Here is a 144179-nt window from a genome sequence, read left to right as displayed (position 1 = left end):
TAAGCCCAGGATCGCAGCACTGCTCTCTTCCCTCCATCTCCTCTGTCACCTTACTGTGCACAAGGAGGCTGGATTTTTGCCTCCATTTCCCGAGACACTTTGGGTTTCCAGCTCGTCCTCTTGTGCTGCCTTGACTTCTAACCTGCTCAGCTAGGGCACAGGTTTGCTCCCCTGCCCTGAGGACAAGAGCCCAGCATATAGATGAAAGTAAAGCCCTCATTTCATTTTGAGCATTGCCAGGGCCCAAAAGCGTTGCCCTCAAGCTCTAAATTGGCTGCCACTGGGTAGAACCCTGGCTCCCCTTCCCACCAGATGCCAGATTCTGTGTCATTTTGGTCCCAGTGTGCCTTGTGATTGAGCCAGTGTAAGCTTGGCGAAACTAGGTTGGAGGCAGATTATTTCAAACCTAGAAAGTGAAGGTATGGAATAGAGGGTGGAGCACTTCAGGTGTTTAATCGAGGAATCCAAATGATCAGAACTGTGCTTAAGGCAGTGGTGGTGGGCAGGGTAGATTGGATGGGCAGAGCCTTAAAGCAGAAAGGCTGGTCGCATGGACACAAATTAACTTCCCCTCCAGGTGAAAAGGAGGAGACCAGTGTGAGAGATGGTTTAGAAGAATTGACATGGACATGGGGGTGGGGGGTGGGTATAGGTAAGGGAAAGTACATTATTACTTTAAACAACTAGACAATTGCAAAACCATCTTTTGAAAGCTATCTTCCCTGGCCAGCCTTAGCCCCTTTGAGCCCACACTCTCCTAACTCCTCAGAGTTTCTGTTTACTTGAGGTTCTCATGCAGTTTCCTGGGACCAATCTGGGAATGAGACAAACCCACTCTAGAGGGGAAAATGGTCACGCTAATAAGAAATGGGCCAGAGGACCAACATTTAGCAAGTGCCTGTTGCAAAATGAGCATGGAACCTTGCTTCAATGGTGACACAAAACTGCAGAGACAGAATTGAAACCTAAGGGTTGTGATCCCAAAGTCCTTGTCCTTTGCACTGCAGAATGTTTCCCTAGAGGGGAAAGATGATGGCTTTGAACATGTTGAGGGGCTGGCAGGACAGGTATCAGTCCAGTCATCAGAAATGTGGGCATGGAGATCTAGAAATAGATCAGAACCAGAAGATACAAATCTGGGCCTCAGTCACATATAATGGAAACTTCAGGGTACATCAAATCTCCAACACAGGAATAGAGATCAGGAAAGAAAGCTCAGGCTAGAACCCGGAGGGACACTTTTGGCTTAGGAACTAATGAAGAAGCAGAAAAGAAGTCACGAGCATAGAAGAAAAACCAGGAGAGAGTCGTTTAACTGGAGTCCAGGGAAGGAAGTGTAAAAACAGGAAAGAGAAGCCATCAGCTTAGAACACTTTATACTGACAAATAGGTTAAAAAAACAAGAAAAAACCAGCAGCTTCAGCAATTAGGAACACATTGCTGCTTTCCCCTCAGTCAGGTTCAGTCAGACGGTGGGCAGAAAAGCTGTTGAGCAGCAAATGTGGTCTCTTCTTCCAAGAAATTTGCCAGTAAAAGAGGAGAGAACTGGGAAAGATGTGATGGGGCAAAGGACCCTTCTTTGGACAAGGATTGCACAGATTTATTCAACTCATAATCCCTGCAAAGCTCAAAGAGAGAAATTATCCCCAACCAGATTATTTATTCACCCTGGACAGTATAGAATTTTACATGCTTTAGTAGCAACAGTTTTACAATGCCTCCCTGCCAACCTGGACTTCCTGGTGGGAGTAATTTTGCAACCACTACTGGCTGTAAAGTAATGACTCTCTAATATCATGCTGGAATCCTTGGAGATCACCTCACCCAGCTCTCCACTCCATGCAGCAGCAGGAATGGCTCAGACAGGCAAAATCTAAAAATCTATAGAAACCTCTGAGCATTTTCAAAGCAGGCCAGTGATATCCAACTTTAAATTTAATCTGTCCCTTGGCAATTGGGAAGAGGGTTGTCCAAGAGGAATGATGTTAAAAGCCAAAGGGAGGGGCCCCTTCACTCAGGGTCACAGGTACACGGGCCAAGTGGCAGCTAAATCCAGCCCCTGCTTCCTTGCCTAGTTTTGTGTCCATCCAGATGGGGCACCTTTTTCTAAATTGCACAAAGGAGTACAGGCTGGTTATACATTTATGTTGAGAGAAGGGCTAGGTCCTTCTGTGTGGGTTAAGAGCAGCTCTCTCCTTAAGAAAAGCCCTTTTTGTAGTTCCCATCATGGCGCAGTGGTTAACGAATCCAACTAGGAACCATGAGGTTGTGGGTTCGATCCCTGGCCTCACTCAGTGGGTTGGGGATCTGGCGTTGCCATGAGCTGTGGTGTAGGTCGCAGACGCGGCTGGGATCCCATGTTGCTGTGGCTGTGGTATAGGCCGGCGGCTACAGCTCATATTGGACCCTTAGCCTGGGAACCTCCATATGCCTTGGGAGCGGCCCTAGAAAAGTCAAAAAGACAAAAAAAAAAAAAAAAAAGAAAGAAAAAAGAAAAAGAGAGAGAAGCCCTTTTTTCCTTGACGGGGCCCTCTAGCGGTCACGGCTCTCTCTGCCCAGCGTCGAGGGGAGGCAGAGTTTGCTGGGACTGAGTGCTCCACAGGCTGTGGTGGTTTGGGGTAGAAAGGTTGGCTGTCGGGGGACCAATGGACAAAATAGGGGAAGGGACCAAGATGATTTGCTGAGTTGTGGGAACAAGTCTTAGAGGTTCAGTGCCTGGTACACCATAGTTTCAACTGTAGAATTTGTGCAAATTAGTTTAAACTCGAGATTAGCAAGTCTCAGCTAACCCCTGCCCCCACCCCACCTTTGAATGAGCCAGCTGAAACTAGAATGCAAGAGGTTAAAATCATGTGGAAATCCTTGTTTTTAAAGGACCTGCATTTAGTCAAGAACCACTTATGTAGGATATGTCTTCAAACCGTGGCCATTTGCCAGGAAAAAAAAAATGTGCTTTAATTCCTTGAGGCCAAAGAATGTCTGATACATTGTATAATGAAACTAGAATAATTGAGCTACTTGTTCATTACAAAGCTCTCCAGCTGAATACCCTAAATTCTTCAGTGGCTGAGTGGGCTTGCAGTGAATTAACAACGTTCCTTTTAAAAAAAATAACTATTTTGAGGTAGCATACAATTATTTACAATAGAATTTTTTGTGAAGTGATACTAAATGTTTTTTTACTACAGTAAGGATCACACATTATTCGTTGTTGATAATGCCAGTGTAATTCAGAACAAGCGAAATGCTGGCCAAGGTGTTACACAGAAGTCCAGATGAGCTCCACTCTGGCCACTTTTCTCAGTTCCTGCCAGAGATCTTCCATGGTTCCCCTAACCTGCTGCCCCTGTCTCACAGACTCCTTGCCAGTTGCCTTGCCTGCACGTAACTGAAACACCAATTTTCCCCCATGAGCTGGGAAGCCCCATAAAGGCAGAGACCATGTTGTATTAACATCCCTGCCCTCAAAAGCATGTAGCAGAGTACTTCATCCATCGGAGGTTCTCAGGAATGTACTGTTGTTGGGTAGAGAGAGCTAGAATTAGGTGAGAGACAGGGGAATAAACCAAGTCCAAACTCAGAAAGACTGCTGCTTCCTGCATCCCACTTGACGTGACTGAGGCAGTCCCCACACCTTCTTCGCATTTCCTGGCAAGACTAAAGGGAGGGCCAGCCTAGTCAGAGCTGTCTCATCCCGTCTTGGCTGGCTTTAGGAAAGCTTGCCGTACCAGTCAATCACAAATTGGCAGCAAGGGGGTTTGGGGAGTGGAGAGAAGAGTGAGAAAAGAGAGAAGGGACACTGTGAAATGTGGCCAGACCAACCAAGGACAGGCAAGCAGAAGCATGTTTCCAGGAGCATGGGAGCATTTGAAAGATCACAGGTTGCATTTGAGGACAACCAAGGAAAGACCCCTGGATTTCAAGAAGTTGCTCTATGACTTTTCAGTTGATTCCCAAGAAGTGAGGCTAGAAGCTAGACATATGGCAGGGAGGTAAGAGGGGCTGGGCTGGAGGAGGGGGATGGAGGTGGGGAGGAGAACAACAAAGACCACACATTTTCAGGGAGCAGGGGATAAAAGCTGGGGGGAGGGAATCTATGTCTGAAGGCTGGGGAGGGGGTGAACGCTGAGTTTTATTTTAGCAGCAACCCTCTGGGCAGCTGTTATGGCAGAAGAGGCCTTGAAAGAGAGAGTCTGAAGTTGGAAAGAAATAGAAAGAATGGCTGTAGATTTGATATGCTTCTGTGGATCTCCCTGTCCCAAGATAAGATGGCACAGGCCCTTGATGGGATGGAAACCAGCCCTGTCACTTCTTTGCAGTGTGGGCTGGTCGCTAAAAAAAACAAATGAATAAGTGGTGTGGATCCATTGACCATCAAAAGGACCCTGTCTCCTCTAAACTGGTGATCCCCAGGGCCCATCAGCCCAGGGACAGTGCCTTCCCTTGGTAAACTTCTTAAAACAAGGACATGGAGCTCAAGTCCATGTAAAGGACTGTCCTTTATGCTGAGATTATATTCATTTTTCACTTCTTTGGTTTTAAAATGTTCTTTTCTGAACATGAAACAATAATAGATCAGAGTTTGGGTTTTTCCCTCAGTCTCTTTATGTAGCAAAAGAAAAAAAATGCTGTTCTTTTCCGCCCCTCCCCCCCCCCCATTTCTGCCACCACCACCGCCATTTATTTTTCATATTCCTGTTTGTAAAATAAATTCTTGGGAACCATTGTTCTCAAACTAATATTTATATACCTCTAAAATATGGTACAATTATTTTCTAGGAAGTATTTCAAGAGTACCTGAGGAAAGACATTTAGGGTTTGGTCTCCCAGGTCAGTATTCACCACCTCATGCCTGTGCACCAGTTGAATTGTTTCCTACAGGGCTCACCTTGAAGATGAGTGGGAAATCAAATGTTTTCAACTCAACTATTTCCAAAAGGATCATGTGATGGCTCTTGTGTATACCTCCCTCCAGAGACACCAATGAACAGGTATGTGGTGAGAATGGAACCCCTGCCTCCCTGGGATCCAGACATTTAGACTTTGTCACCTAGTCTGGATTACTCTATCTGAGGCCCTTATTAAGGGAGTAGATTTGCCCAAGGCCACACAACCAACTAGCAGCAGAGCCAAGACAAGAGAGGAGCCCAGTGTCCAAACCCCTAACCAGCCCTTTCTCATCTCCACCTGCTCCTAGCTCAGAATTATGGCAACCCCCTCTTGTCTCCCAACATGCAAGCCTCAAGCCAAACAATGGCAGCCTTGACCCAGCATGCTATGCCTACCAGGTGGTACATGGAGTAGAATACCATTTTTTCCTTTGTAGTAATGGTTATTTGCCTCAAATGTTTAATGCCTTCCTGATTGTAGGATTCAGAGCTGCTACTGCAACCTGAATCCCCTCCAGGAGAGACCCAGGTGACACCCAGGGGTCACTTCAGAGTCCACCTCAGCCTCCACGATTTCAACAAGGCTTCCTGCAAATGCCTCCACTGCCCTGCTTCCTCCCTCACCTCATGATTCAGTGCCTACCCCCAAGGGTAGCATCCTATCTCTCATGAAGCAGATCTTATGGGAGTCCAAATTCTACCAATTGGCACAAAAATTCTCACAGTAGCCTGTGAGGCTGAAAGATCAGGAATTACAAACAAGAGAGGCTCTAGGGGCTGGCAGACCCAGCAGAGTCACCTCATACTGTGGCTGTAAGGGACATTGTGAAGGGGGCACCGCGGGGACATTAGAATAGGGGAGGACTTGGGCCACTCTGAGGAATGGGGGAAGGATCCCAGGAAAGCTTCACAGAGAAGACATTTGAGCTGGGCCCTGAAGAATGAGTTAAAGGCAGAGAGAGGACTTTTCAAATCTAACTCCCTTTGCCATAGAACCAACCCAGGCCAGACAGCAAAGCAGCAGTACAGAGGAGACTAGCATTAAGAGCCAAGGAGGACTCACTAGCCGGGATGCAGCTACTGTTTGGAGTGGTGTAGAACCGAGTGGTGCTTCCTTACTGGTTTGGGTTATGCCCCACTTGACAAAATAAAGTCATCTGCCCACTGACTACAAACTAGGATTTAATGCCCAAATGCCATTAATGTTACTCTGTATTTTTTGGCTTATTTTTTTTAAGAGTTTGTGGAATAATTTAAAGTTTTATTGAGCCCATGATATGAAAAGGATAATAAATCAGCATTTTAACTATTATATTGGCAAGTTTGACAAGTTATACTGACATCTCACTACCACTTATGCCCTTGGGTAATGACATAACCACTTTGTGGTGTGAGTTATAAGGTGTTAGTAGGAGATGTGTCATGTGTGTTTTCATATGTATCATGGAAATTAACAAAGAAATCCAGAAACAGGTTCTTTGTGGAAAGAGCATTCACATGGGATTCAGGAAGACTTGGCTCCTTTCCCCAGCTTGGCTCCTGGCACTAAGTATCTCATCTCTAACTACCATCCACTTCACTTTCTCATCTGTAGACAGGAAGCAGTTGCCTAGCGAGGGGAAAAATGGAATAGATGGTTTCTAAGGACTCTTGCAGCTCTGCCATTTCCAGATGAAATTCAAGGGATTCCTGTATCGAACAGTTGTCCAGAACATTCCTTTTCATGCCTATAAGTCTTGTGTAATGTTTGCTTCTGAAACCCTGAAACCTTGCTTTCTCAGGAACCCTTAGCTTTAGTAGTTTGCCGACTCAAAAATTGCTCATCTGTTAATGCTTTAGCTGCTTCTGAGAAAGAGTCAGCAGAGCTGGGGAAGGGAGACGGAGGATCTGGAACCAAGGCAAAGAATCACCTCTGGGATAATGAAGCACTGCTTTTCCTCAAATTAGAAAATGAGGCCTGAGCTGACTGCAAATGTGAGCTTGTTCATACAGCTAGCAAGAAGCTAGGAAGCGAGGTGGCTGGGGCCAGGCCCCCATCTGCCACTCCGGGACCTTCTACCAACACAGGGGGCCCTTCCTCCTAAGCCCCCCATGCTTTCTTTTCCATTGTGGGTGGCATCTTCTGTCTGGTGGCGCCTGGGGTTCTTGCCATCACCAGGGCTTCCTTTTGATCCCTGGTTTACATGGCTTTCGGTTGAGCAAATAAACATATACTTGCCCCTGCCCCCAGCAAGACAAAGGCACTTCATTCACAGCAGCTGTTACCCAGCTGACAGATGTTCTGGCCTTTTTGCCCTGCAGCCAGGCATACTGCTGACCCCAAAGGTGAAAGGCTCTGTCACTCATTCTCATCCTCCAGTTGGCCAGTTACTAGCCAGGATCATATAAGAATTTTGATATTTGTCTTTCCTCTCATACTTCTGCCTCCACAGCTCTTAGTGACTCTTAGGACAGAGCTGTTCCCAAAGTGGCCTTTGATCAGGTCAGCTGGGGCCTGGAAAAGTGGGCCATGTGATCAGGGTTGCCCTGCCATAGCTGCTCAAATCCTACAACCACAGACCTGACTGTGCCTCTGGAAAGACAAGGCCATGAGAAGTCCTTTCAGGGCACTCCCCCATGCGAAGAGGCAGAGAGCAACAAGCAGCCCCTTTGTAGGAATGTAAGGGCTAAGAAAATAAGTGCCACCCTTCTGGCTGATCCTGACTTTGGGGCTCAGCAGTCTTCCTTTCACTTGTAGTTTACAGCCTAACAGGGACAACAAGACCTTCACTAACATGCTCTTCAGCTTTTAGAATTTAGGGGCGTGCCCAACCAACCAGTCACTGAGCCTAGAGGAGGGGACATTGACTTCCAACAGGACACTCATGGAAGGTTCTACGGAGGTGGTGATATTTGAGCTGGGCCAGAGGAGAGGTAGGATTTTACTGGGCAGAAATGGAGATGGGAGGGCTCTCATTTATGCAGCTGCCTCTGTGTGAAGGCAGGAGAATGCAGAGCCAATCTGAGCATCAGGGAGCGTGGAGAAGCAGCCACTGGGGCAGGGCAGACCATGCCACCACAAAGTCACTCCTTCACTTTGTCTGTCAGCCTACCTGGGTCCTGAGCTGCCAGGAGTCCTGAGCCCAGTTTGAGTAACACTCCTGAGACCCTTTTCTTCATAGACATTCACAAACAGGACTTTGAGGGGGAAGTGACCCCTAAGGAGTCAAAGGCATCTCCGTGATCTCAACTCAATTTACTCCTTTCTCTTGGCTTTTTTGGCAATCATTCCAACAAATGTCTGGAATCTTCCAACATTTTTCTACCTAAGTTACTCAGTCCTCTGTGTTTTACCCCACCACAGCTAACAAAAAGGGTTACAAAGAGGCTATTAACTTGTCATTTAGAGCTAAGACTTTCCAGAAATCACTTTAGTGCTTTTCAAAGTCACCTCCAGGGTGCAAAAGAAAGAGGTGTGAGTCACCTGTGACAGTACTGAGTAAAACCAGCCCCTTGCTCCCCTACCAATAGGCAAGGCAGAGAGTTTCAAGAAATAAGACCCTAAAGAGCCTGCTCCAACCAGATCTGCCAGGCCTGCAGCTCTTGAACCTCCTGTGCCAGAGTGCTGCAGAGTCTGAGCAGGAACACCACCAAGCTCCTCCTCTACCCCAGCCCTACCCTGGGAATCAGCTTATGCTTTTCCCTCCTACAAGGAACTGTTTTCCCCTCAAGTTACATCCATCTTCTGTGCCTTTTTAGTGGATCAGATGATCAGGGACCTCTGCTAGTACAACTGCTCTTTATTTGTTCAAAAAGTGTAATAAGGCAGACATTCCCTTTAAGAAAATCATCAGCCTTAGAAACAGTCAACAATAGTAGAGGACTGACTGAATCGGATACCAGTATGATTGAAGGCCAGCAAAGTGTTATGAGAGAAATAGCAGGAAGGAGTTAAGAGGTGAAGAGAAGTGAACAGAAAGCTAAGAAAGGAAACCATCTCCCTAAGGAAGATAATACAGACAGGGTCGGCAGGGGGTGTTGTGGGGGGGGGGGGTGCAGGTGCCTGTCAGAAGAGAAATCAGATCCAAAGAGACCTGCCACATTAAGGGTTGGAGAGACACTTTGCTTGAGCTTGGAATGGGCATGGAGAAGCTGGACACTGGAGGCAACCTACAAGGCAGACAGAGTCTGGAAAGACTGAGGAATATCAACATGGGGAAATCCCCAAAGACAATATCTCACATTGAACTTAGCCACATTTTGTCCCTTAATTCTCACTCCACTAGGGCAGACCCTGAGCATACATCTGAGAGGGCACAAAGCTTTCTTTCCAAATTAGGTCAGTTCAATCTTTCTGGTCCTGAGCTGACCAGAGGCAGGAGTCACCTCATTCTGGATGCAGGGACTACACCTCCAAGGCCAAGGCCCCTCCCGCCAAGCTTGGCTTATAAAAGGTCAAGCAGAGAATGGATGTTCCCTTCCTGCTCCTGAGGGTTCTCATGATCAGGGCCAGCCACCAGCCTGCAGGCTGACGTACTCTGGCTGACCCACCATGCCTTCCTTCCTTCCTTTTCTTATCTGGCCATCCAAGACCTGCTACTACTCTCTCAGGCCTGAGTCTTCTGCTCTTCATACTTTGATTGACTAGACATGATTTATCTGCCAGTTTTTTTTCCAAAAATTATCACTGGGTTGGCTTCATCTTTCCAAGGCTAGGGTTACTGCTGGCTAAATTCAGCCTACTGGGAATGAGTAGAATCCTGGGAAAATACTGGTTATATTTACACTTAAAAATAGAAGTCCAAAGGGTATGATGCCACCAAAGATTAAGAAAAAAATTGTTCTTGAAATTTGTACAAGTATTTTAAAAAGAGTAAAATTTGTATAATGATTTCCCTGCCAAAGAAAAATGTTCACAGGATTCCTTCTGTAATCTCCAAAAAATGGTAGAGCTACAATGCTAAAACAGCAACAAGTGGAAAAAGGAGAACTAGATTCAATATTGAAAGTGTAGACTCCTTAAATATATCTCCCCTTTTGTCTTTGTATTATCTTTTGCCCCTTCTTGAGCATTTGTTGTTGTTGTTCACATAAAGGAACACATTGCTATCTCCTCCCCACCCCGGGTCAGGTCCATTCCTTTCTCCCTTCTATCTGCCTACAGACTCTTCAAAACATGTGTCCATACTGTTTCTGCTGGTAGACATGAACTAAAACATTGGCCTGACATGTTTGCAAATTCAAGTTAACAGTCCTGAGCATCTTCACTCTTTGGGGTCCCACTTCCCATTCTACTGTGAAGCATCATTGCTCACTTGAGGGCATTCACTGATGGAGAGACCTTGCCTAGGCCCAAAGGTGTATCATTGGCATCCCTTCCAAATCACACACTCATAGAATAATGGGGCTGAGAGTCAGCCTAACCATCCATGGAGAGCACTTGTTATTCCAACACTGAGTTCTCAGCTTTTAACCATTACTCCCTATAAACAACATCCTAGTTTCATCTGATTGATATTGGGCAAAATGTTAAATCAGGCAAAGTGTCATCCTTGGTGTCCTGTAAGTAGAGAATATGCCGAGCCTCCTTGGTCTCTCTCTCACCTTTCTCCAGCTATCTGCCCTACAGATCACAGTCCTGGGTGAAGGTGTCCATCACCATAACTAGCACCACCTCCAATCTCTGCCTGTGGGAAGTTCCCTCTCATCCTCCTAGGTCCAGCTCAAATGCGACATCCTCTGGCAGGCCTTCCTTGATGTCCAGCCTGCACCTTTCTCTCTTCTGAAGCCCCACGCCTCTTGGAATAGCCTTTGCTCTGGTACTTGGCACCTAATACTGCTAGATAGTAAGCTCCTCGAGGGCAGGATCCATGTCTGATTCATCTCTGGGTCCCCTGCCGGGCTGAGCCCGGTACACCCTCTCCAAAGCATGCAGAAACAAGCAAGAAAGGAGTGAGCCTCTAACCATGGCACAGTGTATTCTGCCTGGGAGAATGGGCCTGGAGTCTGCCTCTTCCTAAGGTTGGTCCTTCCTCTTCCCTCCCCTTCTCAGTCCCAGCCATTCCTGAAGGACCTCTCTTCTTCACTGTCTTCAGCCAACTGTCACTGTGGGACAGAATCCTCTGGGAAGGCTCAGCTGTTAACAGCTTAGAATGTTGTTGTTCCCAGAAGTCCCTGCACTGAACTGGGGTTGGGGGAGAGGAGAGTCAAAGGAGGTAAGAGTGTGAACTTTCATTCCCCAATGACATGTGCTCCTGTTAGAGGATTTAGGCATGACAGGCTGGGCAAGGGAGGAATTTGGGGGCTTGAGAGGGCTGTTTCTTAACACCCTTTCAATCATAGTCCTTTAGTATTCTGAGATACTTTCCTTCTTCTATCTGTGTTCCTTTTAAAAAGATAAATGTCTTGGCATGAAGCACCCCTTAAATAAAGAGTAATCATTCTTAGCATTGTCATTACTGATAAAATAAGAAAATCAACAATATAGACCTATAAAAACACATACACATGAGTTCTTGGAGGTGCCACATTGGAGATGCAGATGGATTTTGTTAGGCAGAGTTTCTGAAAGGAAGGAGTTTTGAATCATCTCCCTCCCTGGTGGTGGAAACAATCTGAGCAAAGACAAGGAGGTGAAAACATCAGGCTGTGTGCGCACAGGAATTGGTCAATGTCTGAAGAGAGGGGCCTTCTTACAGATTGACGAGTGGAGCAGGTTAGATAGCAGGAGGCAGTGGGAGGGGAAAGGCCAAGTTGAAGGGAAACATGACAAATTCAACTAGGAGTTGCAGTTGCATGTGCTGGTGAGTCAGTAAGAAGAAATGTCCCCCAGGATCCTGAAGATCCCAGGCTGAGAGTGGAGAACTGGGACCTGGGGTCACAGGTGTGAATGGATCTTGCAAAGCAGCGAGAGTGAGGGAAAGGGCAGGGTGCAGGATGCAGTGGGGTCATCACGTGAAAACTGTTGGAGGGGGAGGGGCGAACCTTTCAACCTCACCAACTGCAGCAGAAAAGTCCCGAAATAGAAGGCCAGGGAGGAAGACATAGGATGGAGGAAGAGAAGGTCATTAGAAATCTGAAGTATGCCCGAAAGGTAACTTTTAAAAATATATATATATATATTAACATTGTCTTTATTTGTTATTTATAAAATTAACATCTTTACTGTATTTCTGGATTGGAAGATATATTGAGGGCTTGATAAATGTTGGGTTGAAGTTCCTACTTGGCCCTATCTCTGGTGCTGGATTTGCAAAAGTGCATCCTTGTCTTAGGGGTGTTGTGGGAATGATTGTTTTCTCTCTGTTAACCTCCCTTTAACTGCCAGTTAGTAAATCTTGCCAAATAAACTCAGCTTTACAGGAGTTCCTGTTGTGGCTCAGCGGTAACAAATCCAACTAGCATGCATAACGACGCAAGTTCGATCCCTGGCCTCGCTCAATAGGTTAACGATTCAGTGTTGCTGTGAACTCTGGTGTAGGTGGCAGACAAAGCTCAGATCCCATGTTGCTGTGGCTGTGGCGTAGTCTGGCAGCTCTAGCTCTGATTTGACCCCTAGCCTGGGAACATCCATATGCCACATGTTCAGTCCTAAGAAGCAAAATCAAATCAAATCAATTCTAATCGAATCACCTTTATATAGTTTGTGCTTCTCCTCCATCATCACTAAGCTAACAGTTTTTTTAACCTTTTTTTGGGGGGTGGGGGGGGCTCACCCATGGCATACAGAAGTTCCCAGGTTAGGGGTCGAATCGAAGCTACAGCTGTCTGCCTACACCACAGCCACAGCAAGCAGGATCCGAGCCATGTCTGCAACCTATACCACAGCTCACGGCAACACCAGATACTTATCCCACTGATCAAGGCCAGGGATCGAACCCACGTCTCATGGATACTAGTTGGGTTCATGACTGCTGAGCCATGACAGGAACCCCCTGAGCTAACAATTACTGCCAACTCTCAAAGGGAGACAGTTGTCCTTTCTAGGAGTAAAACTCTCTCCCTGTCTTTTCCCAACCCAAGTCATGTTAATAATGATTTTTAGTGGATAATGAGATTATGAGGAATGTTTGTTTTCTTTATATTTTATATATTTTCAAAATATTACATTGATAGTTCATTTGTTTTCTTTTGGGTTTTTTTTTTTTTGGCTATTTTTTTTTGCCTTTTGTAGGGCCGCTTCCCTCAGCATATGGAGGTTCCCAGGCTAGGGGTCGAATCGGAGCTGTAGCCATCAGCCTATGCCAGAGCCATAGCAACAAGGGATCTGAGCCTCATCTGCAACCTACACCACAGCTCACGGCAACGCCAGATCCTTAACCCACTGAGCAAGGCCAGGGATCGAACCCTCAACCTCATGGTTCCTGGTGGGATTTGTTAACCACTGCACCATGACGGGAACTCTGCTAATTTTTTTATTATAGTTGATTTATGGTGTTGTGTCAATTTTTGCTATATGGCATAGTGATCTAGTCATACATGTTTATACATTCCCTTCTCATATTGTCTTCCATCATGGTCTATCCCTAAAGACTGGATAGAGTTCCCTGTGCTGTACAGTAGGACCTCAGTGCTTAGCATAGAGATTCTCATTTGTTTTGTTATGAAGGAAGATAAGTAGATTAGATGCAATTGGAGTTATCACTGTTAGAAAGTCTTCCAAGAGAATCCCCATAAGCCATAAAATTCCCTGTGTCTCCTCCAAGAGAAAATTCTCAGCATAATATTTAAGGTTTTAAACTTATTTATTGAAAGATTCATGGACATAAACTTTACAAGGTAAGATTCAGGGTTACACCTCTCTTCCTTTCCAGGTAGGGCATTAGCCATGAGCATGATGCACTTCAGTGCATTGTAGGAAAATGTGATTTTGGAAGATTCCTAAGAATAGAACTGTAAGGGCATGATCTATGTCATATGACTATGAGAAACTCAGCTAGCAATGGAGAAACCAGTCATATAATTAGGACAATCTCAAAACCAGTTTAAGCCACTGCAAACCTAACACATGAACACAAGGTGCTGCTCACTGGCCTCCACTGCTGCCCTCACACCCCCACACTCTGGGACAGCTGATGACTCCTTCTGTGTCCCCACTACTCTCTGCTTGCCTGCTTCTGGGTTTTCCATTCACTGATCCAACCTTTGCTGAGCACCTGGTATGTGTCCTTCACGTGCTTTGGCCCTAAGATAACAGAAATGGATGTGACAGTTCCCTGCCCTGAAGAGACTTATAAGCTGAGAGAAGAGGCAGTTGTGCCAAGGTCACAGTATGACATACTGCTGCAGTCATAGGGACCATCCTGGAGGTTAGGGGGCACAGTTCCCAACTCTGCTTGGGTAAAGGCATTGGGGAAGAAATAAGAGAAGAGGGTCACAGAGAAGGGTACAATTATATTGATTCACCAGGCACACTGAAGAACCAGAGAGGAAAGCCAGAGGGCCACATCAAGGGAAAGGCTTGGGAATGATAGCTATCAGGGACCTATTCTGTCAAAATGTTAAATGGAAGCCTGAACCCCATTGACCTGGGTCATTCAGGAGAGAGATGGTAGGTAGAACTCTAGGATGGCCCCCAAGATTGTAGCCCCCTGGGGCACCTGTCTGTACAATCCCCCACCCCTTGGGATGAGTAGGACTCATGAATATGATGTCATTTCTCTTTCACGATTGTTATCTTATATTGCAAAAGGGATCTTGTAAACCAAATCAATGAATCTATTCAACTGACTTTGAGTTAACTTCAAAGGGAGTTACTCTGGGTGGGCCTGAACTAATCAGGTGAACTCATTAAAAGAGTCCAGGCTTTTGCAGAAGTCAGAATGATTTCAAGCCACAGAGATGATCCTCTCTTGGCCTTGAAGAAGCAGTCTACCCTGTTGTGGAGAGAGCCACATGACAGGGTATGGCAGGTGGCCTCTAGGAGCTGGAATTGAATTTAACGAGCAGTGAACTTGGCAGAGAACCCTAAGCCTCAGATGAGATTGCAGCCCCAGCCAAGACCTTGATTTCAGTCTGAGAAGAGGACCAGCCAACTCATACCTGGACTCCAGACACATGTGAGATAAATTCATGTGGTTTTAAGCCACTGTTTGGTGATAGTCTGTGACATAGCAGTAGAAAACTAGAACATTGGTAAAGGATGGCATAAATGTTGAGGGCAGAGGATGATGTAAGATCTGCAGTCCTGTGAGAATCTTGAGAGGTGCTGCAATATGAAGTCAAGCAAAGAAGGCTTGCCCTCCTCCTAAGGATCCTCACAGATTAAATCTATGTCTTTCCTTCTCAAGAGGAACACCCAGGTGAGTGGTGCTGGCTCTGAGTTCTCTTGCCGCACAAGAGAATTCAGAGATGAAATGTATACCCTCAGGAGGCATCAACAGCAAGTTTCAATCAAAAGCAAATACTTCACTTTTGTCCTATGAAACTTGGAAATTTTCTTCCCTGAAATTTAGTTGTTTCCTAGAACTTTCTTTCATGTTGTTACTTGCTACCAAAGGCACAACAACAGGCTCTACCATTTTGTGGTGCATTTACAATTATTTCAGTATATTAAAAATAAAAGCACAGCCATTTTATTTTTCCCCCAGAAGAGCCAATATTTGGTTTTTATTTATTCTTTAAAAAAAAATTTGAAGAGTCACACCAGTTTCTTTTGAACTGGTGAATCATTTCGATGTTTGAATCATTTTAAAGGATTCAGAGGGACTATTTCTTTCATATTGGATATAACTAGAGGTTTTATAATATGCACAGGAAGGGCAAATAGCTTTGAAAAGAAAACCCTCCTTCTCTTTTTCTTCTACCATCTCAAGAGCCCTAAGTCTCCACTAAAAATAATAAAACGTTTTTAATGACAAAGCTATCTTTAAATGAAATTTCAAAGCTCTAATAGATTGTGCAATAGAAAAGTATATGGCACAATGCTGCTGTCACGTCCATATGTGGAAACCAATTACAGACATAGTAATACAGAATAATTATATGCGGCACGAGGGGTCCAGACAGAGCTGTAATTGCAGAGGAGGGGGAAATTGCCTAAAGACCATGTGACTAGCCTTCAGCCCATTTTTGAAGGAAGGATAATCTCGTACCAGTGATGAGGATTGAGAAGGGGAGGGCTGGGATGGGGGCAGGAAGAAGTTGGGAAGGTAGGAGGAGTCTAGGCATATTTGTGTAGCAATAAGTGAACTGGATGTATTGAAAGTAGAATTCACAGCAGGAAGTAGAGATGTTTGGGAAAGCAAGCAACTGTGGAAGGTTCTGATTACTGATTCTGGGAATTCCAGTCATGGCTCAGTGGAAACAAATCTGACTAGCATCCCTGAGGACACAGGTTCGATTCCTGGCCTCGCTCAGTGGGTTGAGGATCTGGTGTTGCCGTGAGCTGCAGTGTAGGTGGCAGATGTGTCTCAGATCTGGCATTGCTGTGCCACAGCTCCCGTTTGACCCCTCGCTTGGGAATCTCCATATGCCGTGGGTGTGGCCCTAAAAAGACAAAAAATAAAATTAAACAAAAAATTGATTACTGAGTCTGGACCTCTCCTGTATGCGATGGAAAGCCACTAAAGTCTTTTGGATCCAGCGAAAACAATGTTTCATGAAGATCCACTGTTGGTTGTGTTTGTCTGGATTGGTGGCAGGGAGCCTATTGGGAGTTTGCAGTGAAAGTGATAAGGACTGAGCAAGGCAGTGGCAAGGAGAGGTGGAGATGGCATTCAAAATGTAATACACACAAAAAATCAAAAGGATATGGTGCGCTCCTCTGGGGAATCTACTGACGTCACAAGCCTTCAAAGATTTGGCTGGGATCCTGTTTATTTGGTGGAGACAAGTGGTATCAGGCAACCTTCCTTTCTCTTTGCAGAGAAATATATATGGGCTTAATGTGACATTTTTACAGAATTAGCTCATGACTAATTGCGAACTTCAGAGACGAAAAATTTGTCACTTCTGGGACAGAGCATTGTAATGGTGTGAAAGGCTGCTTGCTCTGAGGCAAGTGTAAGGCAACTTTTAAAGTCGTTCTTTGGGTGCAAATTGATGCTGAGAGATGCTGCTCCAGCCCTAAGTTTCCATAGACTTCCACATATCTTCTTATGAAGTGCCCCACTAGGCTGTCAGTTTCCGGGTTGCCTCAGTTTCCTCCTCGAGAAATGAGTGTGATTAGCCCATATGCTAACCTCATTTTCACCCTTGATATTTTGACATTGTTCTTGCCTCCATTCTTCAGCAGTCATGAAGCGGAGCAGTCACCCACTGCCTCAGATGTGGATTCTAGTGAATGAAGGAAATGGAGACACTAAGGGTAAGAGCTAAGTATCTACTGAGCACCCATGGTGTATCAGGTCCCCAGCTAGAGACTAATGAACAGAAAGTGCTTAGAACAGTGCCTGGTACAGTTGGGGTTCAAGCAATGTTCATTTCCTCTCTCCCTGGGATTAAATTAGAGAGAGGGCATGAGATGGTGAGAGAAAAGGAGCCAGAAGGGAGACTGGCAAGGAGAAGCCATGTCTGGAGTGTGACCTGCAGTTTCCCCCGACCCTCCTAGAGCAGGAGGAGAAGCTGCCTCTCTCACTTAGGAAGGAGAGATGCCTTCCACCTCTGCATGGAGGCCTGCAGGAGACTAGGACAGATGACCCTGCTCCTCTTCTGCTTCTGAATAATTCCTTTCAGTCCTCTATCCCCACATCACCCTCCCAGTCAGAGGAGAAGGTGTCTTGGAAAATGATCCCTCCCTTACCTTAGCTTTTCTTCCTTTGCCTCATGGTCAGTTTCTCACTATTTTTTTTAGAGAGGGACATTAACACTTGCTTGGCTTTGTAGTGGACTTCTTTCTCTCTTGGGAGCGTCCAGATCCCATTGGCAGGGGCAGGGGCAGGGTCTCTTTTCCCCAAAATCATCCTCAAAATTCTGCGCTTGTTACACAGAAGACTGCTGTGGCTGTAGTGGTATGAGAAGGGAGTATAGTCAGACCCCAAAATCTCAGACACTGGTACAGTGGGAAAAACAGAATCCATACTCAGGAGACACGGACCCTAGTCTTGTTTTGCTCTTAAAACCTTGAGAAAATCATACCGTCCTTTGAGTCTTAGTCTCCTTGTCTATCACCTAGGAATCGCAAAGCTTATCACATTGGAGTGGATAAGCAATGAGATCCTGCTGTATAACACAGGGAACTATATCTGATCACTTATGTTGGAACATGATGGAGGATAATGCGAGAAAAAGAATGTGTGTGTGTGTGTGAGAGAGAGAGAGAGACTGGGTCACTTTGCTGTACAGCAGAAATCGACAGAATATGGTAAATCAACTATAATAGAAAAAATAAAAATCTTAAAAAAAAACAGCTTATCACAAAAGCTTACTGCATTGTGGTGAGGATGGCAAGATAACTGATACACAGAGCACCCTTGCTGACTTATGACACATACTTGTGCTAGTTAAATGGCTGACTCCTATTCTTCCTCCCACCTTTTCTCTTCCTTCCCATTTCAACACTTCTGGCCTTTCTTTGATGTAAAAAGGGAAGGTTAAGTGCTGTCAAAGTGAAAAGGAAGAAGAGGTGGGCTGAGGGAGACAGTTTTTCTTCCTTGTGAAGGATTATCTTCTTCTTCCCATCCCCCCCACCACCTTTTTTTCCTTCATTTTAGGGCCGCACCTGCAGCTTATGCAAGTTCCTGGGCTAGGAGTTGAATCAAGATCTGCAGCTGCCAGCTGAAGCCACAGCCACACCAACATGGGATCCGAGCCACATCTGAGACCTACGCCACAGCTTACTGCAATGCCAGATCCTTAACCCACTGTGTGCAGCCAGGAATTGAACCCAAGTCCTCACGGACACTACGTTGGTTCTCAACCTGATGAGTCACAATGAGGACTCCCCATTCTTATTTCTTAAAATACCAGATATCCATCTTTTTTCCAGTTCAAGTGCTTCTCTGGACACTCTCCAATATCTTCACTTCCCTTTTGAGTTCTGGAACCCAAAACCAGACTGTTCTCTAAAACTATATATAGTAGGCAAGCAGACTGCTACACAGAGTAATCTCTGGCATTTTGTAGAGTTCACAAAACTAAAACTAGTATGTTACACACTGTTTGGAAGAAGTGCTTTGTTGTTGGTTCCTCCCACAGGAGAGAGGCAATTAAAGATGCTTTTTGCAAATGCAAATCCCTAGAATTGGGCTGGAAAATGCTCTCTGACAATGTGTTGTGGCTCCGGAGCTCACAAGAGGCCTTGAGAAAGATTTCAAGCTGGGGTCCTAAATTTCTAGCCCAAATTCCTTTTATTCCACTGGATATGAGCTCCTTGAGAGCAGGGACATGTTTGGCTGTTTTTGTACCCTGAGAATATAGTACACAGGGCAAAGAGCATTTTTGCTGAGTGAATATATCAAGCATCTACCCAAATAAGGTAGAAAACTTGGAGACATAGACTCCTGGGAGCTGGCGTCACCAGACCAGGGGATATAGGATCCCCAAATATAGGCTCCTCACTGCTGCCAGTGAGGCTTAGAGGGGAGCTCCAACCAAAAGAGAAGAATTCCAGTGTGTTGCTAGATTATGGTTCCAATCAAATGGAGGAGGCACGCTGCACTATCTCTCTCTTACTGATTACAACTACACACTGAAGAAAATGCAAAAAAAAAAAAAATCAACTAAGGACTCTGAAAAAAACAAAAGCAGAAGGTTGGGGAAAGAAAACATGCTGAATGACCAATATGGTAGCAAGTTTCCTGGAATTTTTCTCCTGGATTTGACCTGTCCATGACTGCTGTACAGGGTCATGAAACTGCATAGCAACAGTCATGGATAGCAACAACTCCAAGAAACAGCCGATTTTTCTGGCCAAATGACCTGGAAAAGCGGACCCTGCATGCTAGAGAGTATAGAAAAAAGCCTGCTCTTTTTTCTCATATTTTTTCTCCTTTAGCTCAGCCTCAAGTCCAGATGCAGCCCTAAAACTGTACTGCCACAACCATGCTAGCAGCTCAGGTACCTAACGTCTGAGAGAAAACCTAGACCTCAGGATAGAGGAACTCAGATAAGTTCACTCAGATAAGACATAAATTTACATAAATTTACATGAACTTAGTGTTAGGTAAAGGGTGCAAGGGTAGTCCTCATTTTTCCCTCTTGTCACTTTGTCCTGAGGGCAGACAGTGGCATAAAACTTTGTGACATCATCGGTGGCTACAACTCTGAGAAAGACTGCTGTCTTTCTAGCCGAAAGACCAAGAAAAGGGGCTCCTGAGAGCTGAAGAATGTGAGGGACAACCTGCAGATGAAAGCCTGGGAAAATGCTATCGCATGTGAGAATCAACACAAGCCCTGGGCTTACCTACCAGGTGCATACAGCTTGGAGCACACCTAAACAGCAAAGACTCTGAAAACTGAACTGACAATGGAACTACTGCCTTCAGAAGGTGAGACTGAATTTGAGGTCTGAACTTAACTGATGTGCTTGCATGCTAAGCAAAACAAAAAATCAGTATGTTCTGATTTTAAAATGACCTAGAGTCTCGTAACATGAAAATGTCCAGGTTACAATTTAAAATTACCCAACCTGATAAGAAGCAGAAAAATCTGATCATTTATCAAGGAAAAGACAAGATAATATTGGAATTACTAGAAAAAAATATTTTAAGGAAGTGATTATAACCAGCCTTCATTAAAGGTAAACATTTTTAAGGGGGTGTGCCCACAGCATGCATAAGTTCCTGGGCAAGGGTTCAAACCCATGTCACAGCAGTGACCTGGCCACAGCAGTGACAATCCCGGATCCTTAACCCACTGAGCCACCAGGAAACTCCAAAACACTCTTGAAAGATAGAACTTCTCCATAAAGACACAAAAAAATATTTTTTAAAAATGGAAAGACCCAAATGGAAATTTTGGAATTGTAGAAATACAGTATCTGAGAAAAAAATTTACTAGATAGGCTTAATAGCAAAATGCAAATGATAGAAGAAAGAGTTAACAGCAGAGTTCCCATCGTGGCTCAGTAGGTTAAGAATCCAACTAGTATCCATGAGGAAGCAGGTTTGATCCCTGGCCTCACTCAGTGGGTTAAGGATTGGGCGTTGCCATGAGCTGTGGTGTAGGTCTCAGATGCCACTTGGATCCCACATTGCTATGGCTGTAATGTAGGCTGGCAGCTGCAGCTCCGATTCAGTCTCTAGCCTGGGAACTTCCATATGCTGCAGGTGCGGCCCTAAAAAGAAAAGAAAGAAGAATAAAAGCAACAGAAAGTAGCCAATCCGAAGAACAGAGGAAATGTTTGAAAAATAATGAGTAGTGCCTCGAGGGATATGTGGGAAGATATGAGATGGTCTAACATTCGTACCACTGGAGTTCTTAAGAGAGAGGAAAGAGAGATTGATAGAGAAAAATATTTCAAAAAAGAATAGCTGAAGATTTCCCAAATTTGGTGCAAGGCATAAATTTACGGATTCACATAGCTCCTCAAATCCCAAACTCGATAAACTCAAAGAAACCTGAACTGAACATCCCACCCCTTCCCATTTTACTCCAGTGCCCTCCTCATCCACCTCATCCCTAGAGACATCTGAGTGTTTGACCCTGGGGTAATGGAAGGAGCACAAGGATACAGGACAGATACCTGGGGATTAATCCTGGCTCTGACTCTAGTGTGAGACCCAGGAAGAACTAGTTCCCCTGCCTGGGGCTCAGTTCCTTATCTGGAAAATATCAGGGTTGAGCTACTAATTTCCCTTCCAGCACTTCCAAGTTTATATTTTTGAGCTGCTAAGGAATGGAATGGAATGCCACCACTGCCTCGGATTCCTAGTGTTGACATCAAGTCCGACACAGTAATTACCACTTATATAGCATCTTAGAGTTAAAAGAGAAGTTTTCATTTCACACATTTTCTCATTTCATCCTTCCAACTACATTCTCTGAGGAAGAGGAGAGCAATTACCTCCTGTTTTCTCAAAGAACACAGTCTGAGAGAGGTTTTGAATTTTATCCCAGACCATCCACCACTATGCTGGAGACAGTGTCCACTCTTCTCGCATCCAATTCTGTCCTCCCCTCCCACCATCAAGAACCAGAGGCCCTGGGCAATGCCAGAGCCAAGCTGTGAGCTAGAGCTACCGGGCCTGAAGCCAGTTACCCCACTTTAGAAGGGCAGGATGTAGTAGATTAGGTCCTCTCAGCTCATTCCTCCCAAGGGGAACAGTGTTGAGAGTTGGCTCCAAGACGCTCTGTCCCTTTCCCATTCCCTCATTGGCCTCTAGCCAGGCTGCTTGGCTGGAGAGGCTCTCTGCTATTAGATACAGAGAGTTCATCATCCCCACACCCTGCATAGGAAGGCTTTGTTGAAATTGTCTTTCCTCCTCTCTCTTCAGTGCTTGTGAATGTGCTACTTGGCTTTAAGTCAAGCAGGCTTGGGGGGGATGGGTGATTGCTTCTTCAGGTTACCACTGCGGGGCTTTGAGGGGCTTTGAAGTGCTTTGCTGCATGGCCCCCACATCTGCTTCCAGCCGGCTCTCCTCTCTACCAAGGAATTTCTGTCGCTTCCCATTCCTGCACATTTATTCAGCCTCCACACTGCATTGATGTGCCCAGAGGTCATCTTTCCCTCTCTGCATGAGCCATTTTCGGCTCATTTATTCACACTTTGCCCCTTCATTTTCAAGAAAAATACAAAGTAGTCTTTTTGAGTGTGATAACTCTGAGTCATTGCATCCTGTCATCATTTCAGAACAAAAAGAAGTCAAGAGGTGGGTGGGTTCATTTCATCTGGAAAGGCAGTAGGCCTTCTCTTCTTTGTTTTACCCTTAATGACTCATTCAACCTGAATCAAAGCTGAATAGTCTTGGCCTTAGAACAGGAGGAGGCTGGGGATAGAGGGAGCAGAATGTAAGTATAACATAAGCTGGGGCCTTGGGCCCAAATCTAGGAACCACATCCATGAGGCATGAAGTGAGCAGAAATGACTGAGAAAATAGATTGTAGGATGTGCCATGTGATGCCCTCGCTCATCTACGGTCCTGGTTCTTCCCTCAAAATCTCCCATGAGAGGTTTGCAAAAGGATGGGGCACATGACTGTACTGTAGCTATTTCCCTGAATCACTGTGCTTTCCTACCTGTGCATTGGAATCTTGATTAGGGAAAGGAAGTTTGACCCTCACCCAGCTTGGGTATCTAGAGAGGTGAGAGAGGAGACTTTTTGGTGACAGCCTTAGGTCTGGATCCCTCCTCTGCCACTTCCTGGCTATGTGACCTTGGAATAAGTACTTTAATCTCTGTTTTCTCTTTTGTAAAAAAAAAGGAATAGTAATACTTATCCTGATGAATCTCGTGAGGATACAGTCGTAACCTCTGCAAAGTGCCAAACAATAATGCCTGTTGAAATCATTATCTCCCAGATTTCCCTGACTCACATATAGGGTGTGTAAGACAGTGTTCAGGTTGGTTTGGTGGCCTTGTATAGTCATTTAATCTCCCTCAGTTTTTTCCTTTGGTAAAATGGGATAACATGTGCTTTGCAAGAGAATTTTGAGCATTATAAATGATGGCGTGAAGAATTCAGCACAGCTCCAGGCCATTGTGGCTCCTTAAGTGGTGCTACTGGTCAATTAGAGATTATAATTATTTACTTCAGGGATCGCTGTCATGGGCCAGTACCCCTAGAAAGGGGTCCCTGGGACGACTGCAGCAGTCCTCAGATCAGAGCCAGTGCCAGAGGCTGGAGTAGGACCAAATCAGGAGATCACAGAGGGTTTTGAGCCACAAAGGCAGGACCAAGGTGCTGTCAGCTGGAGCTAGTTCCCAGAGGTGTGGGTCAAGGTGCCCAGATAGGGCATGGCACCTGTCAGGACACTTGCCCCCCAAGGTCAGAAAGGCTGATCCATACACCCCCTTATACAGCTGTGTCTTCCGCAGTCTTGGGCTCAAGAAGACTTCCTAATTGGTTCCACAGGCCTCATTCACAATGCCGGCTACTAGGCAGGGTTCTAAAGAGGTCTAGAAAGAGTGAAGCAACACCCCAGGACAGTAGCTCTCAACATGGGGGTCTGGGTTGCTGTAAAAACCCACCAGCATAATAGCATTCCTTTGGGGAAAGGAGGGCCTTTTCTCTTTTTCCTGGTGGAACCTGGGATATGTGGAGTTTTAATCATACTGGGCTATCTAGTGGTCCACAGATCTCTTGATGTTCCAACACAAAGAACTCTGTACCACTCTGAAAAAGCAATGAGACTCATCTCCCCAGTCCCTCCCTCTGACAAAAGTTTTAGTTGCACCCATGAAGACCATCTCTTTGTGACTCTGCTAGGAAAACCACAACCAAACTCTCTTCTAAAAAAAATCACACACTGTTTTGCCTGAGTACTCTTACTTGCATCGTTTAGCCTGTAATGTCCTTTCCATTCACCAGAATCCTACCCATACACAAGACCCAACTCCAGCCTCAACTCTTCCAGGAAGCCCTCTAAAATCTTTCTAGCTCATGGATTATCCCTTCATGAAGACATGCGGTCATGATACCATTTTCTTTCTGGGTAGCTCTTATTTCCTGGCTTTGTTTGTTAGCATCTGTCTTTGTTATTTTAACTTTTTTCTCTGTGAAATGTTGGTTTCCTCTGTCTTTCTAATTTCTTGCTTCCAACTAATCACCAAAAACTGTTGGTTGTGCCTCTCAGAGGTATTTCAAATCCATCAAGGCCATTTTCTGGTTCAGGCCACCATCACTGCAAAGCCTTCTAAATGGTTTCCCCACATCTAGACCTACCCCTCCAATCCATTCTCCATCCTGAGGCTAGAGGACTCCTTCTAAAATAAAAATACGCCTCAAGCACTTTATCTCACTGGCCTCTAGATACACTCTCCAATAGGCCTTTCCAAGTCCTTCACTTACTGGTCCCTGCCCACCTTTCCAGTCATATTTCTCAACATGCCCCACCCAGCACATCCACTGCCATCACTGAGGCCTGTCCCACTCTTGTGATAAAGCCTCATCAACTCCTCACACACAGGCCCTTAGACATTTTATCTGAAATAGTCTTCCTTTCCATCCTCAGTGCCCTTCACATATCATTCCCTTGGCTTACACATCCCCAGTCTTCAAGTCTCCAATGTTAACTCACCCACTAAGCCTGGACCCCCCCACACACACTAAGACCCCAGTTTAGGTGACAGATCTGGAGTGCCTTGTCCCCTCCCCATCATCATGTAGTTGCCTGTTTATTGGTCTCTGTCCTCCACTAGTCTATATGCAATTTCAGAGCATGAACCATATCTGCACAGTTTCCTGTCATATCCCCAGTGCTGGGTCCAGTATCTACGTTTAGTAGATGCTCAAGAAATAATTTTTTTCCTTTTTAGGGCCATATACATGGCATATGGAGGTTCCCAGGCTAGGGGTTCAACTGGGACTGTAGCTGCTAGCCCCATACCACATCCACAGCAATGTGGGATCCAAGCCACATCTGCACCCTACACCACAGCTCATGGCAATGCTGGATCCTTAACCCACTGAGCAAGGCCAGGGATCAAACCTGTGTCCTCATGGATACTTGTCATATCTGTTTCCTGTGAGCCATGATGGGAATTCCAAGAAAGAATTTTTCAATGAATGAATGAATGAAAAGAAGAATGAATCTGTACATCCACATCTTCAAGGGCAGCAACCATTTCTTAACGCTTCTCTTTAGGACCTCATTCAGGACACTATACATTCTTGGTACAAAGAAAAGGAGGTAATTATTTGCTGTGCACAAAAAACCCTCATTATTTAAATAGCATGCTCCTCTTTTTCTTGATGTTCCCCTCTCTCCATTTAGAAGGCTTTTTGAACTGCACACTAGCAGGAATGCAGCTGACAACATGATAACCTAGATTTGCCTACAAGGGTGCTGGATGAGCAGCATCCCCATCCAGGATTGGGAAACCCAGAGTTCAAGGCTTCCTGAGCCTGAATGGGCCACTCCTCACAGAGGAGCAGGAAAAGCCTTGAAAGGGTCCAGAAGCTCAAGTTCTATTCCTGGCTCCTTATTAGTCAGCTACGGGACAATGGGCAAATCACTTAGCCTCTCTGGAGTTCTGCTTCCTCATTGGTAAAATGTGGCAAGGGGGAAGGGCCAAGAATGTATCTTTACTTGTAGCTCTGAGTTATCATTCTATGAAAAAACATTCCCACCAGAGGTGAAGAAGAATCAGGCTATTTCCAACCTAAAGATCAGGATGCCCGTACCAATTCAAAGAAGGTAAGTGTTTTGTAATCATAATCTCATCTATTATATGAGGCTTTAACCTTGGTAGTAAGCTTTCAGAATTTTTATTATTTTAATAACTATGGCAGAGGCAACCATATGGGTTTGTCAGTATCTATGCGTCCCCTCTTCCCTGTCAGTTTTATTAGAAATAACAATACGCCCAGTTAAAAAGTATTATCCCCAGCTAGAATGATTATGTGACTGAGTTCTAACCAATAAGATAATATTGTAGAAGTCACTTGTAGGGTCTTGGAAGCCTCCCTAAAGGGAGAGAAGACATTTTTTGTACTCTTTCTTCCCTCCTTTCTTCTGGCTGAATGAGAATACCATGTCTGGAAATTGGCAGCCATGGTGTACCATGAAGTAATGTGCAAAGAATGGTGGAGCCACAGGACAGAAGAAGTGTGGGTCCTGATAACCAGCAGCCACCGTCCACTGGGCTACTTCTGTTGGACTTCTTTGCCATGAGAGAAAAATAATTTCTATCATATTTAAGCTACTATTATTTTCATTTTCCTGTCACATACAAACAAACCTAATTCTAATTGATAAAATAATCATCTACTTTATGCAAGACCCTGTGCTAAATGCTGTAGGGGATGCAAAGATATATAAGATTTAGACACGAGACCTGGGCAAGAAGCTTCTGTCTAAGTATGAAGGAAAGGCTAAGACAGGTTTTGGTTAGCAGGGCCATGGGGGCATGAAGAGGATTTACAGGAGATGAGACCAGGGAATATGATGGAAGGAGTTCGAACACCAGGCTAATGAGGTTGAATTTGATCCTGTGACAGACCAACAGAGCAGATAACCTTGCCCCCAATTTGCAAATAGTGAAATTCGTGCCTAGCTTAAAGGACTTGTCCAAGGTCACCTAGCCAGGGGGTGACAGAGCCAGTCTCAATTCTTTTGACACTTGGTCCAGTGTCATCCCCCAGTTCTATTCTGCCTCTGAAATAATGTGGGGCAGAAAGAGTAGGAATGGAGGTTTTCCACTTTGACATATGCAGGGAACCAGTTGGTGCACCCCTCCCGTCACCCCTAAACTTCCAACAGGAAGCTTTGGGGATTGCAAAAAATCTGGAATTCAGACCTACCTTTAAGTCGGAGGACCCTCCCTGGGCCCCCTACTTAGCCACCCCCATGAGGTTGTGTGGCCAGGGTATACCCTTGCTGCATAATAGGTACCAAGGGTCAGGCACAGTGCTACATACTCTACATACATATCTAATTTACTGTCCCCAATGGTGAACAAAAGTTATAATACCCAACCCTGTTTTACAGATGAAGAAACAGAGGCTCAGGAGTTCCCTTTGTAGCTCAGCAGTTAATGAACCCAACTAGTATCCATGAGGATGCGGGTTCAATCCCTGGCCTTGCTCAGTGGGTTAAGGATCTGGCGTTGCCGTGAACTGTGGTGTAGGTCACAGATGCGGCTCAGATCCTGCGCTGCTGTGTCTGTGATATAGGCCAGCAGCTGTAGCTCCCAGTTGACCCCTAGCCTAGGAACTTCCATATGTCATGGGTATGGCCCTAAAAACACAAAACAAAGAAAGGCTCAAAGAAATATAGCCAGTATTGTTCAGTTGATGGCAAAGTTGAGGTAAAAAGACATGTTCAACTCCATAGACCTGTTCTCAGCCCCACGTTCTAACATTTTCCTAATCCCTGCCAAGGCATGGAACAGTCTCCTATCCTGCTCAGGCTCTAAGGACTTACATTTGACATGACCGGTACCAAGGATCTCCTGCCAGTTTCCAGCTGTGTTCATTCTGCCTGCAGCCAGAGACAGCATGCCATCCAGGAGTCACACAACCCATGTTCTGCACATGATCATGTATGAGTAAGGGATCTCCTGAGTAGAGAATGGGCCCACAGATGCCCAGAGCTCTGAGACCTCATGCCTCCCAGGGGTCTGAATCTTGGTTGGTCATGGGGCAGGAATATCAGAATCCTCCCCTTCTCGGTTCTAGAGTTCACAGATTCCAGTGAGCTGTTTCATGGGATCAGGGACACTCCATTCTTTGTATCCTTCCTGTGCCTGTCATGGTTAGAATGCATTTGTTCTGGTTCTCACTGACATTCATTCAATAAACAGTTGGTCCACTGGAACTGAATCTCCTACTGTTGCCAGCATTTGGAAAGTTGAGTGTCATTTTGCTGGTCATACCTTGTGTATCTTTCTAGTAATATGGCATGTCCAGTATTCAGACATGAACCACATGTCTAGCTTTCTTCTGGATATTCCACAAGAAACACCCTGAGATGTAGCCTGCAGAGCTGAAGGTGATAGATGAATCTCAGTCCCTCTACATTCATTGCCCAAGTACAAAGGGCCAAGCACTTTGTCAATCTTTGTCCTGGGCTGTCCCCAGGTCACCCAATTCTTTTCTTACACAACCTCCCTCCCCCCTGGCCAAATAGTCGCTGTTTCTTTCCAAGCTCCACCAAGGTTCTCATCCCTATACCCTCTCCCCTAATCAGGCCAAAGATGGAATATGCTCACCTTATTATAACTAGATATATCAGGTATAGCCTAAGTGTAGTAGATTTTAATAGTTATTAATAGAATGACATTCATTTCCTTATAACACTGTAATCAGCATTATTGTTCTCAGATACACCACTTCAAGTATCTGAAATCACACATGAAAGTAATTTAAAAATTATTCCTAATAAAGTTTTCTGAAGATAATAAGCAGATTCTATCAGATGCCAAAAGCACACGCAATTCTCACATAAACATTTTCACACATTTGTAGCATGGTAAAAATATCTCACCAGAGCGAGCCAGTCCCCATAACTCATCATTTGTCACCAATAAATAACAGCTATTTAAGCAGTTGGAGACACATGATTTCAAAAGCTCATTACTTCACTGGCTGCAGCAGTTTCAAGAAACTCATGCCCTCAGTGTTTCATATAGAGCAATACCTTGCTTTTATACATTCCCCCTAGAAAGAATAAAGCAGCTGGTGGGCACAAAAGGATTTTGAAATGCTATACCTCACTATACATGTTCTAGATGTTCTTTTAGGCAGGCAGCAATAGAGGTTGGCCAAAGTCATGCTGGGCTCTGAATAAAGCCGTGTGATCTCAAGTAGATCAACAGTCTCCCAACATGAGGTTTTTCATCTGTAAAATAAAAATGATAATAATGCCTCCCTACTGTGTAGTTAAAATGAAATCAGGGATGAGAAATCTCTTATAGACCGTGAGACAACACCCAGGCGTTAGTCATTTTTTCACACATTTACTTTTTATAAAAAGAAAACGATGAATTTTATTTATAGTTGTACAACCATCATCACAACCCAGTTTTACAACATTTTCATACCAAACACCCAGCCCATCCCTATCACCCCCTAGCCTGTGTCCTTTAGTAGCCGTAATTTTTTCAAAGTCTATGAGTCAGTTTCTGTTCTGCAAAGTTTATTGTATCCTTTTTTTAGATTCCACATATAAGTGATAGCATATGATGTTTGTGTCTCACCATCTGACTAACTTCACTTAGCATGATAATTTCTTTTTATGTTTTTTAGCATGATAATTTATAAGCCCATCCATATTGCTGCCAATGCCATTATATCATTCCTTTTTATGATTGAGTAATATTCCATTGTGTATATGTATCACATCTTCTTTATCCACTCCTCTGTCAATGGACATATGGTTGCTTCCATATCTTGACTATTGTATATAGTGCTGCAGTGAGCATTGGAGTATGTGTATCTTTTCGAGTCATGGTTTTCTCTGGATAGATGCCCAGGAATGGGATTGCAGGATCAAATGGTAATTCTATTTTTAGTTTTTGGAGGAACCTCCATACTGTTTTCCATAGCAGTCGTACCAATTTACATTCCCACCAACAGTGTAAGAGGGTTCCCTTTTCTCCACACTTTATGCAGCATTTATTGTTTTGGAGAGTTTGATGATGGCCATTCTGGCTGGTGTAAGTAGTACGTCATAGTAGTTCTGATTTGCATTTCTCTAATAATTAATGATGTTGAACTTCTTTCATGTGGGTTTTTTTTGCCATTTGTATGTAGTCTTTGGAGAATTGTCTGTTTAGATCTTCTGCCCATTTTTCAATGGGGTTGTCTGGGTTTTGTTTTGGTTTTTTTTTTTTTATATTGAGCTGCAGGAGATGTTTATATATTTTGGAGATTAATCCCTAGTCAGTTGCTTCATTTGAAAATATTTTCTCCAATTCTGTGGGTTGTCTTTTCATTTTGTTTAGGGTTTCCTTTGCTGTGCAAAAACTTTTAAGTTTAATTAAGTCCCATTTGTTTATTTTTGTTTTTATTGTCATTACTCTAGGAGGTGAATCTGAGAAGATATTGCTAAGCTTTATGTCAGAGAGTGTTAGGCCTATGTTTTCCTCTAAGAGTTTTAGAGTATCTGGTCTTATATTTAGGTCTTTAATCCATTTTGAGTTTATTTTTGTGTATGGTGTTAGGTAGTGTTCTAATTTCATTCTTTTGCATGTAGCTGTCCAATTTTCCCAGTACCACTTATTGATGGAACTGTCTTTTCTCCATTGTATATTCCTACTGCCTTTGTCATATATTAGTTGACCATAGGTGCCTGGGTTTAATTCTAGGTTCTCTATCATGTTCCAATGACCTATATTTCTATTTTTGTGCCAGTGTTATATTGTTTTGATGACTGTAGCTTTATAGTATAGTCTAAGGTCAGTGACCCTGATTCCTTCAGCTCCATTTTTCTTTCTCAGGATGGCTTTGGATATTCTGGGTCTTCTGTGCTTCCATACAAACTTTAAAATATTTGTTTTAGTTCTGTGAAAAAATGTCCTTGGTAATTTGATAGGGATTGCATTGAATATGTAGATTGCCTTGGTGGTATAGTCATTTTGACAATATTGGTTCTTCCAATCCAAGAGCATGGTATATCTTTCCATCTATTTGTGTCATCTTTGATTTCTTTCATCAGTGTCGTATAGATTTCAGAGTACAGGTCTTTTTTTTTCTAGGTAGGTTTATTCCTAGGTATTTTATTCTTTTTTATGTGATGGTAAATTGGATTGTTTCACTAATTTCTCTTTCTGATCTTTCATTGTTAATATATAGAAATGCAATCAATTTCTGGGTATTAACTTTGTATCATGCAACTTCACCCTATTCATTGATGAGCTCTAACAGTTTTCTGATAGCATCTTTAGAATTTTCTAGTTATAATATCATGTCATCTGCAAACAGTGATGGTTTTTCTTCTTCCTTTCCAATTTGGGTTCCTTTTATTTCTTTTTCTTCTCTGATTGCTGTGGCTAGGACTTCCAAAACCATATTGAATAGTAGTGGCGAGAGCAGACATCCTTGTCTTGTGCCTGATCTTAGTGGCAATTCTTTCATTGTTTCACCACTGAGAATGACATTAGCCATGGGTTTGTCATATGTGGCCTTAATTATGTTGAAATAGTTTCACCATTGAGAATGATGTGCTCACTTTCTGGAGGGTTTTTATCAGAAATGAGTGTTGGATTTTGTCAAAAGCTTTTTCTGCATCTATTGAGAGGATCATATTTTGTATTCTTCAGTTTGTTAATGTGGTGTTTCACACTGATTGATTTGCAAATATTGAAAAATCTTTGCATCCCCAGTATAAATGCCACTTGGACATGGTGTACGATCCTTTTAATGTATTGCTGGATACCATTTGCTAGTATTTTGTTGAGGATTTTTGCATTTATGTTCATCAGTGATATTGGCCTGAAATTTTCTCTTTTTTTTGTGGTATCTTTGGTTTGGTATCAGGGTAATGATGGCCTCATAAAATGAGTTTGGGAGTGTTCCTTCCTCTGAAAATTTTTAGAATTGTTTCAGAAGGATAGGTGTTAGTTCTTCTCTAAATGTTTGATAGAATTCACCTGCGAAACCATCTGGTCCTGGACTTCTGTTAGAAAAAAAAAATTTTGTGTGTCTTTTTAGGGCTGCACCTGCAGCATATGGAGGTTCCTGGGCTAGGGATTGAATCAGAGCTGTAGCTGCTAGCTGAAAAAATCTGCTGATAACCTTATCAGGGTTCCCTTGTATGTTATTTTTTTCTTTTTCTTTTTTTTTTTTTTTTTGTCTTTTTGCCATTTCTTGGGCCACTTCCACGGCATATGGAGGTTGCCAGGCTAGGGGTCCAATCGGAGCTGTAGCTGCCAGCCTATGCCAGAGCCACAGCAACATGGGATCCGAGCCACGTCTGTGACCTACACCACAGCTCACAGCAACGCTGGATCATTAACCCACTGAGCAAGGCCAGGGATCGAACCCGCAACCTCATGTTTCCTAGTCGGATTCGTTAACCACTGCACCATGATGGGAACTCCTGTTATTTCTTTTCTTTTCTCTAGCTGCTTTCAGTGTTTTCTCTGTCTTTAATTTTGGTCAGTTTGATTAATATGTGTCCTGGGTGTTCCTCCTTAGGTTTATTTTATATGGTATTTGTTGTGCTTCTTGGATTTGAGTGAGTGACTCCTTTTCCATGTCAGTGAAGTTTTCAGATATTATCTCTTCAAATATTTTCTCTTGCCCTTTCTTTCTTCTCCTTCTGGTACCCCTATAATACAGATGTTGATGCATTTAATGTCATCCCAGAGTTCTCTTAGGCTGTCTTCATTTCTTTTCAATCATTTTTCTCTTTTCTGTTCCTCATCAGTGATTTCCACTAGTCTGTCTTCCTATATTATTCTTTTTCTGCCTCCTGTATTCTGTTCTTGGTTGCTTCTAGTGAATTTTTTATTTCAGTTATTGTATTTTGTATCTCTGCTTGCTTAATCCTTAAATCTTCTATTTCTTTCCTCAGTGTTTCTTTTAACTTACCAATCTTTGCCTTCATTTCCAAGATTTTGAACCGTCTTTACTATCATTACTCTAAAGTCTTTTTCATGGAGGTTGGTAATCTCCAGATCACTTAGCTGTTTTTCTGTTTGTTTTTTGTTTTCTTGTTCTGAGTCATAATTCTCTGCCCTTTCGTTTTGTATAGATTTTTGGTGTGGTCTCCTTTTTGCAGATAATAGTGTTGTAGCCTCTTTTGCATCTGATGTCTGCCCACCACCACCACCCCTGCCCCACTTTGTGGCTGAAGCTGGTGTGGGGGCTTGCTGCAGGCTTCCTGATGGGAGGGACTGGTGCCTGCCCACTGATAGGTGGAGCTGATTCTTATCCCTCTAGTGGGTGGGGCTTTGTCTCTGGGTGTGATTAGAGGTTTCTGTGTGCCTGGGGAAGGGGTCTTTAGGCATCTCGTTTACTGATGGGTGCGGGTGTGTTCCCTCCTGGTTTGTTGTTTGTCCTGGGGCCTCTCAGGCCTGATGGGTGGGGCCAGATTTTTCCAAAATGGCTACCTCTAGAGGAGTTCATGCTGACTATTCCCAAGACCTTTGTCTCCAATGTCCTTCCCCCACAATGAGCCACAGTCACCCTGTTTATCCAAGAGATCCTCCATGAACCACAGGCAGATCTGGCCCAGACTCCTATGGTGTCTCCGCTTTGCCTTGGGACCCAGTGCACCTGAAGGCCTGTGTGCACCTTTAAAGAATGGAGTCTCTGTTTTCCCCAGTCCCGTAGAGCTCCTGTGCACAAGCTCTGCTGGTCCTCAACACCAAATGCTCCATGGGGGCTCCTTCTCCCAAGGCAAGATCCCTAGGCATGGGAACCTGATGTGGGGCTCAGTACTCTCACACCCATGGGTGAGCCTCTGCACTATAGTTACTTTCCAGTCTGTTGGCCTCCCACCAGTGGGTGTGGGGTTCCTTATATCATGTAATCGCCCCTCCTACCATCTTGATGTGTCCTCCTCTTTGTCTTCTGGAGTAGGATATCTTTTTTGATAGTTTGCATTCTATTTTGTTGAAGGTTGTCACACAGTTGGTTGTAATTTTGCTGTGTTTATGAGAGAAGGTGAGCTCAATTCCTTCTACTCCACCATTTTAATCCCATCTCTCCTTCACACATTTACTTTCAATCTTCAAGATGCTAGGAGCTAGATATTGTCATTTCCTCTTATAGACGTGGAGATTCAAGTGAATAAACCTTGTGAGGGCATGAGGTCCAAACCCAGACTGCCCTGTCCAATGCTCTTTTCCCTCTGTGTGAGGGCACAACCCACAGCCCCATCCTTGCTCACCATTGTGTCATGAGCCATTGGCCTTAAGTCTGGGAGCATATCAGTTGTAAAGAGCCACATTTTGAGGGAGGAGGGACCAAAGGAAGCTAGTCAAGCCCCTGAGGACTCACTGGCCAAGAGCCCTGCCCCCAGGCCCAGTGCCTGACTTCCCCCAGTACAAATGTGTTTGCCAGGCCTCTGGGGAGTGCCTGCCTCCACTCTAGCCCTGGGCTGAGTAAGCACTGGGGCAAGCAGCTGGGATTCAGTGGCACCACCCTGAAGAGTCTTGTTATCTGGCTGAGGCAAGACTTAGAGACACAGGTAAGCAGAAATCCAACACAAAATGGCACATGATCATGGGCCAAGTGAGTTGGGAAGACAGAATGACATCCCCAGAGGCTCTGCTTGGAAACACTGGCAATTACTCAGGCTCTCTGTGGCCCCAACCAGCCGAGAAACTCCTCAGTTTGTGGAGACATGGCATTTGCCTCGTCCCTCTCTTTCCTCAACCCCACTCCTGAGGTCCCTCAGCCCTATCCCTTCTTGACCCCGAAGTTGTCTCCCTCACTGGTCTACAGGCTCCAGAAGGTCAGAGAGCCGACAGTTCCATTGCCAGACTCTCCAGACCTGATCCAGAGTCAGTCCTCAGTGAACATGTACTGAGTTGAGCAGACATAAACAGAGAAGATGGATAGCACTAGGAACTCATTCTCTGGCCCTGGAAGCCCATGAACTAGCGTGCAGGTCAGTGGGACCCTGTCCTGGGCAGGGGGAGGTCTAGGCCCTCGTATAGAGGAGCTCCCTAGAAGAAAAGAAAGGGAAATCCATCAACATCCTGTGAACTACATTAGGAGAAATGCTGTTTAGAAAAGAAACTCAATCAATGAAATTCCAGAGAGTAGCACCTAAGCCAGGGAGCATGCTCCTCCCTTGTGCCAGAAGTGAGAAGGTGGAGCTGCAGCCCCATTCCAATGCCTCTATCTGTGTGGCCTTCCCACACTGAGTGCCAGGGCAGCTTCCTAGACTGAGCAGAGAGGTGCAACCACCTTCCTGTCTCCTTGATTTGCAGGGTGGAGCTCATCCATGAGTTTTAAGTGCCCTGGCCTTTACAGAGGAAGGTAGACTGAATGCCAGGCAGCATTCTTATCCTGATCTGCTGAGAACAGAAACAGGCTTTCTATGAAATGTGCAGCCCCTTACCTTATTTAGAAGCACCAAAGGAAAATTAATATACTACATTATGCAAATGCCTCTCTTTTTTTGTATACTGTATTTACAGAAAGGAACTGCTTTGGTGTTTACAGAGAAGTCTGTTGTAAGAGTTCATTGCTGCTGCTGCTTCTGCTGCTCATCACCCAAACAGGAAAAGCAAACTGGAAATACTCAAATGTCAGTAACCCACCAAATCACTTAAAAATATATCCTAGCCCCCCTTCGGTTGTCATATTTTTAAAGTCTAGGAAGAATAGAGAACTTTCTGAGGAGAACTTGTCATAATCTAAAGCTTGACAGCATGTTTTCCACCTTCCCTGCCCAAACTCCTTCACCTTAACTTAGCAAGTACATTCAGTTTTGGAGGACACTTACTCACTGTGTGGCCTTGGGCAAGTCCCTGAAAGCAGGACCTCTACGTTTCTTTTCCACTGTGGAGCCCCTTTCAGTTCCATGAGTCCATAACCTGTGATGTCATTAGGAAACAATGCAATCCCTAGAATTATAGGTCTGCAGGGAACACAACCCACTTCTGGCTGAACTGTTCCTAAACTGCTGCTTACATAGAGGTTCCAAACTTGCAAGCCTCAATAACGTCTCCAAAGAATTCAGTGTTTTCTTCAGTACCAAATGACTGCTGGAACCACAAGGGCCCTGAATAGGCTTTAGCTGTTCTACTCTCTTTCTAAGCTTTCTGTTCCGGTGGCCTCCTGGGCTACCTGCTCTGGACTCTTCCCCACAGCCCCACCACTTCAGAGTCCAGGCCCTTGGGTAGCCCACAGTGGCCTGCCATGCCTGGCTTGTCTAGCTCTCTCCTCCCCTGCCTGCCGATATGCTCCTTCTATAGGGTCCACACTCAGGTGGGAAGAACCCAACTAATGCACCCTCAGGCTTAATGCTTCCTCGGGAATTAAAATTCAGATGTCTCATATGAGAAATAAAGCCATTACATTCCTACAAAAATTAATTTTAAAGAGTGCAGCCAGAGGCATCAGAGATGAACCAAGAGAGGGAGACGTTTTTGTGGCATGGGAGACTTCCAAGGCCGGATTTCTGAATTCGGGTTTCGCTCTACCCTTTCTTAAAAAAAAAAAAGAAAAAAGAAAACAAAAAAAAACCTGTTCTCCTGGGAAATTTATTTAACCACTCCAAAATCCAGTCCAATTTTTATGACTATAAAATGGCTCTGGAGTCTCTGACCTACCCCCACAAGATCATGTGAAAAGCCTTGCAAACTGTGTAGCTCAGCACAGACCTGCCTGTCCACACCCTGCACCAGCTCCTCTGCTAGTGTGTCTGGAAGCAGCCTCTAAGTGGGCTCTGTCTCAGCTCTCAACTCAGAAGCCCTGCAGAGAAGACAGATGTGGGGGGTGGCGGGGGAGAGACCAGTGCTTTCCTTCCAGCCTTCCCCACACCTCCTCCTCTCCCCACCTCCTAATCTCTGCAGGGATTCTGCATGTTGTTTTTATGTGTGGATCCTTCCCCTCTAGAGAAAGCACTCCAAATCTCTGAAGCCCACAGGCTGAATTTCACCATGGGCAGCATTTATGACACCATCTGTAACAGGACCCAAGGAGACTGCAGGGCAGAAAGGTAGAGGGTCTGTGTCATGGATAAAACCAAGAGACAGGGGGGATCTGATTTGCTTTTTTTTTCCCACTGTACAGCAAGGGGATCAAGTTATCCTTACATGTATACATTTTTCCCCCACCCTTTGTTCTGTGGCAACATGAGTATCTAGACATAGTTCTCAATGCTACTCAGCAGGATCTCCTTGTAAATCTATTCTAAGCTGTATCTGATAACCCCAAACTCCCAATCCCTTCCACTCCCTCCCTCTCCCATCAGGCAGCCACAAGTCTATTTTCCAAGTCCATGATTTTCTTTTCTGTGGAGATGTTCATTTGTGCTGGATATTAGATTCCAGTTATAAGTGATATCATATGGTGTTTGTCTTTCTGGCTCATTTCACTCAGTATGAGATTCTCTAGCTCCATCCATGTTGCTGCAAATGGCATTATGTCATTCTTTTTGATGGCTGAGTAGTATTCCATTGTGTATATATACCACCTCTTCCGAATCCAATCATCTGTCGATGGACATTTGGGTTGTTTCCATGTCCTGGCTCTTGTGAATAGTGCTGCAATGAACATGCGGGTGCACGTGTCTCTTTTAAGTAGAGTTTTGTCCGGATAGATGCCCAAGAGTGGGATTGTGGGGTCATATGGAAGTTCTATGGATAGATTTCTAAGGTATCTCCAAACTGTTCTCCATAGTGGCTGTACCAGTTTACATTCCCACCAAAAGTACAGGAGGGTTCCCTTTTCTCCACAGCCCCTCCAGCACTTGTTATTTGTGGACTTATTAATGATGGCCTTTCTGACTGGTGTGAGGTGGTATCTCATGGTAGTTTTGATTTGCATTTCTCTTATAATCAGCAATGTTGAGCATTTTCTCATGTGTTTGCTGGCCATGTGTATATCTTCCTTGGAGAACAGTCTATTCAGGTCTTTTTCCCATTTTTCCATTGATTGATTGGCTTTTTTGCTGTTGGGTTGTATAAGTTGCTTGTATATTCTAGAGATTAAGTGCTTGTCCATTGCATCATTTGAAATGATTTTCTCCCATTCTGTAAGTTGTCTTTTTGTTTTCTTTTGGGTTTTCTTTGCTGTGCAAAAGCTTTTCAGTTTGATGAGGTCCCATGGGTTTATTTTTGCTGTAATTTCTATTGCTTTGGGAGACTGACCTGAGAAAATATTCATGATCTTGATGTCAGAGAGTGTTTTGCCTATGTTTTCTTCTAGGAGTTTGATGGTGTCCTGTCGTATATTTAAGTCTTTCAGCCATTTGGAGTTTATTTTTGTGCATGGTGTGAGGGTGTGTTCTCGTTTCATTGCTTTGCATGCAGCTGTCCAGGTTTCCCAGCAATGCTTGCTGAATAGACTTTCTTTTTCCCATTTGATGTTCTTGCCTCCCTTGTCAAAGATGAATTGACCATAGGTGTCAGGGTTTATTTCCGGGTTCTCTATTCTGTTCCATTGGTCTGTCTGTCTGTTTTGGTACCAGTACCACACTGTTTTGATGACTGTGGCTTTGTAGTATTTCTTGAAGTCTGGGAGAGTTATGCCTCCTGCTTGGTTTTTGTTTCTCAGGATTGCTTTGGCGATTCTGGGTCTTTTGTTGTTCCATATAAATGTTTGGACTGTTTGTTCTAGTCCTGTGAAAAATGTCCTGGGTAATTTGATAGGGATTGCATTGAATCTGTAGATGGCTTTGGGTAGTATGGCCATTTTTACAATATTGATTTTCCCAATCCAGGAACATGGAATATCTTTCCATTTCTTTACATCTTCTTTGATTTCTTTGATTAAAGTTTTATAGTTCTCAGCATATAAGTCCTTTACCTCCTTGGTCAGGTGTATTCCGAGGTATTTGATTTTGTGAGGTGCAATTTTAAAAGGTATCGTATTTTTGTATTCCTTTTCTAATGTTTCATTGCTGGTATACAGAAATGCAACTGACTTCTGAATGTTAATCTTATATCCTGCTACTTTGCTGAATTTATGAATCAGTTCAAGTAGTTTTGGGGTTGAGTCCTTCGGGTTTTCTATGTATAGTATCATGTCATCTGCATACAGTGAGAGTTTGATCTCTTCTCTTCCTATATGGATGCCTTTTATTTCTTTTGTTTGTCTAATTGCTGTGGCTAGGACTTCCAAAACTATGTTGAAGAGCAGTGGTGAGAGTGGGCATCCCTGTCTTGTTCCAGATTGGAGTGAGAAGGCTTTCAGTTTTTCCCCATTGAGGATTATATTTGCTGTGGGTTTATCATAAATGGCTTTGATTATGTTCAGGAATGTTCCCTCTGTACCCACTTTGGCGAGGGTCTTGATCATGAATGGATGTTGGACTTTGTCAAATGCTTTTTCTGCGTCTATTGAGATGATCATATGATTTTTGACTTTTCTATTGTTAATGTGGTGTATGATGCTGATTGATTTGCATATGTTAAACCATCCTTGTGAACCTGGGATGAACCCAACCTGGTCATGGTGTATGATTTTTTTGGTATGTTGTTGGATACAGTTGGCTAAGATTTTGTTGAGAATTTTTGCATCTATATTCATCAACGATATTGGCCAATAGTTTTCTTTTTTGGTGTTATCTCTGGTTTTGGAATGAGGGTGATGGTGGCATCATAGAATGTCTTTTGGAATATTCCTTCTTCTTCAACCTTTTGAAAGAGTTTCAGGAGGATGGGCACCAGTTCCTCTTTATATGTTTGATACAATTCACCTGTGAAGCCATCTGGTCCTGGACTTCTATTTGTAGGGAGTGATTTTATGACCTCTTCAATTTCATTTCTAGTGATCGATCTATTCAGTTGGTCTGCTTCTTCTTGATTCAGTTTTGGCAGGCTGTAAGATTCTAGAAAATTGTCCATTTCTTCCAGATTGTCCAACTTGTTGCCATATAGTTGTTCATAGTATTCTCTTATGGTTTTTTGTATTTCTGCAGTATCTGTTGTGATTTCTCCTTTTTCATTTCTAATTTTGGTTATTTGGGTTCTTTCTCTCCTCTTTTTAGTGAGTCTGGCCAGGGGTTTGTCAATTTTGTTTACCTTTTCAAAGAACCAGCTCTTGGTTTTATTAATTTTCTCTATTGTTTTTTGAGTCTCTATTTTATTGATTTCTTCTTTGAGCTTTATAATTTCCTTCCTTCTGCTGACTTTAGGACTTTTTTCTTCTTCTTTTTCCAATTCGTTTAGGTGAAAGGTTAAGTTGTCAATTTGGGATCTTTCTTCTTTTTTGAGAAAGGCCTGTATTGCTATAAATTTCCCTCTGAGCACTGCTTTCGCAGCATCCCATAGATTTTGAGAGGTTGTGTCTTCATTATCATTTGTTTCAAGGTAGTTTTTAATTTCCTTCTTGATTTCCTCATTGACCCATTGGTTTTTTAGTAGCATGTTGTTTCATCTCCATGTAATAGGTTTTTTTCTCTTTCCTTTTCCCATGGTTGATTTCTAATTTCATGGCATTGTGGTCAGAGAAGATACTTGAGATAATTTCTATGCTCCTAAATTTACTGAGGTTAGCTTTGTGTCCCAATGTGTGGTCAATTCTTGAGAATGTTCCATGTGCACTTGAGAAGAATGCGTATTCTGATTTTTTTGGATGTAGTGTCCTGAAGATATCAATTAAGTCTAACTTTTCTATTGTTTCCTTTAGGATCTCTGTTGCTTTATTGGTTTTCTGTCTAGAGGATCTGTCCATTGATGTGAGGGGGTATTAAAGTCTTCTACTATGATTGTATTCCCATCAATTTCTTCCTTTATGTCTGTTAATATTTGTTGTATGTATCTGGGTGCTCCTGTATTGGGGGTATATATGTTGACGATAGTAACATCCTCTCCTTGGCTGGATCCCTTTATTATTAAATAGTGTCCTTCTTTGTCTTTCTTTATGTCTTTTGTTTTAAAGTCTATTTTGTCTGATATGAGTGTTGCAACTCCTGCTTTCCTGTCATGTCTATTGGCATGAAATGTTTTTTCCCACCCCTTCACTTTCAATCTATATGTATCCTTTGTCCTAAGGTGAGTTTCTTGTAGGCAGCATATTGAAGGTTTTTGCCTTTTTATCCACTCAGCCACTCTGTGTGTTTTGATTGGGGCATTCAGTCCATTGACATTTAAGGTGATAATTGATAGATGATTATTTATTGCCATTTTGAACCTCGTGTTCCAGTTGATTCTATGGTTCTGCATTCTTGCTTTCTTTTTTTTTTTTTTTTGGTTGGATGGTCTCTGGTTATTATCTGCTTGTTTTTTTTTTTCTTTTTTTGCGAAAGCAATATTTGGTTTTGGCTTGTGGTTCCCCTGTTTTTTAAGTATGCTAACCCCTTCCTATAATTGTGTGTTTTAGCCTGATGGTCCTATAGGTTCAAACACTTCATTACTATATTAAAATTAAGAAGAGAAACAAGCAAACAAACAAACAAACAAAAAGGGTCTCTTTATTTCCTAACATCCCTTGCCCACATTTTATGATTTTGATGACTCTTTTTTTTTTTTCTTTTTAATTTGATTTTGTTTGCAACATGTTCACGATTAAATCTGTATGCTGGCTTATTTGAGTGACTGCTCTCTGATTGTGGTTTCCTCAATCCTAGTTCTTCCTCTTTTTTTTTTTTTCTTTTTCCTCCCTTCTTTTCTTCCTTTCTTTTTGGTTTAGAGGAGCCCTTTCAGTATTTCTTTTAGCCTGGGTTTTGTATTGCTCTATTCTTTTAGCTTTTGTTTGTTGGAAAAAATTTTTATTTCTCCCTCTATTTTAAATGATATTCTTGCTGGATAGAGTATTATAGGTTGCATATTTTTTCCTTTTAGCACTTTAAATATCTCTTGCCATTCTCTCCTGGCCTGTAGTGTTTCTGTAGAGAAATCAGCTGATAATCTTATGGGGGTTCCCTTATAGGTAACACTCTGATTTTCTCTTGCTGCCTTTAGGATCCTCTCTTTATCACTAACTTTTGCCATTTTTATTATGATGTGTCTTGCTGTGGGTCTATTTGGGTTCAGTTTGTTTGGGGCCCTCTGTGCTTCTTGTATCTTGAACCCAGCATCCTTTAGATTTGGGAAGTTTCCAGCGATAATTTCTTCAAATATATTTTCCATCCCCTTATCTTTTTCTACTCCTTCTGGAATTCCTATTATGCGTAGATTGGCCCGCTTTATATTATCCCATAGGTCTCTTATATTGCTTTCCAGTTTTTTGATTCGGTTTTCTGTCTGTTGACCGGATTGAGTGATTTCCATTATTCTATCTTCCATATCACTGATTCGTTCTTCTGCATTATTCATTCTGGTTTTTACTGCCCTTAGTTCAGTTTGCATCTCTGCAAATGAATGTTCTAGTTTTTCTTGGCTCCTCCTTATATTTTCTAGTTCCTTTCTGAGGGTGTCTGCATTACTGTTCATATCTTCTCTTAATTCCTTCAGTATTTTCACTACTTCTCTTTTGAAGTCCAGGTCTGTCAGACTGCAGAGATCTGTTTCATTGTTGACTGTTTTAGGTGAGTTCTCCTGTTGGTTTGACTGGGGGTGATTTCTCAGCTTCTTCATCTTGCTTGTTGTTTTCTTTTTCCTGAGGGAGTTGTACTCTCTGTTATCGGGCAGTGTTTGCCTTGTCACTGCCTTGGAATATTTCCTGAGGGCTGGCGTTGTTGGTCAATCTTTTTTGAGGCAGTGTGGCTTTTCTGGAGTGTTGATGGGGCTAACAGTGTCTCTTTGAAGCAAAGGAGGACTTCCTGAGGGCAGATAGGACTGGGAGGTCCACACCACGATGGGAGCAGATTTCATTCAGCTGGGCAGAGCTTTCTCTGGTGTTTTTGGGCTGTGAGGCTCTTGCAGAGTGCTGGCGGTGCTGGGCAGCTGTTCTGCAGGAGTGCAGCACCCCCCAAGGGCTGGAACAGCTGTCTGGGTCACTGAGAACCCAAGAGGCTCTTTCCCAAGTCAGCCTGACTCAGAAGGACTGTCTGAGAATGTAGGCAGATCTTTTCACGGCCTGGCCAAGCTTGTTCTAGCTTTTCTGGGCTGCAGGGACTCCTGCAGGGAGCTGGCAGTCCTGTGCAGCTGTTCTGTGGGAGTGTGGCACCCCCCGAGGGCTGGAGCAGCTAGCTGGGCTGCTTCGAACCCAAGAGGCTCTTCCCCAGGGCAGCCCGACTCGGAAGGACTGTCCAAGAACTAGTCAGATCTTTTCATGGCCCAGCCAAGCTTTTTCTAGCTTTTCTGGGCTGCAGGCCTTTTCCTGGGGGCTGGCAGTGTTTGGTGCTGCTCTGCAGGGGTGTAGCACCTCCAAAGGGCAGGCATGCCAGGGCAGGGACAGCCCCTGTGGTGGTAGGCTTCAGGCAATTGTTGAGGCCAGCCCTCCCAGATGGCAGGCAGCCCCAGGTCCGGCGTGTGCGTAAGGGGTGGTGGGGGGTAGGGGGAGGGGATGCACTGGGAGGCACAGCTTTCAGCTAGCTAGCCGGCCAGTAAGCTTACTCTGGTGTGGGGAGTATTCTATGGGGACCCACCCCTTCTTCTCTCCCCTCCCCAACACTGGTGCAGACCCGGCTCTTTTCCCAGGTTCCCTCTGATGTGGTTTTCCACCTCCCCGCCCTTAGTGTATTGCTCCCTCCCCCTGCGACGCTCTGTTTTCTAGTCTCCCAGGCAGTCTCCACTCCACCCCGCCCCCCCAGCCCTTTCTCAGGGACTAACCTCCGGAGCCGAGGTCTCGGTGCCCAGCCCCAACCCAGGCGCCTCAATTTTTGGCAACTGTGCCTGTAGTTCAGATGATCTGTTCAGTTCTCACTCTGCTTTTCAGAACTCCAACTTACTGCTACACTCTTCTCTGCATCTGGAGATTCCCCCCGTTTGGTTGATCTTTCCATCATTGAGTAGGTGACTTTCCAGGATGTAGGATCCCTTTCTCCTCCGCAGTTCCCTTTCAGGAGTGCCCATCCCACTCAGATTCACCTTCTCTCACTCTCCTCTTTTCTCTTGTTTTACCTAGTAATGTCACGAAATTCTTGCCATTATTGGAGTTTAGGTTCTTCTGCCAGCGATTGGTTGCTGTTCTGTGCGAGTCGTTTATCCTGTAGATGTGTTTTTTTTTTTTTTTTGCTGTGTTTGTGGGAGAGGGTGAGCGTGTCCCCCTACTCTTCCACCATCTTGCCTCCTATCCTCTGATTTGCTTTTTAAACCTACACAAAAATGTGGCCTTTCTGACCTGATTCACAGCATCTCTTAGTCCCCTCAAAGACTAGGCAGCATGATGACAAGATGGTACTATTTTAAAACCCAGCATCCCATGGAATGGGGCTCTTCTCACATCCTCCCCTTAGTCAGAGGACAGCCCTCCAACCCTCAACACGATGGACAATCTCCTTATTTAAATGTGTTTCTCAGAACTTCCCAAGATTAACATTTATAAAGTCATAAACACTATGCTGGCAACTATTCTGGCTACTCCTAATTACCGTTAGGCTCAGATGATGACAATGTGCTCCCATATAAGTTTGAAAATTATTCTAAAAATGCCATCAGAAACAAGAGTGGATAAAACAAAGCCAATCCATAGGACACTCGAAGATTGTAAAGAGAGGGACCATCATGTTTACTAAGCCCCAGTGTGATGATGTAAAGCATGCCAAGGGGCAAGGTCACACACTGATCAGAGATGGAGTAGAACCTGGTTCTACTGGTTGAGAAGTAAAATAATATAAACTAAAAGGTAATTAGGAACCAAACAGATAAAAGGCAAATTCAAAGCTGTTTTAAAACTATACACGGATTTAAATCCAACTAACAAATGAACATGGGGAAATTAAATGAGAAAAGACATAAGTGGAAAATGTAAATTTCAAACAATATTAACTGGAAATCCATTTCAGCTGTCCACTAATCTCAAGTTTTTACTGCCAGCTGTACAGATCCTAGTCGGTCATAATTCTGAGGAAGTGATTATAGTGGGAAAACAAAGGTCATTAGGCAAAACTATAACAAAATGCTGGGGCTTGTCTTTGACCCATACTGAGGTCAGAAGTGGATCTATAACCTCATTTTTGGTGAAAATGACCAGAAAGAATAAACAAAGAAAGAAACCAGTTCTTTCTCTCCTTCCCACAGAGGAAATAAAATATCAGTAAACAAGAAAAACAAAGTAATTAAGAGAATTCCTGAGCCCAAATAAACGGTCCCAGTTTGAATGGGGTGGGTACCCAAACCAAGCTGCGGCAGGGCAAGGCCCTTATGGTGGTTCTGAAAAGAACGCCGAGGACAGATGCCCTGTGGGTGGTTGTGGCTGGCAGAGTAGAGAGGTTGTGAGCACTGAGAAGCCTTGGAAGAAAAGTTCCATTGTAAGAACCTTCAGCTTAAAGATATTCCCCTCCTCCACCCATCTGCTTTCTCTGCTCTGTCTCCTCGGGCTAACAAATGGAGCATGGCTCTCATGCTCATCCAACAAATAACTAAGCACCCCCACCCCACATCCTCTCAGTTTGATTAAGGCAGGTGTGCAAATCAGGTTACTATGGGGTAAGTCCCTGTTTTACCGAACACTCTCAGCTCAATGCATTATATAGCTAGCACCTCCCAGCCGTGGCTTCCAAGAGGCCAGAAGCAATGCACATACAGGGAAATGAAGGAAGAAAAGTGTATCTCAATATTTAAGTCAAATGTCTAGAACTCCTGGAGAAGTAATGTGACTATATCAAAACTAATGGTGACATGATATGGACCTTATGGTAAAAAAAAAAAATTCTTGCTGGGACAATTCTCCACTACAATAAAGTATAAAATGTGGCTCAAGTTTAAATATTATACTGGTAAATCCCACGGATGTAGATTTTCACACATTTTAAAATCAGAATTATCTAAAGTTTTGCAAAGTTCTTAAAGAAAGGAACAGTGTACCTATGGCAGCATTGTTTTCCAAACTCAAAGCCTGGGACCTTGGGAAGGGCCAGTGTAATGAGGGTCTTTAAAGCCTAAGCAGCTTCAGCTTCATGGTATATGTGCCTCTACCAACACATCACTGTGTAATTCCTTTAAATGGTTGTTTACTGCATTTCATTGACTCGTAGACTTAACCTGGCAATATGAACTTGTTTATCCATGGCCATACAGCTAGTTGGTGGAAAAGTTAGGGATCACATTGATCTCTTGAATCCAAATACAGAGCTATGTTCCTTTCATGCACTGCACCTCCAGCTACTTTGTATACACTCCTAATCATCCAAAAATGGCTGAGATTTTTGGTTTCAGGCAGTCAATAAAAGGTCTTACTTATCTAGCATCTCAAAAAAAATAAACACTTCTAACTTTGAGAAATAAAATAACCTAGGATTTAGTCCAGCCCTAAATGGAAGCTGGCAGGTGATACATGGTGCCATATGTCATGCTGGTGACAGCCCAGATCTCTCCTGCTTCAGCTCATTGCTGTTCTCCATTCCTTCCAGAATCAGGTGCCAGGGCTAATTAAATTCCTGATTAAATTCCAAGACACCACTAGAGGTTTAGCTGGTGAGCTGGCTGGTTAGAAAGCACAAAACAGTTCCTTCTATTTGATTTCCAGACACTGGGATTAAATTAGCAGAGCTAGCCAAGAGTCCCTCTACACCATGCATCCTTTCACTTATTCACTCATTCATTCATTTGACATTCTTAATGAGCACCTTAGCATACAGGACACCTCAATCTCTCCCCTCAAGGAATTTACAGTCCATTTGAGGAGCTAGGAAATGAATGCATGAAATAAAGATGGAACAAGTGTGGGCAGATCAAGGGAAGGGAGAAAGAGGTTCCTTGAGTTGGAGGTGATCCAGGTGGCCTTCAAGGAGGAGGCAGAGCCTATAAGCTCCTGGAAGAAACTAGGCAGGAATCTTCTTGATCCTTCCATCCCTTGGTTAAACAAATATCTCAGTGACACTAGGAGTAGGAGATATCAGTCACATGCCAAGGGATTTGTTAATTTCTGAAGTTACTCCAAAGTGAAAGATTAAGTTATTAGGGGCCCAGTCTCCTCTCAATACAGTCCCCTTGGGGCCAGGCCTGGGAGTGACAGACGGCCATTTCTCAGAGACACAGGCTCTCTTGGAATAGTGGCTCTCAGTCACATTAATCCCAATGCTCTTTTTATAACAAATCACTTGTAACTCTCCCTTTGTTCTGCTCAAGTGAAAAACATAGATAATGCAATTTGCCTATGCAAAAAATTCCCCTCTAAAATCTATAATTTTTTAAAAATTAAAATAATTCACTGCATTATAATCAAAGAACAAGGAAAAGCATTGTATAGTAAAATAATTATTATGTCAATACCTGGAAAAAAGAAGTGTGCACAGCTACACTGGAAGACCTAATGAGTAGCTGAATGTCTGCCCCTACATGCAGAATGACCATGGGTGTGATACATATAAATGCTCAAAGATTTAAGTGTATCTTAAGGACCATTCAACTACTGTGATTGGCATCACCATTCATAATATTTTCCAGAATGGTGAACAACCCTCAATAAAATTCTGCACAGAATGTACCCCTCTCACTCAATTTTACACTCCTGAAAAATTCAATGTACATTATAATTGCAAAAAAAATTTTTTGTTTATATGTAATATGGAATTGAATGCTAGACCCAGATAATTATGAACAGGATTTTCACAGACAGGAACATCCAATGGGACATTTGAAAGTCATGTGAGACAGTCCTGTGTGGTGTGTACTGTGCTGACCACTGTAATTCTGCCCATGTCCACTAAGTGCCAGTGGCACTACCACTCATCATTGTGACAAATGACTCCATAAATTTCCAGAAACACTTCTTAAGAGGTGGAACCACTCGCTCTGGGAAGCCTAAATTAGAAGGCAGAGATCTGAGGATGTTGTGGGGGTTGGGGGTGGCAGGTCTTCCAACAGCTGGAGTCACCTTGCTCACTCTATTACCCCCTGTTACAGTTAATTTTATTGTCAACTTGATCAGGCCACAGGGGTCCCCAGCTACTTGGCCAAGCATTCTGGGTGATTCTTTGAGTGTGTTTTAAGATGAGATTAACATTTAAATTGTCAAGCAGAGTAAAGTAGATTGCTCTCCCTAATGTGGGTAGGCCTCATCCAGTTGAAGGCCTGAATAGGGCAAAAAGGCTGACCTTCCTATCTGACTGCCTTCAAACTGGGAAACTGGTTTTTTCCTCTTTAGGCGTTGAATGGAAACATGGGCTTTTCCTGGGTTTCAAGTCTGCTGTCATTCAGACTGGAACCAACCATCAGCTGTTCTGGGTCTCCAGGTTCCCAACACCCTGCACATCTTGTCAGCCTTCATGATACCGTGAGCCAATTCTTTATAATAAATCTGTGAGTGTGTGTGTGTGTGTGTGTGTGTGTGTGTGTGAGAGAGAGAGAGACATATAGAGACTATGTATATTATCTATACTTATCTATATGTACATCCGATTGATTGTTTCTCTGAAGGGCCCTAATACACTTCCACACAGGTCTGAGTCATGTCCTGCCTCCTGCCTTCTGGACCTCCATTCCAGGATGCTGGGCTCTTGCCATCACAGCCCATAGTCCACATTAACATACCCTGAAGCATTATGTCAGGAGGCTCCAGCTTTAGCACACAGGACCCCACCACAAACTCATCATGAACCAGGCAACAGCAAACAGGAAGGGGAGAGGAAGTCAGCTACACAAGCTTTAGAACTGACTGGCCTCTGGAACTTTTGCCCCTTTTCAGTATCTACTTGGACATTCAGGCTTGGAGCCTCTTCTGGAACAGAGAGGACCCTTTGGGGAAGACATCGGTATTATAGTGCTTCCCCAGGAAGGTCAAGAAGGCCAGGGCCAAGGGCAGGGAAATTTTATAGGGTAAGCAGAAGTAGAGAACCCCCTTCAAATACCACCTGGGGTGGAGAAACTTCTCAAAGGAGCACCCTCTCTCACTGGGCAGAGGGGATGGTGATCTGAAATTTTATCAGTTCCCCTTCAGTGAGTGAATCCTATAGTCAGGATGGGAGACCTCAGAAAGAAACCACAGCAAAGGTATTTCATTTTATCAGGTATTCACTTATTCATTCAAAAATACATTGAATATCTACTGCATGCCAGGCATGCATTAAATTCTGAGAATATAATGATGAGCAAGAGGTGGGCCTATGCTTAAGGATATCACTGCCTGACAGGAAGATAGACAGGTAAAAAGGCAATTATAAAATAATGGAAGGGGGAGTTCCTGGTGTGGCTCAGCAATAATGAACCCAACTAGTATCCCTGAGGATGCAGGTTTGATCCCTGGTCTTGCTCAGTGGGTTAGGGATCTGGCATTGCCATGAGCTGTGGTCTAGGTTGCTGATGCAGCCCGGATCCAGCACTGCTGTGGCTGTGGTGTAGGCTGGCAGCTGTAGCTCTGATTAGGCCCCTAGCCTGGGAACTTCCATATGCTGTGGGTGTGGCCCTAAAAATACAAAAAAAATAAAAAATAAAAATAAAATGATGGAAGGTACACCATGATGGGTAAGCACAATTGCAATAGGCGCACATAGTTAGGGCAGCCCTCCTTGGGAGGTGGGATCAGGGGTGAGGAAAGCTCCCCAGAGGGGACACCAGAGGACAGTTGAGGTATTTTTTTTAATCGAAGTATAGTTGACATAAAATATTATGTTAGATTCAGATATAAAACATAGTGACTGAGTATTTGTATACATTATGAAATGATCACCACTGAGAGTCTAGTTACCATCTGTCACCATATTACAATATTTTTGACATATTCTCTATGCTGTGCATTACGTCCCCATAACTTATTTTATTACTTGGAATTCCCATCATGGCGCAGTGGTTAACGAATCCGACTAGGAACCATGAGGTTGCGGGTTCAATCCCTGGCCTTGCTCAGTGGGTTGATGATCTGGAGTTGCTGTGAGCTGTGGTGTAGGTCGCAAACATGGCTCGGACCCCACGTTGCTGTGGCTCTGGTGTAGGCCAGTGACTGCAGCTCCGATTCAACCCCTAGCCTGGGAACCTCCATATACTGCAGGAGCTGCCCTAGAAAAGGCAAAAAGACAAAAAAAAAAAAACAAAAAAACTTATTTTATTACTTTACGTTTGTACGTCATAATCCCCTTTATCTATTTTACCCATCTTCTCACCCCCTTTCCCTCTAGCAACCACCCACTAGTTTGTTCTCTGTATCTGTGAGTCTGTTTCTGTTTTATGTTTGTTCTTTTGATTTGTTTTTTTAGGTTCCATATATAAGTGATATTATTTGTATCTCTCTGACTTATTTTACTTAGTATAATTTTGAAAAATAAATTATTGGGCAGATAGAGAAGGGAAGAAGGGAAAAAAAGGCATAGAGATGAGTGTGGCAATGGCAGGGAGCAGAGAAGGAGCAAATACCTCCTAGAAGCTTAAGAAGGAATATAAGGCACAATGTGGAAATGGTGAGATCGGGTCAGTAAGAATAGACAAGTGTCAGATCATGGAGAGTCCTGTGTGAACCATTCCAACAAGCTTGGTTTTTACTCTGAAAGCAGTAGGAAACAATGGAAATATCTTAAGCAAAGAAGTGACATGATCAGATTTTTTTGATCACTCAGACTGAAGAGTCAAATTTAGGTACATAAACAAGCAGACTGGGAGCAGGAAGAGCACTAGGGAAAGTGCTGCAGTGATCTAGCTGAGGCGTGATGGGGACCCAAATTAAGGCACAGTGCAGGGAGGAAGGAAGGGAGTATAAAGAATATCAAGCAGGGGAAGGATTTGTGTACACACACACGCACACATACACACACACATGCATGCATGCACAGGCACAGTTGATCAACAAAATATGACTAATATAACACTAATACATCAATGAAAAGTAAGATGATATGGTACTCTCTTCCATCAACTTGGTAAGGGATATTGTTTCATCTTGCTTTGATTTTAGGGAATACAGGAGCAGGCAGCTTGAGGAAAGGTTGGATATATTGAGTTTGAGGTTCCTGTGGACCTCCAAGTGGAGCCCTTTGGTCATTGGCCCTGTCAGTTTAGAGCTCAAAAGCCTAGGCTACTGAGTTTGGGAGTCCTCCATGGTAGGTGGTGCTCAGAAGCTTGGGAGGTAGATGAAATCACTGAGAGAGTCTATAGAAAGGCTGTGGGGCAAAACCTAGGAGAATACTGACCATCGAAGTGAAGAGAGGTTGAAAAGCAACTGAGAAGGAATGGTCAGAGAAGGAGGAGGAAAACCAGAAGAAGGTACTGTCATGAAAGCCAAGCAAGGAAGGAGTGTCAAGAAGGAAGGAGGGATGAAAATTGCCAAAGGTTGCAAAGAGGTCAAACAAGACTGAACTTATAGGCTGAAAAATACATATTGTATTTAGCAAACAGGTCATCAGTGACTTTTTCTTTTATTTCACTTAACATTTATTATTTATTTCATCCCCCACCCTCATTTCTTTTGTATTAATTATTAAGCTTAAGTTGCCATCCAGTTCTTTTATTTTCCTTGTTAACTTAGGAGCTCTACTCTTCCATTCTACCAGCTTCCTCCTCCTTTTTGTCACCCATAGTCAGACCGATTATATGAGAATAAGTGTCCAACTATTTCCTCCATATTCTCTATTTTCTTGCTGTTCTTCCTCCTCTGCAGGATGAAATCTTTAGAATGCTTTCACTTCCCACTCTCACACAGCAATATGAGACCTGTGGAAAACTTTTACTTCCCCTCTTTCTCCTTTAGTACTTTTGGTTCCAGGCTATTATTAACATTTCCCTTGAAATAAGTCCCTTCTATATTAAGCACAGTCCTATTACACAGTCCTAGATGGTCTATTATTATCCATCCAAATGTAACTAATTATATATTATACAGATCCTTGTTTGTCATTATTTTTCCTTTTCATTCTCCTTCCATCCTGAAGCCTTTAAGCTGATTCATTCATTGTTTGGTTAGATCTTTTCTTAATATCTTTTGCCCTGATAAAGATGTGGGTCACATATCCTTTGAATCCTTGCATATCTTCAAAGATATTTCTATCACTCTGACAGGAGAGTAAGGCTTTGCTACAGGATTCTTAGTACACTTTTTTTGTTTTTATTTTTTTCTTTTTCTGGTAATCTTCACATGATTCACTTCAGTCTTCTCTACTTCAAGTGTTACAGAAAAAGTTGATGCCCCAATGATACTTCTTCCTCTGTAAGTAACTTGTACTTTCTTTTTGGAAGAGTGTAAGATTTTTTTTATTCTTAGACTTCAGGAATTTACCAAGCTATGACTCATTTGCCTTGCCCAGAACTTGCTCAAACCTTCCAGTCCTCAGACTCATGCCTTTTACTTAGCTTGGAAATTTTACTTCCTATTACTTAAGTGCTACCTCTTTTCTATCTACTTAATTTCTTTGCAGAGCATATCTTCTAGTTCAGAAAGTCTTTTTGTGCTCCACTGCAGTCTTTACATCCTAATCTTATTTTTTTAAGTTATTTTTGTTCCCCGTTGGCTTGATTTCATGAAAGCCTCTTCTAAGATATTTATGTGTTCCTTAGATATTATGGTAGTCTTTTCTTTTGTCTGCTTCCTGGGCTCAATACCAGTCACTAGGGTACCTTAAGAGGGAGCAGACCCATAAGTGGTGGGTATTAGTGCCCTTATCAAGGCTGCAGAAGGAAGATTCTCATTTCCCAGCTTTCTCACATCTCCTAATCTAGGAATAAAGATAAACTTAGTGCACCTGTACAATTCCTCTCCCTTTCATCCAGCCAGGTCCCTTTGCCCAGGATGCCTACTGGTGCCAGTTATTGGTGCCTTCTTTTGATCACAGAAGAAGGAAAAGTTTAGAGATCGGTTGCTTACCTGCCCAGCTTTAATAAAACATCATGATTCCACTCTCAGAGTGATGACTGAGATGGTTACCAGGGTAGGAAAACCTGGCCCCTCCTTCCCCCTACAGACACACCAATTCAGCAATGATTCATGGACAAATTCCCTCAGAAATACAGAAACCAAATGAAAGTCTCATTCACCCCAAGATGATACTAAGCCAGATTTGTAGAAGCTAGTAGGGAAAATCAGGACATCTTTTTGCCAGAATTGCTATCCCCAGCATAGCGCCATATGATCAAGCAGAGAAACCCAACCTCCCAGTTTCTTCCACGGAAGAAAAGAGTTGATTCACATTTACAGTGCCCTGACTTTTCCAAGGGGGCCTCCCAGAGAACTTGCTTCTATCTTATCAGTCTTGGAGCTCTTACGGGTCCAGCACAGTCTAGCCAGCCATGTAGGGGAGAACAGAGACAGTCACATGGACACCATGGCTTCTCTCCTCTACTCTTCACAGAGCAAGAAGACAAAAACCATAGCCACCTCTTCTCCTTGACAAGGTAAAGTGTTGGCCTAGCCTTCTAATAACACTACTTTTCTGTGGAATTCATAAAGGACTCACTTCTGACTTGCTTATCTTAGAATACTGATGTGACCTGGCAAATCTAGCCACCTGGGGGCTAGTGAAAACAGAGACAGAGATTTGGGCTGGCAGTCACAATAGTACCCTTTCATGATTCAGCAGAGAGAAAGCAGATTTAAAAAACTGAGTTCTCAGATTCTCCCTAGAAATGGAAAATGCTGGATAGGATGTCCAATGACCCTAGACACCTGGTAACTGCAAGGAACAAAGGAAGTGGGCCGGATTAGCACAAAGACTAAGAGACCCTTAGAATTGCTTCCCAGGCTAACTGGTGGGAGTCTTCTCCTGTAAAAGGCCAGTCTATGAAGAATGAGAGAGGTGGCTGCTTCGTCTAATACACAGACAATTCAGAGAGTCAAGGGAAATAAAAAATCAGGCAAAGATATGCCAAACAAAGGAACAAGATAAATCTAAAAAGAAAAAAATCTTCCCAAATGAAGTGGAGTTATATTATCTGTAAGACAGAGAACTAAAAAAAAAAAGAAACTGTCATAAGGATGCATACTGGGGTCAAGAGAACAATGCAGGGATAAAATGATAATTCCAACAAAGTTATAGAAAATATTTCTAGAAGGACCAAACAGAAATCATGACACTAAAAAAGATAATAAAAAGAAAACTTCACTAGAGGAGTTAAAGAGTTGACTAGATTAAATAGAAGAAGGGATCAGTGAACTCACAGGTAAGTCATTGAAAATTATTTGGTTAAAGAAGCAAAAAAAAGAATGAAAAAGAATATAGAAAGCTTTAGGGATGTATGCAACAGCATCAAATAGACCAATATGTGCATTGTGAGAACCCCAGAAATAGAAAACAGAGGAGACCAGAAAGCTTATTAAAAGAAATAATGGCTGGACACTTCCTAAATGTGGGGAAGGAAATGGACATCCAGACCCAAGAAGCTCAAAGAATACCAAATAAGGAGTTTCCATTGGGTTTCAGTGGGTTAAGAACTCAGCTAGTATCTACGAAGATGCGGGTTTAGTCCTTAGTCTCATTCAGTGGGTTAAGGATCTGGCATTGCTATGAGCTGTGGTATACATCACAGATATGGCTTGTATCTTGCATTGCTGCGGTTGTGGCATAGGCCAGCAGCTGAAGCTCTGATTTGACCCCTAGCCTGGAAACTTCCATATGCCACAGGTGTACCCTAAAAAGAAAAGAAAAAGAATATGAAATATGATGAACCACACAAAAAAACACATTGAGACAAATTATAATCAAGCTGTCAAAAGTCAAACACAAGGAGAGAATTGTAAAAGCAGCAAGAGAAAAGAAACTTGTAACATACAAGGGAGCCACCATAAAAGCAATAAGTGATTTCTCAACAGAAACCTTGCAGGCCAGAAGAAAATTGTATGACATATTTACTTGGAATGATACTATAACTAATACTATACCTGACAAAACTGTCCTTCAAAAATTAAGGAAATACCTAGAAAATCCTAAAAACACTACCAGAAAACTGTTAGACCTCATCAATGAATTTGGTAGAGTTGCAGGATACAAAATCAATACATGGAAATCAACTGCATTTCTATATACTAACAATGAAAAAAAGAGAAATTAAGGAAACCATATCACTTACCATCACATCAAAATGAATAAAATACCTAGGAATAAACCTACCTAAAAAGACAAAAGACCTGTACTCTGAAAACTGTGAGATTCTGATAAAAGAATCAAAAACAACACAAATAGATGAAAGATATCCATGCTCTTGGATTGGAAGAATCAATATAGTAAAAAATGACAGTACTACCTAAGGAAATCTACAGATTCAATGCAATCCCTATCAAATTGCCAATGACATTCTTTACAGAACTAGAACAAAATATTTTAAAATTTGTATGGAAAGAAAAAAGACCTGGTATAGCCAAACAATATTGAAAGGAAAAAACAGAACTGGAGGAATCAGGTGCCCTGGTTTCAGACTATGCTACAAAGCTACAATCATCAAAACAGTATGGTACTGGCACCAAAACATAAATATAGATCAATGGAACAGGATAGAAAGCCCAGAAAGAAACCCAAGCTCCTATGCTCAACTAATCTCTGAAAAAGGAGACAAGAACATACAATGGAAAAAATATAGTCTCTTCGATAAATGGTGCTAGAAAAATTGGACAGCCACATGTAAGAGAATGAAATTAGAACAGTTTCTAACAGCATACACAAAAATAAACTCAAAATGGATTAAAGACCTAAATGTAAGGCCAGATACTATAAAACTCCTAGAGGAAAACATAGGCAGAACACTCTTTGACATAAATCACAGCAACATCTTGTTTGATCCACCTCCTAGAATAATGACAATAGAGACAAAAAGAAACCAATGGGACCTAATTAAACTCAAAGCAGAGCAAAGGAAACCATTAAAAAAGTGAAAAGACAACCCACAAATGGGAGAAAATATTTTCAAATGATTCAACTAACAAGGTTTAATCTCCAGAATAAACAAACAACTCACACAACTCAACAACAACAACAAAAAAAGTTGAAAAATGGGTAGAAGATCTAAATAGACATTTCTGCAAAGAGGAAATACAGATAGCCAATGGGCACATGAAAAAATGCTCAACATCACTAATTATTAGAGAAATGAAAATCAAAACTACAATGAGGTGCCACTTCACACTGGTCAGAATGGACACCATTAGCAAGTCAACAAATAACAAATGCTGGAGAGGATGTGGAGAAAAGGGTACCCTCCTACATCATTAGTGGGGATTAAACTAGTACAACCACTATGGAAACAGTATGGAGGTACCTCAGAAAACTAAATATAGAACCACCATATGACTCAGCAATCCCACTCCTGGGCATATATCCAGACAAAATTTTAATTCAAAAAGATACATGCATCCCTATGTTCATAGCATCACTATTCACAATAACCAAGACATGGAAACAACCTAAATGTCTATCAACAGATGAATGGATTAAGAAGATAATGGTACATATATACAATGAAATATTGTTAAGCCATAAAAAAGGACAAAATAATGCCATTTGCAGCAACATGGATGGAACTAGAGACTCTTATACTAAGTGAAATAAGTCAAAAAGAGAAAGACAAACAACATGTTATATCACTTATATGTGGAGTTCGAAATATGGTATAAATGATCTATCTACAAAACAGAAAGAGACCATGGACATGGAGGGCAGACTTGTGTTTTCCAGGGGGAGGGGGGATAGAGAGGTACTGACAGGGAGTTTGGGCTGGTAGGTGCAGACAGTTACATTTAGAATGGAAGGGTGATGGGAACTGCATCCCATCTCTTGGGTAAGAACCTGATGGAAAATGGAAAAAAAAGTGAGTGTGTATGGGTGGCTGGGTCACTTTGCTGTACAGCAGAAATTGAAAGAACATTGTAAACCAACTATACTTTCATTAAAAAAAATTTAGAACTGAAGGAAAGATAATATCCAGACAAACAAAAGCTGAGGGAGTTCATCACCACTAGACCGAGCTCACAAGAAATGCTGAAGGAGTGCTTTAGTTTGAACTAAAAGGGCACCAAGCAGCAACACAACAGTATAGAAAGTATGAAATTTTTGGTAAAGGTAAATAAACAAATGCAGAATTATGTATTACCATAATTATGGTAGATAAACTATTTTTGATTCTAATATAAAAGTGAAAAGACAGGAGTTCCCGTCGTGGCGCAGTGGTTAACGAATCCGACTAGGAACCATGAGGTTGCGGGTTCGGTCCCTGCCCTTGCTCAGTGGGTTGACGCTCCAGCGTTGCCGTGAGCTGTGGTGTAGGTTGCAGACGCGGTTCGGATCCTGCATTGCTGTGGCTCTGGCGTAGGCTGGTGGCTACAGCTCCGATTCAACCCCTAGCCTGGGAACCTCCATATGCCGTGGGAGCGGCTCAAGAAATAGCAACAACAACAACAACAACAACAACAAGTGAAAAGACAAAAGTACTAAACATAACTGTAACTTAAAAATATGTTAAAAGATACAAAATCTGAATAGATGTAAATTGTGACATTAGTAACATAAGGGGAGGGCCAGAGAAGTTAAAGTGTAGAGCTTTGTATGTGTTTAAATTTATCAGCTTAAAATAGGCTGTTATAACTATGAGATATTTTACGTAAGCCTCATGGTTAACTATAGACACAAAAAATACCTAAAGAAGTTACAAAAAAAGAAAAAGAAATCGTCATATCAATATGGAAAATCAACAAAATACAAAGTAAGACAGCAAGAGGAAAGACAGACAAGAAAGATTTACAAGACTAACAGAAAACATTTAACAATATGTCCATAGTAAACCCTTTTCTATAAATAATTACCTTAAATGTATATAGATCAAACTCCTCAATCAAAAGACATGGAGTGGCTAGATGGATAAGAAAACAAGACAAAACTATATGCTATATTCAGGAAACTCAGTTTGATTTAAGGACACTCATAAGCTGAAAATGAAGAGATTGTAAAAGATATTCCGTGCAAATGGTAACCAAAGGAGAGCAGAGATGGCTATGATTTTATCAGGAAAAAAAATAAACTTTAAGGCAAAAACTTTTGCAAGAGACAAAGAAAGATATTATATAAAAACAAAAGGGTCAATCTACCTGGAAGATATAACAATATATAGATACATATATATGCACCCCAAATCAGAGCACTTCAACAAATAAGTGAACATCAACAGAAATGAAGGGAAGAATAAACAGCAATAGAAAAATAGTAGAATATTTCAATAGCACAATTTCAATAATGTATAGAACATTCAGACAGAAGATTGATAAGAAAACATGCCATTCGTAGCAACATGGATAGAACTAGATATTCTCATACTAGGTGAAGTAAGTCAGAAAGAGAAAGATAAATGACAAATATCATATAATATCACGTATACATGGAATCTAAAATACGGCACAAATGAACCTAACTATAGAACAGAAACAAACTCATGGACATAGAGAATAGATTTGTGGTTGCCAAAGGGGAAGGGGAGGAGTGGGATGGACTGGGATTTCGGGCTTAGTAGATGCAAAATATTGCATTTTGGAGTGGATAAGCAATGAGGTCCTGCTTATAGTACAGGGAACTATATCCAATTACTTGTGATGGAACATGATGGAAATAAAATATGAAAAAAGAATGTATATATATATAGATATATGTATAACTGGGTCACTTTGCTGTAGAGTAGAAATTGACAGACCATTGAAAATAAACTATAATAAAAAATTTTTTTAGAAGGAAACATGAGATTTGAATAATGCTATAGACCAAAGGAACCTAATAGATATACACAGAACATTCTTCCCCATATCAGAAGAACGGCACATTCTTCTCAAGCACACATGGAACTTTCTCCAGGATAGATAACACATTAGGTCACAAAACAAATCTTAACAAATTTAAAAGTATTATCTTTTCTGACCACAATGGAATGAAACTAGAAGTCAATACCAGAAGGAATATTGGAAGATTCACAAACGTGTGGAAATTAAACAACACACTCTTGAACGAAAGCTAGTTCAAAAAAAGATACGAAACAAAATTAGAAAAATACCTCAAGACAAACAAAAACAAAATACAACATACCAAAATATATGGACTGTAGCAAAAGCAATATTAAGAAGGAAGTTTACTTAGATTAATGCCAACACCAAAAATGAAGAAAGATCTCTCAAATAAATAACCTAACTTTATACTCAAGAAAAAGAAAGAACAAGGCCAAAGTTAGCAAAAGGATGGAGCTAACAAAGATTAGAGCAGAAATAAATAGAGTATAGAAAATCATTAGAAAAAAATGAAACTAAGTTGGTTCTTTGAAAAGATGAAAACTGATAAACCCTAAGCTAGACTAAGAAAAAAAGAAGACTCAAATAAATAAAATCAGTAATGAAAGAGAAGACATTACCACTCATGCCACAGAAATAAAAGGATCAAAGAGACTGCTGTAAACAATTATACATCAACAAATTGGATAACCTAGAAGAAATTAAGTTTCTAGAAACATATAATCTACCAAGACTGAAACATGAAGATATAGAGAATAGGAACAGACCTGTAACATATAGAAATTGAATCAATAATCAAAAACTTCCCAAAAAAGAAAAACCTAGGACCAGATGGCTTCACTGGTGAATTCTACCAAACATTTAAAGTAGTATTAATGCTGATCCTTCTCAGAGTCTTCCAAAAGATTGAAAAGGAAGGAGCACTTCCACACTCATTTTATGAGGCCAGTATGACCCTGATACCAAAGGCAAACAAAGACAAATACATATCCCCACAAAAAAACACTGAAAGCCAATATCCCTGGTAAATATAGATACAAAAATCCTTGACAAAATACCAGCAAATTGAATCCAACAGCACATTAAAAGAATCATATAACATAACTGTGTGGAATTTATCTCTGGGTTGCAAAGATTTTTCAACATATAGAAATTAATGTGATTAATTAATGTGGTCAACAAAAGAAAGGGTTAAAAATCACATGATTGTCACAACAGATACAAAAAAATGTTTGACAGAGTCAATAGTCTTTCATGAAAAAACCTCTCGACACACTAAGAATAGCATAAAAGTCCCTCAGTATAATTAAAGCAATGTAATTAAAGCAAAACAACTAACATCATACTCAATAGTGAAGACCTGAAGCTTTTCCTCTAAGATCAGGAACAAGACAAGGATGCCTACTTCTACCACTTTTATTCAACGTATACTGGAAGTCCTATCCAGAGCAAATAAGTAATAAAAAGAAACAAAAGGCATACAAAATGGAAAGTAAAGTTGTCCTTGTTTGCAGAAACATGATTTTATAAATAGAAAAACCTAAAGACTCCATTAAAAAAAAACTGTTAGAACTAATAAATTCAGTAAAGTTGCAAGATACAAAATCAGTTGTGTTTCTATAAACCAACAACAATCTGAAAAAGAAATTGTGAAAACAATCCCTTTACAATAGCACACAAAAGAATAAAATACTTATGAATAAATTTAACTAAGGGAGTAAAAGAATTACATGCTGAAAACTACAAAACTGACAAAAGAAATCAAAGGAAATATACTTAAATGGAAAGAGAGTCTGTGGTCATGGATCAGAAAACTAAATATTGTTAAAATAATAACACTACTCACTAGAGATTAAATGCAGTCCCTATCAAAATACCAATGGTAATTTTTACAGAAATAGAATAAACAATTCTGAAATTGATATAGACAAACAAAAGACCATGAATAGCCAAATTAGCCTTTAGAAAGAAGAAAAAAGCTGAAGGTATCGCACTTCTAATTTCAACATACATTAGAAAACTATAGTAATCAAAACAGCATGGTATTGGCATAAAGACAGACATACAGACAATGGGCCAGAAAGAGAACCCAAGGAGATTTCTGCACTTCCATGTTCATTATAGCTCTATTCACAATAATCAAGATGTGAAAACAACCAAAACGCCCATCAAAATATGGACAAAGAAAATGTGGTATATACATACAATGGAAAAAATACAGCCTATAAAAAAAGAAAGAAATTTTGCAATATGAGACAACATGAATGAGCTTTGAGACAGCATCATAAGTGTATGATTTCATTTATGTGAGGTATCTAAAATAGTCAAATTCATAAAATCAAAAAGTAAAATGGTGGTTACCAGGGACTGGGTGGAAGAGGAAATGGAAAATTACTAATCAAAGGATATAGTGATTGGAGTTCCCATTGTGGCTCGTGGTAATGAACCAGATTAGTATCCATGAGGACACAGGTTCCATCACTCAGTGGGTTAAGCATCTGGCATTGCCATGAGCTGTGGTGTAGACCGGCAACTGCAGCTCCAATCTGACCCCTAGGCTGGGAACTTCCATATGCCATGGGTGTGGCCCCAAAAGACAAAAAAAGAAAAAGAAAAAATAAGAAAAGGACACAATGATTTAGTTAAATAAGATGAATACATTCTGGAGATCTGCTGTACAACATTGTACCTATAGTCAACAATACTGTATCATATGCCTAAAATTTTGTAAAGCTAGTAGATCTCAGGTTAAGTGTTTTTACCACAATAAAGTAAAATGCTTTTAAAAGAAAGACGGTAAGGAGTTCCCGTCGTGGTGCAATGGAAGCGAATCCAACTAGGAACCATGAGGCTGTTGGTTCAATCCCTGGCCTCACTCAGTGGGTTAAGGATCTGGCGTTACCATGAGCTGTGGTGTAGCTCGCAGATGCAGCTCAGATCTGGCATTGCTGTGGCTGTGGTGCAGGCCGGCAGCTCTAGCTCCAATTAGACCCCTAGCCTGGGAACCTCCATATCCTCCATATGCCCTGTGGGTGTGGCCCTAAAAAGACAAAAAAAAAAGAAAGAAAGAGAGAAGATAAAATGACGCCCAAGAATAATTCATTCCTAATTGTTTTGTAAGACTGAGAAAAAAAGAAAGGGATAGGACAGATATAGCCCAACCTCATAGCTGTGTACATCTCTTAACAAAAGAAGAGGGAGTCATCTCAGTCAGAGTCTGTAGTCTGACCTGCACTTCCCCTGGCTGGGAGCAGTTCTGCAATGCCTGGCTACAGTCCCTTCGCTCTGAAGATGGAGTGACATTTTCTCCAGTCTTGATATTGGCAGGAATCTCTTTTGGTCCCTCCCACTTAGCCTCTGGAGAGATGAGGCCTGTCATTCTGGCTTCTGACCCCAGGAAGGAAAGGTCTTAGGCTCTCAGGCCCCTAGTTCAGCTTTTTTTTTCAGGTTCCCTCTTCATATCTGAAATGCAGAGAGAACAGTTCCACTGCGTAGTCTCCAGGAAATCTGCTCTCTGTGAACCCTCCATAAATACTAGACTGGGGACTTGCTTCCTCTCCGTGGTAAAGCTCACACACTTTTGCATTCAGTGCTTGCCCCACCTTTGTTTTTAAGTCTTGGAGTCAAGTTCTGCTCTAAGCCCTTTTCGATTTCATCAGATTGAATCCTTTCCCACCCTATTTTTCTACTTCCTTTCTATCATCTTAGAAGTTCCTGACTGGCCAAGATTTGGGCCAAAAAGTTCCCCATTTTCAATGAAGAGGGTATGGATAAATTTTGGTGAGGTTTCAACAGGATGATCTTAGGCAAGTCACTTACATACCTGACCAGAGCCTTATGTTTCCATCTGTGCAGCGATTGTAAGACTTAATCCTGCTCACTTTACTGGCCTATTATAGGTCTCAAATGACATGAGAAAGTACTTTGAAAATTGAAGTTCTCTACATATGTAAAGCTTTGTTTTGTCCTTGCAAGAACAGCAGTTCAAGTTTCTTAAGTGAGGATCAGTATCAATTTACGTCCATGGATTTAGCCATTTCAAAGCCACTCACAGAACTTCTCTACATATTTTCCTTCAGCTTCCGAAAACAGCTGTTTTTTATCAGCTGTGCCCATAGCATATGGAAGTTCCCAGACCAGATACTGAACCTATACCACAGCAGTGACCTGAGCCACTGCAGTGACAATACCAGATCTTTAACCTGCTGTACCACAAGGGAACTCCTGAAAACACTTACTTATTTACTGAAAGGCCATAACTCTGGGTGAGAAAGAAAGACTTCCCTCTACAGTCCACCAGGGTTACAATTTAGAGTCTCCTAATGTTGGAATTTGCAGATCTATCTGTGTCACTACTCAGGCAGTTGATGTGGCAGACAAGGAGACTTGTTCTATATGCCCCATCAAGGAAGGACTTGCTTCAGGGAGTGAGGTCAAGGTGTGCCTCGCTTCAAGAGCTGCCTGGCCCAAGGCCACACCTACCTCAGGGCAGCTCACATCTTCCCCATGACACAGAGAGACTAGGGTGAATGCCCGGTCATTCTGGCTTGAACAGGAGCCTGATGGGCAATACTCAGCCTAGAGTGTCCCAGAGAGCTGGCTGAGGCTTGGTAGGACTGTGCTGAGTTGGATTTCTTTCCAATCCTGATTCCTCACTCTTTCCTTCATAGGTGTTGATCCCTAATAAATATCTTGGACCTAAGTTGCATCTCAGCATCTGCTCCAAGGAACCCAATCTGTGACAATCGACCACTATGTGCTAAAAGGGCAGGATGGGATGGTCAGGAGCCAGTGGAGGGTGGGGGAGGGGTAATGTTTACTGCAGACACACAAAAGAAGCAAAGGAATCACAGAAGAGATAGAGGGAAAATTTGAAATAGCAGTTCTGTGTAATCTTGGACAGCTCCAAATCTAACAGTGATTGGACTCTCAGAGGTCTAAGAAAACGTAACTATGATAGGTGGAAATCTGTGACTTGCTCAACTTAGACCAAAATCTCATTAGGGAGGTAATATCATCTAACTTTTTTCCCAACCTTAAGGATAACCTGATTTGGTGGTCTCAGCCTGAAGCACCAAAGGCTGACTTCTCAGAAAATACCTGTTGGGTATTACACAAAACCCTCAGCTAGTGTCAAGATTAGCCAAATCATCTAAATGTTTGTCATGGTTCTATTTTTCAACTACCTTTGAATGTGCAATGAAAGAGAAAGTGGTATTTTCTAGAACTCAATATTTTCTTATTTCATTTGGAAAAGTGGGTTTAAAGGCTGAGATTCAGCCTGATGGGGGTCAGAGATCATGTAGTTTCTTTAGCAGCAGGAGCCACTGCAAACCCTACAGTGAAAGGTAACCTTTGGAAATGAAACTCTGTCGTCTGTCATCCACTAACCCAACCCAGACACACACACACACACACACTTTTAAACCCTCACTCCATGAGGGCTCCCCAATTCCTCTTACAATAAACACCCCAGCCCTACCAGGTCCCACCCTCAGAGTCTGGCCCCAAACCCAGTCTCCAGCCTCATTTCACTCCCTTTCCTCCTTGTTTCCAGTGCTCTCCATGCTGCAGCCATGTTGGCCTTCTTATGACTCCTCATATCGGCCATGGTACCTCCTTCCATGGGGCCTCACACATGCCGACCCCTCTGCCTACAACACTCTCAGCTCCACTGTCACCTAGTTAACAATGACATCTTTAGATTCCAACTCAAGCACCACCAGTTCGTCTGGGAAGCCTCCCCTGACTCCACACTCCACACCCAGGACAGATTCCTCAGTGAAGCAGTCACACAGAATCACACTCCTTTTTTTCAGGGCATCTATCTCCTTGTCTCATTTAGAATTATACCCTTACATCTGTGATTCCTTGGTTAATTTCTCTCTCCCCACTTAGACTGTAGACTTCAGGAAGAAGGAATGGTGTCTGGGTTTGCTCTCCATCTTATTCCTAACTCCCAGCATTGGTCTTGGCAGATAGTAAACACCCAATTTGTTGAATAAGTGGATAAATGAATGGTTGAATGAATGAATGAACGAACAAGGAAAATGAGAGAATTTCTAACTTTGGTTGGGTGGCTTGAAGTATCTTGGGGTTAAAATGTAGAAATGGGGGGTTAAAGCCAGAGGTAACTGGGTGGAAGATAGATGTACATGCTGGCAACTGTTAGAGAGACTTCCTCCCTAACCAGTGGCAAAGAGGAAGCGTAGGGTGGGGAGGCAGTGGAGCACCATCAGAATTCATGGCCAAACTTTGAACCAAAATAGCCTAGTGCCAGGTGTCAGAGTAAATGAAAATTATTCACTTCACAATCAGGAGAAAATGCCATGGAATTAAAGTTGGACTATATTCTTAAATTGGATTTATTCTCCAGGTCCCTAAAGTTAACCAGCTAGATTCATTTTGTAAGGACCATTCTATTTAGCCTTTGGAAATGAAGCATTCACCTTTTAATGGAAAAACTACTTCTCATTGTAAAGGTAGCACATGAAGTTCTTGGCTTCTTTGGTCTCCAGAAAAGGAAACTCAGATATCTCCCCATGTTCTCACTGAATCTTCAACCCCCTATGTCAACAAAGCGAATCAGATTAATAGCTAACTTTATTTGTTAATAAGTAGAATTACCAACTCATCCAAAGAATACTAGGCAGTGCAGCCTACATAGATGTATCTACTTCTCAAAAAGTCTGGGAGGTTTAGGAAGCCGGAGATTGAAGGGCCCCATGTAACCAATCTCAGAGCCACTGTATTCAGACAAGAGGCCAAGTTTACCCCCCACTCCAAGTTCTGTTCCTGAAAAGGCACTGGCAATCATTGCATCAAATATTCCTACGTGGCACAAGCCCCTGCTGTGATGGACACAGTGAAGAGAACCCCTTTCCTTAGACATACTACAACTGAGCTAAGGAAACAAGATCTAAGAGTTCCCATCGTGGCTCAGTGGTTAACAAACCCAACCAGCATCCATGAGGACACGGGTTCGATCCCTGGCCTCCCTCAGTAGGTTAAGGATCTAGCATTGCCATGAGCTGTGGTGTAGGTTGCAGACACGGCTCGGATCTGATGTTGCTGTGGCTGTGGTATAGGCCAGTGGCTACAGCTCCATTTGACCGGTAGCCTGGGAACCTTCATATGCCTCAGGTGCAACCCTAAAAAGACAAAAGACAAAAAAAAAAACAAAACCAAGATCTAAAGTAAGAGGGTGGCCAACAGCACAAAGCATAGTATATGGTTATCTGACTCAATTTCGTTAGGAAAGCGTGCAGGGCGCTGGCGCCAAGAGCAGCGCCACGGCAGCCAGGGCACCGTGCAGACCCCATTCTGTGCCTGGATGGCCTTGCTCCGCGCCTCCAGCCATGCTCTGTGCACCAGGCAATGCTGGACTGCTTTCTGCCAGGGCAGCCTTTATATGCCACGGGCAAGCCATGGGCTGCTGGCAGCGCCGTGAGTCATGCCGTCCTTTAGCCAGGCTGGCAGGGCAGATTGGAGACAGTGGTGGTGGCCTCCGAGCAGCCCAGAGGGACAAGCTGAGGATGAGCTGGCTTTCCCTTTGCCCCTTCCCTGCCCATCTTTTGGCCTCAGTGCAATTATCTCAGGCACCCCATCCATCCCACTGTCCATGACTTTTGGCCCTGTATCCCAAGAGGGGCAGCATCTTGGCCTAAGGTTGCCAGATAAAACCTGGCTGGTTCCACGAGGAACTGGAACTTCATTTGTTCTACTGGCTGTGGGCTCTGAACCAGAAGGGGTAGGGGGGTGTGTGTCAGGCTACACTCGCTCTCCTGAGCATCAGACAGATAGCCTTAGAAGGAAGGTGGGGCCTGTTCTGCGGCATAAGCAGAGTTTCATTCTTAAGCCCTGCCATCACTACACACCCCATTTCACATAGCCGTGCCCTCACCACACAGACTTTTGTTCATTCATTTGTTCATTGAAAACATAATTACTGAATGGCCATTTTAAGCCAGGAACTGTGCTAGGTGTTATGAGAGACAAGATTAAACAAGATGTGGCCTCTAACCTCAGGAGCTGTATACTCTGTTGTTATGGTGGGCACTGGTAACAGATGGTCAGGCAATAGTAACTGTAATGAATGTTAGGTTAAAGAGGAGCTCAGGAGGCTGGCTCCATGGGACTCCGGCTGCTCGCACTGCAAGTTGCTTGTCTTATTCATTTCTGTACCTCCAACATTACTGTACACACAAAATGCTCAGTAAGTTTTTTCTGAGTTAAATGAAGATCGTACTGGGGCTGACCTCCAACTCTGTTTCTCTGTGGATTCCCCCCATTGGTCTTAAGCTTGACAATTATCATACTAATCCAAGATGGAAAGAGATGTGTGTACATGGCAATTCTTCAAATAGGTCATAGTTGGAATGAACTGGATGAAGTTGTATCACCTCCATCCACTTCTAGACATCATATTCCCATAGTTGAGGTCCTTCATGAACCACTTTGGGACTTCATGTTTTCCTGATTCCTCATCATCGATGCTTGCTCTTTTAAGAATATGCAAGTTGGTCAATGTTCTGATTAAATCTCAGAACCTTGACACAGAACCTTGACAGCTCCAGCTGGCTCAGTGGCAGGGAGCCACTGTCTCTGAGATAGTGGGCTGTGGAAACAGCAATCTTGGTTTCTAGTTGCCCCCAGGGAGGCAGACCCATTCCAGAGAAAACTGAGAAAGACAGAGTGAAGAGATCCTCTGAAGAGACTGAGAAGTGACTCTGCAATGTGTGTGTTGGGTGGGGGTGGGCAGCAGGGAGGACAGTGGTCCTTGAGGCACAGCAAGCATGTGAGCTAACAAGAAATGGAGGGACAGGAGGCATGAGGGAACTGCCCCCTCAAGTAAGACAGCCTAAGTAAGGTCCAGAAGGGCCCTGGCCAGAGTCCCAAACCTTCACCCAGAAAGCACCTCAGAATTGGTCCAGAAAGGTCTTGGGACATGTTCCAAGCCCCCGGCTGGGTAGCAGCAGAATGGGGTTAGAACCAGGTCCCTGATTTCCACTCTGGCGTTTTACTCTCATCCCCCTGCTGCCTCCCAGATGTGGATCTCATCAGAGAGTTCTTGGCCTGTCACATCCTGAAAATCTCCCTTCACAAATGACTCCTGTTTGCCATGCAGGACCGGGCTTTTCTGGTTCTGATGTATGGCTTTTTTAACACCTCCGTTGCCAGCTGTTTCCTGTCTCTAGCTATCCCCTTCCTGGGAAAGATTGAGTGGGGTCTTCAGTGACCACATGAAAATCTTGTGACCCTAGAGAGGAATGATAGGCAGACTGGACCCAGCCCAGCAGCAAACCTCCCAGAGAAAGTGGGCACATGCCTTGGCATCTGGGCATGCTATCTTTTTCTCCAGAGAGGGCAGTGGGGGTAGGGGGAGGAGTGGGTGGAATCCAGCGATTTCTCAGGCCATAAGAATTCCTGCTCTCCCCCTCAGTCTGACCCTCATTCTGCCCGTCTGGGCCACGGCAGTGCCCACGGGCAGGGCAGCTGGGAAAAGGAAGGAGAAGCGGGTTTGCTGGTTTGCTTAGCTAGGCACCGGGAGCGTGAGCTCTGCCGGCCCCTCCTCCGCCTGTCCCTCTGGGCTGCTCAGGCGCCACCACTACTGTCCCCAACCCGCCCTGCCAGCCTGGCCAAAGGACGGCGTGACTCACGGCGCTGCCAGCAACCCACGGCTTGCCCGCGGCACATAAAGGCTGCCCTGGCGGGAAGCGATCCAGCATTGCCTGGCGCGCAGAGTATGGCTGGAGGCGCGGAGCAAGGTCGCCGAGGCGCGGAATGGGGTCTGCGCGGCGCCCTGGCCGCTGTGGCGCTGCTCTCTGCGCTCAATGCTGCGGGCACGGTGTTTGCGCTGTGCCAGTGGCGTGAGTTGAGCGCGGCGCTGCGGGCTCTAGAGGCGCAGCGAGGCCGGGAGCTGCGTGAGGACAGCGCCCTGCGCGCTTTCCTAACGGAGTTGAGTCACGCGCCACGCCAGGCTCCTGCGCCTCCCCCAGACCCTGCGATTGCTGCGCGCAACAAGCGCAGTCACGGAGGGGAGCCCGCCCAGCACATCCGCACAGAGAGCCATGACATGCTGATGATGATGACCTACTCCATGGTGCCGGTAGGCGAGGCTCCGCTCCTGGTGGCGCCCCACACCGGGGCGGGCAGTGTACAGTTTGGGAAGAGAGTCCCAGAGGCCCTCTCCTCCCCTGACCAGATGGCAGGGTGCCATGGGTAGAAGCCCTGGGTGTGAGCATACTGGGGAGGTCACCTTGGCAAGCACCTTAGCCTTCTGGGGTCAATTTCCTCATCTATTAAATGGGTGAGGGGGTGAAGGCATAAGTCTTCCACCTCTGACGTCGTTTAGGCTGCAGATAAATGAGGAAAGTATGCAGTGTTTTTAAGAGTCTACTTCCTAACCTTGGATGTAAGTTTTTATCTCCTGGTGTGATAGGAGCCACAGCGGGCCCCCAGACTCTGCCTGTGCAATTCATAGGGGTCCCCTGAGAGCATGGAGGTGCCATTTCTGAAAGAGCGCAGGCTTCTCCAATAAAGGGATTCTTTCCCTGGCATAATCTAGTGGTCTGCCTTTTCACCTGGTTTTGGCTCATCCCCAGGAGACTGCTGACCTAATGGTCTCCGTTGAGTGAAAACAATCAGCCTCGATTTTACCTACCCCCTAGGATCTTTTTGCTGAGAAACTTAATTCTTGGGTCTAAAGTGGTTACAAATGGGAGAAATCAACCCAGAGTAATTTTCTTAAAATGCAATGTAAGAGCTAAGTAAGTTTCGTTATATAGGCTCCAAGTAGTCTATGGAACTTCAGACAATGTCAGCGTGTACCCTCACAGGTGCATACATCTACAGCGAGTCAATGGATTTTCATTGCACTCCCCCCAAAAGTTTTAAGAAACACTGCTCTGAAGTCTTTAAAGTAAAACCTCAAAAATCTTTTTTTCTAATTTTAACTTTCTTCGCTTTTGCTGATCTTAACTCAGTAATTAGCTAACAATTACATTTAGATCACATTGCAGTTTCCCATTCCATTTCATTAGCCATTACAACTGCTGTGGTCTTACGTCACTTTAAAATTACAAAGATTTCAGTTCTGTCACCTTATGTCAGGTGTGAGCCATACTTTGGAATCCTAGGTATTTGAAGACAAATCCACTTAAACCTGTTATCATAGAAGCTTTTAAATATCTTACATGAGCTGAAGTGCTTTTAAAACTACATGGAAATAATACACACTTTAAACACATCTTTTGAGAAAGGTCACATTTTTCAATTCCTGGATTCATTTTTTTATCCATGTTACTCATTTAAAAATCTGAGCCCAAGCAAAAAATTCACAAAAAATCTCTGTAAAATGAAGAACTCTCCTTAGGAGAACTCTTGTCTCACCACCATGCATTTTGAGGGATTTTTGAAACCATCTGAGAAAGATGCATCTGAACATCAACATTTTATACTTTTAAATCTGCTTTTAAGGTAGAGGCTCGTATATCCAAATTGCAGTCTCTTCTGTCACTAACTCAAGAAAACACAGACTCATTTCTGTGTCAATATGAAAGCTAGATTTAACTACCACACCCGCTCTGTTGCAGGTCAGAGAGCAGAAACATGACATTCATCAGACTGAGAAGTTCTTACAGATTATCCCCAACTCATCCCGAACTTGCAGTATATATGCTTTGACCTCTTGGAGTCACTGAAGGACTTTCCATGCAGGCCAGGAGAGAGGAACCCTCATGTTCCTCCTGGGAGTAGTTCTCAAACAGTAGGCTTGGGAATCAAGTGGGAAGACATTAAAAATACAGATCCCAGGGCCTCACCCTCAGATCTATAGAATCATAATCTCTAGAAATGGCTTCCTTAAGAAGCTTTCTGAGCCCCATTCCCCCACCCTCCCAACCCCCAACCCCTTGGTGAGTTTGATGTAGGTGGTCCAGGTGCCACACTTTAAGAAATACCCCTCTAGACCACTGCTTCTCTATCTTTAATGTGCACATGAATATCTTGGGGATCTTGTTAAAATGCAGATTCTGATTCAGAAGGTCTAAGCTGGAGCCTAAGATTCTGTATTTGTAACCAGCTCCTACTGACATCTTTGCTGCTAGTCTAGAACCATGCCCATTCTGGAGCAGTAGTTGCACATTCAAATCATCTGGGGAGTGTAAGCGTGGCTGAAGCCTAGTGCCCACCTCTGGAGATTCTGAATTAATTGTTAGGGGTTCACCCTGGGAGTAGGTGCCCACTCATCAACAGGAAGGACCTTGGCATGCCTTCTTGACCTCAGTCAGCTGTGTTAAGCATCTCACTCTCACCAAGTCCCCCATGAGGTCTCTGATTGAGGCAGAGGAACCAGCTTATTTGGGGAAAATACTTTTACTCAATTTTAGCAGCGTTCTTACCACTCACCTTTGCAGATTTTTCTCATCTTTCTCTCTGTTTTTCTCAGAATAAAAAAATTATTCACATGAAGAAACAATTTTTAAAAAGAACTTTCTTGGGGCACCTTGACTAGAAAAGTTGCTAAGAGAACTATTTAGTATACAGCAAGGAGGCCATTGTGCCCACTTCTTAAGGTTGAAGTCTGTGCCTTCCCCTGTCTTTTTATACAGCACCGGTAGGTATGAGGATGAAATCAGAGGTCCCCCCACGGAGGTCTCATGTCCTTAGAGATCTAGGACAAAGTAAGTTGTATGCAGACTAATTTTCAGCGTTTCAAAAAGTCTTCCAAAATGGCTCATTTATCCAAGATGAGCCTCCTCAAGCCAATTGATACTTCAAAGTTCTGTTCTTTTGGCTGAAAGTACATCAACTCAGCATGGTAATTCTGGTTAGCACATTCTGACCAGAAATTTAAGACTTTGTTAAAAGGGGAGCATAACTGATTAGTACTTAAGTACATGGAGTTCCCTTCATGGCACAGCGGAAATGAATCTGACTAGGAACCATGAGGTTGTGGGTTCAATCCCTGGCCTGCTCAGCAGGTTAAGGATCTGGCGTTGCTGTGAGCTGTGGTGTAAGTCGGAGACGGCTCGGATCTGACTTTACGGTGGCTTTGGCGTAGGCCGGCAGCCATGGCTCCAATTAGACCCCTCGCCTGGGAACCTCCACATGTGGCAGGTGCAGTCCTAAAAAGACAAAAAACAAAAACAAAAACCAAAAACCCCCAAAAAATACCTAATTGGTACTTAAGTACAATTAGCTTGGTACAGCCAAACACATTAAATCTTTAAAAGTAAGTAGGTGCTTTGGATAAAAGTAATAGAAGGGGCCCTGGGTACAACTGAGCTAGATCAGTAACAGGAACCCATCTGCCAAGAACTCCTGCAGGAGATGCTGCTTTTGTTTAGTCTCCACTCCCTCCCCATCCCTCTTCTCACTCCTCCTCACTTTAGCTGCTCTCTCACATCCCCTTCGTCGTCTCACCCTTATTGATGTTCTGATAGTTTTATCATCCTCCCTAAAATCTTGGGTCAAGCACCCAGTAGGAAAAATATTTTACTTCTCATAATGTGTGCCTTACCAAGCTCTAAATGGATCAAGGATTTACATTAAAAAAATGAAACTCTAAAATTGCTAGAAGAAAATATAAATTTATTTTTAATCTTGGAATAAGGAATACTTTTCTTCCAAACTGACTCAAAAGCCAGAAGCATACAATAAATAAATAAATTTAACCACATTCACACACACAGCAATAACAAAATGGCATGGCAAGCAACAACAAAAACAAACAAACGTACCATAAATAAAGGCAAAAGATAAATGACAAACTGGAAAGAAATACTTGCAGCTCATATCATACATAAAGGCCTAATTTTCTGAATATATATGGCAGTTCTAGAAGTTGATTTAACAAGAAAACAAGAACTTAATAGGGAAATCTGCAACAGAAATAGGAATCCCATAGGACTGTGGAACAGATAGTTTTCAGGAAAAGAAACACAAATTTCCCTTAAACATGTAGGAAAAGAAATCTTGATTTAAAAATGCAAATCACAACTGCTCTGAAATATAACACCTGTCAGAATGACAAAACTCCAACAGTTTGACAATATATTCTGTGGGGGAAGCTGAAGAGAAATAGATATGCCCTCACATTGCTGTTTGGAGTGCAAAATGGAAGGCAATTTGTCAATACCTAAAAAGATTACAAATATATTTACCCTCTGACCCAGGAATCTCGCTTGTGGGAATTTATCCTGCACAGCAGATTTTGTCACCTTCGAAATGACATATGCTCATAGTTATTCATTGCAGAATATTTCTAAAAGCAAAAGACTATTAGCCTATGTCCATCAATACAGGACTAGTTAAATAAACTGATCTACACACCCAGTGGGACACTAGGTAGCTGTAAAACAAGAGTGAGTAAATTCCCTATGTTCTGCTATTGGAACAATCTCCAGGATATAAGTGGCAAGATAAGGCAGATAAATATATATTTTTTCATATATACATTTATTTATATACATATATTTTTATATATGCACATATATATTGTGTTTATATATAAATATATGGTATTTGTATATATACATTTATATATTTATATACATTTATATATTTATATATTGTGTTTATATATTTATATATTTATTTAGATACATACATATATTTATATATATATTACCTTGTGTAAGAAAGAAGGGGAAAAAATAAATGAAATTAACAAAAGTGCTTACCTAGAAAGGGTGGGGATAAGGTGGGAATGAGCCTTTCACTGCATAGCTGTGTGCATTATTTGCCTTCGAACTATGTGATTGTGTTACTCTTATAATGAGTGAAAAGCCACTAAGCATAAGATTACCTGGCAGCTGCCACTGGGCTAGGGGGCCATAGGGCACAGTTGAGACTGTGCCAACCCAAGGTTAATGTTCTCTCTTTAAAGGGGAGGCTTTCGCTGATAGTTGCCGTACAAGAACGAGAGCCCAATGTGCCTGATCTTTTGATTTTGTCAAGAGAAGTAACAAATCTGACTTTTTATGTGGAATCTCTTGGCTTTTAAGTATTGACAAAAATTCCTAAAAAATGTTTTTTAATTGGCTGACAGTGTGCTAACCAAACAACACTCACATTGTTAAGGGCCATGTTAAGACTTGCAGGCTTGGTTTGCAGCAGGCTCATCTCACAATCATGTGTGGTTTTGAACAAAAATGGCTTTATTTAGTTCCACCACAATCCTGCCCCCACCACTGATTCCCCAGCCTGATTCTGAAAGGCTAATAGTATCTCTGCCATTGTTACCATTATTTTTGGTTGAGTGGAGATGGTTTTTTGCATTTGGTTTGGTTTGTGTTTCATTTTGTTTTGCTTTTGGCTATTTCTAAACATCAACTCCACCTTCCGTGGTTGGAGATTTCTTATCACTGCAGATTTTCAAAATATGTGCTCCAATTCTGAGGGTCGTTCTCAAGGAGAAAACTCCAGCTGTGTTAAGCAGTCATGTGTTGTAGCAAACAGAGCTTTTTTCTTTTTTTTTTTCTTTTTTCTTTTTGCATATGGAAATTCCCAGGCTAGGGGTCGAATTGGAGCTGTAGCTGAGGGCCTAAGCCACAGGCACAGCAAAGTGGGATCCTTAACCTATGGAGCAAACTACAACCACAGCTCACTGCAACACTGGATTCTTAACCCACTGAGCAAAGCCAGGGATCAAACCTGCATCCTCATGATCCCTAGTCAGGTTCGTTAACTGCTGAGCCACAATGGGAAATCCAAACAGAGCTTTTCTTGATGAATGCTATGAGGTACACTTGTATGGATCTATATATTATATCATTTACAAGGAACAAAACCCATACTACCTGTAGTCATAGCTCCTGTTTGCATAGAGTCTACATTTCCTTGAAGACCCTAAATGGGCTGTGGCAGCGATATCTGCCCTCCCTTGGACTGGGTCACTTCCATGATGTAAAAGCTTAGCATTTAGACCAGGTGTCAACAAACTATGGGCTAAGATCAAATCAAGCCTGCCACTTGGTTTTGTGCAGCCTATGACTTAAGAATGACTTTTACATTTATAAATGGTTAGGAAAAAAATTAGAAGAGGGGTAATATTTCATGACACATGAACATTATATGAAATTCAAGTTTCAGTAACCATAATCAAGTTTTATATCCATGCCCACTTGTTTATGTATTGTCTGTGGCTGCTGTCACATGACAACCACAGAAATGAGTAGTTGCACCAGAGACCAGATGGCCCACAGAACCTAAAATATTTTCGTCTTGTCCTTTTACAGAAAAAGTTTTCCAAGCCCTCATTTAGACAGTGGTCCCTGGGAATGGCCAGTAGAGATTTATTCCTTTGGAGAGCTAAGCTACTAAATCAGGGTTGTTCTAACCTAGAGTTAACCCTGGGGTTTAAGACCTCTTCCAAGGAAACAGAGTCCAGGACAGACCTGACCTGAGAGTATGGTTTCACTTTGGAGGAGGGATGCTGTTGAGCTGAGACGGCCCCTAAGCCTTGCTCCTTCTAGGCTGATTTCACAAATCAAGAGCAGTCAGTGTTAGACAGCTTTTAATCACTGACTTAACCCCATATCTAGGCCTTGTTTCACACCCCATCTATTTTCTTCACTTGAAGGGGAGAAACTTTATCCCACTAGGTGCTGTTGTATGAAGTGGGCTCTGACGAGAGCTCAGAGGCCTGATACAGCAAAACAAAAAAGACAGGGCATAAAAGTAATGCCAACTCTGGGTTTCCGTGGCCTTCCTCAAAGCAGGAGGAGCGCTTGGGATGTCACACCTGACACTGTGGGGTTAGTTTGCACATCACAGCCATTGCCAGACATCATTTAAGAGTAGGAGAGCACTTGAAGCTACATCTCTGCAGAGACTGTGTCTGGTATTGGTACTGTGAACCCACCCATAAACCTCACTCCCACATCAGGTCATGATGGTCTGTGAGGAGGGCAAGAGAGAGCTAGCCCCAGAGCTACATCCTTCAGGCACTTTCTTCACTAACTCGTATTTTGCACACATGGAAATAAAATAATCAGTGTAGATGTATAGCTGTGATTCTCTAAGGACTTACATAAGAAATAAGTAGGTCAAGACTGAACATCTGGACCCATGGAGACAAGGAATTTGTGTTGACCACGTGAATAGCATTCAACTGTTTGGACCTGCTCTCAGGTCCTAGAGCTATTCAAAAGCTTCTAGTCTTTTCTAGCCAAAGCAGTCGAGGTGGGAGCAGCAGGAACAAGACTTGAAAGCCTTTATAGCTTAAGGATGGATCTTCTGGGCCTGGTGAATTGTCCACTCTCATCTTTATTTGCTATTTCCCTGCCCTTCCTTCAGCCTTCACTATCTATCACTGTTCCAGGGATAAAATGAAATTTACTTTTGGCCACATTCCTCCCATCCCAGAAAAGTGCCATTCCACTCTAGGGAGAGAGCAGAATCCCTCAGATCTGCCTATCATTTTGTTCTGCTCAGAAGATGCCAGGCTGAGAGATCCTTGGGCAGAGGGTCCTTTCTGGGTGAATTCCAGGACAGTTTTGCCAGTCATGGGCTTTCCTGTGCCAAGGGGCTGTTCATCCTCCTCAGTGCCCTTGTCTCAGGATCTCTCTTTGACTGTTCCAGATTCATCTCCACATGGTGCTGCCGCCACCTTCAGCCCTTGTGTGCTTGCCCTTAACTTGAGCTGGGATTCCTTCTTCACTTGGGTTCCCAGCCATATTCTCTCTACCTTAGCTTCCCTGAGGTATGTTGTAACGGTGAGCAGAGTGGACCTGAGAGTCAGACAGATTCACATTCCGGGCCCACAGCTTGGTAGCTGGGTGACCTTGGACAAGTCTTTTAACTTCTCCAAGTCTCAGTTTCCTCCTCCGTAACACCTCATCAGGTTGTTAGGAGGTTTAATGGAAATGAGGGAAGTAAACTACTGTGCCTGGTATACTCAGATTTCTAGTAGTGGTCTTTGTTGCTGTTACTGAGATTAATCACTGTTATTTTATGAGGCAGCCCTCCATGTCCCACGCCCTCAGCATCTTGTTTCTGGATTTACTCTCTAATCTCCATTTCCTTCAGAATGCAAAGTTCTCTGTTCATATGTGCTTTTATCAGCTGCTGCTTCAAGATAATATTTAGCCTCTTGAAGCCTAGATTGGCATCACAGCAACCTAAATCACCTTGTCATCGAAAACAAAACAGAATTAGCCTTGATATGGCAACAGGTCTTCTATAGTAGTCCATGCTTTCTGGGACCTCGCAGCTTCTACAGTAATTCATGCTTTCTGGGACCCCTTCTTCATGGCCACTTATTGCGAGGTTTGACACCCACTAAGAGAGTCATCTTCATCCCCTTCTGATTGGCATAGCTATTCTTAACTTCCGTTGATTCCTGTTAGTGGCAGTCCATAAAAAAGTTTTGGATGCCTTCATTTGGAAAATTGACAACATGTGAATAGAAGGTAAAGCAAAAAAATTTCTAATAAAGGAGAACAATTTATTTCTTAGGGGTCTCAAGTTCTCCAGGATATGGGAACCTTTGTTGCAACTATCAAAACAGTCTTTTAAAAAAAAGCTATTAGAGTATAGTTGACTACAATGTTATACTAGTTTTGGGTGTACAGCAAAGTGAATCAGTTATGCATATATACATATACATATATACATATATATGTATATATATCCATTATTTCTTCCCATGTAGGTTATTGTAAACTATTGAGTAGATTTCCCTGTTTCAAAACAGTCTTTAGATCTGATAGAACATACTTTATATGGAAAAAAAAATTTTTTCCCTTTACATTCTTCAAACTCTCCTTCCCTCCTCCTGAAAAAAAAAATCCTTGGCCAAATCTAGCTGACATTCAAGCTTAATTTACTTGCATTTTATCTACAGACTAAAGGTCATGTGTAAAATGAGCTGAAGCTTTTAGGTTGTGATTCTGCTGCAAAGGGAACATTTTTCCGCCTATCAGTTGCTTTTTTATGAAGCTCTTTGGATTTTAACAGCTCTATATTTTAAATAGATATAATTTACTTCTAGTATAATTAGAGTTCAAGACACAATTTTCTTTACTGAGAGAGAGAGTTAAAACAGCAATGCCCACTAAAGATCATTTAAAATGCAATTTGTGGAATTTGTTCTGAATGCAGTAGATAGAATAACCCCTTCATCCTGGCACTTGGAAAGTTTCTTGTGCTCACCAAAGTGCCAGGAACTTTAGTGACCCTGCCTAGGCTGTGTATAGAAACTACAAAGTAATTGGAAATGTGTTTTGGATAACTGTACCCAAGCTAAAACAATGAACTAGCAACTGCAAAATATTTCCCCAGTTTTTCAGTAACTTAGTGTTATTGGAATCCGGAATCCTTTCACTAGAAGGTGGAAAATGCCCTATAGGCAACACTTGAGGACCTTGGAATCCATCCCTCTGGACCTTAGAAAAATCCTTTACAGTGAACATCAGGATAGTGAGGAAGAGAGAAAATCAATCTTCACTAAAGTGATGAAGGAAGGCTTCATGGAGGAGATAGAAGTTGAATGTGCAATGTGGGGTTGGTGAGATTTGAGCAGACAAGGAGGGAAAAATCATTCCAAGTGCAGGTAGTAACTTGAGCCAAGGTCAAGGGACAAGAATGATCATGATATAAGGCTGGAAGAGCAAGAAGCTTTCCTGCACTGGGGAGTTTGGGCTGTAGGAGAGGAACTAAGTTTGGCTAGGTGAAAGAGAGAGCATGAGATTTCTACGTTTGAGAAGTTGAGAATGAATCTGATGGGCAGTTGGAAGAATTGAGGGGGCAAACATGAAGAAAGACTGCATAGGGGAGAGATGAGAGGCATAGGGGAGAGGAAGAAGGTTAGGAAGTTATTGCCTTAGTCCAGGCAGGGAATTATTCCCTCTGGCATCAGAAATAGAGAAGATCTATATCCTAGAAAAAAACAAGAAATAAGAATGAATTGACCTTGTTAACTAATTGGATATAAAAAAGAGAAAGGAGCCATGTGGTCCAGATCCATCCAAGAATGATGGCATCATGGACAGAATTGAGGAGACACTGAAATGGATTAGTTTAGAAGTGGGGATGCTGAACTTGCTTTGAAATTAAATATGAGGAGAAAAAGAAAACTTAGGAATGAAAGTGTATTCAGGGAAAGAACACATTGCTTTTAAGAAGAACTGTCTCTTCTCCATGAGAGAGGTCTTTACAAATCTAAAAAGTAAAAGACCTCAAAGCCTTCATAATGAGTGCCGGAATCATATTATGTGTTTACTTCTAGCTCTCCTATTAGTTGTGGGACCTTTGACAGATCAGTTAACCTCTCTGCATCTCAGCTTCCTTATCTTTAAGAAGGCAATGATATTAGTATCTACCTTTGGTGTTATCATAAGGATTCAATTCAGTAATCCATGTGAAGTCCTTAGCATGGTGCCTAGAACTCAGCATATGTTAGCTTGTTGTTGCCAATATTTAGTATTTCTCAAATCCTTTTTTTCTGTGCTTCAGGGAATTTTGAAGTCTTTTTTTTTTTCCCGCCTTTTTGAGGGCCACACCCATGGCATATGGAGGTTCCCAGGCTAGGAGGCTAATCAGAGCTACACCAGTCAGCCACAGCAATGCCAGATTGGAGCTGCATCTGCGACCTACACCACAGCTCACGGCAACACTGGATCCTTAACCCACTGAGCGAGGCCAGGGATCGAACCTGCAACCTCATGGTTCCTGATCGGATTCATTTCCACTGTGCCACAACAGGAAATCCCGAAGCCTTCCAATAAAAACTATGAAGAGTGAATCAATAGGACTTGCCAGAGAAAGGGCAATTCTAGGATAACTCCAAGGTTTGAAATCTTGAGTGATAAAGGAAACTCACAGACCTCTAGAAAGAATGTTGTTTCCCAGATAATCATTCTTCTGGTTCAGGGGATACGTGTGTGTGCGCGTGCACACGCGTGTGTGTGTGGATGTGTGTATAAACACACACACCAGGTATTTAGAGAACTTAATTATACTAAGCATAGTTTGCAAATATTTTTATTCATGTTCAAGGTGAACTTATACATTCATTCTTTCATTGGCCAAATCTTTTTCACCTTGTAGGAACAGTATGTTTGAGAAACCAATAGTTTCATCCAGCCAGTGTTCTGATGCTAACAGCATCAACAGTTGTTTTGTGGGTGAGCATCTCACCCTCGAGCACCTCCTCTAAATGTGTTCTGGACTAACCACTTAGAGCTATTCCCTGTGTGGAGGGAGGAGGGGGCCAAGCAGGGAGTAGGTTGACAAAACATCCTCACAAATGTTTTTGCTATGTACAAAGAATGCCAAAGGGCAGAGTTTGGGATAATGGATTAATTCTTTGTCCATTCCCCCAATACTGGATGAGGTACTTAACTATGGTTTATGTATACTTTTCTGACTGTAAGGTGAAGATAAGAATGCTTACATAAAAATAGAAAATTACCTGAGGATGCTTGTTGAAGGGAACAATGTGAACACAAAATATTTTTATTAAGAGTAAGTGAAAGATTATTCCATCAGTACTCCTATTTCAGAAAACTCCATTAGAGGCCTGGGAGAGACAAGTGATTCTTAGCTCACTTTCAGAACACTCATTTCTTCCACCCCTAACCTCTTCTGCATTTATTGTCTGTATCACAAAAACAAAACTCTGTGTACAGTTTTGGTCTCTAATTTGTCACCTTTAGTCTTTTTAAATATATCTCACCACTCTGCTACACCTCTAGTGAGGTATTTGATGACTACATCCTCATAGATGAATGCATCTACAACTCTCGGGCAAATGTAGACCAAGGTGTGTGCAAGTTTATGGATCTAGTTTCTTTATATACTGAGAGTTTGGGAGGTGTGTTGCTCTGAAGTATTTTTAAAGCCCTTCCTAGGAATTCATGCTACCCATCCCATAGGAGTTGGTGTCAAGTATTGGTAAGACTGAGTTAACAGGCCTGCTCTACCTGTCAGATATTCCTTCATTCATTTGACATGCAGTTACTGAGCACCTACTATGTCACAGGCACTACCATGGGTGCACATGGATCAGTTTGAACAAACCATACAAATCCCTGTCCTCTTGAGATTTATGTTATGGAGGAGAGGGGCAGACAAGAGCCAAAGTAAATAAGTAAATTATCTACAATATTAGATGATAAGAGCTAAGAACAATAAAGCAGGTTGAGGGTTAGGGAGCAGAAAAGGGAAGATGCAACTCAAAGTCTTGTGGGTGAGAAAGGCCTCACTGAGAAGGTGACATTTGAGCAAAAACTTGAAGGAGGCAGGGGAGGGAACCATTTGGAAATCTAGGGAAGGGCCGTTCAGGCAGAGAGAATAGCAAGCACCAAGGCCGCAAGATGGGAGAGTGCCCAAAGAGCACAAGGAACAGCAAGGAGCCTGGAACAGAGGGAACAGGAGGGAGCAGTTCAGAAAGATAACTGGGGGGAGGAGGGACAAGAGGACCAGTTCACGTTAGGGGCCTTGCAGGGCTGTTATAAAGACATCGGACTTATGAGGAGTCTTTGGAGGATTTTAGCAGAGGAGTGACGTGATCTGACCTGCCTTTTCAAAGAATCACTGTAATGGGACTAGACTCTGAGTGGGGGGAAGGTGGGCAGTGGTAGCAAGAAGCCATTTATTTAGCTATCACAGTGAAAGGGGAGAGTGGCTGAGGCCAGGGTGGTAGCACTAGAAAGATAAGTTGACAGTGTCTAGATGTCTGCTGGTCGAGCTGATGGAATGTGCCAACAGCTTAAGCATGAGGTGGGAGGGAGAAAAATAAGTTAAATTACTTCAAGGTTAGTGGCCAAGCATTGGAAAGACAGAACTGCCATTCACTGATATAGAAGAACTGCAGATGGAACAATTTTGAGGGAAATATCAGGAGTTCAACTGGGGCATGTTACCATTGAGATTTCCATTAGATGTTCAAGTGAAGATGTTGAAGAAGCAGCTGAATACAAGTCTGGGAGGAAGGAAATCCCAATTAGAGGTGTACCCAGGAAACAGTGGAGATGCTGAGCATGAAAATATTCATTACCTTGACACAGGGAAGCTCTAAACAAGAGTCTATCTATTCCTTTTTAAACCCAGATTATTTTACTTAAAACTTATATAAACAACCAAATTAAATTAACTACCTGTCAAGCTTCTTGCACCCAGATTGTCTTAGCTTTGTAAAACCAGTTTATCAAGTATTTGTTAATGAATAAATAGGTACTTCTAAGTCAGTCAGAAATATCTTGGGAAGACATTTCAAAGAAAATTTTCAGGAACTAGGTAATAAGTAAGTCAATATAACAATGGCTAAGTGCCTGTTCTGGGCAATATGGGTGTACACTGCGGGTGATAGGAAAAACAAAAAAGGAACCCTCAAGGATTGTCGGAAGGAAAAGAAAAATCCTCAAGCACTTATGACACAGAGCAAAGGATAATAGGATCATAAAAGAAGTAAAAATAAAATCTAGTGGGCAAACAGGAAAGGCTTCAAGAAGGAGGTAGCATTTTTGCTGATCCTTGAGAGATGGGCAGGGCTTCAGAGAGGGAAGGGATTTTGAACAGCATGTAGTTTGTTTTAGTTAGAGCATGATATAGCTAGATGTAAAAATTCTAAAAAGTCTTCCTTCATTCTTGAAAATTATTTCAAATTAGATTTGAGAATCTTTTCCTGCTAATACCTGAAAGATATCACCCCACCATCATTTCATTTGTTTGTTTGCAATGTGTAGCCTACTGTTTTTGTGCTTTTTCCTCTCAATGGATTGTATCTTTTTTTGCTCTAAGATTTACCTGCCTCTAAGATTTACCATTTAGTGCATATTTTAAGCAGTTTTATTATGTCTTAGTGTCACTTTCTTCGTGTTTCTTTTGCTTGTGTTGAGCTTATTGGAAATAAGGGTTTATACTTCTTGGGAAAACTGGGAATTCCTGTTGTGGCACAGCAGAAACGAATCCAGCTCCGATTTGGCATTGCCATGGCTGTGGTATAGGCCAGCAGCTGTAGCTCTGATTCAACCCCCTAGCCTGGGAACCTCTGTATGGGGGAGGCGCGGCCCTAAAAAGCAATAAATAAATAAATAAATAAATAAATAAATAAATAAATAAATAAATAAATAAAATTGGGAAATTTTTCTGCCGTTATTTCTTCAAATATTTTTCTGCCTACCTGCCAGCCAAGGTCTCTAATTATACATATATTGGGCTACTTTATGTTTTCCACAGCTCACTGATAATCTATTCTCTTTTTAAGTCTTTCTCCAGTATTCCAATTTGGCTGTTTCTATTGCTATGTCTTCAAATTCGCCAATCTTTCTTCTACTCTTAGTTCCATTCACTGTACTTTTTTTTTCCTTTTCTTTTAGGGCTGAACCCGTGGCATATGGAAGTTCCCAGGCTAGGGGTCAAGTCGGAGCTTTGGCTGCAGGCCTACTGCAAGATACAGTAACATGCGAGCTGGGCTGCGTCTGAAACCCACACCACGGTTCACAGCAATCCCGGATCCTTAACCCACTGAGCGAGGCCAGGGTTCTAACCTGCTTCCTCTTGGGTACTGGTCGGGTTCGTTACCACTGAGACACAATAGAAACTACCCATTCAGTGTACTCTCATCTCAGATATTATAAATTTCATTTCTAGAAGTTTGAATTGGTATTTTCATATTTTTTTAGTTTCTATTCAACATGTTCAATCTTGCCTCTAACTTCTTGAATGTTTAGAATATATTTAAAATCAACTGTTTTATTGTCTTTGTGTACTAATTCCTTCTTTTATGTCATTTCTGAGTGGGTTTCAATTTCTTGATTTTTTTCTTCATTGTGGGTAGTGTTTTCTTGCTTCTTTACAGGCCTAGTAATTTTTTATTGGATGGTGAATTTTACCTTGTTGGGTGCTTTAGGTCAACTAGGCACATTTTAATTATTAAGGGGGGAAAGCACACAGCCTTAGGTAAGTTCCATAGGACAGACCATCCCAGAAGCTATACATTCTGACCTAATGCCAAAAAGATCCTACTCTCTAGCACTCGAATAAGAAATTAAAGGCAACACAAAAAGAACAGAAGATAAATATAGTTTGAATCCAGGATGCTCAAGAAGGGAAAGTGGCCATTTCTCTTTCCTGCTAAGGGATGAATTGACTAATTTACAGCTTATTATACAGAAAGCTATGGGCTATGTGTGGAGGTTATAAAAATAAACAAGAGGAGTTACCATTGTGGTTCAGTGGAAATGAGTCCAATTAGGAACCATGAGATTTCAGGTTCGATCCCTGGCCTTACTCGGTAGGTTAAGCATCGGGGGCTGCCATGAGCTGTGGTGTAGGTCACAGATGTGGCTCAGATCTGACATTGCTGTGGCTGTGGTGCAGGCCAGCAGCTGTAGCTCCGATTAGACCCCCTAGCCTGGGAACCTCCATATGCCATGGGTGTGGCCCTAAAAAGCAAAATGAAAATAATAATAATAATAGAATTAAGAATTAAAAAAATAAAAGTAAACAAGGTATATACCGTCCCTGCCTTCAAATGCTTCAAATGCAATTAGTGGGGAACAAATAATCAACCAGGCAATGACATGAGTGCCTTGATGGAAGAAGTGAGGGGTGCTGTGGGACAACATTTGAACATCTTCATTCTGAGACAGGAGGAGAAACTTTCTGGGAAAGCGATACCAGAGCTACAACTAGGAGAATGAGTAGAGTTTTGCAACTTTTTTTTTGATTATTGTTTCCATTATAGTAACTTAGAAAATACAGAAAGGTACAAAGACTCTAATTTTAAATTTATTTTGCATGTTAAGGAGTTAACAGAGCGGAGTTCCTGTTGTGGTTCAGTGGTTAACGAATTCAACTTGGAACCATGAGGTTGCCAGTTCTATACCTGGCCTTGCTCAGTGGGTTAAGGATCTGGCATTGCCGTGAGTTGTGGTGTAGGTTGCAGATGTGGCTCCAATCCTGAGTTGCTGTGGCTGTGGTGTAGGCCAGCGGCTACAGCTCCAATTGGACCTCTACCCTGGGAACCTCCATATGCTGCAGGTGCAGCCCTAGGGAGAAAAAAAAAAAAAAAGACAAAAAGACAAAAAAAAATCAATCAATCAATTAATTAATTAATTAACAGAGCATAGTGACATATGGAAAAGTTACCCTGTGATCCTATTTTTTTTTTAATGCTGGAGAATCATCAGAAAGAAACCAAAAAGGTCCCCAACCTCTAGTCAGAACTCTGTTCTCAAGGTCTTAGTTTTCTGGGAGATGGAAGAAGAAAGGGAGAAATCACAGAAACTGGAAGATGCTGGAACAGGCCCTAGTTGATGGTACATGGTATAACTTCTCCAAGTGTGGGTAGGAGTCATCTGCATCAAAAAAGCCTGGGAGCATCTGTTTTAAAATGCTGATATCTGGGGTACACACTGGATCTCCTGAGTCAGCATCAATGAAGGCTGAGGTTGAGAATCTGTATGTAAATTACTCTCTAGGAGATTTTCTTTTTTTAATTTAATTTCATTGATTTACAATGTCGTGTTAATTTCTATTGTACAGCAAAGTGATTCAGCCATACCTGCACACATATCCATTCCCATATAGGCTATCACAAACCATCAAGTAGATTTCCCTGTGTTATACAGTAGGTCTCTGCTAATCATCCATTCAATATACCACAGTGTGCATAAGCCATTCCCCAAACTCCAGTCTATCCCTTTGGTAACCATATGTTTGTTTTTGAAGTCTATGAGTCTGTTTCTGTTTTGTAAATAAGTTCATTGGTACTCTTTAAAATCCCACATGTAAGTGATATCATGTGATATTTGTCTTTGTCTGATTTACTGCATTAATATAATCTCTAGATCCATACCTGTTGCTACAAATGGCATTATTTCAATATTTTATGGCTGAGTAATATTCCATTGTGTATATGTACCACATCTTTACCCATTCCTCTATCAATGGACATTTAGGTTACTTCCATGTCTTAGTATTGTAAATAGTGCTTCAGTAAACATTGGGATGTATATATCTTTTTGAATTATTTTTTTATCCAGATATCTGCCCAAGAGTGGTAGTTCTATATTTAGTTTTTTAAGGAATCTCCATACTGTTTTCTACAGTGGTTGTACCAATTTACATTCTTACAAATAGTGTAGGAGGGTTCCCTTTTCTCCACATCCTCTCTAGCATTTATTGTTTGTAGACTTTTTGATGACTGATGTGATGTAGTCATGAGTCAGCCTTATTGTGGTTTTGATTTGCATTTCTCTAATAATTAGCAAAGTTGAGCATCTTTTCATGTGCTTTTTAGCCATCTGTCTTCTTTACAGAAATCTCTATTTAGATCTTCTGCCATTTTTCGATGTTTTTTTTTTTTTTTAATTGAGCTGCATGAGAGGGTTGTGTATTTTGGAGATTAATCCCTTGCTGGTTGCTTTATCTGCAAAGATTTTCTCCCATTCTGCGGTTTGTCTTTTAGTCTTTTGATGGTTTCTTGTACTTTGCAAAAGCTTTTAAGTTTATTAGGTCCCATTTGTTTATTTTCATTACTCTAGGAAGAAGATCATAAAATATATTAACTGCAGTTTAGGTAAAAGAGGGATCTGTTTATGTTTTCCCCTAAGAGTTTTATAGTATCTGTTCTTACACTTAGGTCTTCAATCCATTTTTAGTTTATTTTTGTGTATGGTGTTAGAGAATATTCTAATTTTATTCTTTTCCATGTAGCTGTCGAGTTTTCCCAGCACCACTTATTGAAGAGACTGTCTTTTTTCCATTGTATATTCTGGCCTCCTTTGTCAAAGATTAATTGACCACAGGTGCATGGGTTTCTTTCTGGGCCTTTTATCCTGTTACATTGATCTATATTTCTGTTTTTGTGCCAGTACCATACTGTTTTGATGACTATCTAGGTAATTCTAATACAACTTAAATTTGAGAATCACTAGCCTGGAATTAAGCCATATTGGATGGAAAAAGGTATTAGAAGCTTGGTAGGTTAAAGTTTAAAAGAGGAGGGCCCAGGAGAGTGTTCAAGACAGAGGCATAGGAAGATCCTGAACCTACCTCCACCCACGGATACAACAGATCTACAACTCCATATGGAATAAATTACTCTGAAAGGCACATGAAAACTGAATGAACAGAGTGTCCACAACAAAGGGTAAAAGAACAACATCAAGACAAATAAGAGGAACAGAAATATGGTCATGCCAAGGAAAACTCCACACACTAGCCATGGAGATCCACATTTAAGAAGTATCACAAAAGTAGGGATTTTTTTCCTGAGGAGCAAGGGATTTGAGATCCACATCAGGCACACCAACCCTTAGATCATGCACAGGAGAGACAGGCAGTCAAAATACCTGGCTTTGGAAGCTCCCTTGTGGTGCAGCATTACCACAGCTGTGGTGCAGGTCACAACTACAGCACAGGTTTGGTACCTAGACCAGGAACTTCCAGATGCCACAGGTGTGGCAAAATAAATAAAAACAAAACAAAAAATACCTGGCTTTGGAAACCAAAAGGAAATATTTCCAGGAAAATTATAGAACCACGGGGAACAGAAAACCCCCTCTTAAGGAGCTTGTGCACATACTCACTCGACCTGAAAACCAGCATAAAAACACCAGATTGAAAAGTACAGGATCAGTAGGTGAAGAGGACCCACTTACTAATCTTAAAGCATCTGACAAAGAGTGGAACTAGTTAAAATACTCCTTCAGGAATGAGACACTGGCAAGAGCCATTTTTGTGATCTCAGGCTACCTTGCTAATGCCAGCATTGGCAGGTACCATTTTGGAAATTTCTATATAACCTCTTAGCACCACCAAGAGCACTGCCTGCCTCTGTGCCTCAGCCAGACCTCACAGCCAGATGTGCACCAACTCATCTATCAGCACCTAGAAACCACCATGGCCAGGACACTCAGCCATGTCAAAAGCCAACTCCACCCATCAACACACTGTAGCCACCACAGCCAGGCTCCACAACCATTCTTGGGGCCAACTCAACCCACTAGCACACCACAGGAACAGCCACAGCCTGGAAACAACAAGAGGACACATGCAGCCCACATCGGGGACACCTCTGATTACCTGGCACTGAGGCAGATTTGTACTCCTGAGCCCCACAGAGCGTCTCCTATATAAGGCCACCTCTTCAAAGCTGAAAAGGGTAGCTGATTTACCTAATCCAAAAAAACCCAAACAAAACAAAACAAAACAAAAAAAAAACAAAAAAAAAACCACACACAGAAAATAAGGCAAATTGAGTAGACAGAATATGTTCCAATTAAAGGATCAAGACAAAAATCTCAAAAAAGGAATTAGAAGTTCCCGTCGTGGCACAGTGGTTGGCGAATCCGACTAGGAACCATGAGGTTGCGGGTTCGGTCCCTGCCCCTACTCAGTGGGTTAACGATCCGGCGTTGCCGTGAGCTGTGGTGTAGGTTGCAGACGAGGCTGGGATCCTGCGTTGCTGTGGCTCTGGCGTAGGCCAGTGGCTACAGCTCCGATTGGACCCCTAGCCTGGGAACCTCCATATGCCGCGGAAGCGGCCCAAAGAAATAGCAAAAAGACAAAAAAAATTTAAAAAAAATAAAATAAAAATAATAATAGTAATAAAGGTACAAAAAAAAGGAATTAAATGAAATGGAGGTAAGCAATATGCCTGATAAAGTGTTCAAAACAATGATCATAAAGATGGACACTGGACTCAGGAGAACAATGGACAAACACAGTGAGATCTTAAACAAAGAGATAGAAAATATAAGAAAATAACAAGCAAGTGTTATAAATGAACTGAAAAATATACTAGAGGGGTTCAGTACCTGATTGGATGAGGTAGAGGCACAAATCAATGAACTGGAAGATAAAGCAGTGGAAACATCCAATTGTTTCTTCCAAACAGAACAGCAAAATGAAAACATAATTTTAAAAAGTGAAGAATACCCTACAGGCCCTTTGGGACAAAATCAAGTGGAATAACATTTGCATTGGTTCCAGAAGGAGAAGAGAGAGAAAAAGCCAGAAAAATCATTTGAAGCAGTTTAAGCAAGGATATAAAAGACCTGTATATTGAAAACTACAAGACATTACTGAAAGAAATTGAAGACAAATAAGTGGAAAGATGTTTCATGCTCATAGATTGGAATGATTAATGTTACAATATCCATACTACCCAAAGCAATCTACAGATTCAATGCAGTCCATGTCAAAAATATCAATGGCATTTTTCACAGAACTGGAATAATTCTAACATCTGTGTGGATCCACAAAAGACCCTGGATAGCCAAAACAATCTTGAGAAAGAACAACAAATCTGGAAGTATCACACTCCCTGATATATTTTACTTTACTAATACTGGCACAAAAACAGATACAGTGGTGGAACAGAATTAAGAACACAGAGATAAACCCACACATATATTGGACAATCAATGTATGACAAACAAGCAGAGGATATATAATGGAGAAAGACAGTCTCTTCAATAAATACTGCTGTGAAAACTGGACAGCCATGTGCAAAAAACATGAAACTAGACCACTGTCTTTCACCATACACAAAAATTAACTCTAAATGGATTAAATACATGATCATAAGACCTGAAACCATAAACATTGCTGGAAGAAAGCATGGGCAGTAACCTTATTGACATAAGTCTTAGCTGTGTTTTTATGGCTCTGACTTCAAAAGCAAGAAAACAAAGGAAAAATAAACAAATGGGACCAAATCAAAAAAAGTTTCTGCACAGCAAATGAAACCATTAACGAAATGAAGAACAACCTATTAAATGCAAATCATTATATTAATTGCAAATTATATATCTGATTTCCACAATACATAAAGAACTCCTACAACTCAACAATAAAACAACCTGATGTAAGAAATGGACAAAAGACCTAAACAGACGTTTTTTCCAAAGAATGTACACAGATGGCCAACAGATACATGAAAAAATGTTCAACATCACTAGTTATCAGGGAAATGCAAATCAAAACCACAATGAGATGTTACCTCACACCTATTAGAATGGCTATTATTGAAAATACAGGGAATAACAAATCTTGGAGAGGATGTGAAGACATAGGAACCCTCATGCACTATTGCTAGGAATGTACATTTGAGCAGCCACTACAGAAATCAGTGTGGAGATTCCTCAAAAAATTAAAAATAGAATTACCCTATGACCCAGCTAGCTACTCCACTTCTGGTTATTTATCCAAAGAACATAAGAAACACTGATTTGAAAGGATATATGCACCCCTATGTTCATTGCAGCATTATTTGCAATTGCCAAGATATGGAAACAGCCTAAGTGCCCACCAATGAATGGATAAAGAAAAATGTTACACACACACACACACACACACACACACACACACACACACACACACACACACTCACACACACTGGAATACTACTCAGTCTTAAAAAGAATGAAATCATGCTATTTGTGACAACATAGATGGACCTTAAGAATATTAGGCTAAGTGAAATTAGCCAGATAGAGAAAGACAAATATCATATGATTTCACTTAAACCTTTTAAAAAAAATCCAACCAGCAAACAAAATAAAAGCAAACTCATAGGTACAGAGAAGAGATTAGTGATTACCAGAGGGAAAATGCATCGGAGGGTTGAGTTTAGGGGGTCAACTGTGTGCTAATGGATGGTGACTGGACTTGAGATTACTCTCTACTGCATGCAAATATTGAATTATAATATTGTATACCTGAAATTTAAATAGTTTTTAAAGAAAGAATTGAGTTGAATTATAGGATAATAAATAATTAAATAAATAAGCAGGATCCAACCCCAGGATAGGTTGTATCCCGAACATCAGGAAGGGGGGCTGCAGGTGTTTCATTATGGTGAGGAAGAATATTTTTTCATATATTTATTGGTGATTTGAAATGTTTTCATTGTGTGAGATTTGTTAATGTTTTAGCTCATTTCTTTATTTGATTTTTAAAATCTTTTTCTTACTAATTTATAAATACTTTTTATATAGGAAGGCTATTCACTTTTTATATATTACACATGTTGCAATTTTTTTTCCCTTAATAATGATTTTTACTAATATATGGCACAAGTGAACCTATCTACCGAAAAGAAACAAACTCATGGACACGGAGAGCAGACTTGTGGTTGCCAAGAAGGAAGGGGAAGGGAGTGGGAGGGACTGGGAGTTTGGGGTCAATAGATGCAAACTATTGTATTTGGAATGGATAAGCAATGAGATTCTGCTGTATAGCCCAAGGAACTATATCTGATCACTTGTGATGGAACACGATGGAGGATAATGTGAAAAAAAAGAATGTATAGATAGATAGATAGATAGATAGATAGATAAATAGATAACTGGGTTACTTTGCTGTAACTGACAGAGCATTGTAAGTCAAGTATAATAAAAATTTTTAAATAATAATAATATAATAATAATGATTTTAACATTTACTGAGAACCTAAAACTTGCCAGACCCTGTGCTAGGAGCTTTGGGTATGTGTGTCAAAAAGGTCCTTATCCTCATAACAACTTTATGAGGTAGTTGCTGTTACTATCATTATTATTATTATTATTCCCATTTTACAGACAGGTCACTGACGCTTAGAGAGGTAAAACATCCTGTTGAAGGTCAAAGAGCCAGTGAGTGACAAAATTGGCACTCAGATTAGACTTAGCCATGTCTGACTCATGAAACCCATTCAGTCTCAGTCTGAGACTCCTGCTCTGTGGAGGGCAAGCTGCATCCCCATCCTAATCTACTTAGCAAAGCAAGAGAAGCTGGGGAAAACCATGCTTTCTCCATGGTGTGGCATTTTCATTGACGTTTGAAACTCCTTTTCTTTCAGCACCCCAGGCTCTGCCTGGCTGACCGAGCCCTAAGCTGTCCAGGGTGCAGAGCTCATGAAGGTGCCTCTGCTTAGAAGAGTGTGAAAGTTTTGTGTTATTTTCCCCCAGACTAGGGACACATCAATGGTTTCTGGTTCTGCAGTGATCTTGATGTGAGCAGAAGAGGGACAGCTATGTCTTAGAGACCCTAAAACGACAACCATAGCATCTCCAAGCTCCTGTTTTCTAGAAATTAGTGGAGCGTTTGCCAAAATACAATTATCCTAAGCAGATGGGCATAGAGAGAAGCAGGTAATTATATACTAATCAGTTCCCATAAACTGCTGGTCAGAAAGAATATCTTTGATTAAAGAGCACATTCCCTCCCAGTTGAGTGAATAATCAATAATGAAATTGTTCTCAGGTGGCCATTGGGTGAGACTGCTGAACCCTAACCACTTGATGTAGATCACCAGAACGTTATCCCTTTGGAGAAAGAATTCGGCAAAGAGACTGAAGGTATATAGTGAGGCAATTGTTTATTTAAAGAGATCCGAGATCCAAGAGGGAAGTTAGGTGCAGAGTAAGCGCAGGCACAGGTGGCCTGAGGGGGTGAGGGGTGGAGAGAGAGAGAGAAAGAGACACAGAGAGAAAGCAAGAGAGGAAGAGTGCAGCATGTGCTTTGGAGGTGGTTTCAATCACTCCTATGGGAGCAGTCCTGCCAGGCTTCCCCTGGCCAATCATCTTGCTTGTCTGGCTGTGGCCTGACTCAGAGCCTGCCCTCAGGATGGATTCTGGCACAGGGGTCTCTGAGAAGTCGACAGGATGTACTGTGGTCTGATGCCCCTCCTGTCTCTGACCTCCAGGAGCCTTTCTGCCAGTGCGAAGCTCCAGAGGTCTCCTTGACCTCAAGAATGAGAAATAGATGTTCTCTCTCTTTTACACAAGCCGGATGCAGGTTTATCTTGAAGTTATCTGTCTACAAGGAACAGATTGCACTTGCTCAGCCTGGGACCCATCTATCCCCTGCTTCAAATCTCCCCTGAGAGACATGAACCTTCAATAAATCTTTATTGGGGAGATGAAGAGTGACAGTTTATCTTCTGTAGCTTCTGCAGGCTGGCATGGGACTCACAGACCTTACCCAACTGCAGCCACAGAACTCTCACTCTATCTTGTCAAGGGGTCCCAGGGTGACTCCTGCTGTTATTCAGGCAATATGTTTTGAGGGGTGGCTTGAATCCCTACATCACTATTATCCTGTTAGGAAAACTGTTATAATCTGGAAGAGACAATCAAGCAGATTAAAAAGTCGAGGCCAAAGATCAGTAAAAGAACTGGTGTAACTAGGGGCCCAAGTAGGCCCCTACTTGGGTTTGGTAACATTTTTAATTATAGTTCAGATAGAGTCAGTGTTTGGGTTACACTGTCCAAAGGAATGGAGCCACTGGCATGGCCATATATATGCATATTTTTTATATTAGTCCAGATATATCTCTCTATATATTTTTTTTTCTATTAGTTCAGTGTTACTGATGAAAATGTAAGAGACCCAGTTAGAGATAGTTGGAGGAGTGACAACCTGAATGAGACAAAACACATCTCATTTCTTTATAGGAGAATAAACATGAAACCCAGTTTGGACCTGGCATTTCTAGGAGACTTGCAGTCAGGTAACTAGTTGTGTAGTCTTATCTTAGTAGGTTTTAAAGTTTGATGTGGTAATAATACATAAACAACAGGAGCAATCTGTCATTATACATGTGTCTCCTCTTTTTGTTAATGTACAAGATGAGACCTTGAAAATGTAAAGTTGCAGCTGTCAGCTAATGCTGTTTTGAGAAGGCTGGCGTCATCAAGTAGAACCTTAAGTTCTTAGCGAAGCAAGGACTTGTCTAAAATTACACTCATAATGTTACCTAGTGTCTGAACCACAGCTACTCCATTTTGCCTTTCAATTTCACTTCTCTCCTTAATGGCCTAAGCAGATGTCACTGTTAATGACTTCAGTGCTTTTTTAGATTTAAGAAGATATAAGAATTTGGGTTCATAAAATTCCTTTCCTGAAGATATCTCTCTGCCCGAAGACCTGTTCTGCCAGGTTTTTCTCAGAGCACAGAGGGCCTTATTTCTGATGTCTACCCTGAACTCCTTTCAGGGAGTGTTGAAGTTCAGCAGTTTCAGCAGCTCAAGGTTTAATCCTTGTAGAGGCAGATGGCAAGTGCCAGTCTCCAGTTCACAGGGTTCCCCCATGGTCATAAATTCAGCCATAGCTTTTGGGAAGCATTTCATGACCATTTCATCCCAAGGTGCTAGGAATGCTCATTCCTAGTTCTGGTGAAGATTTCATTTACAGCCACTCAATATGCTATGACTGGATTAGGCCTTATTAATGATATCCAAAAGTCTTGGACCACCTGTCTAACTAGTCTCTTATGGTCCAGGAATATTTTCCCTCTTGTTGTATTTTCCCATATCTAGTGTTACACTAAAATAATAACTGTGTATCATTTTATCAGAGACTTAGTTAAACACTTGCCAATGCATGAAATTACAATTTTGTAAAAACAGTTAGTAAAAAGTAATATAGCTAGCCATATCAGTAGTCATAAGTAAGAATATGAGTCAAGAGCTTTTACCGGAGTTCCCGTCGTGGCGCAGTGGTTAACGAATCCGACTAGGAACCATGAGGTTGCGGGTTCGGTCCCTGCCCTTGCTCAGTGGGTTAACGATCCGGCGTTGCCGGGAGCTGTGGTGTAGGTTGCAGACGAGGCTCGGATCCCGCATTGCTGTGGCTCTGGCGTAGGCCGGTGGCTACAGCTCCGATTCAACCCCTAGCCTGGGAACCGCCATATACCGCGGGAGCGGCCCAAGAAATAGCAACAACAACAACAAAAAAGACAAAAAAAAAAAAAAAAGAGCTTTTACCAAGCACAGCCCAGTATATCCCTATTCAGTGGGCTTAGTCTATTCCTCATCTTTAAAGGAAATTATATACTGGCTTTATCCGTAATAATATCAATAGTATCCTGGGAGTTCCCATGATGGCTCAGCGGTTAACGAACCCGACTAGCATCCATGAGGGTGCAGGTTCAATCCTTGGCTCGCTCAGTGGGTTAAAGATCTGTCATTGCCATGAGCTGTGGTGTAGGTCGCAGGCGTGGCTCAGATCCTGTGTTGCTGTGGCTGTGGCATAGGCTGGCAGCTACAGCTCGTATTCAACCCCTAGCCTGGGAACCTACATATGCCATGGGTGTGGCCCTAAAAAGACAAAAGGACAAAAAAAAATAGTGGCCTGAACAGTGTTATAATTTTTTTCCCATGGAATAAATCCCTAAAGGCCCAACTAATAAGAGTCTTGGAGGGGAGAAACTCACCATGGTAAATCAGAAGTACCAAATGCATGTAATTGACCAAGACCCAGCAATTGGATTGGTTTTTAAAATTCACATAAGATCATGCCCTTGATAGAAAAACATTTGATTCATGTATAAAAGTAAAAGAAACCAAGGAGAAAATAAATAACCATAGTGGTCAGGTCCAGCAGTCTCGGGATAGCTGTCTAGATGATATAGTCTTTTTTTTGTCCTGGCATTGGTTTGTTTTTGGTTTTGTTTTTGTTTTTTTCTTATTAGAGCCTTGTTTTAAGGGAATTTGAAGTCAGTAATTCTCTCTGTAAGCCAGTCCAAAGTAGAGGCCCTTCTTAAATGAGAAATATAAATTTAAGATTTAATTTTCAGAGTTCCTGTCGTGGTGCAGTGGAAACGAATCCGAACTAGGAACCATGAGGTTGCAGCTTTGATCCCTGGCCTTGCTTAGTGGGTTAAGGATCTGGCATTGCCATAAGCTGTGGTGTAGGTCGCAGACGTGGCTTGGATCCTACATTGCTATGGCTCTGGTGTAGGCTGGCGCTACAGCTCCAATTGGACCCTTAGCCTGGGAACCTCTACATGCCATGGGTGTGGCCCTAAAAAGACAAGAGAAGAAGAAAACAAAAAAGATTTTATTTTCTTCAGTCTCCTTGTGCATGAGGCACTTAAGAATACCTGATAATGAAAACTTTTATCAGGAGTTCCCGTTGTGGCACAATGAAAACGAGCCTGACTAGTATCCATGAGGATGCAGGTTCAATCCCTGGCCTCATTCAGTGGGTTAAGGACAGGGCATCACCACGAGCTGTGGTGTAGGTCACAGACATGGCTCAGATCCCGCATTGCTGTGGCTGTGGTACAGGCCAGCAGCTGTAGCTCCAATTCGACCCCTACCCTGGAAACGTCCATATGCTGTAGATGCAGCCCTAAAAAGCAAAATGAAAAGAAAAGAAGGAAAGGAAAGGAAAGGAAAGGAAAGGAAAGGAAAGGAAAGGAAAGGAAAGGAAGGAAGGAAGGAAGGAAGGAAGGAAGAAAGAAAGAGGGAGGAACCTATCTACCCTGGAGACAGCCCTTTAAATGATACTTTTTCCAGTATGTATAGTTCTCTGGTTATCATGGGATATCTGATTTTCACCTAGAGATAGATTACAGCAATCAGCTTCAAAAACAAGTTTAGAATATTTTCTTAATAATTCAAACTTTATAATGATGTAACATAGCAGCAAAGAACTATTTGAGAAGTGAGTTTTAGACAGTAAACACTAACCTCAATAAACAAAACTAGAATATGTACCAAAACAATATTTTTCCTTAAAATTACCTTCATTTTTTTCTTTACCAAATATAACCAAATTAGGATTGTAGAAATTATACCCCAAATGGAAACCACATTTTCTAACCATTTCTTTTTGATTATTGGATTTGCCAGGTAGCTGGGAAGAACCAAGCGGCCGTCTTGGATTTCCCATAGCCCCGACTGTTTAATGTACAGCTATCGTTTACTCTCTTAACTTCTGTGATTTAGGAGCAGACAGACCTTAGTCATGCTCCAAGGGCATCAGGATGGCAAAAGTCTGACAAGGAGGGGTTAATTGTTTGTTTGTTGAAGTAGAAAATGTACTTTATCTACATGTGCCAGTATCTTTACAGATTTTGTTTTTACCTTTCATTTGACAATATTCCCTTGTAATTTAATCTACCAAATAGTCCTAGAAGGTTCAATAATTTTTCTGAGATGCCTCACAAACTCCTGGTCAAATAGAATCATAGATTATTGTTAAATAATACTTATTCATTCAACCAAAGTAACGAGAGATATCAAAAGCAAATACAGATTACTTAAAGACAAAGAAATCCACACAATCTGTTATCAAAAGCAGCATTTCAAGAAAACTTTCTTTTAACAGAGACCAAATCCAAATTCTGTACCAGCTTGCTTTCTTTTCCCTTAATAAAATGCAATCCACTCCTTCTTTACTGAAAACATACATCCTACTTTCCTTAAGTAACCATGAACCGTCTTTTATATGAGACCTCTGTGGATTCCTAAACATAAATATCAGTAATTTCTTTAAAAGCATGTATTTTCTTATAGAAAATACCTTAGTGTGGCACCAAACATATTAATAGTTCTAAATATGTACGTTTCTCTGTTAAATGAAGCCAATGTTCAGTTAATTCATTAATGTTTCAGTATCTTTTTTACTTGGAAATTATGCTTCCTTCATTTAACTTAATTTAGCAGGACTCTAAATTTGGTGATTTTCACATTACCAAATATCTGGAAGGATCATTCTTAAGTAGATATTCCTACAACAATTATTCCTAAATAATTCATCCAAAAGTTCTTATACTTTATCATACCAAGTTATGTTTCATGCTAACAAATTTGGAACAGGTCTTATTTAACCTCTAGTATAACCTAGGTACAATAAAGGTATTATACTTAATATTGATGACTCTTCAAAGACATGTCTATGATTAGATCAGCACACTCTAATACCAGGCAATAACTTAATACTGAATATTTCCCAGTTCACGTGAACCTAAAATTAATTCTGGCCAGTTACCTTCTATATTTTGAGAATTTATATAAACCTTTAATTTTCTTTAAGCCAATTAAATAGAGCTCTTTTATTAATTAGTTTTGGCGATGCCATACATCTACGGTATACATATAGATAGGTGCAACATGTGAAACAGAGTCCTCAACGTTCCCATTCTGAAGTTTTGGCTGTGAAATCAGGTACCACTATGTAAAACCCATCAGTTGCAAAAAAGAGACTGGATTCAAGTTGGGATTCTGGCAGGTGGAACATATCAAGTTCACCTGTCTAAATGGCTAAACCCTTTCTACTAATATTTATGAAAAGAGACATAGGATTTCTATTTGTCTTTGAGAAGTCAACCTCCAAATTGTACCCCTTTTCCTGAAATTTGCATTAAAAAAAAAAAGAAGAAGAAGAAGATGGGGAGATAAGGATTCCAAAAGACCAGATAGAACATTTGCATCTCAAAGACACAGGCAAATTCTTCTTGGGATGACTTTGTTCCCTTAAAACCAGAAAAAAAAAAATTTTTCCCCTCACAAGCCTTTTAAGTAGAGGAGGATTAGGGAGTGGTAAAAGGATTGGTGATTTTGGAATTAGTTCCAGAGATAGATATTGTGGACCAGGCTTGGAACCTCGATATTTCACATTCATGGTCTACTGAGGCGTCTGTTTTAGCTCCATATTCAATCTATTCCTTTCTCCTGAGCATGTTTTTGTTCTCTTGAGGTCAGGATTTGAAAAAAAAATTTATGAAGCCAGGTTTGTTTGGTTGTTGTAGTTTTGTTTTTTTTTAACTATATATATACACAAAAGAACCAATTTTGGGATTTCAAAAATTTCATCTCAATTTTCTCAGGAGTCCGAAGAGTACTGTTGGCCACACAGAATTTTAGCCTATTATCAGGGGCAGACTGGCTGATAAAACATCCCAGCAGGGACTGTCCCTCTGCAGTGGTGGGGTCTTAGGATGATCAGAAGAATCAGGGGGAATAGGGGAACTTGCAGGAGAAGGGAAGATTGGCTTTTTCCAAGTCGGGAGGTTTAGAAGATAGTTTATAATATTGGAACGGTTTTCTGATTCTCTAGGGTTTTTGATTAGCAGAGCTGCAATAGTGCAGGATTTTGGCAAAGGACCATGAAGGTCTGAGCAAAGGAAACCTCACTCCATTTTCCCTGATTTTTGTCAGAGATGTCTAACTGTAAGAGGGTCTTAAAGCTGAGGCTTCTCTTTTCTGGCCAGGCTTCATTGCCCTCAAGTTCGTATTGGGGCCAGGTGATATTGAAAAAGGAAATAAGCTTTTTTCCCCCCTTTTATAGAATCTAGAGAAAGCTTGCCCCAGTGACTTTGAATGCACCAGAGAGAATGGAAGGAGTGTTTCCCAGGAGAGTGCTCCTGTAACCAAGACAAGTGCTAGGGTTAGGAGATCCCATGGGGGCTCCCTGAGATAGGACTGGTTCTAGGCATCCCAATCTACCTAGTCCCATCCACCCTAGCCACAGTGGAGCCAGCCAGCTCCCCCACACGTGGCAGCCCTGCTGGCCCTAGCGTCCTGGGGCCCATGTCCTATCCTGCTGTCCATGGTACCCAGGATGAGCGACCTTCCTGAAGATTTCTCTATATATTCTATAGATTAATCCCTGCATTCCAGGGTATGTTCCCCAGAATGTAAATCCTCAGAGCTCTAGGACCTTTTTTAAGTCCCAGATTTCTTTCTGATCTGAAAAACAGGCATTGGCCAGAAAGGGAGATGGTTAGTGAAAAAATCTCTCCTTGCCTTTCCCTTTTGTGGGTGTCAGTTCAGGGCCTTGACACGACCCTTCTCCCTGCCCCTTCCCAAGGGCACTCTGTCCAGAAAGTTGCAGGCTGGGTGCAGGGACGGGGGTGGGGTGGCATCCAAGGTGAAGGCACCCTATCCATACCTGGCGATTGTGCCCTGGGAGTCTTGACAAGAAAGTGAGGCAGAGAACTAGAGAGAGAAAGAGTGAAAGTCAGGGGCCTCAAGTCGCAGCTGGACGAGGCTGGTGGTTTACCTTGAATTCCCGGGTTTCGGCACCATAAATGTTCTCAGGTGGCTGTTGGGTGAGAATGATGAACCCTAACCGCTTGATGTAGATCACCAGAACGTTATCCCTTTGGAGAAAGAATTCGGCAGAGACTGAGGTATATAGTGAGGCAATTGTTTATTTAAAGAGATCCGAGATCCGAGAGGGAAGTTAGGTGCAGAGTAAGCGCAGGCACAGGTGGCCTGAGGGGGTGAGGGGTGGAGAGAGAGAGAGAAAGAGACACAGAGAGAAAGCAAGAGAGGAAGAGTGCAGCATGTGCTTTGGAGGTGGTTTCAATCACTCCTATGGGAGCAGTCCTGCCAGGCTTCCCCTGGCCAATCATCTTGCTTGTCTGGCTGTGGCCTGACTCAGAGCCCTGCCCTCAGGATGGATTCTGGCACAGGGGTCTCTGAGAAGTCGACAGGATGTACTGTGGTCTGATGCCCCTCCTGTCTCTGACCTCCAGGAGCCTTTCTGCCAGTGCGAAGCTCCAGAGGTCTCCTTGACCTCAAGAATGAGAAATAGATGTTCTCTCTCTTTTACGCAAGCCGGATGCAGGTTTATCTTGAAGTTATCTGTCTACAAGGAACAGATTGCACTTGCTCAGCCTGGGACCCATCTATCTCCTCCTTCAAAGTGTTTATTGAGTATCTACTATGTGCTTAATGCCATTCTAATGCTGGGAAAGGGACCAGATGAGTGAATGGGGCCTACAGGAATAGGATGGAACCGTCCCTTCCAAAGGATCCTATCTGGTGGAGGAGCCAGAACGACACAGATATATGGTGATGCTCCTGGGCTGTAAAGGGGGCTATCAGTGGGACTGGAGGTCTTTGGGGAAGGCTGGGCAGGATTTAGCTAGGCTCTGAGGCTACCAGTTTGCACTGACATGGAGCACTCAGCCCCCAGGTCATTGGTGTGGGATGGCCAAAGTTTGCTCTCTTGAGCTAACAGGTACCTGGACCTGATCTTCCTGCAGGGCTGCGGGAAGAAGGCTGTGCCTTAGGATTTCACCCCCATACAAAGCAAACCCCACATTCCTGTTGAGGTTTACAGATTGTCATCACCACATCTTGGTCCCAGTGTGAATTCCTGCCTTTCACAGGGACGAGTCCAGGGTAGCTGACTCCAGCTTCAGACCCAGTGAGGGATTCCTCCAGCACCTGTGGTCTAACCCTTAGCAGCTGGGCCACCACATTTATAGCTCAATCACAGGCTGATTATCAGTTCCCTGGAGCTCTTTCTAAAGGATCATTTGCATGCACATAATAACAGCAATTTGCATAATTAAGGAGATTCCTAAAGGGTATTCAGTTATCTAAAAAAGATGGAATTTACAGTACTGAATAGGTCAGATCTGAAAGATGTCATGGAATTTAAAGTGTTTCTCCAAGCAAACCAGAACTTGTACTTGGGGAACTTCAGAGAAGCCATGGCAAGACATTATTTTAGCAACGCCCAAGCTGGTGATGGCAGTCAGGTTTGCTCTCTTACTTTTTCATGAATCAGTTCTGAGAGTGAAAGGGGAGAGGAAGGGAGTTCAAGAGGGCAGCCAGCCAACCACTTGCGGTTTTGTGTTCTGATGAGCAGTGGCAGTGCACTGCATTTAGCGTTATTCATTCTGATGAGCAAGAAACATTTTTGATTAAAACTTTCATGTTTGTGCAGAAGACATTCCTTGAAATGATGCATATTCAACTAGTAAAAATCTAATATCTTGTTCACATTCAAAGTAAACTGAAGCAAAAATTTTCATTTCCTGTTCCAGACAATTCCTTTTGGAAAGACTGAGGGGTATGAAAAAGGAGATATGGGGGAAAATAGAACCCGCTCTGGAAGTCAGCTGGGGAAGCCCGGGCTAGGTACTTCACTTGGTTTCTCTGGACCTCAGCTTTCTCATCCCTCCTCCCCTGACTTTGGGTCTCCATATGCCTCCCCATCTCTGCCCTCAATCCCTGCCTTGGAAGTAGAGTTTGAAATCTGTCTAGTCCAGCACTCTCATTTTAACAGATAAATAACAAAGGCCAACTCCACCCCAGTTAATGCAGGGTAGCTCCATTTTAATTTTTTTCATATTTGGGGGTTTGGCAATTTATGTGGGGAAAAAAAATCTTATGACTAATGAACAATTTGAAAATCGCTAAACAACTCTTCTAGTTCATTCCATGTTTATTGTCCAAAAGCAACGGAGCTCTGTCTAAGTTGTTCCAAATGGTGGGGCTAATTGTGAAGACATGATATTTGGGTTTCCAGAGAAAGCTGAGTCATTAGACCCATCTTTGGGGTTCACAAAATGCTTACATGCTCTCTTTTCTCTCTCTTTGAATTATTAAAAACAGCAAAGTAAAAATTACCTATTATCACCACATATCTTTTTTTTCTTTTCTTTTCTTTTCAGGGCCGCACCCGCATGTCATATGGAAGTTCCCAGGCCAGGGGTCAAATATGCCAGCCTATGCCACAGCCATAGCAACAGGGGTTCTGAGTCTGCACCACAGCTCACAGCAATGCCAGATCCTTAACCCATTGAGGGAGGCCTAGTATTAAACCCACATCTTCATGAATACTAGTTGGGTTCGTAATCCTCTGAGCCACAGATATGTGGGAACTCCTCCACATATCTTTAAAACAATATAACCAAAGGAGTTCCTGCTGTGGCTCTACGGGAACAGTGGCATCTTGGGAGCACTGGGACACAGGTTCAGCCCCCAGCCCTGCACAATGGGTTAAGGATCCAGTGTTGCCACAGCTGCAGCTTAGGTTGCAGCTGCAGTTTAGGTCACAGCTGCAGCTCAGATCTGATCCTTGGCCTGGGCACTCCATATGCTGTGGGGCAGCCAAAAAAGAGAAAGAAAAAAAAAAAATACAAGTATATATATAAACTAAGAAATGAAAATCCCACTTTTATCTCCTAGTTTCAATTTCCAGAAGGAAAAAAAAAAATCTCAGTTAATGGTTTGGTTCCTGAGCCTCCCAACTTTTCTCTGCACTTATCCAGACATATCTAAATATTCTTTTTGAAAAAGCTGCATTGTGTTATGTCATTGGGCCTTCACCTTGCTTTTATCACTCAACAGTATGCCAAGGTCATCTTTTCCAGATTAGTACATATAGATCTACCCCATTCCTTCTCATCTGTTTAACAAATACCTCACGATGATCATTTAGATTGCTCTTGTGCTTTTGCCAGCACAAACAATGTTGCAATGAGCATTCTTGTCCAGATATCCTTGTATAATCTTCTTACAAGTGAGATCAAAATGCCCAATTTATAGTATTTTCTTTCTCATAGTCCCCTTTTTATGTCCCCTTTTTAGTCTAAACTAAAGCCAGCTCAAGCCATCTGAAGCCAAATTAGGAAGAAGTCCATTATTTTTGTCCAGGGGCCCCTTTCTTGCCCAGAAATTTCCTAAGATCCCCTGGTTCTACTAATCCAGTGAGACCAGTTCTGTGTTCATAGAGAAAACCAGAAGGTCTGGTCAGGCCTGAGCCACTGCAGTGACAATACCAGATCTTTAACCTGCTGTACCATAAGGGAACTCCTGAAAACACTTACTTATTTACTGAAAGGCCATAACTCTGGGTGAGAAAGAAAGACTTCCCTCTACAGTCCGCCAGGGTTACAATTTAGAGACTCCTAATGTTGGAATTTGCAGATCTATCTGTGTCACTACTCAGGCAGTTGATGTGGCAGACAAGGAGACTTGTTCTATATGCCCCATCAAGGAAGGACTTGCTTCAGGGAGTGAGGTCAAGGTGTGCCTCGCTTCAAGAGCTGCCTGGCCCAAGGCCACACCTACCTCAGGGCGAGCTCTCTTTTGGAGACCATTGATGTACTTCCCTACCCGAATGCTATATCCCCAGCAGAAGAGTTCTAGCTCTGAAACCAGGCACTGCTCTGTGCACAAGGAATACAGACAAAACAGCAAGTTCTGGAGTTCCCGTCGTGGCACAGTGGTTAACGAATCCGACTAGGAACCATGAGGTTGCGGGTTCCGTCCCTGCCCTTGCTCAGTGGGTTAACAATCCGGCATTGCCGTGAGCTGTGGTGTAGGTTGCAGACGCGGCTCGGATCCCGCGTTGCTGTGGCTCTGGCATAGGCCAGTGGCTACAGCTCCAATTCGACCCCTAGCCTGGGAACCTCCGTATGCCGTGGGAGCGGCCCAAAGAAATAGCAAAAAGACAAAAAAAAAAAAATACCCAGCAGTTCTGCTCTCAAAATGTTTGCATTCTTTGGGGAACAGGGGCAGGTAATAAACAAATGCATACATAAACAAAATTATATCAGATAATAATAAGTACCACAAAGACAGAAAGCCAGGTGAGGTGATAGGGACTGGCTGCCAGGTCTACTGTCATTGTGAGAATCAGGGAAAGCCTTCCTGATGAAGTGACACTTGAACCAAGAATTCAGTGAAGATGTAGGCACAGCAAAGACCAGCCTTATGGCCAGTGTGACTGGAACATAGTGATGGGGGAGAAAGGCAGGAATTGGTCTCGAGAGGGGACAGGGCCATGTCCTAGATGATCCTGCCTGATAGCACTGCTAAGACAATGAGCTCTAAGACCTCTTCCAGCTTCACCAGTCTCAAATCCTAAATCAAGATCTAGGATTTGATCATTATTAGAATCAGAAAAAAATCGTTATTATCAGAAGAAGAAAATATTTCTGGCTTTCTTAGGGCCACAAATTTCCATACCATGTTTTATCTTGATACAATCATAGATAGCCCACATTTGTTAAAAAAAAAAAAAAAAAAAAGCCAAGTGAAGATTAGCATAATTTAAATTAATCTAAATTAACTTATAGCATGTAAATGAAGCCAAAAGGTCAGAAAATGAAAGCTCCTTCTTCACCATTTTTTTTTTCAGGAGCTGTGCCAACCCCAGACCAGTGATAAGCATAAAAGAGAAAGGTTAATTTTCCCTGTTGATGCTTCTGTTGTTTCCAACTACTCCTTTCTGCTGTAATCCCCCAGGCAGCAAATGAAGCATTGTGAAGTCTTTAATGGTCCTCTCAATGGGCAATTATACATTTTTTAGGATGATGAAAGTTTGTAGTGCAGTTGATTACATTAATTTATGGAAATGATTGAAAGCGGTGAATCATAATTTCTTCTGTCTGGTTTCATTGGGATAATCATCAGAGCCATAATAGAAAGTGCAATAGACCTGAAATCAGGAAACCTGGAGTTGAGCCCAGCTCTTCCACCAACAAGCTGTGTGTCCTTGAATAAACACGTCACTTCACAAAGCCTTTCTGTTCTTATTTGTGCAAAAGGGAGGGTCCCTTCCATTATCTGTAATGGAAGATAAAATGAGGAAAATAGTGTGTGTGTAAATATACAGCAGAAATTGACTCAACACTGTAAATCAAACTATACCCTAATAAAAAATAAATTTGAAAAAAAAATAAAAAGGAAAAAAAAAGGGAGAGTCCCACTGCCCAATATACTTCAGCTCAGAGACTTGTTGGGGCTTGGGAGGGAGGGCTTTATAACAGCTCTTTATATACAAGCCTTCTGCAGTTACTTTTCTAAGTCCATGTTTCTCCTTTGTTATGGCTTGTAGTATTTTACCTCATGCAGAAATTTTTTAATTAGTCAAATTTATAACATTCTTCCTGTCTATAGTATGCAGAAACATTCTGTAAGAGCATTCTAAGAAAGATTCTTTCTCCAATGCCATTATAAATATTTTTCCCAAGGTTTCTTTCAGTATTTTCACTAGTGTGTTTTTAACTTTTAAATTTTTGATTAATGTTGGTCAACTAATCTTTTTAGCTTAAGGAGTGGAATAGGGATCCATCTTTTTTTTTCCCCCCAGATGTCAATCCAGCTCTCTCAGCTCCATTCCCCAACAAATAAGGTTTCTTCCCACAGTTTTGAAATGCTACATTATTTGGGTCAAAAATTGTTCTATCTATAAATTAAAAATTCTTGGATGGGAAACAGATAAATTAACTAAGTCATTCCTGGTACATTTAAAGAACCATCAAAATAGCAGCATAAATAGGAGTTCTCGTCATGGCTCAGCAGTTAACGAACCTGCCTAGCATCCATGAGGATACAGGTTCAATCCCTGGCCTTGCTCAGTGGGTTAACAATCGGCATTGTTGTGAGCTGTCATGTAGGTTGCAGACACAGCTCAGATCCTGCACTGCTGTGGCTGTGATGTAAGCTGGTGGCTATAGCTCCAACTGGACCCCTAGCCTGGGAAGCTCCACATGCCGTGGTTGTGGCCCTAAAAAGACAAAAAAAAAAGGTAGCATAAATAGAATATGCCTATCACATTCTAGGCCCTGTTGTACGTGTATTGCATGTATTCACTCATTTATCCACATAACCATGCTGTAAGTAAGGTAGATACTGTTAGCTCTATTTACAGACAAGGACACTGTAGCATGGAGAGGTTAATTACATCCTTGTGAATGGCAAAGCCATGATTTGAATACAAGCACTTTGACTTCAGGATTCATGCTTCTATCCACATTCTCTGCTGCCTCCATGAAATAGGAAACACTTTTTTGGGTGCTTCCTACATGCCAGGCACTGTTCTAAGAACCTCACATATCATAATTTCACTTAAGCTTCATTACAAGTCTAATAAATAAGTATTACCCTTAGCCCCATTTTACAGATGAGCAAACTGAGGCAGAATATAACCAGAAGACAGAAAGTGAGGGGGGGATGGTGTGAGATGAGGCCAGAAAGTAAAGGAGGAATTTTGCTCTATCTTTAGAGCAGCAAGGAATCATGGAAGTGTTTGAGTCAGGGCCGACCTCATCAGATTTGGGTTTTGTGAAGCTCATCAGGAGCAGCATGGAAAATGGATGGGGAAAGGAATGTAAAGTGATGTGTGGGAACCAGGTGTCAGGCTGGCACCATGGTGCAGTGACCATGCACACCAGGTAGCCATCCAGTGGCAAGGAGGCAATGAGAATTATTGCTCTAGGAGCAGTTTCCATGTGCCAGACATATAATTTCAAAGCAGCTACTCACACAATCTACATTTTCAGAGGAAACTAAAATGTCACAGAGTTAAGTACCTTACCCAGATAGTAAGTGTTTGCTTCTGACTGCTAAACTCACCAGCCCTCTTTACTCAGACTAACAGATTGAGACCTTCAGACCCTAGAGGGCTAGCTTGGCTTTAGATTTGGCAATTCCTTCCCCATCCTCTGTCTTCTCAGAGTTTGATGGAAATCAAGGAGATTCTGTTGACGATGTTGACAGATGAGCTGCTGATATAAAAATTTTTATATCTTTTAAGATTTCTTTTCAGTTTTAGGTTAATTTTTCCTTGGACTTCTGCATATGCTCTTGAAATTATTCTGTGTAATAGCTTTCTGAATTTTTACAATTGCTTTCTGCTTGTCTGAAAAAAAGGGCAAGTTCAGGGTCAACTGCCTACCATGCTGCTATTAACTGCCCTCTCTCCCTGCAGATCCGAGTGATGGTGGACCTGTGCAACAGCACCAGGGGGATCTGCTTGACAGGTAGGCTGGCCTGGTGCTGACCAAGAGCAGCTAACATGGGGAACACTTGGTGGCCCAAAGGGCCAAGAGCAGAATGAAACATCTAGGAACACTTTAGGTTATAAAAATACAAGTTAGTTTACCTTTACCAGTTGTTTTTAATGGGTGGAAAATCAATAGTAATATAATTTTGAAAAATAGACAAATACCATATGATATTACTTATATCTGAAATCTAATATATGGCACAAATAAACTTTTCCACAGAAAAGAAACTCATGGACTTGGAGACCAGACTTGTGGTTGCCAACGGGGATGGGGAGGGATTGGGATGGTCTGGGAATCTGGGGTTAATAGATGCAAACTATTGCGTTTGGAGTGCATAAGCAATGAGATCCTGCTGTGTAGCACTGCGAACTATAGTCACTTTTGATGGAGCATGATGGAGGATAATGTGAGGAAAAGAATGTATACATGTATGTGTGACTGGGTCATTTTGCTGTATAGTAGAAAACTGACAGAACACTGTAAACCAACTATAATGGAAAAAATAAAAATCATTTAAAAAATCATATTTTCACTATTGCCATAGAAATATAACCATGGAAAATAACTAGGTCTTGAGTAATTACAAATGTGTGGTATCTTGAACTGAAGACATAAATGTTTTCCTTATTCCCATGTGTTTTTTTGTTTTTTTTTTGTTTTTTTTTTGTCTTTTTGCCTTTTCTTGGGCCACTCCCGCGGCATATGGAGGTTCCCAGGCGAGGGGTCCAATCAGAGCTGTAGCCGCTGGCCTACGCCAGAGCCACAGCAACACAGGATCCGAGCGGTGTCTGCAACCTACACCACAGCTCACAGCAATGCCGGATTGTTAACCCACTGAGCAAGGGCAGGGATCAAACCCGCAACCTCATGGTTCCTAGTCAGATTCGTTAACCACTGCGCCACGACGGGAACTCCCCCGTCATGGGGGAGTTAAAAGGGGGAGAAAAGGGGAAAAAATATAATTGTAATGTATACATGTAAGGATAACCTGACCCCCTTGCTGTACAGTGGGAAAAGAAAAAAAAAAAGAAAGAAAAAAAATAAAAGGGGGAAAAAAGAGAGAGAGAGAGAGGGAGGGAGGATAGAGGAAGGAAGGGGACCTTGCTAAGTAGTAGAGATCTCCTACCAGACATAATTATTTTCCTATATCTTATATATAGCTCGAATGGGAAGTCTAGATACAAACTGCTAATTAGCCAAGGAAACACACTTTATAAATAGGCCCTGTATGGTGCCTACTGTGTGCTGGGAGGGATTGAAGTTTGACCTCACCACCCACCCCATGGCTCAGTGCACCAAGGACAAATAAAAAGGACAAAGAGAATAAACCTCAAGGCACATCACACCTTAGAACCTGGAATGGCTGATGGATAGGCAGAGGAAGAGGGAAGTGGTTTTGATGTGATTATACCAGAATCTAACAGCAACTGGCCTCTCATCTGAGAGGAGGCACACCTGCCTCCCACATTCAAAAGCTCACATGGGGGACACATGTGCTGGCCAAAGGGCCAGGGACAGAATAAATATCTAGGAACACTTTAAGTTATAAAAATACACATTGGTTTACTTTTTACCATATGGTTTTAATAGGCTGAAAACCAATTATAATATAATTATGGAAAATAATAATATTTTCTGTATTGCCATAGTAATATTATGCCCATGGGTCTTGGGTAATTAGAAATATGTGGTACCTTGAACTGAAGCCAGTCACCCAATTTATTGCCCTCTGCTCACACCAGGAACTAACCAGGCCCAAGGATGGGCCTACAGAGCCTGATTTCAGATATGGCATTTCCTATCTCTTTGAAGAGGGTGTTGGATTCTGAAGACACAAAGGGAAATTATTTTTGCATTAAAAGTCTATGTTGGGAGTTCCCGTCGTGGCGCAGTGGTTAACGAATCCGACTAGGAACCATGAGGTTGTGGGTTCGGTCCCTGCCCTTGCTCAGTGGGTTAATGATCTGGCGTTGCCGTGAGCTGTGGTGTAGGTTGCAGACACAGCTCGGATCCCGCATTGCTGTGGCTCTGGCATAGGCTGGTGGCTACAGCTCTGATTGGACCCCTCGCCTGGGAACCTCCATATGCCACGGGAGTGGCCCAAGAAATAGCAAGAAGACAAAAAAAAAAAGTCTACGTTGGAGAGGTCCAGATCAAGATGGCAGAGTAGGAAGATCTTGAGCTCACTTCCTCCCACAGACACACCAAAACTACAACTACTCACAGAAAAACTATCTCTGAGAACAATCTGAAAGCTAGCAGAGCAGATTTTCTAAACTAAGGACAGGCAGAAAAGGATTCATTGAGATGAGCAGGAACAGAATAGTTAGAACCCACACCCCCAGTGCAGCGACCCACAGGCATAAGGGGGTGTCACAACTGCAGAGGCTCCCACCTGAGGAGCAAGGGGTACAAGCCCCACATCAAGCCTCCCAGCCTGGTAGACCTCCACTTGGAAGATGAGTCTCCACAACACCTGGCTTTGAAAACCAGTGGAGCTTATGTCCAGGAGAGCTGGAGGGCTGTGGGACACTGAGACTCTGCTCCTGAAGGGCTTGCACACAAACTCACTCACTCTGACTCCCAGCACAGAGGCAGCAGCTTGAAAAGTGTCCAGGTCATATGAGAAGGAGATTTATTGACTAATTTGGGGGCATGTGCTGGAGGGTCAGAGATCAGGAGGAACTTTCTCTGGGGACTGAAGTTCTGACAGGCACAATTTCTATCCCTCTCCATCAACCTGATTAACACTGTATACCCCACCCCAGTGTTGCCCTGAGGACACACTCCAGCCAGTCCCTCCAAAGTTCTTCCTTGCATGCCCCATCTGGTGGGTGGCCCTGGCTGGTACCAGCACCCCTCCAAAGTGACTCCCACTCCAGGGGCACAGCCTGGTACAACAGAACACCCACAATAGCTATAGCTTGGCCTCACAGCTTGTTACACAGAGGCCAGACCCACAAATCAGCATTCCCATAACAATCATGCCCAACCACAACAGGAGGGTGCATATAGCCCACACAGAGTACCCCTGGAGCACCTACCTGGTTCTAATGACAAGGGGGATTCCACCACTGAGCCTCACAGGACACCTTCTACATAAGGCCACTCTTTCAAGACCAGGAGATGTAGCTTACATACCTAACACATAGAAACACACACGGAGAGTTAGGCAAAGGAATACCTTCCAAACAAAAAAATAAAAACACCAGAAAAGGAACTAAATTGAATAGCAATAAGCAGTTTATAAGATCAAAGTAATTGTCATAAAGATGCCCACCCATTTGAGAGAACAATTGATGAACTCAGAACTTCAGCAAAAAGAAAAAAATATATAAAAAAGACCCAATCAGAACTGAATAATACAATAACTGAATTAAAAAATATGCTAGAGTAGATCAATAACAGATTAAGAATGCAGACCAGATCAGCAATCTGGAAGACAGGATAGTGGAAATCACCTAATCAGAACAGCAAAAAGAAAAAAGAAATTTTAAAAGTGAGGTAGTTTAAGGGACTTCTGAGTCGAGAGTACTAATATTTGCATTACAGGGGTCCCAGAAGAAGAAAACAAGAAAAGGGACAAAAAGTCTACCTGAAGACTTAATGTCTGAAAACTTTCCTAACTTGGCGAAGGAAAGAGAGAATCCTCAAAAAGATGACCCCAAAGATGTGTGGACTAAAACACATAATTAAAGTGTCAGAAGTTAGAGAGAGAATCTTAAAAGCAGCAAGGAAAAAAAAAATCTAGTTGTATACAAATGAACTCCCACAAGATTATCAGTTGATTTTTTCAGCAGAAACTTTAAAGACCAGAAAAGAGTATCATGATATATTCAAAGTACTGAAAGGAAAAAATTTACAACCAAGACTATTTTACCCAGTAAGGTGATCATTCAGAGTTGAAGGAGACAAAGAATTTCTCAGACAAGAAAAAGTTTTTAAAGGAGTTCATTACCACTATACAGGCCTTAAAAGAAATGGTAAAGGGACTTCTTTAAATGGAAAAGAAAAGGTTATAACTAGCATTTTAAAAATTATGAAAGAAAAAAAAAATCTCAATGGTAAAGTCAAACAAATGATAAAGGTAGAGAGAGGATCTATCACCTCTAAAGGTAGTGTTAAGTTTAACAGCAAAAGTAGGAGTTCCCATTGTGGCACAGCAGAAACAAATCCAACTAGGAACCATGAGGTTTTGGGTTTGATCCCTGGCCTCACTCAGTAGGTTAAGGATCCAGTGTTGCCATGAGCTATGGTGTAGGTTGCAGATGCAGCTTGGATCTGGCATTACTGTGGCTGTGGCATAGGCCAGCAGCTGTAGCTCCTATTCAGCCCCTAGCCTGGGAACATCCATGTGCCATGGGTGCGGTCCTAAAAAAGCAAATTAATTAATTAATTAAAAGCAAAAGTAAAATAATCTATATCTAAAACAGTTAAATGATACACAAAGAAAAAAATGAAAGATACAAAATATAATGTCAAAAACATAAAATGAAGGGAAGTGGAGAAAAACGTATTGATTTTAGAATGCACTAAAACTAACTGACCATAAACTTAAAATAGACTGTTATATATGTAAGTTGTTATATATGAACCTCTAAGGTGGTAAAAGACCTATACTTAGAAAACTGTAAGACACTGATGAAAGAAATTAAAGATGACACAAACAGATGGAAAGGTATATTGTATTCATGAACTGGAAGAATTAACATCATTAAAATGACCATATTACTCAATGCAATCTAGAGTTAATGCAATCCCTAACAAAATGCCAATGACATTTTCACAGAAGTGAAACAAATAATCCTTAAATGTGTATGGAACCATAAAAGACCCAAATAGCCAAAACATTTTTAAGAAAGAACAAAAAAACTCTCTGATTTCAAACTATATTACAAAGATATAGTAATCAAAACTATATACGTTGATCAGTGGAACAGAATAGAGAGCCCAGAAATAAACTCATGCCTTTATAATCAATTAATTTATGGTAAAGGGCCCAAAAATAGTGGAGGAAAGACAGTCTCCCCAACAAATGGTATTGAGGAAACTTACACCATATGCAAAATTAAACTCAAAATGGATTAAATACTTAAATGTAAGCCCTGAATCCATAAGACTCCTAGAAGAGAAAATTGGCAGCATGCTATTTGACATCAGTCTTGGCAATATTTTTCTTTGTATCTGTCTCCTCAGGCAAGGGCCAACAAAAGCAAAAATAAACAAGTGGGACTAGGAGTTCAAATTGTGGTGCAGCAGAAATGAATCCGACTAGGAACCATGAGGTTGTGGGTTCAATCCCTGACCTCGCTCGGTGTGTTAAGGGTCCAGCATTGCCGTGAGCTGTGGTATAGGTCGCAGACGCAGCTCAGATCCTGCATTGCTGTGGCTATGGTGTAGGCTGGCAGCTGTAGCTCCGATTTGACCCCTACCCCGGGAACCTCCATATGCCCTGGGTGAGGCCCTAAAAAGCAAAAAAAAAAAAAGAAAAAAAACAACAAGTGGGAGTACATAAAACTAAAAATCTTTTGCACAGTGAAGGAAACCATCAACAGAATGAAAAGGCAACCAAAAATGGGAAATGATATTTGCTAGTGATATACCTGATAAGGAGTTAATATCCAAAATATATTAAAAAAAAAAAAACTCAAACATCTCAATATCAAAAAAAAAAACCCAAGTAATTCCAAGGAAGACATACCAATGACCAACAGACACATGAATGTTCAATATCACTAATCATCAGCAAAATGAAAATCAAAACCACAATGAGATATTACCCCACTCCTATCAGAAGGGCTATCATCAAAATAACAACTAAAAACAAGTGTCAAGGAGGTACAGAAAAGGGAACCCTCAGGCACTGTTGGTGGGAATGTAAAGTGGTGCAGCCACTGTGGAAAACAGTATTGGGTTTCCTCAAAAAATTAAAAATTGAATTATGGTATGATCCAACAATTCCACTTCTGGGTATTTATCAGAACAAAAACTAATCAGAAAAGATATATGCACCCCTATGTTCATTGCAGCTTTTTTTTTTTACAGTAACCAAAATATGAAAGCAATCTAAGTGCCCATTGATAGATGCATGGGTAAATAAGACATGGTGTTTATATACCACTTAGCCATTAAAATAGAATGAAATTTTGCCATTTTCAGCAAAGTGGTTGGACTTAGAGTGTATTATATTAAGTGAAATAAGTCAGACAGAGAAAGACAAATATTGTATGATTTCACTTACATGTGGTATCTAAAAATCAACACAACAAAACAGAAACAGATTTGCAGATACAGAGAACAAACAGGTGGTTGCCAGAGACGAGGGGGTTGAGGTATAAGTGAAATAGGTAAGGGAGGTTAAGGGGTACAAATTTCCAGTCATAAAATAAATATCATGGGGCTGTAATGTCCAGCATAGGGCATGTAGTCAGTATTATTGCAGTAACTTTGTGTGGTGACAGGTGGCTCTAGTCTTATCATGGTGATCAATTTGTCATGTATATAAATGGTGAATCACTATGTAGTACCCCCTGAAACTAATATAATATTGTATGTCAACTATATTTCAATTTAAAAAAAGAAAAATCCTTTTATAGAGTAAATGTGCAGCTCTCATGGAATTTAAAGATAACCACAAGACTTTGAAGCCATCTGAAGTTTTTGTTGGGTCTCCTCAGTCTATGGCTGCAGACTCTGGGGAGGCCCCAGAGAAACCCTGCACAGTGTGCATTGTGTTGTAAGAAACTTCTGAAACATTCTCCCCAGTATTAGAAGCTCCATGTGTTTGCAGAATGACCAAACCTGTGACTTATGTAAGTGATTAATGGGCGTGGTGGGCTGGTAGGAAAGATGATTCCCTGAGGAAACCAGAGTCCAAGCCTGACATTTGTTCTCTTAGTGTAACCTCAGAGCGAAAAGCTGTAATCCTGTGGCTTCTTAGAAAATGCTAATTGAATTACTCAAGTCACATTTCAACCCTCACATAAAATTAAATATCTTCAGAACAGCCTGGTCCTTTTTTGTGAAACTCTTGTGGCTTAAGCACCTTTCTTCCATCTCTGGAAGTCCTTTTTCAATGATCCTGAGAGTGACAGTAATGAGCACTAGAGAAATGCTCAAATGGATGGAATTAGAGGCACAAAAGCCCTGTTGAGAGGCACCCGAAAAGCCTCTTCCTTTTTGATTTTTATGGTGGTAGAATGAGAGCCAGGCTGTTCAGTGAATGTGGGCTGAAGCTATTGAGATCACTTAGGGGAGATTGGCAGGATTGCATCTGTGCTGGAAATGGGTTAGGGAGGTTATTCTTTGGCACCTAAAAAAGCTTCTCAAAAGCCAGCCTCTTCTTTTTTCATGCCAGCTTGAAATTGGGCCTTCTTTTCTACAGAAAGCTCTTCAATTAAAACTTAGGTGTGAAAAGTACAAGTTGTAAGGCAAGGTGGTAACTTGGGAGAGGCCAAGCCCCCTGGATTGGGAATGGGGAGGTGACAGGACCCAGGACTGAAATGGGCAAATTCAGGGGTGGAGGGCAGAGAGCCTTGGTCCAGAGCCCCCAGAGGATGCCTTCAGGAAGGGTTGCCAGGATGGACCCTGGCCTTGGGGCCTAAGAACAAGATCTAGCTCTGCACTGGATTCATCTTTGTGAAAGCATGTTCTTATGATTTGAGGCTAATCCAGCTGTGACCATGAAACCCCATTCCTCTTCCTTTTCTAGGACTCAGGCACCAAGGTCACTCCCAAGGGAAGAGAAGAGGAACAAAGAATGGCACTGGGTGCTTTAAAGCGCCAGGCCTAGAAGTACCTCACTGCCCCCTTCCCCCACCCCCACCATGGAAGGAAGGCTGGGAATGCAGTCTCTCTGTGGGCCCCCAAAGAGGACAATGATACTGAGTTTGGTGAACATAAATCTTGCTTCATGAGATACAAGGATATCTCACAGACAGACTAGGAAGGCAGGGGAGGCAGCCAGGCCCCAGGGGGCTGGAACCAGAAACTGGAAAACCACCAGGAATCCACATAGCTCCTCTCTCAGCCTTTCTGACTCTCTAGCAGACAGCCAGTCACTCACTTCTACTTCTTTCTCCTTCATTTTCTTCTGTCTGCAGACTGATATTTTTCACTGTGCATGGCCATCCACGGACCTCTAGTTGACACAAGTAGGAGCGCTGTGGTTCAACTTCAGAGTGTGAGGAGGAGAAAAAAATCTAAGTGGCTTAGCTCCTATCAAGCATTCACCTAATTCTAATCAACTTGAGCGAGGAATGTGGGATGGGATAGTCGGAGTCATTTGCAGAGCCCAGCACAAAATGAAAATGAAGCAGGAAAAAGGCTTTTTCCTTTCTTCTAGTCTCTTTCTTGAGTTGCTCTGGTGGGGCTTTTTATTTGCTACTTAATGTCATATTCCCTAAGGCATGGGATACTTACTGACTGAGTACAGACCCTCGTGGATATGGGAGCCCCACCCTGTGACTAAAGCATGCAGGGCACATGCCCAACCCTAGACTTCCTTGCATGGAAGTGGGTCCCACCAGGGTGGAAGGTGGGAGTAGTCACTAATTGGACAGGGAGTGAGGAGGACTCATCAGGGGCATGGGAACAGGCAGGGGAAAACCTGTCCTGGGGAGGCCGGAGGTGGGGAAGAGGAGTACAGGACGACATGCAAACCGACTCCAAGCCCCTGGGATATACTCCACTGTCCCATCAGTCTTCACTTACAAAACACAAATTCAAAGATAAAATGGTTAAGAATTTCTAGATTGCAACCTCAGAGCATTTAAACCCAAACAGAGAATCCCCTTTCATAGTGTGGACCCCTGTGTAAATGCACTGGTGGCTCAGGAAACAGCTCTGCATACTGTGTTAACATGAACGCAACTGTCCATCTGTGTTCCTAGACAGTCTGTTATTCCAGAAGAGAAGTGTCAGGAGCTGAAAAAAACATCCTGAAAGGCGGTTTTCTAAATGGCCAGTTGTCACACCTTATTTGACACTTGACATTATTATAATAATGCATATTTGGGGCTTCTTCTGGAAGTAAGGGCCCTTGGGCAGCTCAGGTGGCAGCTCAGGGACATTGGGACAGTCACCATCACTGTAGCCCTCTGCTCCTGAGCACCTTGGAACTGTTTGTCATCCTCTATATTCTGAAATCCTCTTCTCCATGAGCTTCCAGGCATGGTGCCAGATGGATTCCCGCCTCCAATTTCAGATCATTCTCTCTGGTTCCTGGTGCGTCTTCGTCACCTGCCTCCCTCCAGATGGGGCGTGTCCTCCTCCCTACGTCCCCAGATTTGGCTCAGACATTTCAATCTTACCTTAGGGCTAGCAGTTCCCAACCTTTCTAGGGTCAAGAACCCCTTTAAGGGTAGCAACTGATTCTTTTCCCAGAAAATGTTTGCATCAGATTGGGGGAGACTTAGGACCACCTGCATCCAGTCACCTGTGGTGCTCAGTAAAAATGCAACTTCCTGAGTCTCTAAATCCATATTGCATCCGAATCTCCAGGTAGGGCGCAGGTATCAGCATTTTTACAAGGATTCCAGTTGATTCTGTGAACTCAAATGACTAAGAACTGCAGCTCTCAGGTGTCAGTGGACCTCAGGTCAATGTCAGGAAACCCTAATCTAAATACTTCATCATAGCGACACCCTTGGCAATAGCTAATGTGTCCTCAGTGATACAGCTCCAGCCAGGACCTCTCTCCAACACTCCACTGCATGGAAATGGTTACTGGACTGTCCTCAGGACTCTTGAAACCTACTATATACAGTTGACTCTTGCTTGTTTACCTTTTTCTATCAATCTGCCGATCTGAATTCGGCTCCATCTTCTGTCAGGACTGCTGGTTGATTGATTTCCTCTGGCAGCTGTCAGAGAGCCACATCACCCCCTTACCAGGGTGTGTGTGCGCCATCTGGTGGCTAGCTGACCACACTGACTTCTGGCTACACGGACCTCTGAAAATGTAGTGTCATCTTCAGCAACATGTTTTTGCCCGAAGCATACTTTCAAACACTTAGCCTTACAGAAGTCTTCATGTTTGTTAAATAGCCTCATCAATATCCAGATTCCAGGTTATCCAAGAGGCCTCCTCTTTTGCCTCCCATTCAATTGGACATGGAGTCCTGCTCGAAATACCTCCTGAGTCTCTGGCTCCCTCTAGGACTTTGCAGTCACCAACCATATTTATCTATGCCCTTGTCCCAAATTTTAACTACAAAGATCCTCTGGGTGTTTTCTCCTGCCCCCTTCCTCCCCTTTCTCTCTCTCATTATCTAGTTCCATTCAATTTCCATCTACAGGGAGGATCTCAAAGGCACGCTGATTTCAGTGTCGTCCCTCTGCTTAAGACTGTACTGTAGCTCCCACTGCCTTGCAGATACCATCCACACCCCTCCACTTGGCCTTCAAGTGCAGCTGCCCCCACCCCTCCACCAAGTACTTCTTCAGTCTCACCTCTGCATACTCCAGTCCTCACCCCTGCAGCCATCTAAAGCCCATGTGTCTTCAGAGTCACAGCTCAAGGATTACCCTCTCAGAAGGCCTTCTCTGATGGCCCTCCCGGCACCCCTGTGGGGTTTGCTTCTCTAGCTCCCTCATAGCTCATTGTGGCATCCAAATATCTGCCTTCCCCAGGTAGGTTGTGAATGCAACAAAGACCAAAACTTCTACTTATTCATAAGAAGTGCTTAGTAAATGCTGGTTTTCTGAAAAATCACAGGCTTGGATTTTTAGAAAGACCTATCCACCCCAATATTGGTGATCATTATATGTGGTCCAGAGAAACTGAAGACCCTGATCTACTCATGTGACAACCTCACTGCCTTGTCTGAGTATTTAAATAATTGACACCAAGACCCTATTTTTAAGTTGTGTGTAAATGATTCACCTGAACCCCATAGATCCTCAGGTAGTTACACACTAAGAAAGGTATTCATTACCTGAGCGATGCCCTCAAGTTTTCTCAGGCTCTTTTGTGCAACAAAATAGAGACCCAGCAAACCAGCTTCTGCTCTCATTTCCCCTGGTAGCCTAGAGGAGACAGGCTGGCTGGTTGAGAGCACTTGGGGTTGCTCTCGGGACCACCAGATCGCAGCCCTGAAAAAAGAGCACTTCTGTCTGCTGACACCTACCTGTGCCAGGGCTTCACAGTGCCCACCCGCATTGTCACCAAACCTCATTTAATGAAGTTGATCACTTGAGAGATGACTGATTTATGAATCTATACTAAAGCTCCTAAGAAGTTATTCTCAGTTCATTGGAACTTAAGCAAAAGCATTTTTGATTGGAAAAAGGGTCTTTGCTGAACTGTTAAAGCTCTTTGGGCAAATATACAGAATTCTAAATAAAACGTATGGGGGTGGTTCCTTAGGGCCGGTCGATGATTAGTCCAGTTTAAGAGAGGACAGTGGTCTTTGTTTTTTGGGTTGCAGTGCTGGCTTCACTTTCTTCCTTCGGTGGTTTATCATTTATTATTTTTTTTTCTGTTGTAGGACCACCTGGCCCAGCAGGTAAGAGCCCATGGATTTTCCAACTTCGAGGAGGAGGTATAGGTGGCTGGCTCCCCCGGATCCCTCAGAAGGGACTAAGGCAGAGAAAGGGAATAGTCTGGAGGCAGCCTTGACTATGACTGTGTCCCCCTGCTTCTCCCTACCCCAAGCACTAACTCTCCTGTTCCCTCCCACTTGAGAACCTGCATCACCATTTCCAACCTGTCACTGCTTCAGACAGGGGCAGGGAAGATGGAGAAGGAAAGGGAGAAAGGGGAGAAGTTCTGAAAGAGGCAGCAATGCCTGCCCAGTTTCACTGGCTAAAAGAAAGCATGCTAACTTCAGTGAAGATTTTTTTAAATGTTCCCATTTCCCATGTTTTGATGCAGGACCTCCAGGAATTGGTGGGTTACCAGGACACAACGGATCGGATGGACAGCCTGGTCCCCAGGGCCCAAAAGGCGAAAAAGGAGCAAATGGAAAAAGAGGAAAAATGGGTATTTTGGCACTCTTCTGATTAATTTCCTTGTTGTTTGTCTTGATTGTTGCATTTTTGGATGAGCCAAAGCTGGTGCAGTGGGTATAAAGTGCTCCTTTCCTAAATGTTCTTTCTCTGGTTGACCCATGCCTGGAAGCTGCTATGTTCTAGGGAGGCAAGGGCCTTCTTTTTGGTCCAGCACTAATGAATGTTTACATGCAACTGGAGAAACAGTGTGCTTGGGAACCGATGTCCACTCCTCTGCTTGCTCTAATGCAGACAGACAGATGGAAGGGGCCGGAATGAGCAGCCCTGGGGAGGGGCACTCCATGGGCTATGAAGGCTGTCTGTGCTGGTGCCCCTGGTTCTTTCAAGGGTCAGTTCCTGCCTGGCCTCTTCCTGCCCAGCAAGCTTTTGTGTTTGCTTGAAAATCAGTTGGCTGATGTTGACCCCTAGGTTTTCCTGGCTCAAGGAGTAGCTAGAATGATTTGAGAAAAAGGCAGCATCCAGGCCTCCCTAGCTGACACTCGGGTCCTGTGGTCCCAGCCATCAGGGTCTCCTGGCCAGTGGTCACAGGGATGGTTATGAAGATGTGGCTGGTATCTCCAAGAGACCCCCTCTGCCCTGCTGTGAGCTGTGGCATTTCCACCACCCAAGAAAAGGCCTAGAAGCATCTGCATGTCAGATGTGTGAGGGAGAAGTGAGCGGCAGGGGCCAGGGGGCTGGGGTGGAGGGAGTTCTGAGAGGTTCGGAGTGCCAGTCCTGGGAAGCCCAAAGAGAAGGCCAGGGCAGAGTCACCTGAGGAGAACTGGTATATGGCACAGTGGAGGCTCAGTGCAGGGGATAGAGACCCCTCAGGATGCTTCGAGGAAGGCCTGGCTCTCAGCCACCAGAAAGGGTGGGGGCTCCGCTAACACTCCTATTCATTTTCAACCCTTTGGTTCTGCTACCCCCCAACTCACCTAGACAGGCTCCAGGCTAGAAGAATTACCAGAAAATGCTTCCAGACAACACTGTAACCCCTTCCAGCATTTCACTTCTTATTCCCATAAGCAATTTAAGTGAGAGCCAGTGGAAAGGGACAGAATTGTTGAGGGGCTTTGGCACTTGGCAAAAGCCTCTGTGCCTGTGTTCCCAGGTACAGCCTCTTTGAAAATGGGCCCACACAGTTCATGTCAGCTCAGTCTGCAGAAAGCTGTAGTTACAGCTGGAATTGTGGAACAGAATGGACCTCCTGTGTCAGATAATAGCTGTAATTATAAGTGAACATCAGCATCAGTTCATGATGACCGTCCATGTTCAGACACTTGATTTATCCTGGGAAGACCCTAGAAATGTGATCCAATCCTGAGGATTCAGTAATAAGTATTATGAGGACCAACTATGAGGGTGAGGGACCACCATGCAGTACTGATCATGGGGCAGGAGAAACGGGTACTTTCCAAAAAGGTTTGAGACAGGAGTTCACTTGTGGGGCAGCAGGTGAAGGCTCTGGCATTGTCACTACAGCAGCTAGGGTTTGATCCCTGGCTCGGGAACTATCACATGCCACATGATGGCAAAAAAACAAAAGAAAGATAAATCCCTAGCTTTGAAGAGATAAGCTTAGCATATGGCCCACAACCCAAAGACCCAATGAGGGCAGAAAAAAAGTTCACTTATCTCTGAAAGACATATTTATATAGTAGGTATCATTCTAGATGCTGGCGATTTTAAAAATGAAAAAGCTGCCATAATCTCTGCCCTCATGAGGCTGACAGTCTAGTCTGGGCAGATAACTGAAAAGCCTAGCTCTGTGGATAGTTGTTGGAAGCATCACTTGGCCCTCAGCCAGCTCAGACGTAAGGCTGGACCATCCAAATCCAGAGCAAGAGCTGTGCTTCCCCTCCTCTGCCCCCTTCCTGACCCCAGGATGAATTCCCACCCCACCCAGGGAGCAGGAGGAGGGAGCAGAGCTGGCAGGGCCACAGAAGGGGAATGGCTTTATCCTAGGTGCAATGAGAAGTCACAGAGAGATTTCAAGTAGCAGAGTGACATGAGATCTGCCTTTTTATAAACCCACTGCAGGAGTTCCCATCATGGCACAACGGAAATGAGACTAGGAACCATGAGGTTGTGGGTTCGAACCCTGGCCTCACCCAGTGGGTTGGGGATCTGGCATTGCCATGAGCTGAAGTGTAGGTCGCAGATGCAGCTTGGATCCCGCATTGCTGTGGCTCTTGTGTAGGCCGGCAGCAACAACTCTGATTAGACCCCTAGCCTGGGAACCTCCATATGCCACAGGTATGGCCCTACAAAGACAAAAGACAAAAAAAATTTTTTAATTAAAAAAAATAAAATAAAACCACTGCAGCTGCTGCACAGAGAACACACCAGAGCGAGCACAGGAGTGGTGACAGCAACAGGCAGAGAGGATGGCAGGTGGAGGGTATGGAAAGGCTACTGGAACTGAGTGATGCTTGGGGTGAAGTTAGCAGTCCTTGGGGGAAGGTGGCTATGGAGAAAGGGGGAGGCAACCACCAAGATGGGCTCTGAGGTTTTTGTCCAGCCTGATGGCTCTTCCCTGGAGTGGGGGAACCCCAGACCAACTCAGGTCCAGGAAGACAGTCACAGCTCAGCATGGGATGTGCCGAGTTTGAGATGCCTTGAAACCTCCAGGAGATGTCAGGGGCCCCTGGAGATGCAGGTCTGCAGTCAGAGGAGACCCCGGGGGCTAGAGTTATACATGGGGCCGGGGGTGATGGGCTGTGGCCCAAGCGTCTAGTGACCAAGTAGAGGGGGGTGAGTCAGTGAGTCAGCAAAGGAGGCCAAGGACAGACTGAGCAGCAGGAGGAATACCAGGAGAGGGTGGGAACACTCATCAGCAAACATTTGTTAAGAGAGTTCCAAGTGCTCCTGGGGAAACAAAATGCAACACTGATTGTGGAACATTCCTTCTTTGGTGGGGAGGCAAATATAAATAGTCAGCAATTATACATCTGTAATCACCACACAAGATAGGTATTTGAAGGAAAGAACAGCGTGTTATAAGCCACAGTGTTGAAAGTGAGAATCTGGAGGGAACGTCTGACGTCAGACCTGAGGGTTGAGGGCAAGGCAGAGAATGGCCCAGGTGGACTGCACATACCCGCCCAGGCCCTGCCGGGCCAGCCGGAGGGGCTCATGCAGAAAGTGACCTGCTGGGCCAGAGTCATGCCTGTGGAGAAGGAAGGCCGTCATTTCAGCTGAGAAATCCAGCATCTTTAGCAGTTTGCCAGGCAGGGGTGGGAGAAGGGACAAGTGGGCATGCATTCCAGAGAGGGAACAACAAGTGCGATTTCCAGAAACAGGAAAAAGAGACCGTGTTCCATAGCTAAGACTTGGTTAGGCTGGACTGTGCCCTCTAGCCATGACCCTACAAACAATAGTAAATAGCTGACATTTACCGTCAGGCACGCTACCAAGTCCTCTCTACACTTACCTCCTTTAGTGTTCACAACAACCCTCAAGAGATGGATATTTTTGTTAGCCACATCTTTCCCAGATGAAGAGTCCTACTCTTTTTGTTGTCTATAAACAAGTCAGGCCCACCCTTACCCCAGGGCCTTTGCCCTTGCCTCTGCCCTTCTTTTTTTTTTTTTTTTTTTTCCTTTTGTCTTTTTGCCATTTCTTGGGCCGCTCCCGCGGCATATGGAGGTTCCCAGGCTAGGGGTCGAATCGGAGCTGTAGCCACCAGCCTACACCAGAGCCACAGCAATGCGGAATCGAAGCCGAGTCTGCAACCTACACCACAGGTCAAGGCAACGCCAGATCCTTAACCCACTGAGCAAGGCCAGGGATCGAATCCACAACCTCATGGTTCCTAGTCGGATTCGTTAACCACTGCGCTATGATGGGAACTCCCCTCTGCCCTACTTGTAGCTGGTCCTTCCCATGGTGCAGAGTCAGCTTTATATGTTGCTTCCTCTTTAAGACTGTCCCTGAGGAGTTCCTGTCATGGCTCAGTGGTTAACAAACCCAACTAGGAACCATGAGGCTGAGGGTTCGATCCCTGGCCTCGCTCAGTGGTTTAAGGATCTGGCGTTGCCATGAGCTGTGGTGTAGGTCACAGACACAGCTCAGATCTGGTGTTGCTATGGCTGTAGCATAGGCTCTGATTCAACCCCTAGCCTGGGAACCTCCATATGCCATGGGTGTGGCCCTAAAAAAAAACACTGCCCTGACCTCTGTGTCTGGTCTCTGCCCTACCAACTCAGTCACATTCCCTATTCTCTTCCAAGATACATATCCCTCCCTGAAATTCTTTCCTGGTGTTGCTTGTGGATGTGCTGATGGTCTAACTCCCTAAAGAGAATGTGAGGTCTGTGAGAACTGGGCCATGTCAATTGTGCTTAGTCTCAACACCCAGCAAAGGAGGGCAATCAAGTCATTGTTGAACTAAGGGACGTAACATGTTCAATGTCCAAAAGCTAATAAGTAGAGGAGGCAGGCCTTGAATCCAGGTCTCTCTGACTCCTGGACCCCTCCTCTTAAACATAACTACACTAAATTTCCAGGCTCAAATAAAGACAAATACTGTATGATATCACTTATACGTGGAATCTAAAGTATTACACAAATGAACCTATCCACAAAACAGAAACAGACTCACAGACATAGGGAATAGACTCATGGTTGCCAAGGGGGAGGGATTGGGATGGACGGGGAGTTTGGGGTTAGTAGATGCAAACTCTTACATTTTGAGTGGATAAACAACAAGTTTCTACGGTATAACACAGGGAAATATATCCAATATCTTGTGGTAGAACATGCTGGAAGACAATATGAGGAAAAGAATGTGTATAGATAGATAGATATAGATGTAATATATATAGATATATAAAAAACTGAATCACTTTGATGAACAGCAGAAATTGGCACAACATTTAAATCAACTATAATAAAAAACATTCTAGCCTCAGGTTGGGCCCAAGCTGTGAGAGTGGCATTCCTGGAGGTGCCACAGAGAGGAGCAGAGGGGAGGATGTCTGGGGCCTAATTGTTGAAGGAAAATGCTGAGTCTGATGCTGAGGTGGGGAAAGCATTACCCCTCAGAGAGGCCCGCAGGACATGTGCAAGAACAGGCAGTTCAACAAGTAGTAATCTGTCAGGCAGACAGAATGGTCCCTGCTCTCTGGGCAGAGGGGAGCCCAGGAAAGGAGTTCCAGGAGCAACTGCCTTGAACCTGGACTGGCTCTGAGGCCTTGGGCAGGTGACTCCGTCATCAGGCCTTGGTCTCCTTATCTGTACATTAAGGAGGTTGGGTTCCAACAATTCTAATATGGTTTCCAGTTTTTAAATAGTCTGCTCTAATGTTTACGTCTTGTATACCCTACTATTTGGCATAGCTCTCAGCCAACTTACTGAGGCTCAGTAAATATGTGATGAACAAAGCATGAAGAATGAATGAAAGATTGAATGAGAAAAATAGAATGTAATTCCCATCCATAAGGGCTTACAGTCCAGTTGAAAGAGAAGAAGTAGTTTATACACAGCATGAATTCAATCATTTGTCATTCTAATATGAAGATGCTTTATACTACCCAGCCAGGGAATCCTGCCCCAAGAAAAATCTGAACTTTCCTGTGCAGATAATGAACAAATAGAATCCTGGGTAGAGGATGGATTGCCTGATAGAGCTAAGTGTAAAGGACGAGAGAGAGAGATGAGTGATCAACATTTTGGAAATAAGTGGAGGGGAGATGGAAAGCAGAGTGAGAACAGTAAGGCCAGGCTCAAAGCAACTGTTAGCGAGGCTCCCCTGTGTACAAGAAGGGGCTCAGGTGAGGCTGGGGTGGAGCTGGGGCTTCAGCTCAGTGTCTAGGCTGTGGACTCTTGACAAAACCTAACGTGATGAAACCAGAGTTTAGAGCTCTAAGCCAGCAATTGTTTCTAGGAGATTGAAACATGAAGATCACCTTCAGTTTCTGACCTTAGGAATGCTAAGAAGAAAGGTGGAATAGCCCAGAGCCAGACCCTGAAGGCTTGGTTTGCGCTCTCCCATTTACTAGCTGTGTGCCCATGGGCAAGTTATTTAATCACTCTTTGATTTATCTGAGAATGGGAACAATAATACTGGCCTTATAGTGCCCTTAGGAAGGCTAGATTTATGTATTACTTGTAAATAGAATAAGGCCTGAGACATAGCATGTGCTATATTAACATCAGCTATTACTCTTTTTGTTATTTCTAAGAACAGGGAAGGACATTTGAGTAGATATGCCTGCATTTATTTGAGAACGCCAACTGAGATTTGGAAAGAAGAATTGGACGTTAAATAGACTTTAACATGAATTTTGCGACTAGCATCTTTTATGATGTTTGACATTCTGTGCCTCAAAACCAAGTATTTTCTTTCTGTCCCTCTACCTCTTACTTTCTCACTTAAGAGTTAATGCTTTGGTGTCTTCTCTAAAAAAACAAAAACAACCATCTTCCTTATTCATCCCAGTCTTGGAACTGGGTTTTATGCAACACCCTCTGGCTCCCTTTCCTCTGCCTCAGTTTATGACAGATGGTCCTGCCAAAAATAAGGTGTCCTCCCTCACCCCCTGCAGTGAAGATGATGGCACTGACCCCAGTTGATCACACAACCCCACAGCTTGAGAAAAGCTGAAAGACAGCTTGTTTTGAGTGGGTACCACCAGGGAAGGAAAATAGTGAAAGCCCCATCCAGCACACAAGCTAAGCAAGGAGAATCTGGCCTTTCTCCTCTAGCAGAATGTGCTGACCCAATGCCTGCCAGGATCATGGGACAAATAATGTCAGGGTCCAGGCCACACAGTGAAATAGTGTCACCGTGCCCAGCTGAGTCTGGGCAAGGTAGAAAGTGCCACATTCTCAACTTCCTGTGGTGAAGGCAATGACGTGGCATATTCTTCTCACACACCACACCCAGTGCATGGCCAAGGTGGTTTCACCAAGATGAGGGAAAACTTTGTGGAGGCAGCAAAGACTGTACATAGACAAAATGCCCCCTTCCTTTTCTTATTGAAAACTTAAAAATGAGCATGCATACACAGCTGAGAGTCAGACTACATCCCTAAGCAAAGGTCCTTAATATCTTGAGCTTTAAATACCTGCCGCTATGTAGGCTGCATTTCAACAGCCATATTATAGCATGAGCATTTTCCTATTTCACACCTGGCCTTTTTGACAAAGCTGGGGGCGGGGGGTGGGGGAGGCATAAGAGGAAAGAATAAAAGAAAAGGAGAAATCAAATGATGGTTCAGAAAGGCGCTTTGTGACTAGAACAAATGCCTGAAAAAGAAAACCCTGAAGTAATTAGAAGATACCATTTCCCAGAGTTTTGCTGAATGTGGCTCTTGCGACACCTTTAGAAGGTATCAGTTATACTTGGCACACTGTGCTGGCTGGACTCCATAGCAACGACCTTGTCTTCTGTGTCCTTCAGAAAATGTGCCAAATTGCCCATTTAAAATACTGACAAAAGAATATCCTCTTATGCAAAGGTCCTTGATTAAGGGCTCCTCTCAAGTCAGTGAACCACTTTCCAGCAAAATGTCCTGCTGACTGCAGGCAGGGATGGCCCACAGTGATGGGATTGCAGGGCTGTCATGAGACTCACGGTGAGCGTGTCCCACACAAAAGGTATGATTTGCCCCCCATGTGACTGGCTCCACAGCAGAGCCAGTGCCCACAATTCAGGGCCTTCCCCTGCTCTCCACTGTGTCCCCTCCTGCAAGACGCCCACCCAAAATCGCCCCCAGCAAAGGCAGGGAGCCCAGGGTGTCTGACCTCCAGCTACAGCTGAATTGTGTGGTTCTCACTGAGATTTTTTTTAATGGTTGGCTGAAATCTAGCAAATGTTTCTTTGCTCTTTGCATTTTCTAACAGGTTAAGCATCTTTCATACACTGCTGCCTTCCTTGGGATGGTCTCTTTAGCGTCCCTTGAATACAGCAGAGCAGGAACCATTTTGAATACCTACTGCTCCCTCAGCATAAAGGAAAGATGCTAAGAGCTCCAGATGTCTGTTTTAAGGAACAATTGCCTTTGATAGCAGCACAGAATATTCCAGCCCATTTTTTGGCGTGATGTAATCTGACACCTTCCTTGCTAAAAGGGCTTTTGAAGAGCCAATCAGTGGTATAGAGAGGCTTTCAGAGTTGGATAGGGGGTTAATCAATGTGACCTCTAAGGTCTTCTGGAATTCTGTGATTCTCTGGGGACGGTTATATTGGGATCCTTTGGGGCTGGTAGGAAGTTGGAGAGTAGAGTTCAGATTTGGTTTTAAATCTGGAAGGAGGACAATTGTGATAAATGCCAGAAGAATGACACCTGGAGAATGGGGATTGGCCAGTCTGATGGGGCTTGGGAGACTGGGCCGTCACTCAATCAGAACCTATAGGAAGGGGCTTGGGCTGGCAAGGTTATTAGAAGCAGCAATAACTAAGCTCTCTTTGTTATAGAGATTGAGAGAAACTGAAGTTTTGCACTAAATCCTGCCTCTCGCTCTTCTTTCTCTATTGAGCAAAATCTCCAGGAGGCTCTTGTCAAAATGAGCAAATGGTCCCTGTAATAGGGGATCGTATTAACTGATAACTTGGTACAGTATGAGGCAATTGTAACCTTTCACAGTATTAGGCAATCACGTTCCCACCGTGTCCCTAGGTGGTCATGAGTTCTAGCAGTTTTTTTATGGATTTTCTACATCAATAATCATGTCACCTGCAAATAGAGACAATTTTAATTCATCCCTTCTATTTGTTTGCCTTTATTTCTTTTTCTTTGTGTTATTACAATGGCTAGGACCTCCAAAACACTGTAAAAAGTGATGAGAACAGATACTGTTGTCTTGTTTCGGATCTTAGGGGAAAATATGTAGTCTTTCATCATTAGGGATGATGTTAGCTATAAGTTTTTTCATAGATGCCCTTTTTCAGATTGAGGAAATTTCCTTATATTCCTGGTTTGATGGAAAATAAATTTTTTGTGTCTTTTTAGGGCCACACCCACAGCATATGGAGGTTCCCAGGCTAAGGGTCGAATCGGAGCTGTACTCTGGCCTACACCACAGCCACAGCAATGCCAGATCTGAACCACATCTGTGACCTATACCACAGCTCAGTGGCAATGCCAGATCCTTAACCCACTAAGCAAGGCCAGGGATCAAACCTGCATCCTCACGGATACTAGTCAGATTCATTTCCACTGAGCCACTACAGGAACTCCTGATGAAAATTTTTATTAAGGACGGACACTGACTTGTGTCACATTTCTTTTCTGCATGCATCAAGATGATCATATGATTTTTTTCTTGCTTAAATTATTTATGCTGCCTTACATTGACTAAATGATTCAAATTTTGAACTCTATATACCAGCAGGCAGTTAAACTCCTTACTGTTCAGTTTAATCTTTTTAAAGCTTGTTTTTAAGCTTTGTTGTGATAGATTCACAGAGGTCTTGACTGTTGGGCTAATTTAGCCTCACTACTAAGAAAAGACTTTCTAAGGATCCTAGCCAACATTCCCTCCATTTTCTGAGATCTCTTTGCTTTGAATGTTGGGAATGAGGACCTTTTCCTATGCAGGCTCTGAAAGTTGTAGTGTGAATGGCTTGCTTTTTTTTTTTTTTTTTTGGTCTTTTGTCTTTTTAGGGGCACACCTGCAGCATATAGGGGTTCCCAGGATGGGGGTCTAATCAGAGCTACAACTGCTGGCCTACACCACGGCCACAGCAACACCAGATCCGAGCCACGTCTGCGACCTACACCACAGCTCACGGCAACGCCAGATCCTTAACCCACTGAGCGAGGCCAGGGATCGAACCCGCAACCTCATGGGTCCTAGTCGGATTCGTTCCCTCTGCGCCAAGGAAACTCCGTGAATGGCTTTCTATTCATTCTTTTCTCTGCCTTGTAGAGTTTCACCCTGCACAGAATATTACTGAGCCAAAGACTCAAGGAAACTCCCCTGAAGTTCTCCAGAGCTCTTTCTACACAACCACCTCCTCTCTGGTATTCTGTCTCATGAATTCTAGCCACCTTCATACCCCTAAACGCTAGTTTTTGTCTCCTCACCTCACTGAAATTCCTGGACTTTGTTTGGGTTCCCCCCTTACCCCGTATGGCTGCCTGAGAACTACCTGCCAACAGTGAGCTGAGGCAATCATATTATACCTGTGGTTTGCTTCCTTTCTCCCAGGTGTTGGAATGCCATACTGCCCATAATTTGGGGATGAGGTGGTAACTGCATAGATCTTGACTGTTCCTAGCTGTGTGTGGTGGGACTGTAGTTCCTACAGTGATGCCTCCCCATGAGCAGAGACAGAGATTTCAACCATTACTTTTTTAAGATTTTTAAAGATTTTTATTTTTTCTATTATAGTTGATTTACAATGTTCTGTCAATTTCTGCTATACAGCAAAGTGATCCAGTCATACATACATATATATATATATACACATTCTTTTTCTCATGCTATCCTTCATCATGTTCCATCACAAGTGACTAGATATAGTTCCATGTGCTATACAGCAGCATCTCATTGCTTATCCACTCCAAAGGTGATAGTTTCCATCTACTAACCCCAAACTCTCAGTCCATCCCACTCCCTCCCCCTCCCCCTTGGCAACCACAAGTCTGTTCTCCAAATCCATGAGTTTGTTTCTGTTCTGTAGATAGGTTCATTTGTGCCATATATTAGATTCCAGATATAAGTGATATCATATGGTATTTGTGTTTCTCTTTTTGATTTGCTTCATTAAGAATGAGAGTCTCTAGTTCCATCCACCTTGCTGGAAATTGCATTATTTTGTTCTTTTTTATGGCTAAGTGGTATTCTGTTGCGTATATGTAATACATCTTCTGAATCCATTCATCTGTTGATGGACATTTAGATTGGTTCCATGCCTTGGCTAATGTGAATGATGCTGCAATGAACATCGGGGTGTATGTATCCTTTTCAGTGAAAGTTTTGTCCAGACGTATGCCTAGGAGTGTCACCCATTACCCTTTGTTCACACTATCACCACACCTTGTAATGCCTGCCGTAAAGCAACTTTACCTGTTTTGATGTTTTGATTAAAAACATTTTGCATTGGAATATCACAGAAAAAGGCATTGTAGATAGGATGAAGATTTTTGCTGCTCAGTTGTAACCACTGTAGGGCTTAGTCCCAACTTCTAAAAAATGAGAGTAAGGATAACTGACCAGCCTACCACTCCAGCATGTTGTGAGAAATACACCAAATAACGCAGATACCAGCACCTACTGTTACAGTGCCAAACCAACCCCTCAGTCCTCAGAGTGCTCAGTCCTTCGTGCCCTGGGGGGAGGGTGTGGGGTTGGGGGCGTAGACTTCTGATTAGGCTTTGCCCTCTTTCTGCTCTTTCTCTGAGTGTCCCTCTTAGGTTCCCTCCTCTCTCCATTCACTTGGCCCAGCCAAATGTACCTGAAAAAATCCAACAGAGACACTTTTATGAATTTATACCATGCTTCTGTCCTAACATGGTCATGACATGTTAGAAATTTTGTTTCTGAAGCTACTTCACCTTAAGAGTACAAAGTACAATATCACAAAGAAGTGTACCAGAATGTCCTGTACAATGGGCTAATGAATATTTTTTGTTCCTCAGGGCCACCTGGAGCCACAGGAACTCCTGGGGAAAAGGGAGATCCTGGTGAGCTGGGCTTGACTGGAAACGAGGGCCCAGTAGGGCAGAAGGGGGACAAGGGAGACAAGGGAGACGTGTCCAATGATGTGCTCCCTGCAGGTAAGGGTCTGGCACTCGGGCTCTCTCCCAGGGCAAATGGGCCTGGAAATTGGCCTGGTTTCTAGTACAAAGTCTGTTCTCTCCTTATCTGCCTTATGTGTCCATCTGTTTCACAGCATGTTTTAGAGCTCTGTGCTCTCAACTAGGAAACAATTGTGTGTGTGACCCCAACATTGGCGAGACCACATCTGAGATCTAAGCATAAGTAGTTGAGATAATGCAGGTTGAAATGTCATGAGTGGATGACATGGATAGAATTAGGATGAAGGGAGCTTCCTTTTGGCAAATATCTATGAAATCCAAAACAACCCAGAACAGCACAAGTAAGCAAGCTATCTGAGATGCCTCAGAGGACAATAGATGGAAAGCACAGGCATTTTCTTCAGAGTTGAGGTTGGGTCATCCTTAGGCCCATATCCTGACTTTTTTTTTTTTTTTTTTTGGTCTTTATAGGGCCTTACCTGCAGCATATGGAAGTACCCGGGCTAGGAGTCGAATCGGAGCTGCAGCTGCCGGTCTATGCCACAGCCACAGCAACGCAGGATCCAAGCGGCATCTGCAACCTACACCACAGCTCACCGCAGCGCCAGATCCTTAATCGACTGAGCGAGGCCAGGGATCAAACCCGTAACCTCATGGATACCAGTCGAGTTCATAACCTGCTGAGTCACAATGGGATTATCCTTTTTTTCTTTCTAAGACTTTTGACATAGAATTGAGGCAGATGTGGTTGCTGATCTTTTTCTGGTTTCCAGCCCAGGTTAAAAGCAGTTAATTGGTGTCTATTGAGGCACAGCAAGCCTCAGAAAGACAATTACACGGTGGAAAGAGAAGGTGACAGCTGAGGGTCATGGAAGAGGAAGAGGTCGAAAAATTTGAAAAGCACTGTACTTTGGAGACCATTTATACCATAAAAACATAACTATCCTGTTAATGCATTCAGTAAGCCATATTCTGAATATCAGAGAATACCATTCATGAATTAGGGACTTTGCTAGTAGCTGGAAATAGGAATATGCAAATAAGTAAGACATGATATCTCTCCTTAAAAAACTAGGATGATGGATGTTCAGAACAGTGACTCTGAATCAGTCACCTATCCATCTATTCGAAATGTATTGAGCACCTAGCATTTGCCAGGCACTGTACTAAGACCAAAGCATTAAGGAAAGATCAAATTATATTTAGCATGCTTTGTTTCACAAACAGGGAACTTACTATGCAAAATATATAAAAAAGTATTTTGACAAGATCATATATACATATATGTGAGTATACTTTGAAAATATAAGATCATGTTATATACTTAGTTTATAGGGGAATACACATCCAGAAGACTGCACTCTCCTATACCACCAAACAAGTGAGGATGACCACAAACCATTCAGAAAAGTGTACCCCAATTCCAGAGGCCAGGCGGAGCTGAGGCTATGTCCCTGACCAGAGAGCAGAGAAGGAATAGGAGGACTGGCTCATGTCTGCCCTGCCTACAGATCTCTGCCCCATCCCCAGTGGTCTTAGACCCACCCCTAGCGTCTGTGAGTACTGCTCGCCCACTCTAAAGAGACTGAAAAGGCTTATAGGGTGGGGATGGTGAAGAGGCACCAGTCAGCCCAGGGAAGGACAATAGAACCAAAGGGTTGAATATCCCAGCCTAGCACCATCCTTACCAAAGTTCCAGAACCACTGGTCCCTGCAAACAGCTATACCCACACTAGCCACCTAAAGCTAGAAGTGTGTGGGCATTCCACCTGCTAATGTGTAGGGAATCCAGCTGTCAGAGCATTCACCCCAGTGACCTCAGCGGATTCTCACAAGGCAGGACAGGGAGTGTGAGACTTAATCTGGAAATGAAAAAACAGTCTCAGAGGGTTAAGCTGCCTGCTCAAGGTCACACAGCTGGACAGGGGCTCCTGATCTCTGCTACCACATAGAACAGTGGTTCCCATACCTGGAAGCATCTTAGGAGGCTTGAAAAAGTACAGATGACAGCTTCCCCACAGCTTTGATCTAACTGATCTGGGCCAAGGCCCAGGCATTAGAATTGTATTTAAGCTCCTTGGGTCTTTCTAATAAGCAGTCAGGGTTGAGCTACCAACATCAGCCAGTGAAAAGAGGATGAGCTTTGCAGTGAGACACACCTGAGGGTAAGTTCCAGCTCTATTCCAGTTGTGACCCGAGCAAAGCACTCACTGTCCCCAAGAGGCTGGTTGCTGAGGGGCTGCCTCATGGAGTGGTTGGGAAGAATGAAGGGGAGGAGATTTTTAAAGTTCTTACACATAGTTGCATCTCTACACCTTCTACGGGTGCTCCCTCGACCTGTGTGAGCAGGTGCTGGAGGACAATTATATCTGGGAAGGGAGACTCAGCCAGCCTCCCTGGAGCTGCTCCTTTTCCCTTGTGTGAAACCCCTCTCTACTTATGGCTCTTTAATTAGCTCCCCCTTCCCTCTCTCTTTCTCCAGGTGCCAAAGGCGAACAAGGCCCACCTGGCCCACCAGGCCCCGCTGGGCCCCCAGGCCCTCCGGGTCCCCCAGGGCCCCCTGGAAGCAGAAGATCCAAAGGCCCTCGGCAGCCAAACATGTTCAACGGCCAGTGCCCAGGTCACCCACCCCTGTCCCAGGGAACGACCTCTTCAGTTAATGATTCCAGACTCTTGGGCTCCATCCAGGCTTTGTGGCCAGACTTTCAAATAGAGGGATATTTTGCCCAAAGTGAATGTTCCCCCCTTGCAACAGGCTCCTAGGCGGCTAGAGCAGTCTGACTGGGGATGAGGATGGGTAGCAGGTTTAGAAGTGGGCCTCCCACCTCCTTCCCTCATCCCTCTCCCTCCACTTATCACCAGACTATTCCTCATCCTCTCCAGACCTACATCCCTGGAGTGGGAAGGGCTTAACTGATGCTGGGGAGATGGAGACGAGAGGGATGTTCAGACTGGCTAACTCCCCAGTCCCACTGCCAAAACACCACAGTACCACCATCAGCACCACTAAGCTTTGACTGCTGACCTTGGTCCCAGCACAGGGCTAAGTGCTGAGTTTATTTAATTCTACAACCGTCCTATGAGATAGGAGTCATGTTCTCACCAATACATTGCCTGTCCACTGTCACTCAGTTAGTGAAAGAGCTAAGACTCAACCTCAGGTCTGTCTTCCTGTAAAGCCCCGCTTAGGGCACCTTCCTTTCAGAGACAGAAATTCACACACTGAGACTAAACCAACCAAGGGTAAAGGACACCTGATCACTGGCTTGCCTGGACAGCTTGTTCTTTGGTGAGGGGTGGCCACAGGGTTGAGAGCTGGGGAGAAATCAAGGCCCATATTAATGGGAAATCCTTCTAAGGTGGTGGCCAGGGTATATTCACCTATTATTCACCCTGAGAAGGCACAGCTTGATGCCTCCCTTCCTGGCAAACAGGGTCCTGACTAGAGTTTCTTTCTCACTTGGTGTGGCTTTCACTGCCACTTTCCTAAACAGTCTTCAGATCTGTTTGGTGCACTGTTCTTTCTGGAAGACACTTGAAGGGGTATACACCAGCTGTCAGAGTGCATGAGTCTGAGCTGTCAAAGATGTCACCTCCAGCCCACCACTCCCAGTAAACAGAGCCTCTCTATGATCCTATCCTGCAGTCAGCAGGCTGTCTAATCAACTTCCCCACCTGGGGTCACCCTTCATTAGCATCAACCCCACCCCCTCTACTAGCACAGCACTTTGGTCAGCTTCCCTTGGAATGTGAACTGAGCCAGGAACCTTCCCCGGAAAGGAGAGGTGGTCTGACCCTGCTTTGGTGGAATTCCAACTTTCTAGAGGTTCTGTGGGTCAGTGAGGGTGGTGCCTGGCCGGCTACTGAGAGGCTGGTCAGCAGGGGTTAGGCTTCAGAGTTGTGAAAACTGCTTTACAGAAGAGGCCATTATCTTCCACTCCGCCTCCTAGAAACGAGTCCTCTTCACCAGGCATCCTGAATCAGAACTTGGCCCTCGCTCCTGCTCTAATTCCATTTCTTCAACCCCAACCCCGACCCCCACCCCACAGTCCCCACAGCTTTAGGAGTAGGTGGGCACCACATAATTTAATGAGGGCCTTTTCTTCATATTAAGAACTGGGAGGGTCTCTCTCTCCCTCTCTTGTGAGAAGCCCCAGTCCCTAAGCAGAAACTGCAGGTGAAATTCAGAGCAGCAGAGTTGCATGTGGGGGAATCCAACAGAGCCTGAGACTGCTCTTATCTCATCGGATGACAAAGGACTTCAGAGAGACACAGGCTCATCCAGCTAAAAGAAGATCAGAGACCCTGATCTTATTTTACTGATAAAGAAACCTCTCTGGTTGACTCTCTGAGTTTCCCTAGTGACAGTGGAGTTGGTCCTTTCTATCTAGCAACCACAAAGTGATTTGAAATGCTCAGATTTTGCCAAGGGAAGTGAGCCTGGGCTTTCCTAGAAAGCCAGATTTGCATGGATCTGCCCCCAGGCTGGGGGTCCTTACCCCCCAACCAATCCACTCCTTCTGGTCTTTACACTGGCCGTATTCCTCCTTGCCTCCTGTCCTGCTTCTGCCACCCCACAGCTGCCTCTCCACCAAAGGTCAGAATTAAGCCCATTTGCTAAGGGGAACAATGACAAGCCAAGGAGGATGAACTCCAGCTCAGATGTAATCTCAAAGCCACTGTGACTCAGGCACCCCTTAAGGACTTGTGTCCCCAAGGCCTTCAAGCAGAGACAAGTGGGACATAAAGGTGAGGGGAGGTCAAGTCTCTCTGGACTGGGCTGTATTCTTCCTCTGCGATTCTGCTCCCTAGCTGTCCAGGAAAACAGGGTCAAGTGGGCCACTACATCAGGAGGCTGTGTGCGCACTTCTCCCCATTAGATTCCCTGAAAGTGAAAATCCCTCCAGAAAAATGCAAACCATCACAGTGATCCCACCCACTCAGAGGAACCAGGAAGGCATCAGTAAGCCTCTCTTTCCGCTGGTTGCTAGGGGCTTAGAAGGCTGACTCAGGCACCTTTCACTGACATCCTCTTGGGACTGTACTATCTTAGCAACTGCAGTCATGGAACGCTGATTGGAACTCACCAAGCAGGGGGAAATAATTGGAAATGTATGACTTGCTGCTTAGCAGCAAGCAAGCAAAAACTTTGGTGGGCCTATTTTAAGGGATACTCATGGGACTTAGGGGACTGGAGTCTGGAATGAGGTAGGGGAAAGCACCAGATGTAAGGTGATACAGATCTCACTTTGCCAACAGCGTTTGCTCTGATTATGTTGTTGCTGTTTTAGGTGAGACGTGTGCTATACCCAATGATGATACCTTGGTTGGAAAAGCCGATGAGAAAGTCAATGAACACCATTCCCCACAAGCAGGTACAGAAACAAAGCATCCTGTTTTGAAATTCAGAAATCAGATGCCTTAAAGTCATAAATTGGTGAATAACTTTCTCTTCTTCTGATAGAATCCCTGATCACATCCATTGGAAATCCAACACAAGTGTTAAAAGTTAAAGAGACATTTGGGACTTGGATAAGAGAGTCTGCTAATAAGAGTGACGAACGGATCTGGGTGACTGAACACTTTTCAGGTGCTCTCACTTGGTGGACGATCCATATCTGTGTTTCATCTTTCATCTGTTGCCTCCCCACAGGCCTGTCCTATTTCTGTGTCTGCTAACAGCTGTATCAGAATTGCTCTCTGCCTTAGAAGGCCCAAACGAGTGAGCAGAATGCTTTTCATGGTTGAGCACACTGCCTTGCCGTTCAAGTCACAGGGATGTGACTGAGGACACTCCTGGTGTAGCTTATCCAGTTTTTGGCAAAATCTCCAGAAGGAAACAAAGAGCGCTAGGACTGGTGGCCTTATAAACCCCAAAACCATAATGTGGAAGAAATGTCAGAGGCAAATTCTTTTGCAAATTTTTTGCCATCTTTCTTTAAGGAGAGTACTTTGGGCCACCCTTCTCAGATATCTGTGAGCCAAAAGCCCAGGGGAGAGGGTGAAGTGCCATCTTTCAGGTCTGCTCCATCTGAGCCTGACCTTAGTCACACGTTCCCAAAGGGATGTGGTCAGGGGTTGCCAATGGTGGGAGCAGTGGCCCCATTCCAGAAGAGACCAGCCATACCCTCTGGTCAGAGCAGTAGCTGAGTTACACAGCTTCATCTCATCAAGGCTTACTTGTCAGCTGGTAGTAATGCCCAGATGACCAGCTCAGAAGGATTCTGTGGCTCAAAAGGCAAGAGGAAGGTGGTGAGTTAGCCTGGCTGCCGTGGAGTGTGTGAGGTGACCGCACAAGAGCCAAGGCCTTGCTCTTCCCGATGTAGGCATATGTTAGTCTGATAGAAAATTTTATACAATTTTATGGGAGGGGGTGACAACAAAGCCAACTCTGGCTACTGCATTTGAAAGATAGTATAAGAATCCTTAGAAGAGAATCGGCCTTTGAGTTTGGGAGCCTGAGACTCTTGAAACTGAACAAGGGCCCTTACAGGACCTCTCACTCTTACCTTTTTCACCTTTTAACTTCCTCCCTCATCCCCAGCCTGTGACTGCCTTTTACCTGGCTTTCCTCCTGCAGGCATCAGGGTAAAGGAATTCGAAGACCAGCCCTCCCTACTGAATGGCAGTTACACGCTCATCCACCTCCCATATTACTTCCACGGCTGTGGGCACACTGTCTACAACAACTCTCTCTACTACCACAAAGGAGGCTCCAACACCATAGTGAGGTGAGTCCCTTGGGACCCCACAGCCCCTTCTTACACATCCTAGACGGCACCTACTTTGTACGCTAGCTATGTAGGGAAGGGACTGTGGATGCTTCATCTTTATGTCCCCAGGGCCTGGCACACAGCCACAGGTCAGGCAGGGTTTTCTGACCAAATGAACCACAGGACATGACAAGTGAGCCCCATATCTGGATTTCTTGCGGCTCTGGACATCAAGAGTGAGGTCAGAGCCAGAGAAAAAGAGGCCTGGAGTGATAAGGGCTGCAGCTTTTTCAGCCTTTGGAAAAGGAAGCAGTGGAACCCAGAGCTCCCTCTGGTTGGAAGATCTCACATCCCGAAATCAGATTTGTTCTGAAAAACATGAGGTGTGAAGAATTTCACATCACAGCTGAGATCACTGAAGACGAGGGACTGCAATGCGAAATCAGGGTCTCTGCCTTCAGATCGCTCTGTCATCCTGATGAGGCCCTCGTCAGGCTGGCTTCCCTGCTCCCTCCGCTTTCCCATGGGGAGGGGAAGTGGCCACCCATGTAGTCAGTGCCCAGGTAGCAGCTGAGGCTTCCTAGCTCAGCACAAGGACTACTGAAGGTTGTCTGCATGGCTCAAAAAGAAATCAGGTTCTGGGCTTTAGAGACAGAAGTGGGTCATCTTGGGCAAATCAAGAGAGCAGTGAACTCCATCAGGTTCTAAGTCTTCTGGCCTCAGATGAGAGACACCACCTCTGCTGATCTTCATGTCCTCATTAAAAATGCAAAGATGAGTATAGAGCTACCATATGATCCAACAATCCCACTCCTGGGCATATATCCAGACAAAACTACAATTCAAAAAGATACATGCACCCGTGTGTTCATAGCAGCACTATTCACAATAGCCAAGACATGGAAGCAACCTAAATGTCCATCAACTGATGAATGGATCAAGAAGATGTGGTACATATATACAATGAAATACTACTCAGCCATAAAAAAAATGAAATAATGCCATTGCAGTAACATGGATGCAACTAGAAACTCTCATACTAAGTGAAGTAAGGCAAAAAGAGAAAGACAAGTATGATGTCCCTTATGTGTGGAATCTAAAATATGGCACAGACGAACCTATCCACAAAACAGAAACAGACTCACAGACATGGAGAACAGACTTGGGCTTGCCAAGGAGAGCAGAGGAGAGAGTGGGATGGACTGGGAGCTTGGGGTTAGTAGATGCAAACTATTACATTTGGAATGGATAAGCAATGAGGTCCTGCTGTATAGCACAGGGAACTATATCCAATCTTTTGATATAAGAAAGGGTATATAGGAGTTCCCATGGTGGCTCATTGGTTAACGAATCCGACTAGGAACCATGAGATTATGGGTTTGATCCCTCGCCTTTCTTGGTGCATTAAGGATCCAGTGTTGCTGTGAGCTGTGGTGTAGGTCACAGAGGTGGCTTGGATCCTGAGTCGCTGTGGCCCTGGCATAAGCCAGCAGCTACAGCTCTGATTAGACCCCTAGCCTGGGAACCTCCATATGCTGCGGGAGTGACCCTAGAAAAAGACGAAAAAAAAAGGGGGGTGTATATATATATATATATATATATATACTACAATTTAACTACAATTTAAAAAATGAGGAAAAATATGCATAGATGGGGAGTTCTCTGATGGCTTAGCAGATTGGGGATCCAGCATTGTCACTGGTGTCGCTCTGATTACTGCTGTGGCTGGCCCAGGAACTTCCAATGCCACTCATGGCCAAAACAACAAAAAAAACCACATGTGAAGATGGACAAGATCCTCTGATCGTCGTCCAGCTGTACCCCCATCTGAAAAAACACATCCACTGGTACAAAGGCCATGGTCCTCATCACTGCAAACTAGGGACAGAGATCTTGAAGGAGGACTGGGTCCCTTCTCTCTCTCCCTCCATGAGGTCCAGCATCAACAACCTTGTTGGCATTACTGTGCTAGGTTCAGGTGGGGCCCGGCTTCCTAGGACACAGTGCAGTTAAACCAGCCATATCAGAAACACAGGTCAGCCATGGCTGGAGGCGTCCCCTCCTACCCCTCACCCCCTCTACCAGGCTCCCCCACCACCTCAGCACCTCCCCAGCCACCTCATCTGAACAGAGTATTGTGCTAATAGAAAAAGACAACAAAAAAGAAATACAAGTGCATAAAACAGTAAAAAAAGAAAAAGACAACAGGCCTGCCTCCTGTTCAGAAGCCCGCCCTCCGCAAAAACACTCCTTCCTGTGGCATTGCTTCTCATTCAATCCCATGTACACTATTCCCACCTGCTGTGTTTATATAGAACTGCTATCACATGGATGGTGTGAGGGGAATGTGGGGTAAATGAAACCCCAAAGGAGACTTGGCCACCGTAAGAGAGAGTATCTTCTAATGACCCTAAGCTTGCATGAGGCACTGGTTGGGAGACTTCATCCAGTTTCAGGCCACAGGCTGGAAGGAGAAGCAGAGAATTAGATCCTTTTTTGCTGGAAGAGACAAGTCTCACCAAGGAATGCAGCTTTAGATGCCAGTACAGGACCCAGTCACAGAGCTAACTCCTGGGCATTCAGAAGGAGGAGAACCTTAGAGCCAAGATGCGTGAGCAGGGCCCTCTGAAGCCCTCACTCTTGTCTGGCTTCTTTTCAAACTTCAGGATTTCTTAATTGGCTTCAATCTCCTTGCTACCAGCAGCCTCACGTCCTTTGGGGTTCTGCCGCTGCTCAATGGTGCCCTCTAGTGTTTTCTTTTAGCTTAAAGTGTCTGAATTTTCATTCCTACAGTTGATGTGATAGAATCCATTTCTGATATGATCTAGATGTGGAGTCTCCCAGATAAGACAGCCTCTGGAAGCTGAGGGTCATGGGGTTCCACACTGCGACTTCATTGATCCAGTCACTTACCAGACAATAAAAATGACTTCACAGCTGTGACTTTGCTGCTTTGCTTCTCAGCCACTGACTTCCTTCACTGAGACTGCTGTGAAATTTTTGTCTTAAAACACCATCACAGAGTAGAGAGAGAACCCCACCCAAACTTGGGCATCAAAAGCCTGAGTTTAAACTCCAACTCTGCTACTTCTCCGTATTCCCGGGCCAATTGCTTCCCTTTTCTCATTAGTAAAATGAAAGGAATGGACTAGATCATTTACGGCCCCTGGCAGCTCTGAGAGGGCATTTCAGGAGGTCAGCAAATATCTGAGGATCCGAGAGGTTAAAGAATTTTACCCAGGCCACATGGCTATTAGGTGACACTTCCATATTGTCACCATCATTTACATCCTGCTGCTCACAGCACTGTAAACGGATCAGTAGAATGAGCATGACCTGGGAACTTACTAGAAAGGCAGAATCCCAGGACCCACCCCACTTAATAGAGGAGCCTAAAAAAAAACCCTTGTCTACAAAAATGGTGACTCATATCTACTTTTTTACACATTTCAGATTTGAATTTGGCAAAGAAACATCCCAAACTCTGAAGCTTGAAAATGCCTTGTATTTTGATCGAAAATACCTCTTTGCAAATTCCAAGACATACTTCAATTTAGCTGTAGATGAAAAGGGCCTTTGGATTATCTACGCTTCCGGTGTGGATGGCTCAAGCATCCTTGTGGCACAGCTGGATGAGAGGACTTTCTCTGTGGTGCAGCACATCAACACCACATACCCCAAATCCAAGGCTGGCAACGCCTTCATTGCCCAAGGGATCCTCTACGTCACGGACACCAAAGATATGAGGGTAACCTTTGCCTTTGATTTGTTAGCAGGGAAACAGATCAATGCAAACTTCGATTTAAGAACTTCCCAGTCTGTTCTTGCCATGTTATCGTACAATATGAGAGACCAGAATCTATATTCATGGGAAGATGGCCATTTAATGCTTTATCCTGTACAGTTTTTGTCAGCTGTGTTGAACCAGTGATGGGACGTCTTCTGTTCCCCTCAGTAAATTTCAGATGTTCTCCAGTACCATGAGTATCCCAACAGAAAACTTATCTTTAAAGGCAGTCAGGTACTTAGCTGTCATAAACTCCTGATCTAGGTGTTTATATGGTTGGTGACTCTCCCGCCCTTTAATTTAGATTCCGTAGAGGAAAACAACAGATTGAAACTCACAATGGCTGAGACTTGTTGATTCCTCCACAAACTAGCTGGGCAAGTTCCCTCTCCCTCTTTAGGTCTTATTTTCCCCACTGGTACTGTGAAAAGCTGGCTAAGATGATTGGTGAGATATCCTCTGCCTGTAGGGAATTCTGTGATTCTTAGCTTTTGCTGCTCTCACAACTTTTATATATTTGGGATTTTTTTTTTCTTTGAGGGGGTTGTTTTTTTTGGCTTTTAGCCACATGCTGAGCAAATTTACCTCTGAGTTGATCAGCCTGAATGCCTGAGCAATGAATTCCTTAGTGCTGACACATTGGGTGCCTTGGAAGCTGCACTGACCCTTTAAGGCTGTTGAAGTACGTTATTACCCCTAAGTTCTTACCTTTCTCTCCCTCTGCACCTGCCACCACAGCACCAGAATGGCCATTATCCTCAGCTCCTGATTACCTCTCCAAGATTAGCAAAAGCCAGGAGCATATTTCCTAATAACCCTGAAATAGTCCCTTCCAGATTCCTGTCAATTTCTAATCATGCTGATTTCCCACTGTGGGTCATAACACTGACTCCTCAGGTCTTGTAGGCTTCTTCTGTCACAGCTTTGGATCTGCTATCATAGTACTGCATACTGTGTGAGGGGGTCTTAATTTGGCGAGGACCTCAGGAAGCACTTTGCAGTATCAAAGAAGAGAGGCACCATTTTTTGGTTATTGTCTATAACAGGGATGAACAAACTATGGCCCTTGGGCCAAAGCCAGCCCATGGCCTGTTTTTATAAATAAAGTTTTGTTCAACATAGTCATAGGCATTTAGTTATATATTATAGTCTGTGATTACCTTTGCTGTATACTGGCAGAGTTGAGTCACTGTAAGAAAGTTGAGTAGTGGCCCCAAAAGTCTAAAACATTTACTCTTTGGCCCCTTACAGTGAAAGTTTGCCAACCCCTGATCTAGAATATAAAGTGAGTCTGAGGCATTCCCTGGTGGCTCAGTGGGTTAAGGACCTGGCATTATCACTATACTGTAGCTCAGGTCACTGCTTTGGCAAGCATTCTATCCCTGGCCACAGGCACGGCCAAAAAAGTAAAGTAAGCCTGATTCTTGGAAGGGCTTATTCACCAGAACCTGTTATGTTTTGTTTTGTTCCAGTCTAAGAAGTGGTCATTTAAATGGATTGAGTTTTTGTTAGAGGCAAAGGATAAGAACAGCATAAGGTTAAGTGACCCTCCCAAAAAGCAATTAATAAACTGTTCTAGCCCTAATATCGTTTTAAAGAATGTGATCTGGCCCTTTGGATGCCAGGAGAAAATTTGCTCCATTTTATTTTTTTATTTTTAATGCAACTTTTTTTTATTTTAAATGTTTTTTTTCCCATTATAGCTGATTTACAGTGTTCTAACAATTTTCTACTAATCTGCTCCATTTTAAATGCCATTCGATATGCATATTTTCTGACAACTCAGTTCTGCAAACCTCCTTCATCCCAGCACTGAGGTCAGGCAGGGCCAATGAAAATAGAGAGCAATCTGGAAAGTTTCTGGGATCCTGCAGCCAGGAAGGGGACCTAGGGAAAATCTTATGTAAAGATTTTTCAGCAGTTGGCCCTCACCGAGTACGTGTATGTTGGTGAGGACTTCTGAAACCTTTTCACTGGGGCCAAATTGATTCTCAGTGGCCTTGAGTCCCGGTTTTATACCTGATTAGTAGAAGCATTTTAAAACTTAGGGGATGTACAGATCTAAATGTTTAATTCTCCCCACCCCCTGAATAAACCTAGGCAGCTATTAGGGAATCTGCTGTTGTTGTGTTCTCAAAATAATGGGTGTTTGAAACTTTTCCCCCCACTTATTAATTAGACTGTGTTGTGTCATCACAGCTTTTTCAAAATACTCTTCAGATTCATGTATTATAACAAAGTAAAATAGAGTCTCATGTTCAAATCAGTGTGTCTAATGAAAGTCTTTTAAAGTATTTAAAAATATGTGTTGCTGAATTCAGGGGACCAGAATATGAAAATAATTTCATAGTGATAGTTGTAATAGTAGTATATACAATACTAATTGTGTATATGGTAGCAACCAAAATTCTTGAAGAACCAGAAGTCATCTTCCTCCTGCACAGACTGCATTTTGGCTATGACTGTCTGATGACAAAGTATCTGAAGGAGAAGTTTATGATAGGGCTTTTCAGTTTTCATCCAGCTGCTGTGACCTGGTATATCACATCATTAAAAGCCATATTTCCAACCTGTAACCACAGATTCTAAATGATTCTGAATAATGAATTGTGGTGAATGTCTCTTTTTGGTTGTAATTTATTTAACTTGAGTCAATAAAAATAATCATTGCTGAATACAATCACAATTTGAAACAAGCGTACTGTTATTTTTACCACATGTTAATTTTCATGTAATATTTAAAAGAAAAAAAAAACACAACCAAAAACTAACACTGGGGTAGAATTTTATTTATTACTCCTCTGTTCAAGCTCCCACAGTTTGGTAGCTCTTTCTGAATACTGAAAAATTGCCGATATGGACTGGGTTTTCTCTATAGGAAAACATGAAAAATGTAAAACTAGTAACTAAAACTAGATACTTATAAATGCAATGAAGATGTGCTCATTTATCGGCATAGGTAAGGCAACTAAAAAGGACATGAAGCTTTAGGCTAAAAATGAAAACAAACTTTTTA

General features: G+C 43.0%; 1 protein-coding gene across 1 annotated transcript; it reads left to right on the top strand.

Moving 5' to 3' along the window:
* Positions 1–67977: 67977 nt before the first annotated feature.
* Positions 67978–143837, top strand: GLDN (gliomedin). Its single transcript, XM_047766348.1, has 10 exons — positions 67978–68798; positions 106883–106934; positions 118451–118468; positions 118837–118944; positions 130544–130681; positions 133146–133283; positions 135955–136038; positions 136128–136253; positions 137244–137394; positions 140830–143837. The coding sequence occupies exons 1-10, from the start codon at positions 68436–68438 to the stop codon at positions 141305–141307; spliced, it is 1656 nt and encodes a 551-aa protein (XP_047622304.1). The 5' UTR covers positions 67978–68435; the 3' UTR covers positions 141308–143837.
* The last annotated feature ends 342 nt before the right edge of the window (positions 143838–144179 follow it).

This window comes from Phacochoerus africanus, chromosome 2, assembly GCF_016906955.1.
Source record: "Phacochoerus africanus isolate WHEZ1 chromosome 2, ROS_Pafr_v1, whole genome shotgun sequence".
NCBI lineage: Eukaryota > Metazoa > Chordata > Mammalia > Artiodactyla > Suidae > Phacochoerus > Phacochoerus africanus.
The sequence above is the reverse complement of the archived record's forward strand: the minus strand, read 5'-3'. Positions and strand labels throughout refer to the sequence as shown.

Excerpts from the sequence above, each read along its gene's own strand:
- GLDN (XM_047766348.1), top strand. The coding sequence starts at position 68,436 with ATGGCTGGAGGCGCGGAGCAAGGTCGCCGAGGCGCGGAATGGGGTCTG. Across the intron at positions 133,284-135,954 it reads GTTCAACGGCCAGTGCCCAG|GTGAGACGTGTGCTATACCC; the intron begins GTCACCCACCCC and ends TTGCTGTTTTAG. Across the intron at positions 137,395-140,829 it reads GGCTCCAACACCATAGTGAG|ATTTGAATTTGGCAAAGAAA; the intron begins GTGAGTCCCTTG and ends TACACATTTCAG.